Source organism: Urocitellus parryii, chromosome 11, assembly GCF_045843805.1.
Source record: "Urocitellus parryii isolate mUroPar1 chromosome 11, mUroPar1.hap1, whole genome shotgun sequence".
Classification (NCBI taxonomy): Eukaryota; Metazoa; Chordata; class Mammalia; order Rodentia; family Sciuridae; genus Urocitellus; species Urocitellus parryii.
Window position 1 is genome coordinate 25,632,346 of NC_135541.1, and position 142,528 is coordinate 25,774,873.

The following is a 142,528-nucleotide window of genomic DNA, read 5'->3' on the forward strand; positions in this document are numbered from 1 at the left end:
TTATAGCCAGAGTCTGGGTCTTGTCCATTGAAGCAAAGAGAATAGAAAGCACCAATGATGAGCATCTTTCTGACCCCCACCATCTTTACAATCAGAGTGGGACCAGTGGTGGTGGGAATGGCAGTGAACTGGGTACTGCAAGGAAAAGCAGGTGTTCATTTGCCATGGTACCATGGGCGGCTTCCTTGATTTGGGGACTGTCTCGGGGCAAGTGGAAATGGGAAGAGGCTCATATTAGATCATTTCAAGTCTAAGTGAGACACTTGAGATTCCTTTAACTATGAACCATGGCAACAGGACTTGAATTGGCATTCATGAAATAGGAAAGATTTCAGGTAACACTTTCTGCCCTCTGTTCATTCTTTCTCCTGAGAGATCCAGATCTTTCATACCTATTTAAATTTTTTTTTAAATTAGTTGTTGATGGGGGCTGGGGATGTGGCTCAAGCGGTAGCGCGCTTGCCTGGCATGCGTGTGATCTGGGTTCGATCCTCAGCACCACATACCAACAAAGATGTTGTGTCCGCCGAGAACTAAAACATAAATATTAAAAATTCTCTCTCTCTCTCTCTCTCTCTCTCTCTCTCTCTCTCTCCCCCCCCCACTCTCTCTTTAAAAAAAAAAAAATTAGTTGTTGATGGACCTTTATTTATTTGTATGTGGTGCTGAGAATCAAACCCAGTGCCTCATGCATGCTAGGCAAACGCACTACCACTGAGCTATAATCCCAGCCCCTATTTAAATTTCTTACCAAGATTTAGGTCCATTGTTCTGGCCTGCTCTGCCCTTTACTCTCTATGTAGGGAAAGTGTTTGACTATATCTCCTTGTCTATGGCATGTGTCACCTGGTGTCATTTTCTTTAAGTGTTATCTTACCTCATTCCAGAATAAAAATTGAGGTGATCTGCAATGAAAACATAGCACAATGAAATAATAAAATAGGGCAAACCAGAATTAGGAAAAAACAATTGAGTAGGAAATAAGTGTCATAAATAACAAGAACAAAAAAGTATGGTGGTTATGAAGACCTACATAGTTAGAATGATTTGATGCTGAGCCTCCTGTCACTAAAGCCAAAAGAGGGGAATCAAGTAAGAGATTCATTCACATATGAAAGGAAGAAAACCAACACTTTTTCAAAAGCAAAGATTTTTCTAGTTTTAAGGTTTTGGATACATTGTACCCTTCCATTGTCATCAGGGAAGGTAAAACAGGTGACACTTATCACCATGAGAAATCAGTATCCCTTAATAGTTTGGGTGGCCCCTGCATGTTTCTGGCTCCCAAGTTAATGCCCTCCTTCTTGTATCCAGTTATTTTACCTCTGGACTTGTCTCTAAAGGGGTCTTCTGGCCTTTCCATCTGTCCCATACCCAAACACATCTTAGTGAGACAATCAGCAAGTTTTCACTGGTGGCTGCATGCCCAACTTTGTGGAAAGAGGCAAGAGAGTGTGAGTGAGCAGGCAGAGGGCCCCTGGTCTTAAGACAGACAAGGCAGAAGCTCTGTTATTTAATTTCCTGGGGCCCTCTGTCCCACTTTGCTGTTCTTCCACGCATTGCTGAAAATTCTACCACGATTGGAATTTCAGGATCATCCATGGGTCCATGTTTTCCCATAGGCTCCCCCTGTTCATTTTGGAGATGTTTCGATCAATTGTGATTGGCAAGCAGCTTCTCTGCTGAGCACTTTCTCTTTAAATTACCCTGCCAGCAGGGCCCTTCCCGGTGTAAACAAACCCTTTGGTGCAGCCCAAGAGAGCCCCTATCTAATACCCAGCATGATCCCCTTACATCCGGAGCACTCTTTAAACATTTTTTCTAGCATTTGCAACATCCGTCCTCCTGATGATCTTCACAGTGACCCTGCAGGAGAGACAGGAAGATGGATCATGATCCCTGTGTTACAGATGGAGTCATGAGAGGCCTGTTGAAATGAAGTGACTTGTCCAAGGTCATTCCATGAATTAGGGGTGGAGTTGATGCCAAAACACTAAACTGATCCTCTGCATATACAGCTGTTCCCTTGTCAAAGGTGGGATATGTATGTGTAAGAAAGAACAAAATATTGCCAAGTGTCGACTGTCTCCTTTTACTGAGCTTCCCCAAACTCACTGGCCCAGCCCTGAGTGTATGTGGAATAAATACATGATTGGGTCTGGTCTGGGGACAGCTGGTAATTGGGAACTTTCTGAGAGGCTAAATACTGAAGGTTGGAGACCCTTGGGTATGAATGGAGAACCTGGCTGGCTCCTTTGCTGCTCAGGTCTGCCAGTGCCACGAGGGGGCAGCAGGCAGCCCTCACCTAAATCCTGGGAGGTGCCTAATCCCGCCCTTTTCCCACCTTGAGACAATTCTAGCAACCCGTGGGGGTGTGACTGTCCCTTTTTCAGCAGGTACAAGATCTTTGGCTTCCTTACTGATAACAACCTCACTCTTTGAGTGGGGAAGCTTCTGTAGGATAACAATGAGGGCTGGAAACTACCCTTTTCAGAGCATGGCATCATGATTAGATCTTAATGAGTGCTTCTAGACAGCCCAAGTTCATTGAGAGTCTTTCTATTCCCCCAGCTTTCTTCTCACCCTCCTCTCCTCTACCTCCCCCTGCACTTAGTGCTCCTGTCACACCCCTATTACTCACTGGTTCTTGAACTCACCTCCATGCTTTCAGATTCTGCTCATCCCAGTGCCTGGAATGTCCTTTTATTCCCCTTTTCACTTATTGATCTCCTATACATCCATCAAGACACAAATTCAAATGGCTCTCACTGAGAAACTTTAATTCCCAGGCAGATCAGCGAGGACTTCTTCGATGTTCTTGTATCAACTTATATAGACTATTACTAGAGCTCACATACACATTCAGCAAATATTTCTTTGGCACCTTCTGTGTATCCAGTATTGTTTTGGACATTCTGAATACAGCTGAAAGCAAGCCAGATGAGATCCTTGCTATTGTGGAGCTTATTTTGGATGTTGAGTTGGGGGTGGGGTTCGGAATTGGAAATGGGAGAAATAGTAAATGCTAGACCAAGTTAGACTCTGAAAATACTCTGTCTTCCTCACAGGTGGTCCTCCTCAAATTCAGAGTCATTTCTGTGTCTCAAGATCCCAGCACAGGGCTTGGGATCAAGAGGGTAACAGTAACTGATGAGTAAGTGAATGAACACAAAGCCTGCCTTGCAGACAAACCAGAGACAGGGACTTCTGCACACTGCACACAAACCCACCTCTACTCATCTGACTCATGATTTTCTCTTGTTAACAGTTTTTTATTGCACATTGACAATATGCTAGGCAGTGCTATTAGGCAGAGATTATACTTTTAAGAAATTTATGTGTTGGAAAATAAAGCTAAAGCTTGGTACCTAAATGGATTCTTATTTCATCTTCACATCCTTATTAAGTAGGTATTCTCCCTGTTTTATAACAAGAGCTTAGGCTCAAAATTGCCCAAGGGCACCAGCTAGTTTCATGGAGCCAACTGCTCCAAAAAACCACCTGTCCCAGGTGGCCCAGCTGCCTCAGTCCCATTGGTCTTGTCTGCTCTGTTCATGATTCTTTTCCTATAGAGAATGAAAGTCCCCTCTCCATCAATTCCTGGGAAAGGGCCTAGCATTTGTCCCACAGTTCCAGCCATCCATAGGCTTTTGTCAGGTAGCACTTGACCTCCCTAGAGGAGAAGATCCTAGGGTAGAGATTGAGTGCCCAGTCACAATTTGAGCATGGTGGCGCACACGTGGAATCCCAGCAACTTGGGAGGCTGAGGCAGAAAGATCACAAAATGAAGCCTTGCCTAAGCAACTCAGCTAGCCTGTCTCAAAATTTTTAGTAGAAAGGGCTGGGGGTATAGCTCAAGGGTAGCACACCGCTGGGTTTAATCCCCAGTACCACGGGGGTAAAAACAAAACATGCCGAGTCACAGGAGTAACTTGGGCATGGCTTTCTTGAGGAGGAGCCACGCTGGTGGTGTCACCCCTAGGCTGGGTACTTGCCACTACCACACAACCCAGGAAGAGGGGACAGGAGGACAGCAAAGCTGGCAGTCAAGGGCAGAGAACCTGAGCTGGGCCAGGCTGGGCTAGGCTTCTCTGTTTGGCTGGTGCTAAGGTAAGATCTGAAATAGAGCCTGACCCTCCAACAGCCCTGAGCCTCCTGCCTTTCCTTAGTGCCCTGGCCTCCCTGAGCCCTGTGACATCTCTGTGAACTCCCAACGCTCCCCCAAGTCCCTGTGCCTCCCTTGCCTCCCTCTTTTAGGGAAGAGGAACAGAAGCTGTCTGTGGAATATAAGCTTTCAAAGATCTCATACAAGTCCAAATGTCTTTATTTTGCCCTTTGATTTAAATGACTAGTTTGGCAAGATATGGAATTGTAGGTTCACAATTATTTGCCCTCAGCACTCTGAAGTTGCTCTTCCATTGTCTTTTGGCATCTTGTTGCTGATGAGAAATTTACCATCAGCTCAACTATTGGACTTTTGTAGATAAGTTATCTTTTGTCTCTGATGACTTTTAGAATTTTCTCTTTATTCTTGATATTCTATACTTTTGACTATAAGGTGTCTGGATGTAGTTTTTTTTTTTTTTAAGATACTTTACTAGGCAGTCTGTGGGTCTTCTAGATTTAGAAATTCATGTCTTATTTCTGGAAATAGCATGGTCACTCCAGTATCTCTTTCTAAAACCAATAATACCAATGCTGGAATTTTTTGTTCAATATTCTGTCTCATTTGATTGTTTATTGTTCTGTTCTTTGTTCTAGAAGATTCCTCCAGCTGTAGCTTCTAATTCATTAATTCTCACTTCAGCTGTATATACTCTTCTAACCCATTGATTTTTTAAAATGTCAATGACTTTGGTTTTCATTTCTAAAATTTCTAGAAATTATGTTTATTTCTGCTACATGTTCCTGTTTAGTCTTTCTGTTCTTGTTTTATAGATGCTATTCATTTATCTTCTTGAAAAACTATATTAAACTTCTTTTCAGATTATATCATTATCTCTAGGTCTTTAGGAATGAATTTTCCTGTGAGAGATAAGTCTCTCAAGGTATTGTGCTTCTAATATGATGCAATATTTATCCTTGAGATTATTTTCAGCACATTTTTCTTACTGTAACCTGGAATGTGTATGTCACCCCAAGGGACCCTCTCTCAGTTGTATGTGCCCAAGCCATGTGAGAGACAAAGCAGCTCTTATTTTAGTGTCTTGGCTTAAGGGTTTTGCATCAAATCCTGAGCCTTCAGCCCATATGGACAGGCTGAGGTGCCATACTCATATGAGTACTCTTTCTACCTAAAGCCAGAGCCAGGTGGTCAACAGGCAGAGATGTTTCAAGGCCAGCATTAAGCAGGGAGCATAGTATAGTTCCTTCCATTCGTGGGATCTTCAGCTATATTTCTTGTCCTTGCTGGAACACTGAACCTCTCCACCACCTTGGAGGTGCAGCTTCCACTCCTGCTCACCACCAGGAATACCCTTTCATTTCTACCCTTAAAGAAGTCTCATTCTCATTTCTACCCTTAAAGAAGTCTCATTCTCAGGCTAAGCAGTAGAGCACACTCCTAGCACATGTGAGGTGCCGGGTTCGATCCTCAGCACCACATAAAAATAAAATAAATAAAACAAATGTCCAACTACAACTAAAAAACATTTTTTTTTTTTTTAAGAATTCTCATTCTGGGGCTGGGGCTCAAGTGGTTTGGCCTGGTTCGATCCTCAGCACCACATACAAATAAAAATGTTGTGTCTGCCGAAAACTAAAAAAAAAAAAAAAAAAAAATATATATATATATATATATATATATATATATATATATATATATAAAAATTCTCTCTCTTTGTCTGTCTCTCTCTCTCTCTCTCTCTCTCTCTCTCTCTCTCACACTCTTAAAAAAAAAAAAAAGGCACATACGCTGTTGGACCTAGAGTCTTCTCCAGGTCTTCATTTTCCTCCTGAAGGTCCCAGTAAAGACGTTAAGTCAATTAAAAAAAAAAAAATCTCATTCTCACTTTTGAGCTTAGATATCTTTTTAAAATAATAGTAACCCATCATGTATCTTACACATTTAATATTTCAAAGAGGAGGGTGCTTGGGCAAGCTTTGGATTAGAGACAAGGGAACCTCCAGGAGCCTGAGACAGCTGAAGTCAAGTTTCACCTGGAAGTTTCTTTCTTGGAGCCTCCCCATCCTGCCACTGAGTCTCTCGCCTCTCTTCTGAGCCCTCATCCCCCTCCCTTAACAAGTATCATCCCTTGTCTGAATCCCTCTGGCTGCCACTTGGTCCCTCCCACTCACATCATCGCCTTCCTGAGCCCTCATCCAAGTTCCTCTCGCCAAGACAGCATACAGGTTCTTTTTGAGTGGACACTCTGCCACTCAGAACAGTCCGTCCTCTATATTTTTCAATTGCTCCACTGTCCCAGTGGCCCTCTGAGAACATGGAGCATACCAGCAGGACCATAGTACTGATGCCTTCAGCACAGTCTCTAGGAGTAGGATTAAGGGGCAAGAATGTGTCCAAAAAGGAGGAGTGTCCAAAAAGGCACAGATCTGACTTTCATTTCCACACATCCCTTTCCCTCTGACTCCTCCTGGTGGGACCCCTCCAACCCTTCAAGATCAATGGGGGTCAACTTTCGCTGAGCTCGGCACTGCGACACTGCGACCTCTTCACTTCCTGCGACTGAGCAGACTGGCCAGGCCAGCTTGGTTAGGCTGGAAGCAGGTCAGTGGCACACTCACATCTGGGGACCCTTCAGCCCTCTCATCCACTGGGCAGTCCAAATCTCTTGTCCTTTCTGGACTGTTTAGGGAAAAGGAAGGAGGCCTTCTGTCTTCCTCACACCCGCTCCTGCTCTCTGAGGAGGAGGATTCTCAGAGGCAACAATGTGATGCCATCACCCCAAGAGCACCCCCGTACCAATGCTCACTTGAAGAGCAGTAGACAGAATGGTTCACATTTGTACACCCACCGGCATGATCTGTGACTTTTTCATGCATTATTACATTCAGCCCTCCTGCCAGCCAGGATTGGAAGCCAAGCTGTGGCTTGTGGTTCAGGGCTCTTTCTGCCCCTGGCACTGCTAAACTGCTCTTCATGCCAGTGCCTCCTGCCCCACCCCTCCTGGGTTTGCTTCTGGGGAGCCTCAGTCATTGTAGCATACTCAGGCTCAGGCCCTGCCCAAGCTTCCTTTTTCCTATCTGGTCAAATCGGACCCTTCAGCCTGGCATTCAAGGCCTCCTGCATGCCCCTGGCCATGCTTGTTCTTCCTCTCTTATGACCTCAAACATCCTCCCCATCCAAGTACCCCACACCCACACACGCTGCAGTGCAGGGGTCAAGAGCTGGACTAGGCAAGTCTCTTCCCTGAGCTTCATTCAGTCTTCTTGACTGTAAAATGCTATGTGAACCGTGTGAACCCACAGCGTTGTTGGAATGCTGGAAAAGACTAAGCAGGTCCACCCCCCTGCAGGAGGCTTAGCATTTAGCATGGCTTCACTGATGGTAGCCACAGGCATTACTGGTTGTATTTCTTCTCCAAGCCCTCCCCCTACAAGGCTCTGCCATTGCTAGTGAAGACTTAGGACCTCTAGTGACCCTTAGAGATATAAGGGTGGTCCTGGGGTGTAGGATGGAGGAGGAGGAGGAGGCAGCTGGCTAGAACCTAGACCCCCTCGCCTCAACGAGTGCCTCTGTGGGAATGCCTTGACACACTTGGGAGCTCCCTTGTGATTCTGTCTGTAAGAAGCATTCCATTGCTGGTGAAGTCTGAGAACCCCTGCTTAAATCACCCCTACCCACTCCAGGGAAGGAATTTGAGCCCTTGAATGACCTGAGGTCACAGTGGAAGTCAATAAAAGGATTGAACAGTGCTCCAGGGACTGAGGTCCCATCTACTTCCAGATCTCAATCCTTTCAGACCTGGGAGTCTTACCCTCTGGCAGGACTGAGTCCTGGAGAACAAGGGTTGGCCATGTATGGTTCCTTCAGTCCCAACACTGACCCCAGCACTCAGGCTCGGTAGTTACATGCCAGTCACAGGGAAGCACAGGTCACAGACAGTTGTGGGGTCGCTGACTGGCTGTGTATCCTTAGGTGAGTCCCCGAACCTCTCTGAGCCTCAGCTTTTTCACAGGCAAAGGACTGCCCTAGGTCCCCCAAGGGACAGGGCGTGGCACACAGTTAGAAATGGGAGCACTCTCTCTCCCTGCCCTCCCTCTCAATCAATACTTGCTCTTGAAACATGATGAGGACGATGATGAATTAGATCAAGGATTCTGCCTCTTTCTTGTACAGATGGAAAAACTGAAGCCCACAGCAGGGGAGGGACTATGCAGGTGGGACAGTGAGCCTGTGCAGAGCAGAGAAGTTTGGATAGTGTTACCAGGGAGGGACATGGCCTTGAGGGTGGGAAGGGAGCTGCTGAGGGTGGGTCAAGGGAACAGGTGGGAGAGGGGAGGAAGGACTGTGGGAAACCACAGCATACTCTGCCTCCCTCCAGCAGAGGCCAACTGAGGGAGCCTGGGACAGCTGTTTGCTCAGAAAAGTGTCTTAGTCACTTGAGGCTGCCATGGGGAAAGTCCATCCTCCCAGTCATGTCCTGTGAATCCGGATGGGGGCAGGAAGGCCACTGGATGACACTCACAGTGGCCACCTGTCCTCTCTGAAGTGGACTTTTTCCTCTGCCTCCTCCGCTTTCTCATGCACACACACTAACTAAACTGTGCTAGTGTCTCCTAGAACCATCTCTCCCATCCCTTCCATCTCTTATGAAGGGTTCAAGTCTCTCCCTTTTGAGTAAGAGTGGACCCGTTCCTCTATTACAAGTGCACCTGCAGGAGAAGCAGGCCTCAGTGCCCTATGGAGGTGCCTCCTAAGATCTAACCTCCATCCCTCTAGCTGAGACTTCAGTCTCTTTCCTCTTCCTGCTGCCTTTGAGAGAGTAATCTGGAACTCAAAGTTGGGAAACATGATGAAAGACCCTCTCCCTGCAGGGAGGGCTCCATATGAGGGGAAAGGACGTATATTGTTCTCTTTGGGAAGAGAGCACAGGGTTCAGAGGTGATGCTGAGCTAGACAGGATCAGACTTCCCAGAACAGACCCAATTTTAGATATTCTGGATGCTGATAAGGGCAACCTGAATTCAAGTTCCATTTCTGTTACTAAAGAGTCTCAAAAGACCCCAGGCCTTTGGCAGCTGCTTTCCTTTGCACCATTCACAACCAGACCTGAGTCCCATCTCCTGGGCTCCTGATGGACACAGTTGAACACAGAGTCAGGGGAGGCAGTGCCACATATCTGTGGCATGTGTGTGTTGGGTGGGGGTGGGGAGTGCTGGCTTCAACTTAATAGGGGATGACTCAACCTAGCCTGGGCATTGCATCCACAGTAGGGTCTATGAAACCTTCCCTGGCTGTCAGCAGACAGGGCCATAACCTGCCCAGGAGCACCAGGTTCTGGCCCTGGACACACCCAGAGCTAAGAGCAGCAGGAGAGATTCCTGTCAGACCCCAGGAGGCAGAGGGAATAGGGTCATTAGGTGATTGGGGTTTGGACCGGTTGCTAAGACCAGCTTGGCGATCCCCAGGTCCTGGCAGCCCCCTCCTAATCCGCCCACAGCCCTGACTCTTGCCCTCCCCCACGGGCCGCTCCGCAGATCAATGCTGCCTTTGCTGACAGCTGAGAATCGAGCTCGCCTTCCCGCCCCCTCGCTCTCCCCTCCCGCAGCCCGGCTGTGTCCCCCGAGATCCTCCCGGAGGAACCGGGAAGAGTTTGCTGCGGAAGCGCTTCACCCCGGGGCAGGGCCTGAGGAGGGAGAGGCTGGTGTGGTCACAGCATTTGACAAGAAAAAAGGGAAGGATGATCAGGAAACCCAAATTACTACCCTGTGCAGGGCCCTGAAGGCTAAAAGGAGAGGCCCCCAACCCAGGCTGGAGATGGAGGTCAGGCACTAAGAAGAACCAGACGGGTGGAGAGCGGGTGCGCTCTCCCCTCCTTTGGGTGGGATCAGAATCCCATCTAAGCAAATCTTAAGGGGCCTTTGCAAGGGAAGTGTCCGTTCCCCTAAGGTTTGCTCAGAGCTTACCTCTCCACATCCCATCTGCCCTGAACTTGGTCTCCTGACCTGGCAGTGAGGCAATGGAGGATTTCCCACGATCTAGGAGGAGCAGGTAGGCGCATCAGGGGAGGCTCCTGTTCTGTACAGGGTGCTAATTGGGGGCTCCTCCCTACATGATGAGGATGGGAAGTTCAGAGGTGTGAGGAAACAGACACACTGCCCAATATATCTGGGTAGCCCTAGGGCACCAGGCCCTTCAGGTAGCAGCCAGAGCAGCTGCAACTGATTTCGGGACGCACTCAGCACTGGGCGCACTTTGAACACCCTGAACAATGCGCGAAGGACACAACCGGACAGGCATACCTCCCGCAGCGCAGCCCGAACTCTGCACACCATCTTCACACGGTAACCACGACCCATCACCTCGCGGACCTGCAGCCACCCGTTCTGCACACACAAGCAGACAATCCTCCACTCAGGCACGCTAAACTCCACAGGACACCATGCCCCATCCAGGAGCGCAGCCGCAACTCCACACTCCACGCCCCACTTTCCACAACCACCCAGCGGGCGTCCCAACCCTAGGTCGCCCTTCAGGGCCACATTGCCTTCCGTATCGGTGCACACCACTTGCACACACCCAGCTTCCCGGCCCCACGCGCTGCCCCCCGCACGCTGTCCGGCCCCGCCACGGAGTCGGCGATCCGCGCGCCCTGCCCGCGCCTTCCGCGCGCGGTCCCTCCCTCCGCCTGGCCGCGCTCGCTGGCTGGCTCGCTCCCTCCCGATTTGGGAAGGCGGCGGCGGGGCGGGCGGGGGCGGCGGGGGAGGGGCGGGGCGGGGGAGGCTGACATGTGAGCGCGCGCCGGCGGCAGGTGGAAAGCCGAGCGGCATGGAGCGCGTAATAAGAGAGTTGGAGTCGGAAAGAGCCGCCCCAGTCGCCGGGGAAGCGGGCGGTCAGTGCGGGCTCCGGCGGCCCCCAGGCTCCGAGCGCCCGCCCCCGGCCCCGGCGCGGCCCCGGTCCGACCCCTAGCCCCCGCCGCCCGCGCCTGCCCGGGCCGCCCGCCGGCCCCGGGTCCGAGCCATGCGCCGCTGAGCGCTCCGAGCGCGCCCCCGCCTCGGACCGCACCGGGCCCCGGCCCCCCCGCCCGGCGCCGCCCATGGCCGAGGCCCCCCCGCGCCGCCTCGGCCTGGGCCCCCAGCCCGGGGACGCCCCCCGCGCCGAGCTGGTGGCGCTCACGGCGGTACAAAGCGAGCAGGGCGAGGCCGGCGGGGGCGGCTCCCCGCGCCGCCTCGGCCTCCTGGGCAGCCCCCTGCCGCCGGGCGCGCCCCTCCCTGGGCAGGGCTCTGGCTCCGGCTCCGCCTGTGGCCAGCGCTCCTCCGCGGCGCACAAGCGCTACCGTCGCCTGCAGAACTGGGTCTACAACGTGCTGGAGCGGCCCCGCGGCTGGGCCTTCGTCTACCACGTCTTCATGTGAGTTTGCGACCCCGCGCCCCTTGGCGTGCCCCGGCGCTGTCCCTTTACTAGCCGGGCTCCCTGGGGACTCCCTGCCCGCCCTGGCTCCGCCTCCTACCCCTCTACCCCCAGGCCGACCCTTGCCTCTCCCTCTCAGGCCTGAGCCCGGTTTTTGAACCCCCAGTCTGACCCTAACCCCTGATCTCCCAGCTCTGACCCCTGCTTGCCCTGGCTTCAGCCTTCCTCCAGCTCTACTCCTTATTTCCGTCCTGATCACCACCTCCTGCTCCTGTCTCAGGTACTCCCCACATCCAGCTTCTTAATCCCCTCTGCTCAGCAAGTCTGGAGCCACTCATGTGGGGCTCTTTTTCCCTCTTCCCCACCTCTCACTCCCTGTGTCCCAGACACAAGGAGGACTTCTTGGCCCCCGCACTTGCTGCTACCTCTTTTCCAGCTCTGTAGCTGTTATGGGCTCCCACCTGGCTCCCCTTGGAGATGCTCCTCTCGGGGACCCCCCGCCCCAGCACAGCCCAGGGCTGGTCTCAGATTGTAGGTGTTTGGAGGTCTCCCCAGGCCAGACAGGCCTGTGTGCTGTGTCTGACTTATCTCTTTCCACTAGTCTTGCCCTCCATCCTCAACTTCTCAGGCCGTAGCAGTAGATGCCCTGCCCTGCCCAGCTTGCTGGGCCCAGCTCGCCTGCCTTGCTGGCCCGCTGCACCAGGCCTGGCTTTGGGCATCAGGGGAAAAAGAAAGAGGAGAGGGGTTGGTTTGGAAACACTGACACTGAGCCCCACCCCCCCCTCAGCAGACTCCTACAACTTTCAAAAACACTGACCCCTCTTGGATGTGAAGAGTGAATTTTGGCAGCTCAGAACTAGTCTTGGGGGACAGCCTGGCCCAGCAGGGAACATGAGAGGCCCAGTGGATATCAGTTAAAGGGCTGGGCCTGGCTCTGGGATGCTTGGAGGTGCCCAAGAGAGACCTAATGTGCCTGGAAAATGTGCAGCTATTAATCCCTTCTCACCACTGCCAGAGTCTTGGGGTCCTTTGGTCTTGGGGTCTCCTGGGTGATCCACTTGCCTGTCCCTCCACCTGACTGTTCAGCAGTTCTGCTTGTCTGGCTGTCCCTCTGCCAGACTGAGTTTCCACCTGTGTGAGAATTGGCCTGTGTGTTCATCTCTCCACCTAACTGGCCAGCAGTCTTCCTGCTGGTCTCCTTCCATCCTTCCATTGGCCTGTCCAGTTCTATCTGCTTCTGTTTCTCCACCTGTCTACCTGGCCACTCTTCTACCTGGCCTTTTCCACCTGTGTTTTGCTCTATCTTCTTGCCTGTCCCCCTAGTACCTGCTTGCCTACTTCTGCCCAGTCGGAATTGGACCCATAGAACTTAATGGCTGAGGTAGAAAACTCCCTCTGCCATTGTGCCTGGGGGTGGCAGCCTTGACTTTGTGCACACATACCCCTGCAGGGCTGGGCCAGGGACAGAGAAGTGAGATTGCTCAGAACATAAAGTCAGGCTTGGTCAACAGTTAAGAGTAGCCCCATCCCTTGGGAGGCCTGAGATAAATGTTTGTTGATACAGAAGATAGTTGGATTGATGAGGTTCATTGATGGTGGCCTTGGGTGTGAGAGGCAGGAGCTGCTCATTGAGAGTGACTGCATGAGGACTGGGGGTGCAATTCAACACTTACCTAGGGTGCAGGAGGCCCTGGGTTTGATCCTCAGCAAAGGGGAAAAAAATGGTGACATTGTGGCAGCCCCCTCAGGTGCCCAAGGAAGCTGAGACACTCAGATCACAAATTGTCCTCCATAGGCTCCTCTTGGGAGATAACTTTTCCAAGGCATAGTTGGGCCTAGGAAAGCTAGTCAACTCTGAGTAGGGTTCCTTAGCCCCCAAGGCCTGACCTCTCAGACCCCATGAGGGTCACTGGGGGTAAAGGACCTGCCATCTACCTCTCAGTCGGCCACTGTAGTCACCACCTTTGGAAGGGCCTCTCCTTTCTCTCCAGGAGCTAAATCCGCTGACACCTTTGCCCCACATCCTGCCCTTTCTGGATGCCAGGAATGCCCTGGCCAGGGGCATGCTTGTCCTGAGCACTTGTCCCCAGGAGCCCAGGCTGAGGCATTTCTTAGAGCTCTCAGGGAGGAAATGTGGTGTGAAAATGTCCGGATGTTTAGCGATCTCGGGAACTCTTCATTCATCTCAGAGGTCAAGGAGGGCCAGGAGTCCCACCTCTTAGGTGCTCTGTGACCTTGTGTTGGTCTCTGAGCTTTAGATCTGTAGGTTGTCAAAGGGGACAGAAACCCCAACCTTGTGGGCCTCCCTCTTGGATGAGGTAATGGGTGGGAAAGAGCTTGGTAAGCTGCAGGGGCCTGTCGGATTGTGAGGGATGGTTGTTATTATTGGGGCTGGGGGAGGGGACCCACACAGAAGTGTCTCCTGTTCATTAGGAGCTCCAGATGTGGGGTTTCTCAGCCACTCACTGCAGGGTCTTGTGTGTTTTTGCCAAGAAGTGCTTCCTGCCCTTGGGCTTTTAGCCCTCCCCTTCCCCAAGTGAGGAGAGTCCAGTGTGCAGTTAGTTAGTACCCCTTCCCCGGGAGATAGGCAGTGGCGAGAGGGATGCTCAGAAGAATCTGGAAGAGAAGGCTCCGGAAGGGTTGCTGGGACACCTGTCTCACACCTGGCAGCCTGGCCCCTTTGCACAAGCTGAACCTTTCCTGGCACCTGGGCCTGGGGGATTGCCCAGAGGACAAGCCTGATTCGGCCTCTCCTCTCAGCAGCCGCTGCTCTGGGAAGTGAGAAGTGCCAACTCCGGAGTTCTTGTTGAGATCCAGAATGAGGGGTGGCTGGGCCCTGGGGCTCTTCCTTTCTCTTCAGTCCTTGGTCCTGCCACCAAGCCCACTTCTCCACCCTGCGCCCCAGCCCCTGAGCTCCTCAGCCCTTCCTGGGCCTTGCTCTTGGTACAAAATACCCATCACTGTCCATCCTGCTTTCTGAGCCTTGGGGATGGAGAAGCTCACCCCTTTCAGAGCCCTCTCAAAGGCCACACCGCCCTCCCTTGAAATCTGAGGGCTGGAACTGGCTGCTATAGAGCAAGGCCCCACTGCCCACCATGCTTCCCAAGCCTCTGTGAGACACTGCCTGCTGCTCCCAGCCCCCAGCTGCCCAGCGAACTTTCTCTATGTGAAGGTTTACTGCTCTGTAAACATCCTCCCTCAGCCTTGTCCCTGGGGTCAGAAACTGTGGGAATGGGGAGGGGAGGAGGTGGCAGCAGTTCCTGGGGTTCTCAGGCTTTTAACTCTGGAGCCCCCAAACTTCCACCCTGATCGTCTGAGAAAGAACATCTCCTGGGCTGGAAATAATCCCAGCAAAGGGCACCCCTAGCCCCAGGCTTCCCTGCCAGGTCCATCTTCATATTTTGACAGCCCCATTTTGCTTCCAAGAAAACTAAGGCTCTAGAGACCAAAGTCACATGGTCCATTGGTGGCAGATGCGAGGGCCAGACCCCAGGATGCCTGACTCCCTGTCAGGACTGCTCCTTCTGCTCCCTGTGGCCATCCAGTGCACCCTTGGAGTTTGAACTAAAATTTCCAGCTGGGTGGCAGCACCCACTGTGTGCCAGGCACTGTGCTACGTTCTCTTAAATCACTCTCCCTGTATCCTTCACAGCCTCACCAGGTGGCTGCTGTTCTCCCCATGTGACAGACAAGAAAACAGATTCAGGAGAGGTTGCCCAGAGAGAGTGCCCCAGCCCAGAGCTGGTGGGACTCGGAGCTGCTGTCCTCTGCATCTCAGGCCCAGCTGGCCCTCTGCTGCAGGAACCCTGGGAGCAGCATTCCTGTGTTGTCCGTCTGTCCTCAGCACCCAGCACACAGATGGGACTGGGGGAGCGGGTGGGAGCAGCGATAGGATTTTGTGGAATTGAATAGAAACTGCCCAGTAGCACCCAATGCAGGGGCACTCTTTTTGTATACATAAATTCCTGCCATGTGCTCACCTGAATGTCTCCTGCATGCTTGCTGCAACCTCGACACGCATGTCCATGCATATTGCAAATGGACATGCAGCACACAACCAAGGGAAAGGAATCTAATGCACAGCCTGTACCTTTACGCTCACTTCCTAGGCACCCATGCTGGGCCTGTGGCCCCAGCCCAGACCCCTGGGCTGATTGGAGCTGGACCCCTGCCTGGAGGTTTGTCTTTATCTAGCTATGGCCGCAGCAGAGGGCACCTATGATCTGTGCTTATTTGTGCGTCTATGTCAGAGGGCAGCCACAGGATGGTGTAGGAGCAAGATAGCTGGCTTTCTAGAACTTTGCTGGCCTGCGCTACCCCTGGAGGGTCCCCAAGCACCTTCCCTTCAACCCTGTGGTGTACTATAGGGTACACCAAGGCTCTGAAAGGGACCCACACTCCTCCAAGGCCACATCTACTGAGGCAGTGGTAGGACCCTGCCAGGAACCCAGGCCGCTGCCTCCCACACCAGGACTTCAGACAGCAAAGTTCCTCATCCCAGCCCATAAGAGAAGACTCCAGGAACTTTACCTTGTGATCGGGAAGCTCTTGGAGGGTGACCCACATTTTTTTGTGCTGCCTTTTTTTTTTTTAAGCCCCAATCTCTTTTTTGGCCTTTCTAAGGAGGGGGAGAGTGGAGAGACCCTCCTATTCCTAGGTCACCTGCCTCTTCTGTGCACCCCTTTGCTCTGTCCTTCCTGATTCTCCTTTGGGGGTCCTACTAGAACCTTCGTTGTCCGCCTACCCACCCCAACTCCATAGTACATTCCTTTCTTCCATTGAGGAAACCCTGCTGGATGTCTGACTTCAATTCCCGTTGCTGCAGAAGGCAGTAACCTTGGAGTTTTGGAGCCAGGAGTGCTTCAGGAGTGGTTATTCTTGGGCTGATGGTAGCACTTTGAGTGGGTGATTAATTTAAGGTTCTCGGAGCCATCAAAGACTCTGAAAGTGCCTGGGAGCAGGGAGAGGAGGCTCTGCAGCCTAGGTCTGCCCCCAGAGGAGCTGTGCAGGGGGCTTCCAGACTCCCTCAGCAGCCTGAGGTGTCCCCTCCCCCCCCTCACTGTCCCTCCCTGTCACCCGTGCTCTGCCCATGCAGTTCTGGGGGCAGGTTAGATCCTCTGGTGGGCCCTGGGGCTCAACAGGGAATTCTGAGTGTCTGACCTGGGGCAGCCCCTAGTGTGAGAGTTGAGGGTCCAGGGTGGGGAGATGGGGCACCGTTCATTTTCCCGGAGCCTGTCCCACAGGGAGGTAAGAGCCTGGCACCAGTCTGACCGATCTGAGTTCAGTTCTGCTTCTGCCCTCAGCAGTCCTGTGTCCTCGCTCAGTTACTTCACCTGTTCTGAGCTTCAGTTTTCTCATCTGAAAACTGGAAATAATGCCTGCTTCTAGGCCTGTCAGGGCTGGAGGACAGGTAGCAATGTGCCGCTGTGCTGGGGACAGTCTTGAGCCATTGATGTCATTGCGATTATTATAATAATGTTTTTATTGTCATCTTTTTCTGCCTGTGGGGAGAGGTCTGACTGACCAGTGTCCTTGGCACCGCACAGTGAGCGTAGGAGAGTAGGAGCTGCATTTGCCGGTGTCACCGTGTGAGTGGCTCTCAGTGGACAGCCTGATGGTTGTCTTTGTGGCCTTCTGTGGAGCATCTACCAGGCCCATCTGAACCTTGTGTGAGTTGGTGAGAGAGAGAGAGAGAGAAGTGGTGGGGGGAGAGATGGGGTCTTGCTGTGTTGCCCAGGCTGACTCCTGGGCTCAAGTGATCCTCCTGTCTCAGCGTCCTCAGTGGTGGGGACTACAGGCGTGTGCCACCAAGCCTCCATCGGAGCCTTTTAATGGCGTTCTCTTATTTCATTCTCCCAGCCACTATGTCCGGTGGGCACCATCATCCTCACTTCCTGCCTGAGGAAAGTGAGTCTGGGTGAGGGGACGTCACCTGCTTGCCTACACCCCTAGATAATGGAGGCACCAGGACTCCAACCTGGGGCCCTAGGACACACATAGATTTGCTTCTTCTTTCACTTGACAAATGTAGTTGAAGAGCATCAACACTGTGCCAGGTGTGGGGACCAGGGCAGGATCGGAGGGAGCAGGAGCCCACTGTGAGGAGTCCGTGGAGCCGACCGGAGGACTGACCTCTGCTGCCTCCTCTTTTAGAGGCTTGAGGGCCACGTGTGTAGGCGTGAGTGTGTCTGTGTGTACCAGAGTGCCATTTTGCAGCTGAAGTTTGGGCATCATGGTCAAACCCTGGCAGCTAGCCTGGCCCCAGGGATCCCCAGAGAGCGAGCCCTGGGCCCCTGAGAGAGGCAGGCCATCTCCCGCTCTCTCCTGATCCAGTGCTGTCTGGGAATGAGGGCAGAGAATCCAAAAGAGATGTAGAGATCTGTCTCACATTCCCTGGGAAGGTGCCCTGCACTCTACCCTTATCCCTGAGCCTCACTGTCCTCTTCTATAAAATGGGCTTGACAGGAAAGTGGGTCACTCACTTAGGGCTGCAGAGCACAGAGCCATGCTGGATGAGTGACAGGAACTGCTGATTCAGGACCTGGGATTTTGTAGTGGGTGGGGGCTTATATTCCAGTGCCTTGCCTGGGGACCCATCAGAGGACAGGGTAGCACTTACAGGGGAACCAGGGAGGTTGCTTGCCCCCAGTGTGGGGGGCTCTGAGGGGCTGGAAAGAAGGTACTGATCAGACTCCTGGGGCACCCAAAGAGCTCCCCAGGATTCTAGGCTCTCTGGGCAGCTTTGTTCCCCGGATAGGATCTGTGTACCTGGAGGTTGGCACCTGGCTGTGGGGAGTGGGTAGGGAAGGGGAGTGAGGAACAGGAGGGGCAGCCCCAGGCAGCAGACTAATTGGAAATCCAGGGGCAGCGCCTGAGGGAGGGAGGCACTGGAGCCGGGAACTTGGCCCTTCTTTCCTTTTCCTTTCCTCCCAGAGAAACAGTGGACAGAGTGTGGTCTCTAGGCGCTGAAAGAAAATCTTGGGACAAAACTCTTCCTGACTTCTCAGATACCTAGGCCAGGCAGATGGGATGGAGAAAGCTTGCTGGAGCTAAATGGAGCATGGTTCCCACTGACACCAAAGGGATGGAGGTCAGGTATCAGAAAGGGCTGTCCAATAACCAAGAGATAGAATGAGATTCCCTGGGAGTATTCTTTCCAAAACTTGTAGACCCCTGCTAGTAGGGCCTGACAAGATTCACTCTATGTCCCCATCAAGCAGAGGAGTGTCACCCCTCCTCCACATTGTGGAGGGTGGAGGGGAGATGCCTGTTCCTTCTGAGCCCAACATGAAGGAGGGATCGGATCAGGAACCACTGGCTTTTGAATTGGGGGAGGCAGGTGGCAGGCTTGCATCTCTTCCCACCCTTCCTTCCTTGCTGCTCCTCCCTGGGAGCCTCAGGCTCGTCCAGGTCACTGTCTTTGGGTTTATTTTTTGCTGGGTTTGGCCCTCCCCTGGGAGGGGAAGGGTAGGGAGAGAAGGAGGGAGGAAGGAACAGCTTTGTCAGCACAATCCCTGGCGCCTCTGCTCCTGCCCATTTGGCCTGACTGCCACCCTCTACTGGAGGGATCAGTCCCTGGGCATAATGGGGGTGCAGGCCGGGGGGGGGGGGGGAGTCCTCCCCTGGGGGCAGAACCAGCAGGTCAGAAATAGGCTTTTCTTCCGTCCTCCAATCCCCGCTACCAGAGCAGAGGCCTCATGTCTGAGCAGATACAGGACTTCATTTCTCAGATGTGGAAACTGAGGCCGGGAGGAGCAAGCGGATGACTGAGGACACAGCTCAGGAGGTGGGAGTTATACTCTACAGTGTGTGTGAGGGGGGTGGGGCGCAGGAACTCTGCCTCTGTCCTCCACAAGGAGGGAACACCCCCCAGGTCATTCTCTCATCTGAATTTTAACCTTGGGGATGGTGGCAGTCTGGTGGGAGGAGAGTGTGTGACCCGAGACCCTGCAGAGGGAGGGCAGTGCCACCTGGGGATGCCGGAAGGTGTTTTTCCCTCAATATTGGGGATTGAACCCAGGACCTTACACATGCTAGGCAAGTTCTCTACCTCTGAACTATATCCAGCCCTTTTTTATTTTATTTTGAGACAGGATCTCACTAAATCGTTCAGATGGGGCTCTCGCAATCCTCCTGCCTCAGCCTCCCAAGTAGCTGGGATTATGCGCGCGTGCCACCCAGCCTTGGCTTCCCATGCTTTTTATCTTTTAAAAAAAATCCACATTAGCCTGTTTTACACGTAAGAGGATTAAGGTATAAAGAAGTTAAATGACTTACCAAGGTCAACATGGCTGATAACTGGCAGAGGCCGGGTTCAATCTGAGAAAGAGGCTCCTGGGAGCCGGGAATTACCTATACCCTGCTGCTTCCCCAACAGCGGGGTCTGGGCCCCTTCCTGTACTCTTTTTCTCTCCTTTCCTCCTTCCCTTTCTTCCTTTCCCTTCCTTCCTTTCTTTCTTGTGCCCGGTGGACCCAGGGCCTTGGGCATGCTAGTACCCTACCACTGAGCTCCACCCCAGCCCCTGGGGCCCTTCCTATAGGTGCAGACTTCCCCCATCTTCCCTGGCCTGCTTCCCTGGCTCTGTCAGCAGGGAGTTGAACCCCTGATGTCGCGGGGTTCAACTCCCTGAGGACAGCCTCCCTCTCCACAGTGTCATCCCTGAGGCTCCTGTGTTGCCACCTCTGAGCATCTCCCCTGAGCATCTGAAACCCAGCATCCCCCTCCAAACCTGCCCTCCTTCCTCGCTGCACCTGACGGTGACACCCCCACAGCAGCGTCCAAGGCAGGATCCCTTCAGCGAGCACTCTTTGCTCCTCCCAAGCCACTATTATAGTGACAGGCACTATTATCGTTCCCATTTTGCTGAGAGGAACCTGAGTCTCAGAGAAGGGAAATAAGGCCCAGCGAGTTATACATCTTGTCCGTGACCCAGTCAGAATTCCAGCCCGTGACAGTGACTCCCGAGCCCTCTGCGTTCGAACGTGTGGTGCTTTCCCTCTGCCTGCGGCTCCCTCCCTTCTCCCACCTGCCTCCTCATCAGGCTGACCTCTGTCCCTCCTGCATGTTCCCAGTTCTTGGGAGGCACTCCTTACCCCAGGCTCAACTGAGGGTTCTCAGCTCACTGTACCCCATGTGTTCTTGGTTTTTCCACACTGAGCCATGGGGGGGAAGGGGAGAGTCTGAGCCCCCTACATGGCACATGGTTGGAAAGGAATGCAGGAAGGACGGTGGCCTTGAGGCCAGTTGTAAGGAGAAGGGTGTTTGCCGACTGGAAAGAAGTGGAGAAAGGACACCTTGGTCCTCTGTGTGCTGAAAATTCTTGCCATTTTATCCCAAGAGTGTGTGCTCTAGGTGGAAGGAACAGTTAGAGCAAAGGTTTTGAGATGGGGCTTCAAAGTCCCTCTGCCCAGGATCGCAGTCTCTGGGGTATCCAGGGCCCTCAGGGCTTGACCTTGATCGTTGGGTTATGGAGATGGGCCTTATCCTGTGGGCAGTGGGGAGCTATAGGAAGGATGGGCCAGGGCAGGGACACTGAATAGGAACCAGCCCTTGACTGAGCTCTGTCTGAGCAAGCAAACTCCAGGTCATCTAGTTCTTCCAGTCCCCATTATGTGGCAGCACTATTGATGATCCCACTTTGCAGGTAGGAAACTAAGGCTCAGAGAAGGGAAATGATGGGCCAAGTTGTACAGCTTGTCTGTGGTAGAGCCAGGATTTGAACCCATATCTTGTGGGCTTATGACTCCCAAGCCCAGGCTCCAGAGGGTTCTCAGACACATCAGCACGCTGGGGTGGTTTTCAGTGGCCTAAGGCAAAACTGAGGATAATAAGAACAATGTGGTGACTTTTTCATAAATCTAAATTTATTCCATTTAAAGGACTGTCTTTGGATCTGAGATTATGTCTTTTCTTTTATGAAATGATGGGCTGGGAATTTTTTTTTTTTTTTTTTTTTTTTTTTGGTTAAATGTCCTTACTTGGCAAAATAAAAAGTTGACAACCTTAAGCAGTCCCCTGAGTGTTTTTGGAAATTTTACCAGTGCGTGAAATCCCTGAGTCTGGGCGCCTTCCCTCCTAGCTGGAGGGCCAGAATAGGGAGTATTCTGGGGTAGATGGAAGGATTAGGGGGACAGAGGAGCCTCAGGCCCTGCCTCCCAGGACCAGCCCTGGGCTCTTTTCCAAGATTGGACTTCGGGGGCAGGGCCAGCCAAAATCAGGAGCACTGGATCAGGAATCAGCAGGTTGGGTTTGGTGCCTGCACCTGCTTCCTGGAGACTGTGTAATTCTAGGCAGGTGAATCAACCTCTCTGAGGCACCAACTTCCTTCCACATAGAAGTACAGTTATGATCTCCACCTGCCCACCTCACAGGGCTGCCTCCTGTACCAAGTGCTTGGTAAATTACAAAGTGCTCTGAAGAATGGTGTGTGTGTGTGTGTGTGTGTGTGTGTGTGTGTGTCAGTTTTAATATATATAGTATATTATATATATATATTTTATATATTATATATCTATTATATATATATATTAAATATATATATTTAATATATATATAATATATATAGTATAGTATATTTCTTTTTCATATTTATTTTTTAGTTATAGGTGGACACAATATCTTTATTTTATTTTCATGTGGTGCTGAGCATCGAACCCAATACCTCTTGCAGGTGAGCACTTTATCTCTGAGCCACAACCCCAGCCTCATATAATATATATATTTAATACATATATATTTGGTACTGGGGATTGAACTCAGGGGCCTTTGGCTACTAAGCCACATCTCCAGCCCACTTTTGTATTTTTTTAGAGACAGGGTCTCACTGAATTGCTTAGTGCCTTGCTTTTGCTGAGGCTGGCTTTGAACTCGTGATCCTCCTGCCTCGGCCTCCCGAGACACGGAGATTATAGGCATGGGCCATCACACCTGACTTGTTTTAATATTTTATTTTCCCATCCTGGGCTGCCACTTCTCCTGAGCCCTCACTTGCCTGCACTGTTTGAACCTTGAGGAAGAGACCTTGAGGGGAGTATTAGGCCCTGTAAGAGCAGGTCACTCAGCCTGGCGCGATTCTTTTCCTCAGGAGCCCTGGATGGCAGCTCAGAGATACACTTTGGGCTGAGGCCTGGGGAACTCTGGGAAAATAATGCACTTCCCAGGAGCCAGGCTCAGAGTTCTCAGCACGGAGTCTGGCATTTAGTAATAAGAGTCATAGTCTAATCTATAGCAGGTATTGTGCTAAATATTTCTCACAATGTACTTCAAGAGCCCTATGAGGTAGGTATTGTCATTATCCCTGTAATCTACAAGAGGACACTGCAGTGTGCAGGTTAAGCACGTGCCTTGTCACAGACCGTAGGTGGCAGGAGGTGGTGAACGCTCTCTGGTCTCAGTCCAGACGACAGAGTGCCCTGAAAGCCTGAGTGCGCAGAGACCCTGTGCTGGGCCAGGGTGGGAGCATTTGCAGAGCTGCAGTGGGGGTGGGGCGCCCCTAGTGCATGTTATGGCCGGGGCTTGGAGTGGGGAAACAAGAGGCACAGTCCTGCTGGGTGTCTTCCAGCAGTCACCTCCCTCTCTGGGGCTCAGCCTCCTCCTCTGCTTTGCTCTTAATAATAATAAAGATATTAATAGCAAGTGTTTATTGAGCACTTACCAAGGGCCAGCTGCTGCTCCGGAACTTGCCATGCCTTCTCTCACTTGGTCTCTCAACAACCCTGTTGTTGGGCCCCTTTTTCCAGATGAGGGAGTTGAGGCACAAAGATGTTAGTTAAGTAACTTGCCTGGGTGTAGGTAGCACTTGTCGGGACTCAGACCTCAGAACTCCAGTTCTAGTGGCACTTATCCCATTGCCTGCAGCCTTCAAGTGCAAGTCCTGCTCCTACCCTGTTCTATACTGGGAACTTGTTCTACACTTGCTCTCATTTGGGAAACTTCACTGGTAGTCTCTCGAGGCAGACCTTATGCTTTATGCTGGGGACAGAGCAGTGAATCAGACCCTCCCCTGGGGAACAAGGAGGCCCAGAGGTGGGCAATTACCAGGCAGGGGGGTAAGTGCTACTGTACAGAGTCCTGCAGGAGCCCTGCACAGAGCAGCCCTAAAGCTGCACACAGCCCTAAAGTGGGCACAGCAGGGAAGCTTTCCCAGAGGAAGAGGCTTATATTGTGATAGGAGGGACGAGAGGGATGGGAGTCAGCCAGGAGAGGAGAAGCAGGGAGCAGTGTTCCGGACACAGTGACTAGCCCAGGCGGAGACCCAGAAGTGAGGCTGAACATGGCATTTGCAAAGGACAACAAGAAGTCAGCCGAGTGGAAGCCTAGAGGACGCGGGGGTGTCCAGGAAGAGGCTGGAATGCTAGCAGGCCTGGGTTGGTGGGGACAGTGCCAGGCTGAAGAGCAGCACCTTCCTGGAACTGGAGGTGGGTGGACTTGGGCAGATTTGTATTTTGTAAACTCCTGTCTTGGACCGTGAGGAAGATGGTGGAGGGAGGTCTTTTGGCAAGGAGCCCCCAGGGGAAGCCATTGCACTGGGCCTCCTTTTCCTCTTCCTTTCCCCCAGGGCCAGCCCTCTGAGTGCCTCCTCCACAGCTGTCCACTGACCCTGCCCAGGGCCTGCCAGCCTCAACCTGGCCAGAAGCCCTGGGACTTTGCCTGTAGGGAAAGCTCTGCAGCTTATGCAAACCCGAGTGGGGGGGTGGGGGTAGGGGGAGGCATGTGTGCTGAGCAGGGGTGCCTTGGAAGCAGGGAGGGTAGGTGAGGGCCCTGAGGCTATCTAGAAAGAGAGTCTGGAAATATGGGTTTGGGGTCTTTGGGGGTCTCTAGAAAACTGCCTCATGGGAGCACACAAGGATTTGGCCCAGATGATGGTGGGTACTCTGGAGAGGGGGCAGGGCCTGGGTAGCTGATCAGTTCCAGCTTCTCTCTCTCTTTTCTTCTCAAGGGTATGCAAATAACTGGTCTCAGTCAGCCCCCACAGTCTACTGATGGGGAAGCTGAGGCTGCAAACTGGACAGGAACTAAATAAACTCAGGTCAGTGGTGGAACCCAAATCAGAACCCTCGGTCTCAGTTGTCCCCAACAATGATAAACAATGCCCACCTTTCTGCAGAACCTCACCAAAGTTGACCTGGGCCCAAGTACCCTCTGGGTGGTCCTAGATAGGTTTCTTTCTTTCTTTTTTTTTTTTTTTTTAAGAGAGAGAATTTTTTTTAATCTTTATTTTTTAGTTTTTGGCAGACACAACATCTTTGTTGGTATGTGGTGCTGAGGATCGAACCCGGGCCGCACGCATGCCAGGCGAGCGCGCTACCGCTTGAGCCACATCCCCAGCCCCTGGATAGGTTTCTTAACTTCTCTGAGTCTTAGACTCTGGGTCCAAATTTTTCCCTTATATTGGGAAGGAGGTCCTCTCTCCCACTTGATAGTCCACAAAGCATTTTATGTTTATTGTTTGCAATACTGTGGATTGAATCCAGGGGCACTCTACCACTGAGCTACATCCCTAGCCCATTTTATTTTTAATTTGAGACAGGGTCTCACTAAGTTATAGAAACTAGCTTCAGACTTGCTATCCTCCTGCCTCAGCGTCCTGAGTTGCTGGAATTACAGGCATGGGCCACTATGCCTGGCTCCACAAAGGTGCTTTAAAGCATACCTGGCCTGTTGTGGAGTATAATTATTGTGTGTTCAGTGCATCCCACTGAATTCCTGTAACAGCCCTGGAGGAGCTATTACACCATTCTACACACAAGGCCCTGAAGGTAGAAGTGACTTTCCTGAGGTCATTCAGCTGAGAAGTGACTGAGATGTAGCAGAAGCCCCAGGTGTCCAGGTGTCTACCCAGACCCTTGATGGACACAGCTCCAATTTGAGTCTGTGCTCCCCATGTAAATCAGCTGGTATCACAAGCAAAACCCATGCGGCAGCTGGGCAGGGGCTGTGTGTGCGTGTGTGTGTGTGTGTGTGTGTGTGTGTGTAATGGGCCGGGCTGGCCTCCTGGCTGGAACTCAGCTCACCCTGTGCCCATGATCAGCCTGGCTGCAGCTGCTGCCCTGTGGAAGAGGAGACCTTCGCCCTTGCCCTCCTGCACCAAACGTTCTTTTGCTGGGCCTGGCTTGCCGGGGGGCGGGGTGGGGGGACTGCCTGTGGAATGACCACAGGGGCACCTGCCAGCCCTTCCCACTGTGGGATCTGACTATCTAATGCTCCTCACATGACAGGCATGGGATGCGCCCAGGGCTGGGGAGAGGGATTTGGAGTCTCCTAATCCTGAGCTGCAGCCTTCCCTCTGTCTTGGCCAGGGCCGTGGGAGAGGTTTGTCCCTGCACTGTGCCCAGTGGCCCTAGTTCAGATCCCTGGCATACACCCAGCTCTCTGCTTGGGGCCTTCTCTGCCCTTCTCATGCTCCCCACCCTCCCACCATTTGGGCAGAATTGGGAATCATGGGGGAAAATGCTGGGGCTGATGGAGGTGCCGTGTTATGCGGCATTTGGGGCCGGAGCATGGGGGCATTGTCAGGGAGGTTTAGGACCTATGTTAGGGCAGAAGATTAGTTGGGGTGCAGAGATGAAGTGTTTGGGGCTAATCCTGGGCTACCCCTTCCTGCAGAAATTTGGCTACAAGTCAGGGAGGCAAATGTGTGGGCCATGCCCCCCCCAACCCCTGTCGGGCAGTAAACACTGTCGTAGCCTGGGAGATGGGCCCAAACATCCCGGCCCCCCACGGGTTATTTATACCAGGACTCCCTCTCCTTCTCTGGCCTGATCTGGCTCCTCAATCCACCCTCTGAGCTGGGAGACCTGAGCAAGGAGGGAGGCCCCAGTAGCAGGCCTGCTTATACCCCACCAGGAACTGGGCACCAATCTCTACAGCCTGTCCCTTTGGAGGCTCTGGGTCTTGTTGATCAGAAGCATGTTCCCAGGCCTTGGGTAGCTCTGAGAGGCCAAGGCCTAGGAGAGAGGCCGGAGCCCTGGGACTGAGCCTTGGGTTTCTTCTAATGGTCTACATGACTTGGCCACTTCCAATTTCTCTCTGTGTTCAGTGGGAAGGAGGGTCTAGATTAGAGCAAAAATTTCAATTCAATTTATTTATTTATTGTTTGTTTGTTTGTACTGGGGATTGAATCCAGGGTTGCTTAACCACTGAGCCACATCCCCACCTTCTTTATTTTTCATTTTGAGATAGGGCCTCACTAAGTTGCTGAGGCTGACCTGGAACTTTCAATCCTCCTGCCTCAGCCTCCTGAGTTGCTGGGATTACAGGTGTGTGCCTCCATGCCTGGCTTCAATCTGTTTTAATCAGTAGATCTAGTCCTTGAAATAAAACCTGGTACACAAGCATAGCACATAGATAAAGCACACCACAGTAGGGCTGATCTGGGAGGGGGTCCAGAATTCTGCCCACTCAGCCTGTGTGGCCCTATGTATTAACCTGGAGTCTGCATGTGGCCCTCCTTGATCTAGAACACTGAGTCAGAGCTGCTGGTGTGTGAGCCTGAAGGTAGTTGATTTACAGTGAGTGTAGATGGAACCTGAATGAACAGGCTGGGGCATCCACAGGTGTGTACCCAAGGCCCCTCCTAAGGAGAGATGGGCCCATTGTGGGAGGAGATGGGGGCATGCCGTGGATCAGAAGGTAGCAGGGCCTGGCTGTCCTTTTCTTTTTTTTTTTTTTTTTAAAGAAAGAGTGAGAGAGAATGAGAGAGAGAGAGAGAATTTTAATATTTATTTTTTAGTATTTGGCGGACACAACATCTTTGTTTGTATGTGGTGCTGAGGATCGAACCCTGGCCTCAGGCATGCCAGGCGAGCGCACTACCGCTTGAGCCACATCCCCAGCCCCCTGGCTATCCTTTTCATGCCAGGTTTCAAGCAGCCTGGGACTCCAAGGAATCTAGGAATTTAAATTCAAACTTCCAGATTGTTTTGCAGGTGCATGTGTCAGGAAGGATAGAACATATTTTATTGAATACCTTGTTAACTTGATTTAAACTTTTAAGTATTTAGACTTATAGTATGTGGGTCTCCATTTGTACTCATTCCCTTCCCTGCCAGTGTTAGTGGCAAGTTTGCGTCAACTCTCCCCTCTACCTGCCCACCTCAGCAGCGTCCCTAAGACAGCCTTCCCAGAACCCTCAGGCTTCGGAAGACAGGGTCAAGGTCTAAGTCACTGAGGCTCAAGGTCCTGGCAACCTGGGTCTTCTGTTCACTCCTCAGATATTGTTCTGAGTATCCACTTGGGCTAGCCTGCGGAACGTGCAAGAGTCAGACTGGTCCTGCCCTAGAGGATGGATCTCAATGAGGGGGTGAGATGAGAGTGGACAGAGGTAGAAACAGTTTCAGCACACAGCTTGTCAGAGAGTGACAAGGGGGTCTCAAGAGTGCCCAGAGGGGCCCTGGAATACTAACCTGGGGCTGGAACAGCTTTTCTTCCCAAAGCAGAACAGGGATTCTTGGGATAGAAGGGCGCAGAAGTCACCAACATGGAAATGTTCAGGGGACAGGGAAGGAGTGTGGCTGATTCTTAGGGTGCTTACAGCCTCCAAGGCTGGGCTCAGGAGCTTGGGTTTAGATGGGAACAGAAGCGACTGTAGGATTGTCAGAGGAGGAGGGGCATCCAGACTGTGAGGCAACATGGGCTGGGGCTAGGCTGAGCGCTGGATTCCTGTAGGCAGTTAACTGGGCAGCTGGAGGGAGAATGGGGCTGAGTCTGTTCTGGCCAGGAGTGGGAAGTGGAGGCTTAGGAAAAAGAGGCGATCTACTCTACCCTCTGGGATCATACCTCCTATCTCCTCTGTCTTGACTCCTGCCATTCCACTGCCCTGAGTCTCCAGGTTGGAAAAAAGAGCACATCACCCTCACTCCCTTCCTCAAAGTAGATCCCTTCAAATAGTAGACCAGTCAGGACACCTCAGTTGTCCAGGAAGCTTTCCCTGTCTGACTGGATCCTCTTTCATTCATTTATTCATTTTATCACTCAGTAAATATTAAGTGAGGGCCTACATTGCACCAAGCCTTGTTCTAGGTGTTGGAGAGAGTGTGAACAAGATATAGTCCCTGGCCAGGCACGGTGGTGCTCGCATGTAATCCCAGCAGCTCGGGAGGCTGAGACAGGAGGATCAGCAACGGGCGAGGCGCTAAGCGATTCAGTGAAGCCCTGTCTCTAAATAAAATACAAAATAGGGCTGGGGATATGGCTCAGTAGTCAAGTGCCCCTGAGTTCAATCCCTGGTACCAAATATTAATAAATAAATAAAGTCCCTGCATTCATAGCTTGATTTATGGGGGCCAGAGGACCAGAACTGTGTCTATCCCTAGTGCCTACCCTCTAGCTATCTATGTCTGAGCTGGGTCCCTGGTGTCTTGGGTACAGGAATTCTCCCCATTACCATTCATTTGCTCCAGCAACCCTTGGTCAGCACTTGCTTCTCTAGACACTGAGCCATAGGGAGGGGCCCAATGCCCAGCACCTGGTTCTCTCTACTCACTCCAGATGGACTTTCAGCCCCTTACAAAGACCTTCCTGGCCTTGGTTTCTTTCTTTATTTTTGGTATTAGGGATTGAACCCAGGGGCACTTAATCACTGGGCTATATTCCCCAGCACTTTTTATTTTGTATTTGGAGACAGGGTCTTGCTAAGTTGCTTAGGGCTTTGCTACATTGCTGAAGCTGCCCTTGAAATTGGGATCCTTCTGCTTCAGCCTCCCAAGCTGCTGGGAGTACAGGCCTGCAGAGCCTTGCTGGCCTTTCTTTCTTTTTTAAGATTTTTTTTTAGTTGTCAATGGACCTTTATTTTATTTATTTATATGTGGTGCTGAGAATCAAACCCAGTGCCTCACACATGCTAGGCTAGGTTTCTTTATCTACTGAGTGGGGCTTTGAGGAGGCCCTAAGGAGGGGAGGGGAGCAAGAGATGGCTCAGCTCCAGTAATGCCCATGAATGGGCAACTTTGGTTCTGTGGTGGGAGTTGGAGGGGTAACAAGGATTCAGAATTTATTTCATTATCAAGACAAGATAATAATAGTTGCTACCTATAGTGGTCACTGTCAGCCAACCCCATGTATCTTCTCACATGCATCTTATTATTATTATTCCTCACATGCAGCTCTATTTGGTGGATGTATATGGGTGTATCTTTTCTCTCATTTTCTGAATGAGGAAACTGAGTCTTAGTAAAGTGAAATGACTTATATGAGGTCACACGTGAAACTACCTGACACTGGGAGCTCTTGAGCACCGTGCTATATAATGTGCTGTCTGGCACCTGCCCCTCCTGGGCACTCAGCCTGAGAGTGAAAACCCAGCCCTGGCACCCGTCCCCCTAACCCTCCCCCTTGGTCCCCTCAGTAGCTGGCACTGCCCCGAGCCTGGGCACTGGGTCCTGCGACCCGGGCCAGGACTCGACTCAGGGGCCTTGGTACCTCGGGGTCCCGGGGCGCTTGGTTTCTGCACCCAGCCCTGGCGGGTGGGCAAGCCGCGGACGGGTGGGGTGTCGCGTCCTCCCGCTCCGCCCCAGGCTTCAGGGACGCGACGGTTCCTTCACACTTTCCGCTTGGCCCGCTGCTCGCCTTTCAGGCCGCCGAGTTTTCAATTGTTAATTTGGAAACGGAAAAAGAAGCCGGCCGGGCGGGGAAGAAACCCGAGCCTAGCGCCGCCCCTCCCGCGCCCGGAGTCTGCTCTCGCCGAGGCCCCGCCCCTCCAGGTCCCCAGAGCCACGCCCAGCGCTGGCCCGCCCAGCCCGCCCCGCCCCTCGGGCGTGCCCCGCCCATACCGAGACCCGGGATCGCGGAGTCGCGGCGCCGCGGCAGAGGGGGAAGGGACCCCGCGTCAGAGACGCGCCGAAGGCTGGCCGGGGGAGGAGTCCCTCAGGAGCCCTCCCCCTCCCGAGGAGGCCGCCTGGTTGTTGGCCTCTTGTGTCCTGAGGTGAACCCAAGCCGCACGTGGGCGTCTTCCGGTTAGACCCCTGCCTCCGGACTGCAGGACCCGGTACCACGGGCACCATTAGGCAGACTAAGAAACTGAGTCCCAGAGAGGGACTGTTCACTTGTTCAAAGTCCCACAGCCAAAGCAGAGCTGAGTTCAAGTCCATTAGTGGCCGTGATACGTACAGGCAGTACCAGAGGTGCAATTTGTCCCCTTTGCCTGATTCCCACCGCTTCTGTGGTTAACGGATCATTGGAATTTCTGCTTCGGTCTGTCCTGACTCCTCCTTGATATCATTATTCACTTATGGGAGAGTTTTGGAAGAGAAGGAAGTTCATCTAGACTTTCCATGCAAATGGAATGTAAAAGACACTCTTCGGGCGACTTCAGAACATTGAAGTCCCAGAGGACTGGTAGCTTTAGGAGCTGTGCAGGCCTCACTTTCCATGAGGGAAGCTGGAGCGACCGGGCCCAGATGGACCAGAGAAAAACAAGGCCCTTAAGAGACCCTTAGTCAATCCCTTCCTAGTGAACTGAAACTCAGACAGTTTCTCACATCTTCAGCTGACTGTTGGCAGAGTTAGGAGAGTGAACCTGTGGACCTAGGTTCCCAGCTCTGCCTGTGACCTTGTGCTTCCCCCTCAGCTGCCCCCAATCCTGACACCTCTCTTAGAGTCACCAAGCAGGCTCCTGACTCTTAGAAGATTCTGGATCTGCTGCAGCTGCAGGCTGGGCAGCCTTCCCTTTACCAGGATGCTGAGGAAAATGAAGAGGGGTGTCTGCAGATGCCCGTCCAGTTTCCAGCTTAAGGAACCCCCTGGCCCAACTGTTCTTCTATCTTAGCTGTGGAACTAGCCCAGAGAAGCAAAGCACCTAGCCCAAGGTTGCTCACACAGCAAGGCTTTCCTTTCTTGCAGGGCTTATTGGGTTCAGTCTGGCTCTTTCTGGGTTTGGGGATCCCATGGGGAGTATGCTTTCAGGGCAGCTGTGAGTAGCTGCCCTAGGTGTGGCCTGTGAGTTTGCATGTTGCTTTGCTTATTAGTAGAGAAGTCATTGAGACTCCCCTCCTGCTTCATACCCACAAACCTCCCACTGGGTGGGGTCTTCGGCAGCTGAGTCTGCAGAACTCCCAAGATAGGCTCCTATTTGGCACCTGAGTTCCCCAGGGGGCCCTGCCCTCCCTGAAGCTCTTGTTCCACCCTGTCAGCTCTTGTTGGTACTCTCAGCTCTGGGAGTACTGAGAACCAAGCGACAGAGACTAAGCTCTTTCCCCTGTTTTGGAATCTTCCCTTCCCTCCTTCCTCCCCCCTCTGTACAGGTTCTGCTGATTCTAAGAAGACAAGATTCCTTAGAGGTGACCCTGACCCCCACTAAGCTCAAGTAGCTGGGAAACTGAGCAATCCTTGAACCCAGTGCCACCCTATACATACAGCAGAAAGGGCAGGGGCTGGTCCCTCTTGGCCCCAGGACAAGGGGAATTTTGGAGTAGGAGTGAGGGGTAAGTGACTGGGTCCTTGTCACGGAAAGAGAAGATATTAAAACATTACCTCAGGAACTGGGAAATCTGAGGGGCGAGGCCCAGCTCTGTCTCTAATCTCCCATAAAATCACAGGTAAGTCAGGTCCCTCTCTGGGACTCAGTTTGGTAACATATAAAGCAGAGGATTTGTGGATTTCTAAGGGAAATTTCAGTGCCAGTATGTAGCCAGTATCTGATCACATCTTGCCACCTCCACTTCCCCTTGAACAAGTCACCTCATCTCTTGCTAGGATTGTACCATTAGATTCCCAATTCCAGGTGGGGAAAACACCCCGCCCCACCCCAGTGTGTTCTCCCCCCTGCTGCCGGGGCAGTCTTCTGCAAATATAGGTGATCTCATGCTACTTCTTGCTCACACTTGCCTGTCTTTCTTAGTGTACAGGCCAGTCCTCAGCAGCCAGTGGGTTTCTGCTTCCACCTCCACTGCCTCTCTGCGCCCCCTCCTCCACCACTGCTTACAGACCTGGGAGACTGCTCCTTTCTGATCCTTCTGGAATATACCAGGCACCTTTATGGCTCAAGTCTTTTGCACTGGCTTTTCTGTCTGCTCAGAGACTCTTCTCCAGGTGCCACATGGCTCATTCCCTCTTCCATCTTTACTCAAATGCCACCTTCTCAAAGTTGCTTTCCCTGACCACACTCTGTAAAATAGTCTCCCCCACTTCCACACTTTCCGCCTTTCCCACTTAATTTTTCTCCACAGTCATCTGACAATTTGAACATTTACTGGTTTATTTGCCATCTCTCCTTCCCACCTCAGCCAAAAAAGAAGACAGGGCTTTGTAAGCTTTTATGCCTGGCCCAGGGTGAGCACTAAGTGTGTGGTTGCTAAATGAATGAAGGAATGAGTGAGTGCATGCTCCATGGCTCTGGGCTGTGTGGTTTCCTCATAATCCCTCCTGCTTTGGGAAGGGTTGAGGTGTAGAACCAGCTAGGGCCAGCAGTGCATTCTGGGAAGGAGTGATACTCATGAGAGGATGCACCCTGTCTCAGGAAATCTCTTCCCATCACCCACTTGGCTCAGGCATAGGGCATGCAGTGGGGGAAAGGACAGGATCTTTGGGTCTGTGGGAGGCAGCCACTCAAACAGCCTTTCATATGCTGAGGCGTACTCGGTAATGGAGGTGAATAAATATAGAGATGGGGGTTGGGGGGTTAAGAGAGTGTCAGGTAGGGCCTCCCCTTAACCCAGTCAGTTTAGTGGCAGAAGTAGCATACAAAGGTGGGGAGGTGAAATAAAAAAAGGTGGGGAGGAAAAAAAAGCTTCATTGGCTGTGATCAGGGACTAGAACGATGCTTGTGGACTATCAGCTTCCAGGTTGGGTACCTGGGAGTGAAGAATAAGGTGGCCGGGTGGGTAGGGCCTTCCTTGCAACCATGCTAAGATTAAATTACTGAGGATTAAAGCCAGGGTTGCTTTATCACTGAGCTACATCCCTATCCCTTCTGACTTATTATTTTGAGATAGGGTTTCACTACATTGCTGAGAGTCTAAATTGCTGAGGCTTGCAATCCTCCTGCCTCAGCCTCCCAAGTTGCTGGGATTACAGGGGTGTGCCACCATGCCCAGCTAGATTTCACACTTAAAAAAACAAAACAAAACAGCAAAGCTCTTTGTTCAAATGAAATCTTATGCCAAACCTAGTGTGTAAAACTGGGCTACTAGAATGCATATGGAGGTTCTGGGTGCAGCTAGGGGAAGATTTCCACCGGCCCTCTTGTTTAGGTTTCTGAAATTCTGGCTGCGTACACTCCAACCCTTAGTTCCTCTTCACTTTCATGGCCTTCTGATTGGGAGGGCTCACAGTTCCTTGTGTGAGAAGTCAGTGCTGCCTGGCTAGCCCCCCAAAGATGGATGGACTCTGCTTCTTCCTTGTTCCGTCCTTGGCTTATGTTGACTGTTGCTCAGTTCACTAACCTGGTACAGTAGGCAATCTGGCTGGCATGGCAGAAGGAAACAGGGAGAACAAGCCAGGGTTGTGGGGATGGGTCAAGTGGGAGAGGATGAGGCTGTTCTGCATTGTATCAGCCTGTTTTCTGTTACTATTACAGAACACTCAAGGTGGTATTTTATAATGATAGAAGTTTATTTAGCTCACAGTTCTGGAGGCCCAAGGGCATGGTGCCAGCATTGACTTAACTCTGGTGAAGGCCTCATAGTAGATAGTGTCACAGTTGCAGGAGTGACTGTGAGAGTGAGAGATCATGTGGTGGAACAACAAGCCAAAGTCTGGAGTCCAAGGAGAACTAGTTCATCCCTTCTGAGTGCATGCCTCCAATGATCTAATAACCTCCATGAGGCTCCACCCCTTCTACATCCACCATCTCTTAACATCAGCACACTAGGGACCAAGTTCCCAACACATGAGCAACCGGGGGACAAACCACATTCCAACTATAGCTCTCACCAAATGTCTTGTTCAGAAGACAGCACCTTCCACATGCTGGGGTACTGAGGTCACTCACACTAGCTCAAGAAAGACTGACATGTGGCCTTGGGGTGCGACTCAGTGGGAGAGCACTTGCCTAGCATGGGCAAGGCCCTGGGTTCAGCCCCCAGCACCACACACACACACACACACACACACACACACACACACACTCACACACTCACATTCAAGACTGGCAGATGGTAAGGAAAGAAGAATGTTGCAGAGACTTCATAGCAGGAACCACATCTGGGATTCATGGGATAGAGAGCGGGAGATGAAATGCTGGTGTTGTTGCCATTGGTCCCTGCGCCTCTGCCACCTTTCTGCTAGATTCTTATTTCTGTTCCTGAGAAAGCATCTGATTGGTTCAGCCCTACCTACAGATGGAAACTTCTTGGGTCATTCTCCAGCCCTGGATGAATCAGCGGCAGCCAGGGCAGGGGCTTGGGGCCATCCATGGACAGCACTGCGCAGTTGGTGCACTACAAAGGCACTTGGCATCGAGGGCTAAAGTGGTGCTGAAATACAGCCTGTGCCTGGGCATGTCAGCCCGCAGCCAGGGATGCCTGTTTCTAAGGAGGCCAGCTACAGGGGGTCAGGCTATAGGCAACACATTTGTCTAGTTGGTCCTCCAAGATGGGACTTTTTTTTTTTCATAGTTTGCACTATGTGCTGGCAGCTGCTCTCCCTCCAGGGACATCGTCAGAGAAAGTAGAACTGAGCTGAGGACCAACTCTCTCCCTCCCACCTCACTGCTGGAGAGTCATCAGGCAGAGGGAACCTTAGCCGTCATTGACTTGGCCCCCACTTACATGTTGTGGACAGGGAAACTGAGGCTCCATCAAGACCTCATCTCAGCCCCGAGCCCCAACTCAGGCCTCTGACCCGGAGAAGCAGCGGCACAGCAGCAGCCCTGGTGTGGAGCCGAGGATCACGTGCTCTTGCTCCCTTTGCCATATTTAGAATCGCTGGATCAGGGGAAACTTCTCCTCCCAGCCCTGGAGGATTCTTGGAAAGAGCCTCGCTCTGAGGCCAGCTGACTGCCCCTCCCCTTATCCCCCTTCACGAGAAAGGAAGGTCCCGCTCTCCCCAGAGAACTGGGGGGCCCCTAGGCCACCCTGTACCCTGTTGTCAGGAAGTGTCTGTCAAGTCTGGCTAAGTCCCTTCTTCAGTATCAGCTCTGGTTTGGGATTCAAGAAGTCCCTTGCTGCAGGCAGGTGGTGGGGCTCATGGCCTTTGCCCTCAGGAACCTTGGTTGAGTGGCGACAGACTGGCTCAAGAGTCCTCCAGCTGAGGGAAGACAGAAGCCTGCTATTGGGACCCTGGTCTGGGGAGCAAGGAGGGAGTCACACACTCCCCAAGCCACAGGCAGAAGCCAGGGAGCCAGCTGGTGGCTGGCAGGCCCCAGACACTGGCAAGGCTTGGTATAGGGTGAGGGAAAGGAGGAAGGAAGCTCTGGAGGAAGCAAGGGGCAGGGCCTGCATGTGCAGATACTTTGGCCTCAGGGCGGGCTTGTGTCTCCTGTTGCCAAACAGGCTGCTTCCTCGCTGGATTATCAAGCCTTAACAACAGAAAAACCAGACAAAACACAAAAATGCTTGTGTTGAGCTCCTGGGATGTTCCAGGTGTTGAGCTGATCCTCGCTGCTGGGGGATAATGGCCCTGTGTTCCCATGGGAACCCTCTCCAGGCCGGAGCAGCTCCTTCTCTTCAGATCTGCCACTCGCTGTTCCCTAGGTGGGCCTTGCCTCCTCTTCACAGGGTGCCCCCGGGAGCAAGCCCCTCTCCCACCCTCTCTGTCTCCTCACCCTGCCTGCTCGGAGGCAGCTGGAAGGGCCTTCCTGGGTAGCACCAGTCCTCTGCCCTCAGCTTCCCTGGGGACTTCTTCCCATTGCTGGCTCCTCTCTCCTGCAGCTCTGGCTCCTGTTTCCTGGCCCCTTCCACTCTGAGGCTCTCCTCTCAGGAGACTCCCTGCTCCCTTCCTCCTTGGCTACCCGGCCTCTCCTTTTTGCAGTCAGATGTCTTTGAAGAGTTCCGTCTCACTCATCGCCTCCACTTTCTTACCATCCTCTCCTCCTCTGGCCCTCTTCTCCTTCTGGCACTGTCCTGACCAAGGTAGTAGTAACCAACGTGTCATCAAATCCAACGGACATTTTTCAGACCTTATCTCACATCCTGGCAGCATTTGACACGTGTCCACTCCCTTCTTGAAACATTTGCTTCACGCGGCCTCTTTGATGCCTCACCCCGGCTCCCCTCCCATCGCTGGTGCGCCTTCCTGGTCTGGCCCCTTTTCCCTTTGGCTCCACAGGGCCTTGGCTAAATTCACCACATGCCCGTTGGACTGTCTCAGTTATTCTGTGACCTCCACCTTGATGTCCCCCACATCTGCACTGTCCCACAGCCCTCTCTGTCCCTGTAACTGGCTCTCAGTGGCACTCCTCCCTCCACCGGCCCCCATGGGCCCTCCTGCTTCCCACTCATCCATAGCACTTTTGTCTGTCCGGTTCCCTAGACCACAACAGAGGAGCCATTCTCCCTCACTCGCTCCATTTCTAATTAATAACCAGCTCCTTCTTCCTACAGCTTTCTCCAAGCCATCTCCTTCTCTCTATTCCCTGTCGCCACCACCCTGGTCAAGGTCACCATCATCTGTCAGCTGCCTTATTGTGAAGCCCTGTGCTTAGTTTTCCTGATCAGCCCCGCGCTCCACACTGCCCCCGTGTGGTGGTCCTGAAACACAAATCAGACTGTGTCATTCCCCCTTTTCAAATTCTTCAGTGGCTCCCTATTGCCTTTAGGATGATGTTCAGATGCCTGAGGGTGCACTAGAGGATCTGACCCTTTATGGCTTCCTCACTGTCCCCTTCATTTTAAGTCCCTATCACGAAGAACTACTAGTCATCCTGGGCACAGACTCCTACATCTCCGTTGCTTGCACAGGCTACTTCCTCTGTCTGGGGCAATCCTGCCCCTATCTAGTCACTTTGGCTGACTTGAAGTCTTCTTGGGGCCCTCCCAGTTCCCTTAGCTCACTGTCCTTGCCTTGTCTATCATGTCACCACGGTTATACTTGTTGATGTCTTGGGGCCTGGATTATTCACTTGTGGTTTTACAATGAACCTGACTGAGCGTAGATGACAATTAATGTTTCTGAGGGAATATAGTTCAGAGACTTAGGTGACAACCTCTTTCCTGCTGTGCGATTCCTGTCATTTCCCTCACCTATTAGATCCCTGCCTCTTCAGCCTCCCACCACCTGTCCTTCCAGGGATAATCCCAGAGAAGAATGGGACATTTTGAGGACAGCAATGGTTTGTCTTGTATGAAGATCACTCTGGCTGCTTTGAAGGGGGTGGGTTATGTGAAATGGGAGTAGAGGCAGGAGCCAGGTGATGGTGGCTCAGTCAGGACAGTGACACTTGGCTATGAATATGTTCCAAAGGTGGAACTAACAGAATTTATTACAGAGCAGGAATGTACAGGGAAAAGGACAGGAAGAATCAAAGATAACTCAGTCTGCCTGAGCCCCTGTGTGCTGTTACCAAGATGGAAGGTTTATGGATACATGGAGAAGTATTTTTTTTGTGGGGGGGGCATGTTCTGTTTTAGAAACCACCAGACATCCAGGAAGAGAAGTCAAGTAGGCAGGTGAACACGTGAGCTGGATTCCTAGGAGGGGCTACCATACCATATCCTCATGCCTGCTAAGGGCAAAGGCCACTGTAGTAAGGGAGGGGGACAGAATTCCTGGTTTTATTTTAAAGCAAATGGATTTTAAATAAATATTAGTTTGCTGTTATTACCCAAGAAACCCATGTTCTTAAAAAGTTTTTTAAAAATTAGGAAATAAGCAAAAAGCAAACTAAAGCCCCAATCACTTAATTTTGCCACCAAAAAATAAGCCCTGCTGACTTTTGGTACGTATATAAAAAGCATCTACATCGCCTGGCATGCGTGCGGCCCGGGTTCGATCCTCAGCACCACATACCAACAAAGATGTTGTGTCTGCCGAGAACTAAAAAAAAATAAATATTAAAAATTCTCTCTCTCTCTCTCTCTCTCTCTCTCTCTCTCTCTCTCTCTCTCTCTCCTCTCTCACTCTCTCTTTAAAAAAAAAAAAGCATCTACATTTTAAACATTGGGATCACATTGCTTTGAAGTTTTTTTTTTTTAAAGAGAGAGTGAGAGAGAGAATTTTTTAATGTTTATTTTTCTTAGTTTTCGGTGGACACAACATCTTTGTTTGTATGTGGTGCTGAGGATCGAACCCGGGCCGCATGCATGCCAGGCGAGCATGCTACCGCTTGAGCCACATCCCCAGTCCTGCTTTGAAGTTTTGTAATTGGCTTTTTTCACTTAACCTATTGTGGACATTTGAAGATGTGTAACTATTGACATGGCAAGAAAAATGTTGAGGAAAAGAATTTTGAAACAGCTTCAGTAGGAAGTCCCCAGGGCCCCGCTACTAAGGCTCCCGGGCAGCTGAGAAAGAGGCAGAAGGATTTCTGCTGAGGGCCAGAGTGAAGGCCCATAAAGGTTTGGCAGCCACCCTTTCCAGAGGAGGGCCCTTCCTGTCCCAAACCCTGTGTCAGCTGCAATCACCACCCAGCCACCAGCCCAGCCGTGGCTGTGGCTAATGACTGGATCTGAGGAGCCAGTGCTCCTTCCCCTCCCTGTGTCTTTGCTGATTTGGCTCTTGGCCGGAACTGGCCAAGGAGGCTTCCTTCTCTCTCATTCATCCAAAGCCCTTTATGGACATCTGCCACTTGCCTTCTCAACCCTAGCATCTGCTGGGATGCAGCCCCAGATCCTGCCCTCTAAGAAGATATAATGGGGCCCGGCAGAGCCGTGCCCTATACCTATTTTTCCTCCCTCAACAGATAGGGAGACTGGCTCTCAGATAGGATTTGACTTCACGCCCATGCCCTTGCCACATGAAACCTGAACACAAATAAAACCATGCAGAAAGTGACTTGGGTCACATAGAAGGAGACAAGCACAGGGAGGAGGGAGTTTTGAAGAGGGAACCAGGCATGTGGGATCCCAGGCTCCATAGAGCAGGTTGTGTTTGTGACAGGTAAAGGGTGCAGGGAGGCTCAGCTGGTGAGCTGTTTGCAGTGTCAGCAGTGGTGCAGAAGTGGGGACTCTGGGGCCATGTGGGAAAGGTTGGTGGATGAATCTACAAGGAATATATTTTCAGTGAAGTCCGTGCCCCCTGGAGCCTCTTCCAGGGCACAGGCATGTTTCGCCTATCCTTGTCCCAAAGAGGGCTGTCTGGAGTCTAGCCTGGGTCTTCTTTGCTGCTCCTGTAGCCCCGCCCTTTCATCCTGGTCTCCCTCCTGTGTGCACAGGCTCTTCAAGGCACATGCCCATGGCTTTCTCCCTTCCCTTCCACTGGGAAGTTGGGAACCCTGGCTCTAAGCTCTGTCCTGGCAATACTGGATGACCCAGGTGAATCCTTTCCATCTCTGGGCCTCAGTGTCTTCATGTGTGTAATTGAGGAAGTGTTGGATGAGTTTGGTTCTAAAGTTCCCTTCCTTTCTTCTTTCGCCCTTCTTCCTGGTACTAAGGATGGTACCCAGGGTTGGTGCTCTACTTCTGAACCACATCCCCAGCCCCTCTGTCCCCTGCACCTTTTTTTTTTTTTTTTTGGCACTGGAAATTGAACTCAGAGCCACTTAAGCACAGAACCACATTCCCAGCCCTTTTTTGTATTTTAGAGACAGGGTCTCACTGAGTTGCTTAGGGCCTTGCTAAATTGCTGAGGCTGGCTTTGAACTCGCAATTCTCCTGTCTCAGCCTCCCAAGCCAATGGGATTATAGGCGTGCACCACCGCACTTGGCTCCCAGACCTTTTTGTTTTTTTATTTTTGAGACAGGGTCTCACTAAATTGCCCAGACTAGCCTCAAACTTGTGATTCTCCTGTCTCAGCTTCCTGAGTTGCTGAGATGACAGGTGTGTGCCATCACGCCTAGCTGAATTTCCTGCCATTTCTAAACATCTGGTTCTGGGCCACTTGGTATCTTCCCACGGCACACAGAGGAGTTGCAGGTCTCTATAACCCACCTCTTCACTGCCTGATTCCCCTCTCTGTATCCTTCTCTGCATCCTTCCTAATCTCTTTCCTTCTGTAGCCATCTCATTTAATTCCAAAGGAGCTGATGAGAACAGGGCCAGTTGTCCCCATTCTGCCGATGAAGCCATGCTCTGACTTCTTTGGAGTGCCTGGGGAAGGTGGTTCCTCCCTCAGTGCTGACCTTCCCTGAGACCCTGGATGACCTCTGGGACATTTCTCTCAAGACAACCTTAAAACCAATCCAATCCACGGCTTGTGGATCAATGAGCATGGAGGAACACGGGAGCCTATGTGTTTCCACTGCCAATTTAGACAATACTGCCACTCAGCTGAGTGACCATCTCTTGGTGACACAGCTATACTGGGTGCAGTTGAGAGAATCATGAGGTGTCTGTGAGCTTGGTGGCTTGGAGCTTGGGGGCTGCTGCCTTTGGTGCCCAGCACAGAGCCCACCAATGCTTCCCTCCTCCCATGATTCTGCAGCCTTCTACCAGAGGCTCTTCTGCTGTCCTGTCCTCCCAGCTATCTAACCGTTCCCTTCATGCTGCAATTGCAGATTCTTGCTGGTCTTCAGCTGCCTGGTGCTGTCCGTGCTGTCCACTATTCAGGAGCACCAGGAATTTGCCAATGAGTGTCTCCTCATCTTGGTAAGTGCTGGGAGTCGCTGTCTGAGGGAGGCTGTGGGCTGAGAGCTGAGGTAGTGAGAGGCTTCTAGACTTTGAGTTGGAGAGCAGATTCCTGTGCTGAGTTCCCTTAGTTGGTAGTTACTACCCCTCTCTGGGTATCATCCTCCATTTAGCTGGTGTAGGAGGACCTCCTGCTTCTATGGAGGCCTTATGATGGGCCCAATAGTGACAGGATGAGTAGGCTCCACCCTTATCAGGACAAGTCGGTAACTCCACCTCTGCCTAAACAAAAGGCACCAAACTAACACCCCTTGCGGGGAGACAGCTAATGGATAGCCCCCTTATTTCAGCCAGGTAGAGCTAAGGATTCTGGGATGTTTGGGAGGGGAAGCAAGACTGAGGGATAGAAAAATCCCCGCAGCTTCTGGTGGCAGAAAGGGGAGGACAGGCTCCGCCTTTCAGTTTTCTTAGAGAAAGTAGAAGTGGTCACTTCCTTTCTGGAATCCCCTTAAGTCCTAGCCCATATAAGAACGGAGAGGGGTCCACTGGAGGGGCCGGGTGGAGGGCTCGGGTGGAGGGGTCTGGTAGAGGGTGCTGGCGCTCCTAATGCAGGACTCAGGCTGGGCCAGTCTCTGACCTGGAGAGTGGGCAGCAGAACTGAGGCCCTGATCCCGCAGGAGTTCGTGATGATCGTGGTCTTCGGCCTGGAGTACATCATCCGCGTCTGGTCGGCGGGCTGCTGCTGCCGCTATCGAGGATGGCAGGGCCGCCTCCGTTTCGCCAGAAAACCCTTCTGTGTCATCGGTATAAGGCTTTCCTTGATTCGCCTGACTCCCAACCTCAGGCCCCAGGGTTGACACCTTGACCCCGTCCCTAACCCTGGCCCTGGTTACTGACACTGACTAGGCAGACCATCCCAATCTGCCACCTCCTCACAGCCCCAGGAGACCCTGGGTCCTGTCGCAGCCCTACTGGTGACCTTGCCACCCCCTGCCCCGCAGACTTCATCGTTTTCGTGGCCTCTGTGGCCGTCATCGCCGCGGGCACACAGGGCAACATCTTTGCCACGTCTGCGTTGCGCAGCATGCGCTTCTTGCAGATCCTGCGCATGGTGCGCATGGACCGACGTGGTGGCACCTGGAAGCTGCTGGGCTCCGTGGTCTACGCACATAGCAAGGTGAGGCTGGGCAAGCCGGAGGGCGAGGCTGAGTTGGGGCAGAGGGACGGCCCTGAGGGGAGCCCCGGGCTGGGGAAAGGGAGACTATGGACAGGGTGGGCATGGAGATTGGAAGCCTGGCAGGGTGGGGCTGGGGACAGGACCTAAGCTAGAGGCAGGGCCTACAGGGTGGGGCAAGTAGGGGCTGGAGCTGGGCGTGAGCTGGGCGTCAGCCGGGCCTAGGAGTCAGGGCGTGAAGCCGGGTTTGAGGGTGTCACTTGAAAGCTTCTGAGTTTAAAGGGACAGTTCTCACTGCCACTTGGAGAGCTGGGGTGGGGCCTGAGGGTGGGGCTGGGAAGGGACTAGAATGTAGGTCCCCAAGCCTGAAAGTAGTGTTGGGGGGCAAAGCAAAGGGACAAGGTGGAGGTGGAGGTGGAGGTGGAGGTGGAGGTACGAGCCTGGAACCGGGCAGGTCAAGAGCAGGCCTGGGGTCCTGGTGGTTTCCAGGTGAGGCAGGGTTTCCTTGAAGTAAAGAGCTGAGAAAGGAAATGGAGAAGAGCCACTGACAGGGGTTGGTGAGATTGGGTACTTTTATCCCCTTTCAGAACATGGTCCATAGGCCATAGGGAACCCCCCTGCCCCTCTGGTAGGCACAGCTCCTCATGTCCCTTCACCTGCCTGGCAGGAGCTGATCACTGCCTGGTACATCGGGTTCCTGGTGCTCATCTTTGCCTCCTTCCTCGTCTATCTGGCGGAGAAGGATGCCAACTCTGACTTCTCCTCCTATGCCGACTCGCTCTGGTGGGGGACGGTGAGTAAGGGTCTGGGCAGGGCTGCTCTTCTCCTTGGGACTCTCCCCAGAAACTTCCTGAGACCTGTCCATTCTGCCCCTGAGGGTTGACCAGGCCCTTTGCCACCTTCTAGAACTAGAGCTGGGACCCCCTTTGACCAGCCCCTATGCCACTCTGTCCCCCAACCTACTCTGGTGGATTGCCCTATGTTCCCATTAGCCCCCTGCCCGTCCCCGAGCCTTTGTGTCCAGCACTGGAGAGGAATTAGGTACGCTCCTACTGCCCCCTTGAAAAGTCCTTGTCAACAACCCCTGTAGAAAATATCTGGGGATGGGGGGAGAGAACCCTTTCCTTGTGACCAGTCTTCCACCTGTCTGTGCCCCCAACAACTTCTTGTGGATGGCATCTGTGATCCGTCTCGTGGATAACCATTTGTATCTCCAGATTACACTGACAACCATCGGCTATGGAGACAAGACACCACATACATGGCTGGGCAGGGTCTTGGCTGCTGGCTTCGCCTTACTGGGCATCTCTTTCTTTGCCCTGCCTGCCGTGAGTTCTGTTCTGCTGTGTTGGTGGGGGAGGATGAGGGCAAGACTTTCTCAGTACAAATCACAGATTTGCCCAGGCAGCCTCGGGTACTGACTGGAGAGAAGCCAACGCCTAGTCAGATGGGCAGGGATAGGGATACCCTGGTTATCTCCCCTCCCCACATTCCCCCAACCCTCCTTTATCTCCTTAGGGCATTCTCGGCTCCGGCTTTGCCCTGAAGGTCCAGGAACAGCACCGGCAGAAGCATTTCGAGAAGCGGAGGATGCCAGCAGCCAACCTCATTCAGGTAAATGACACCCAGGAGGCCCTGTGGCACAGGCCCTATGACGCACCCACTTGGTGTGTTGGCCTCTGTGTGCCAATCCATGTGGCCCAGCCTCACAACTACAACTCCACTTTGAAGCTCAGAGAGGGATGTGGCTTTTCTAGGGTCACATGGCAAGGCATAGACAGAGCTGGGATGTTGACAGATTCATAAACTTTCCCCAGCACCAAATGCCCAGTTTGGTGCTCACTAGAGTTGCGCCATTGCCAACTCTGGCCCCAGCTCTGTGCCGCCTGGGTAGATGGGGTCTGGACAGGCTCCTGTGAAGACCCAGCTCTGCTGCCCTTGAGCTGTGCAGTCATCGGCGGCAGCACTCTGGGCTCATTCATTCAGGCATTCCACAAGAAGCCACACGAATGAAGAGGTTTTGGTTCAAGTCTAGGCTTTTGAGAGCTCCAATATTTAGTGGCCAGGCAGAAAAGGAGCCTGCCAAGGAGACAGAGGAGGAGCAGCCAGAGGAGTGGGTGGGAAGCCAGGAGCATGTGGTCTTCGTTGCCCTCAGTGATGGGTGATCTGAGTGGCTGTGGGATGAGGCCAGGGCTTTATTTTCTGTGACCGTGTGATTAGGCATTGGCTTCTCTCCAGTCAGAAGTGTGTGCAGGAGAACTCTGTGCAGGAAATGGTTTGGGGAATACTGACGCAGCCCACCTATGCATGCTCCCCCCACGCCACCCTCTGACCCCCAAACCCAAGTCTGACTCAGCCCCTCCTTATTTCTTTTACCCAGGTGAAACCCCCTCTCCCCATCCCCGCTATCTCCAGCCACCAGCCCAGGCTTTTCTTCATAGTGTCCCTCAGGGCACAATGGCCACTGTCCCTTGGGAGCTGGCCTTCTGAGGGGCATTGTAGGGGCAGGCGGCTGGCACTGTTCGTGCCGAGAGACAGCTGGTATTGTAGTGCCCATAATTAATGAGACAGCTCTGGCAGCTGCTCTCCAGCCCATGCCAGGGGCCTAGGCAAGCAGGAAGTAAAAATATTTCTGTCTTTGGAAGGCGCCTGGCCGGTGAGGTCAACAGTGGCAACCCCGTAAGGACAAGAGGCACCCAGAGAAAGGGGGTATACAGGGCCCAATTCTGCCTTGTCCTGCCTAGCAGCTTCCATGTCTCCTTGCCTTGGCTGATCATCCCACTCAGTCTCTCCTTGGCTCTTCTCCATATCTCAAAGCCTTCCTCTTGTCCGACCTTCTTTCCTCCTGCTATGAAGGAAGTCCTGCAAGTCCATGGAAGCTGAAGGGCTGGTGGGTGATGCTCTTTCCTCCAACCAACCCCTCAGCATTCCTCAGCAACCCCTTTCTCAGTTCCTAGAGACAGGCAGCTAGGAAAGATAGAGTGGAGTTGCTGTTAGCAGTCAGCATTCATTCTCCAAACATTTGTGGGACACCTATAAGTGCCAGATACTCTACTTGGCTCTGAGATCGGTGCCATTAATTGAACACGCAATAAATAGATATTTATCAGATGTGAAGAAGGGAGTTAACAGGAAGGTTTAACAGGGGTACCTGGCATTAAGCTTTGCATTGGATAGACAAACATGCTCACAGCATGCTGTTAGGTAAGTAGTAACTGATTTGCTCTACAGGGGAGAATACTGAGGTTCTGGAACTTCATTTAGTTTGTCAACACTTGAAAGGGGTAGAACTGAGATTGGAAACCCACATCTGCCTGATGATAAAACCCCTGGTCTTACCCCTTTGCTCCAGGGTCCTTGACTCATGTGGATCTTCTGGGCCATCTTGGGCAAGTCGTTTCTCTCTAGGCCTCAATTTCTAGGTTGGCCTTGCTGGTGGCTATAGAGTTGGGACTGGCCTCTGGCTTTGCCTACCCTTGGCTGGCTAAGGACTAGGTTCCTTCAGGGGCAGAGGGCTGGTGGGGGCTGAGAGACCTCACTGATGCCCCATTTCTTCCACATATCCCCAGGCTGCATGGCGCCTGTACTCCACCGACACTAGCAGGGCCTACCTGACGGCCACCTGGTACTACTATGACAGTATCCTCCCATCCTTCAGGTAGGTCCTTCTGGGGGTGGGAGTGGGTGGGGGGCTGGCAGTAATACCCAGGGAGCACTAAGGGCTGGGATTCATCCCTGGAAGGTGGGGACCATGGGAGCATTTTGGGCTGGCTCTGTAGGTTCTACCTTACTTAGAGCTTGGAAGATCCTCTCTCTGAGAAGCACACAGGACACAGGGCCTTGGTGCAGCTCTGCCCCACAGGTTGAGCCCAGCTCATGGAGCGCTGACAGTCAGAATACTCACCCATTGATGATGCCACTGAGGCCAGTGACACAGCCAGCTCATTTCCCTTCAGTCTCGAGTGGGGGACACTGGTGGCACTTACCAGCCTGGAGTATTGCAGCTGGTTGAAGAGAGTGTGGAATGGTCAGAAACACATGTGCCAGGGCCTGCCCTGAGCCCCCATATGTGACTGGACTCTGCTGGGCCTCAGCACCCAGAAGAGAGTCTTCCCACTGGCCCTGGCTGAGCCTAGGCTGCACAGGGGTGGCTCCATTCAAAGGATTATTAATAGCATCACCAAGGTGCATGTGGCCAGGTGCCTGGCCAGCCCTGGGGCAGGAATGAAGACCGTGGATCTGGCACGCTCCCACAGGCGGGCGGGCATGGAGTGCGAGGCTGGGCCAGGCTGCTGCGCTCAGCGCTTCTGCGCACCTTTTTTGCCTCATTAGTTCTCCAAGAGCAGCTGTTGCGTGATCCCACTTGCCCTTACCTGGCCTGTTCCAGCTCCCTCCCAGCCCTGTGGGCTTCCCGGGAGGGGCCCAGAAGGGGGCATCACACTTCCCACCCCCATCTCCCTTCCTGGCAGAGGCAAGCTCCCACCTCGGAGACAGAGATGGCAGCTAGGTTAGACGAAGCCTCCTTTTCAGGAGCAGCCCTATTGACTAGGGCGAGGTGGGGAGTTGGAGCAGGGGCTGGATAGGTAGAAAGTGGTGTGAGGGAGGCAGGGAAATGGAGTGGGGTGGTCTGGGTCCCTTGGTTCGAGGGACAGAGCCTGGTTTGGAGATTTGGGGTCTATCGGACCTTCTGCTGCTCCCTGGGCCTCAGCTTTCTCATCCCTTTGGTGGGAAGGCAGGGGACAGTGGAGGGGGGCATTTTACTTTTTTTGGCTTATGGTAGGAAGTGGCCTAGAGAGTCAGGGGGCAGCTCCAGGCCCAAATTCAGTCTCCAGGAACCCAGCAGCAGGCGTGAGCGCCACAAGAAAGGGTAGCTGGGCCAACTGCCCTGTGAAATCTCCATCCTTGGTCTGTCTTCCCTAAAATCCATAGTCAGATCGGGAGGGTATGAATTTCAGGGCTGCTGCTGGCCTTCCAGCAGGCACAGTGCCACTGTGCCTCGATGAGTAGAGAGTCAGCTGAATTTGAGCTCCTATTTGCCACCTTGTGCGGGTGCTCTTGAGTTGTGCCCAGTCCGCACATCCAAACCTGGTGTCCCTGAGGATTTCCCAGGAACTGAGTGTAGAAAGGGAGGAAGAGAGCCGTTGTCTTCCATCTTCCACCCCTGTCAGGCCTGGCCTGGCTTGGGTGTTTGTGAGCATCCCTATGGAGCAGGACCTGGCGGGTGAGCTCAGAGCCCACTAGGTGAGGGGGTTGGTGCCAGGGCCCTGCTTGTGGCTGATGGTGCCCTCTCCTGCAGAGAGCTGGCCCTCTTGTTTGAGCACGTGCAACGGGCCCGCAATGGGGGCCTACGGCCCTTGGAGGTGCGGCGGGCGCCAGTACCTGATGGAGCGCCCTCCCGCTACCCGCCCGTTGCCACCTGCCACCGGCCGGGCAGCGCCTCCTTCTGCCCTGGGGAAAGGTAGGGGCCCCCTGGGGTCACCACCTCCTCTTGCTTCTCCTCCTCTTCTTCCATTCTCTGTCTTATCCTCCCTCAGACCTGCCTCCAGCTACTCTGTCGGTGTCTGGGCCTGTTTGGGGGCCTCCTGGGCCTCTTCATGAGGCCTGGGCAGTTGTCGTCGGATGGCCAGACAGGTACAGACTGAGGGCCTCTCTGGAGAGGCCAGGCTGGACTCACCTTTTCGTTTCCTGGGACTCCGAGAGTCTGAGTGGGAGAGATGTCCGCACCATCTTACCCTGTCACCTCCCCCATTCATGCCATTGTCCTCTTTCTTTCTCTGTTCCACGTTCCCCTCACTCTTCCATCCCTGCACCCCCATCCCTCCCGGGAAGCTGGAGAGAGGAGGAGGCCACTGGCCACAGGTGCTTACGGCTCAGGTAATCGTGGGCACCACTCTGGGTTGTGAGGGCAGGGAACCCCCTCCCCAGCATGTTGCTCTAGGAGGGGCTTGACCCTGCAGTCGCAGATGCCAGCTGGAAAGAGAGCTCTGTGACTAAGACCGCTGTAGGACCTATGTAAACCCAGCCAGCAACTAATGCTCTTGTCTCATGCAACCCTTGTCCACAGCTTTGCTAATCCCAGCGGGTGCTCCTGGGATTCTCTTTTCTTCCTTACTGAGGTACTCTTTGCCACACACAACGGTATCTTTCCCCTTGACCTGTCCCTCCCGGAGCTTTTGCATTTTGAAAGAAGAACCAAGAAAGAACGATGCTTGGCCTTCCCTGACATGTGTTCATAAGTGGGGGAGCTCCAACATGTTTGGATAAGGGCAGCCCATTCACTCACAGCATGGGGACAAGCAGCTGCCTCTGTAGATTTAGCTTTGAGGTCGAGGGTTCAGTCCCCTTCATACCTTCCCCTGCCCTTTACCCATCTCCTTGTTTTGCCTCATCTTCACATATCATCACTGAACCAACCAGATAGGCATCTGGGCTTTGAGCCTTAGCTGTAATTCTGAGCCCCAGGCCCAGAACAAGGGACCAGGGAAGAGGTGCCGTGGAAGCTTGCCTCTGCCACCTGATCTGTGTGTCCTCTGTTCCTGGCAGAAAATCAGTGATGTTTAGGCTGACTAGGAGCTCTGGGTTCTCTGAGTTTCTCCTGGAGGATAGAGTGATGGAGTGTTTTGGGCGGGGGGGGGGGCGGTGGTAGCATCCCTTCCCTGTTCTTAGGGCACTTCTGGGCTAGGGGCTGAACAGGAAGTGGGGAGAGAGAGAGCACCCCTCCAGGTTTGGAACTGGAGGGAGGGGAAGGGAAGTATGTCTGGCCAGGCCAGGCTGGGAACTCCCTGGAAAAAATGTTCATGATATAGGACCACTTGGATTCTCCAGCACTGCCTGAAGGCCCTTCAGCCTTATCCCCATCCCTACCAAACTGCGATTCACAGGCAGAAACTCAAAAGTTTTGGCATTCCAACAATCATGCCAAGAGCATGGGCTCTCTGCAGCTTCTAGGGCACTCTGGTCTCACCTTGCCTGAATAGGAAGGCATGAGAATGGAGGGGAGCCTGGAGCCTGGCACCTATAGCACTCCCAACGGCTTCTATGGGACCCTGAACTCACTGAAGCCCAGGAACAGATCACTGCTGAGGGCTTGGCTATCACTAACTCCCAGCTTATGTCTGTCTGTCCTGGAGTGTCTGTGTGTCTAGAACTCATGGTGATGGTGGTAGAGTGTCACTTCTTCCCAGAGACCCTAGAGAGCCAAGCTGTGTCTTCTAGGTCAGTCCCCAGGCTCAGGCTAAATGGTCTTGTCCTTAACCTTGGCTGTCTAGGTCTAATGGGGTAGGTACTGCAGTTGGGATGCCTCCAGATATGTACCTATGCATACACACACCTGGTTGGCTACATCCCCAGTGATGCTTGGGGATGGATCCAAACTAAGCATGTTCCCAGGAAGTAGAGCTCCAAGAAGCAGGACTTCTTGGGGGATGGCCAGGGGATGGCATTTCCTTTTAGGATTTTGTGTTGAGTTGCTCAAAGTGTGGTCTCCGACTGCCTGCATCAGCATCTTGTGGGGTGTTTGTCCGAAATGCAAATGCCTGGCCCTCTCTCCACACCTGCTGAGTTGGATTGGAGAGGAGGCCCAGGATTCTGCGTGTTCACAATGCTCCCAGGGGGTCCTTATGCAGACTGAGAACTTCTGCATTCTGGGGATGGAGCTGGAGGATGACTTGGGTGGGGGTCCTTTTTTCCCACCAGCCACCAGAAACCAGCCCCATCCTGGCAACTCCCCACGCTCTGCCCACCTGTCCCTTTGTCACTAACCTCTGTTCGTGTCTTGTTCTCAACTTTCCAGCCAGATGTTTAGTAATAAACGGAGTTTCTTTCGGATCCACGCCAGCTGGAGACCGAGGTACCCCCTCGCCTGCTCCTCCTGCCCCCACTCTTTCTCATCCCCCCAGCTTTGGGGGTTGGAGAGGGGGACAGGACGGGCCATGAACAAGGTGCATGTGCCTGCCGCCTGCCATCTGCCTCGGGGTCCTGATGAGCCCCTTGCCTTCCTGGGGATGCCTCTGCCAGGTCTGGGGCGTGGGCCCAATGTGCTGGAAGGGACACTTGCAGGAGCCTTGGGGATGCGCGCTGGCTCTGCCGCTGACCCCTGTGTGATTTTGGTCAAATTGCTTCCCTTCTTTGGACCTCAGTTTTCCCTATGTGGAATGGGCAGATTGAACTAGAGGCTCTCTGAGGGTCTTTCCCACTCTGACTTTTGCTGGGCCTTGGGTTTAGCTTCTTGTCTCCCCACTGTCTGCCTGGAACGCGGCAGATGACTGAAGGGGATAGGCCTGGCACCTCCCTAACTCCAGATCCCCAATATAGCTGCATCACCACTGCATTCATGATACCTGCCATGCCAGGACTTGCTGTGTGCCCTGGGGACACAGTGATGAATAAAACATGGTCCCTGGAGAGTTGCAAAGAGTAACTGCAGTTTGGTGCAATAAGCGCAATAAGAGGAGGAAGCAGAGGGGCTGTGAAGCCTGAGTTGGGCGCTTACCCCAGAGGAAGCCCTGGAAGGGGTGGCTGTTAGCAGGGACATGGACCAGGCAAGTTGGCAAAAGAGCACAGCCATGGGAAACAAGTGCATAGCCCGGTTTGGTCAGTTCTGAGAGTGGGATGTCAGAGCTGAGGTTAAGGCAGGGCTGAGGTTAAGCCCCAGTGCAGCTTCATCTTGTTGGCATTGCCTGACACTTGAGTTCGTGGATCTCTGGTTTCCCTAAGGTCTGTGGTAGCAGATGAGGAGCAGAGCCCCTGGCTGTCATGTGCTTCTGTATAAAAGCAGCATTTCTGAGAGATGTGGATTCTCCATCACAGTCTGGTCTGCACTCATTGGCCGTGTGTCTGTGGGCAAGTCACGTAGCTGTCTGTGCCTCTGTTTCCTCAGATATGAAATGCAGATTGTTTTTTGTTTTGTTTTGTTTGTTCTGGGCATTGAACCCAGGAGCACTTTAGCCCTGAGCTCCAACTCCAGCCTGAGACGCAGATCATAAATGCAGTATAGCCGGGCCCAAACTGCTTGGCGCCTACAAAATTGACCTTATTCAATTTGGTACATTTGGCAGTTAAGATCTCACTTTAAAAAACAGTTTGGGAACCATGACTGTAGGAAATGGGGACACACTGAAGGGTGAAGCTGAAGAGACTCCAGGTTAGATCTGACCCACTGCAAGATTGGCTGTAGTGGGCAGGATGGACAGAGGGGCAAGAGTGGGACAGAGAGGCCAGCTATGAGACTGTTTGCCTAGTCCCTGAGGAGGGGACTGGAGCAGAGGGGCCATGTGTAGCCAGACAGTGGGGAGGCTGCCTTTGGCAGGCAGAGGATGAATCCTAAAGAAATTCCTGGTGCAAGTGGGTCTGAGTCCAGCAGGGCAGTCAGAGGGCAGCTGGTGGCAGCACTGGCACTTCCTGAGGACAGCCACAGTCAAGCTCACCCCATCCTTCTCCTAGGCACCAACAGACCCCTTAGACCTCAGTTGTTCACTTTGGCACCTTCAACATTTTGAATTGGACAGATCTTTTGCTTGGGGCTAACACATGCTTTGTGGGATGCTTAGCAGCATTTCCGGCTTCTACCCATTGGATGCCAGGAACACCAATGCTGTGACAACCCCAGGTATCTCCAGACATTGCCAAATGTGCCTTGGGGGGTGAAACTGCCCCAGTTGAGAACCACTGCCCTCGCCCTCACCCTGAGCACTTGTCCTGGAAAAAGAACACAATGTCTGAGGCAGAGAAAATGGCTCAGGACTTGCCCCATCCCAGGGGAGCTCTGTGACCTCGGGCAAGTTGTTTCACTTCTTTCCTTATCGGTAAAATAGGGATGGAGAACCAGAGCCACTGCGTGACGTGGCGGAGAGGACTGAAAGCACCGAGGCAGGCAGGTGGGACACTGCGTGCTCCGAGGAGACTGGGAGGGAAGGAGCTCTCTGGTGCCCACTGTGTGCCAGGTTTCTTTCCATTTTCTTTGAGCTTTCAGGCTCCAGAGAGGCTGACGTGAGCTGTTTTCTGGGCCCTACCCAAGGAGCAGGAATCCAGGGCTGCTCCTGGTAAAACTGTCTTCTTGCATTAAAGAGGAGCCCAGGGCCTCAGATGGCTGGAAAGTTACAGAACCCCCACAAACCCCGCTGGAAGCTCCCTCCACCGTCACAGAATCAGAGCTGGAAAGGGACCTTTCAAGGCCTCTAGTGCAAGCCTCAGACTCCTTCCTCCAAAAGTTCTGCGGAGTGCACACTCAGCTTTTTTGCACACTTCTTGAGATAGGGAGGTCACCCCTCCCTTCCCCAGAACGCCATTGGTGCCTGATGTGCTGGGTGCAGCAATCCAGAGTTCCAGGCCCTTGACTGGAGCTCAGGGCCTTCTCCAGCCTTCTCTCTTCCTCTCCAGCTTGGAGGAGTGGAGGACAGGGGCAGGGGTTGCACGGATGGGCAGGGTGGTGGGGTGCTTGCCAGCATGAGGAGAGCCCGCAGGAATGGCTCTGCAGGGGAAAGTTTGGGAAAGCCAACCTCAAACTTCGGTTGGAATCTTTGGGATGTGTCGAGGGGACCCTGGGGCCTGACCTTCCCTTCTGATATCCTAAGGGCTCCAATACCTGACCTTTAACCTCTTCCCTCTGGGCAGAGGCCCCTCCCCTAAGGATGGCCCTACATCCCGGCCACCTTCCCGAAGGTGCCCCTGGTTTCGAGATCTCTTACCTCAGCAACTGGGCTCTATACCTTTCACCCCATGCCCTGGGCATGGGGGACCCTGGTACCCACCCAACATCGAAACCAGAATCTGTCCTTTGCTTAACTGTTGATCTGAAAGTCCCTGAGAGTAGGTGACAGTCTCCTTCCTCAACCCTGCCCCACCTCAGGCCTCCTTTGAGACTGGCTGGTGGCCCTCTGAGCTGGTGCCCAAGGCAATGGGGGCCCCAAAGCTGTCTGCAGGGATCCTCCAGTGGCACATGGCAGCAGGCGAGGCAGCTATGATGCCACAGGGCATAGGGTGGAGGATGTTGGCATAGGTCTGACCCAAACAGCAATAATGTGGTCCTTGAACCTCTTGGACTGAGAGTTACTCTACCAAGTACTGGTTAATCGGGGCCTTTCAAGGTGATGGTAAACCCATGGCCTCCCCCCACCCCGCCTGTCTCCTTCCAAGGTTTGGGGGATGTGGTGAGGGGCTGGGTATAGTAAAGGGAGCCTAGAGCGTGTGTCCAGATCTGCATGTGTGTGTTCATGTGCACACAGACAGTGTAAGCTTAACTGGGAGCTGAGTAGCAGTGAAGGGGGAATCTTCTAGGGAGATCCAGGACCCCATGGTCAGGACATAGGTCCAGGTGAGCAGAGCTCAGGCAAGGGAGACCACAGAACAGGTTATTGAAATAGATCTTCACTGGGAGGGCGGGTACCAGGCACATCCTAGGCATATAGCACCCAGACTCATGAGGCTTAGGCCCTCAATGGACATCACACTGCACCGTCCACTGGCACATCACACAGAAGCCTGTGTGATGGAGACCTTATTTTTCAGAGCCCATCTGCATAGCTAGATCAGGTCCTAAAACCCTGACCTGACCCATGCCGGATCAGATAGCTCCAGCAGTGGGGAAAGGAGAAAATACAAACTGACACATGTCCACACACACCATGTGTATACACTCTGCTACCTCTGTACCCACACTGTCACATGTGCACACACATGCCTCCTTGACTCCACCCAGCCTTTCCCTGGTACAGTGAGGACTGGAGGCCTACCTCAGTGTGCATGGCCAGGTGAGCTTCCCCATCCCTCAGCAGCCTGTCTGTGCCCAACAGGGTCACTGCCTCCACCCTCCAACCACCCCCGTGGGCCAGGCCCAGATCCTTCGTCTCCTGTCTTGTCTGATTCCTTCTTGGGTTTCTCTCAGTCCTTTCACTCTGACATCTGTCTCCTGTGCACCCTTATCTGTCTGGGCAAAGAGGGGTGGGAGGTGGGACTGGGGATGGGATGTGCTCCAAATGACCTCCCTTTAGCTTCTTGTTGGAGTCAGGGCCCCCCTCACCACACCGTTGTTCCATCCTAGAAAGTCTGTTTGGTGGGGAATCCAGACCCAATAGTCACCCCCAAGTCCTAGATCAGCATTGTCCCCACTCACCTCCTGCCCCAGCACCAGCTAACTTGGCTCTCTCCCCAACCTGCCCTGCTCTGCTAGCAGCCGGATGGGCATCAAAGACCGCATCCGCATGGGCAGCTCCCAGCGGCGGACTGGTCCTTCCAAGCAGCACCTGGCACCTCCACCAATGCCCACCTCCCCAAGCAGCGAGCAGGTGGGTGAGGCCACCAGCCCCACCAAAGTGCAGAAGAGCTGGAGCTTCAATGACCGCACACGTTTCCGGGCCTCTCTGAGACTCAAACCCCGCACCTCTGCTGAGGGTGAGCTCCCAGAGGTTTGGGGTCCAGGACCTGCCGAAGGTTGCAGGGGTGGGGATGGACTCTGGTTTTCTAGTGTATAAGATGGGCATCATAACACTTGCTTTGCTGTAGCCTGGGCACCAGATTATTAGAGATCAAATGGGAATGTAGTCTGTGGCATTTGGTAGTGGTTGAGGGCGCAGGCTTTGGAGCTAGGCTGCTTGGATCTGAATTCTGGCTCTGTCACTTCTGCAAGTAACCTAATTTCTTTGGGCCCTACTCTACTTCCCTCACCTATAAAATGGGGACAATAATAGTATCTGCTTCAAGGGCTGTTGTGAAGATTGAGATAATCTATGGAAGGTGAACAAAAGAGGTTTTGGAATATAGTAAGTGCTCAGTTAAAGCTAGATGACCCTGGGTGCTATGGCACACAACTGTAATTCCAGTGGATCAGAAGGCTGAGGTAGGAGGATCATGAGTTCAAAGCCAGCTTCAGCAACTTAGCAAGGCCCTAAGCAACTCAGTGAGACCTTGTCTTTAAATAAAATGTATAAAAGGGCTGGGGATGTGGCTCAGTTGTTAAGCACCCTTGGGGTTGATCCCTAGTACCAAAAAAACAAAAATAAAAACAAAAACAAAAAACAGCTAGATGACAATGAATGTACCTTGGAAAGAGCAGAAACCCACATTTTATGAGCCCTGATGGGATTATCTCATTTACTTCTCCCATGACTCCATTTTCATTCCCACTTTATAGACGTGGAAATTGAGATTCTCAGCTCATGAGTGGCAGAGCTCCTGTCCTCCCACAGGCCTGTCCAGTTCCAAAGCCCAGGTTCTCTGCCCTCCAGTGCAGCTTGCACACATGAGACTGGTGTCTGTGTGTGGGGTCACTTTTCAACTGTTGGAGGGGGACTGTTTTGAGTTCTAGTTCTCCCTGTAACTCACACTGTGACTTAGCCAGTTCTGTGCCTCAGTGTCCTCTTCTGGAAAATGGAAGTGTTGGACTGGGTCCCCTGGAAGACTCTTCCCAGCTGCAGAACATGCTGCAGGGCGGGCCTCAGAAGGGGAAATGGGGTGTGAGTGGACAAGGATGGTGGATGAGGACAGGAGGCACTTTGTCCTTGGAAGGAGGGGGTAGCCATGCTACCTCTGCCTGTGCTGCATCAAGATGTTGCTGGCTGACAACTCAGTCTTTTCCTGGAAAGTTACAGAAGATAAAAACCAGTCTTTGGGAGGTGCTGGTCCATAGAAACCTGGGCAATGCTGGTGCCAGGGACCTCCTTTACTGCCTGCTCATGCCCCTTTCTCTTGGTGGGTGAGGAGAGTATCGCCTTTCTTGCAGGGCAGAGTGCCAGCCCCAGAGGAGCTGTTCCTCTTATCCTGGTTTTAAGGGCCTTGCTTCCACAGCTGGCCAGAGGAGCCCTCCCTGTGCCTCCATCCCCCTTAGCTGGAGGATAAGATGGTGCATGATTATGTGCAGAGTATCAGGTGCCTTCTCTCCAGGGCTCTCTGTCCTGCATGGTGGGGCCAGTGGGACTTCCTCCAGGGCTATGTTTATCACATTTGCCCCAGGTCAGACCAGATGTGCCCTAAAGCAGCTGTCAATCATCTGACATCTGGCAGATGTTTGCTTTGTCTGACTACAGGGACAGATGGGCATGTAGCACACTGGGTTTTTCCATGCTGGGTAGGGTTGTGAAGGGCAGAAGCAAGGGAGGCAGGAGCCTGGTCTGTCTTGTGCCCCAAGAAGGTTCTGGTCCCTTTCTGGTCCTGTCTTCTTATCAGTACCTCCATGGAGGTGGGGGTTGGAGTGGCGTTTTCTGCTGCTGACCCTTGAAACACATGGCTGCCCCTGTCTTTTCAGAGGGCCCCTCAGAGGAAGTAGCAGAGGAGAAGAGCTACCAGTGCGAGCTCACAGTGGACGACGTCATGCCAGCTGTGAAGACGGTCATCCGCTCCGTCAGGTGAGACTGAAGCCTGAGGTGAGCACCCTCTCCCATCTGCCACCCACTGCTGCTCCCCATCTGGGCCCGCTCTCATGGCCATGCCTGGCCTAGCTCCCAGTGTGCCAGACGCTGCCCGGATGGAGAACGGGCAAGGTGGGGAGGTGGCATATGGCTCCCTGCAGGGTTTGCTCTTACATATCATGCCCAGAGGGCCAGGCTCCAGTGGCGCAGCTGCCCATCATGGTCCCTGTCCTCACACATGCAGTACCCTCCCGATCTCTTCTGCTCTGCCTCTCTGCTCCTCTCCCTTCTCTGTCTCCCACTTTGTGCCAGCTTCTTCACTTCTCTTTCCCCAGCTGTATCCATGCCTGCCTGTTTCTCCTGAGGTTTGTCTATGCACCCTTTCCCTGCATCTCTCTCATTCTCAGCCTCCTTTAGTCCTGATGTCTCAGACTCTCTCCCTGGGTGTCTTGGCCTGCCTGTTTCCCCTAGGACTTCTTTAGATCAATGCTTTTCAAACCACAGGTCAAGGCGGTTTGAAATCAACTTAGGGAAACCAAGTTAGTGGGCCTTGGTCAACATTTAAAAACACATGAGAATGCATTTCTCTTATTAAGGGCAAATAATGTTTATGAAATTTATATTTCAGTTATCTGTGTGTGTATGCATGAGTGCCCATGTGTGCATGTGTACTAGTTTGTGCTGTAACATGGTAGGTCTTGGTCAAAAACTTTGAAAGCCCCTGCTCCACTGGCTATCTCCCTGCCTCAGGAGTTAAGTGGGGACCTGTAGCCATGGCCCAGTTGCAGATTTGGCCCCAACTTGTTGGCAGGGAATTCTGGCTCAGTCTTCATTTCTAGCTCAGTTCTAGCTCCAGAGACCTCTGAACTCCTTGCCTTCTGGACTCACTTCCTCTCTTCCCTGGCTCATGCACCTGCCCATAGCCTCTTCCCTTTGTGTTCTTTTTTGACATCAGTGAGCTGGATTCTCTCTCCAGAGTGAGGCCATTCCTCAATCCCTTTCCACACATCCTGTCTATCTCCTCAGGTGACCACCATCTGGAACACAGTGCTTGAGCTGTGAGTGCCAGGTCATCTCCTTGGCCACCTGTAGACCTCTTGCACCTGTAGACCTCTTGCTCCAAACCCCTTCCTCCTCCTGGGTCCCTATCAGGGGGCAATGGCACCACCATCAGCCATGGGAGTCATCCTGAACTCAGACTCAGAGTTCAGTCCCATCTCCTGAACCACTTAACAGTTGTCCATTACTCTACCCCACTGCTCCTCTCCCAACTCAGGCCTGTTCCCTGGGGCTGATCTTCCTGCTCTTGACTCTGGCCCTCCAGGTCACATCTTCATGTGGGTTAGCACAGCAGTCATACCAAAGCAGAGTGAATGACCCGCTCCTCCCAGGACCCATGCTCTGCCAGAGATTTGGGGCTCTTTCCCACCCTTCTCATGGCTCATCTCCTCCCTATCTCCTCACACTGTCCCGTAACCCCTGGACTGCCCCCTTTCCATCATGTCCTTGTTCCTGCCACTTAGAGCTGAGTGTCACTTACACACCTCTATGTCCTCTGCTTCCCACAGCTCCCTTCATCCCCTTCTGCTTCCTCGGGGCACCTCCAGCTGAGGTCCTCCCTTCTTGTGGCCCTGCTCTCTTTCTTCATTCTTTGAACATGGTTCTTGTCATCCCATAATTACCTATGTCCTTTCAGTCTCTCATTCCAGCCAGGGGCTTCCTAGGCCAGGGGTTGGCTCTGAGTCCTCTCCGGTACTCAGGGCCCCCAAAGCTGTGCCAAGTATTTGTGGGGTGAATGCAATATTCCTTCTCTGACATGGTCATCCTCAACATTCGATGTTCACAGATGCCCCCTGTGTTTTACCTAGCCAAGGGCATCGGACCCAGTCCCTGCCACCCCAGATTAATCCAAATATAGGACATGAAAAAAACAGCAAAGAAACCTGTGGGGTGCAGAGGTGGTTAAGGGAGGCTGGGGACCCAGTTGCTAGTGGTAGCGCAAGAAGGAATTGCCCTGGTGGTCAATAAGTGGGTAACAAAGACATGAAGGGGGGCTGGAAAAGAATCCTATACTGGAACAGGATGGTCTCTGAGACCCCCTCCCTTGACAGGATTCTAAAGTTCCTGGTGGCCAAAAGGAAATTCAAGGAGACACTGCGACCTTATGATGTGAAGGATGTCATTGAGCAGTACTCCGCAGGGCATCTGGACATGCTGGGCCGGATCAAGAGCCTGCAGGCTAGGTGAGCACCCTGCCAGCCAAGACCTGGGAGGTTGAGGCAGGATGATCACAAGTTCAAGGCAAGCCTTAGCAACTTAGTGAGACCCTAAGCAACTTAGTGAGACCCTGTCTCAAAACAAACAAACAGCTAGGGATGTGGCTCAGTGGTTAAGCACCCCTGGATTCAAACATTGTACCAAAAAAAAAAAAAAAAACAGAAGGAAGATCTGTTATGTTTTAAAAGGATCCCTCTAAGGGTGCGATGGTGACAATGGACTATAAGATAGCAAGGGTAGAAACAGATGGAAGTGCCTACTTCAGACATCCAGGTCAGAGATTATGGGACCAGGGTGCAGCTGGGGAGGTGGGACAAGTGGTCAGATTGTAGATCTGCTCTTTCTCTTACACCTTATCAGAAAATCCTACTGGGGGAGAATGACAGAGGGTTGAAGGGAAGGTGGACATGATCAATATGTGAGATATGCATGCATGGAAATATCACAGTGAAACCTAATTATTTGTACAATTAGTACATATTAGTGTTAAAAAAAGGAAAAGAAACCCTACTTATGGGGTATGATGGGGTGAAAGAAAGAAGAGAATCAAGGATGAAGCCAAGGTTTTTGGATTGAGCAAGAGGAAAAAGGAAACTGCCATTTATTGGCACAGAGAAGGCAACAAGTACAGCAAATTTCAATCAGGAGAACTGGGACTGGCTGAGTTTGTGATGCCTATCAGCCCTCAAATGGGAGTGTTGCACTGGCAGTGGATGTAGGGATGTGGAGTATGGAGGAAAAGTTCGGGATGGGGAAATAGATTTGGCCCTGGGTTTGACCCCTATAAATACACACACACACACACACACACACACACACACACACACAAATTTGGTGTTGACAAGGTATAGAGGAATTGAAACTATGGACTTGAAGATACGACCTAGCAAGTGGGAGTAAATTGAGAGAAGAGGCTTCAAAGGCAAGCTGTGCCGCGTGCAATGTTTAGAGGTTGTGGAGATAGAGGTGGACTCAGACAAAGAGACCAATACCAGCTGGGAGGTAGGGGTAGAACTGGGAGAGGGTGTTTCAGAATCCAATTGAAGAAATGTTTTCAGGAAAAAAAAAAAAGAAATGTTTGCAGGAAGAATGGGTGATTAACTGTATCCAGTGAAATGAGGACTGAGAGTTGATCATTGGATCTAGCAACATGGAGTTCATTTTGGAACGTAACAGTAGTTTTGGTGAAATGGTGAGGTAAAAGCCTCCCTGGAGTAGGTTTAAAAGTGAAAGGAAGATCATGGCACACCTGTAATCCCAGCTACTTGGGAGGTTGAGGCAGGAAGATCTCAAGTTTGAGACCAGCCTGGGTAACTTAGTGAGACTCAGCCTCAAACTAAAATATCTTTACAAAGGGCTGGGGATAGCTCAGTGCTAGAGAAGCCCTGGTTCCATCCCCAGCCCCAAAGGCATGGGGAAGACATAGAAGAATTTTACTGTGAGAGCAGAAAAGATGGGATCAGCTCTAGCCTTATAACTCATGTTCCCAGGTATCTACCTCTTTCCCTTTCCCAGTCCACTATTTCCCATCTCTCCTCTATCAAGTTTTACTGGCCATTTTTATGTATTGGTGCTTTTGCTCGGTCAGTTGGGGAACCCCAAAGCAAAAGCTAGTTTCCCTGCTTCAACTCAAGCCTCCATTTGGCAGTGCAAAGGCCTCCTTCCTCAGTGGCCATTCCCACAGGTGAAGACTGTGTCCTCCCATTCAAAAGGCAACCTAGAATTCTTGTGGAAGGGAGGAGCAGCAGGTATCCAGGACCTTTGATGGTTCCTCTTCCTCACAGGGTGGACCAGATTGTGGGTCGGGGACCCGGGGACCGGAAGGCCCCGGAGAAGGGCGACAAGGGACCCTCAGATGCGGAGGTGGTGGATGAAATCAGCATGATGGGACGCGTGGTCAAGGTGGAGAAGCAGGTGAGTGTAGGATGGACCGTCACAGGGGCCAAGAAGCTGATCGTCGTCTAGAAGCACTTGGGGGGGGGGGCGGGGGACCCAGGAACCAGAAGAGGGGAGAGTGCGTTTCTCTGAGCCACACCCCAGAACACCCGCCCAGACGGCCCCACCCGGGCCCGTGCGTCCAGTACTTGGCCAAGCTCCGCCCCACAGACAAGCCCCGCCCCTCAAAAAGCCCGCCCACTCCTGCTAAAGCATCCGGGTAAGCCTGTCAGCTCCTGCTGAGCCCTGCCTGTGGGGCGCCGTAGCCTCCCCCAAACCCACCTACTTCCCTTAACCACTCCCCTCTCAGTCTCCTCGGTCTTATGGACGGTTCCAGTTACGGCTAAATTTCTTCCGGGAACACACCCTAGCTTCCCAGCTTCCTCCGGCCCCCAAATTCCACCCTAGACGCGGCTTGCAGCTCGCGTCTCCCAGATAAGTCCCGCCCAGGCCCCACCCACCGCTTGAGCCACGCCCGCCACGCCTCCTGCCGCGCCCCTTCCGGCCAACTCCCGCCTTCCAGCGGTGCCCCGCCCCCGAGTCCCAGCCGAACCCCTCCTCCCAGCTGCGCCCCGCCCCCAGGTGCAGTCCATCGAGCACAAGCTGGACCTGCTGTTGGGCTTCTATTCGCGCTGCCTGCGCTCCGGCACCTCGGCCAGCCTGGGCACCGTGCAAGTACCGCTTTTCGATCCCGACATCACCTCGGACTACCACAGCCCCGTGGACCACGAGGACATTTCCGTCTCCGCACAGACGCTTAGCATCTCCCGCTCGGTCAGCACCAATATGGACTGAGGGGCTTCTCAGGGGCGTAGCAGCCCTCGGCCTAGCGCTCGGACCCGCCCCTTGAGGCCTCGGACTCTTCTCTTACTTGAACTCGCTCCCTTGCCGGGAGAGAGGCCACACGCAGTATTGAGCAGCCTGGGTGGGCGAGATGCCCGCTGCGGGTGCCAGAGCCCAGCTCCCACCCCAGGAGCGTGAGATGCCAGGCCATATGGAGGGCAGCAGCAGCGGCTGCCCCGTGGCCTTTGGGTCCCTCGGTTCCCTGCCCACTCTATCAAGGCCCAACATGGCCTGCCTGGCAGGGGATACTGCCCAGGAGTAGGAGCGGGGTACTAGGGCACTGGGCCCTGACCCAGCTTCCAGCTATGCAAGGTGAGGTCTCTGGCCTGCCCTTCAGACAGAGCAGGGAAGTCCTCCTGCCAAGTCCCCACCCCACTTGGGGATGGGCCCAAGGTGCCCCGCAGGTACCCACAAAGCACAGAACCCTGCCAAAAGGCAGGTGGGCATCATATATGCAAATTATAATGAATATGCAACTTTGGGGACCCCCATGGGGTCCCTCTGCCCCTCTCCTATGGGAGATGGGCTTCCAGCAGTAGCTGGTCTCAGGCTGCTTGGCCATGACCCCATCCCCATTCTTTGGCTTATCACCCCATTCCTACTCAGCATGGGGCCTGTTTCTCTCCTGCCCTCTCCCAAGAGCAGTGCTTGGGCCTTTCTTCCCATTTGCAGGTGTCACCTCCAGGGGCTTCCTTTTCCTGCTGGATGTCCTCTCCTCTCTTTGGTCCTCCAGACACCTTTGACAACACAAGTTTCTGTATTTTCCCCACACTTCCCAGACAATGCTCCATGGACAGTCACACAAGTTCCTTTAGCTTTTCCAGAGAAATCCTCACGTTCATACTGATGCACAAAACCACACATGCTTGGACACATGAGCACAGAGTCAGTCAGCCTTTCCTGAGTCTCTGCAGCTGAGCTAGTGGACTGTCCTTTCCAGTAAAAGGAAGCCCCTCACTCCCTCTGACCAGAAGAGGGAGCTTTAAAGTCTGTCCTGGCCCAGGGCTTTACCAGCTCCCCTTCCTCAAGAAGGTAGACTCCTTGCTGGACCAGGAACTCTAACTGCTGCCTCTGCCCCTGAGGGCCCTCCTTGGTGTCCCCACAGCACAACTCAGGCCTAGGCCTCTGGGACCCACACACCACTGGAGAGACCCCAGGCCCACTACTTCCTGGTCCCAGAGAGCATAATAATGCACTTGGACGATATACCACCTGTGTACCTGCCTCTTACCTGCACTGCTCCCTCCCTACTTCTCCATTTCAGTTGGCAGCCCCGCATCTTGCATAAGTGCCCATCCACTGCAGGCCCTCAGCCCCACTTTCAAATCCCCACTCCTGCGTTCCTCTTCTACAAAGCCAAGCAGGTGGCAGGAGGGTGAGGGGTAGTGGATCAATGGCAACCCTCTGTGGGGTACCAGGGAACAAGGGGGCTGAGGCCAAGCTGCCTGCATCTCATAACTGGGGACCTGCATGCACCAGCACCAGGGCTTGGGTTGGATCTTGCTCAGCCCCAGGGTGCCCAGCCTCTGCCCTACGATGCCCTCTGCATGTACCATCATGCCCTGGATGGAGCCTATCCTGGCTCGCCTCATTTGCACTGCACTGTCCCTAGAGAGCCACCCCTCCATCCTTTCAGAGACAGATCTTCAGAGAGGGCAGGAGAATAGGATTACCCTATGACCAAAGGAGGCATGGGAAGCAGCCCTCCCTCCTTCCACCATTGAGGTTCCCTCACCAACCTGGTTCTCAAATATGCAAGTACCTCACTTTGTTAACTTATTAACTTATTGGTTTCATTAAAGTTTTCAGTAGGAAGTTGTTGGTCTTGGTTTTGTTTGGTGGCTGTGGATGAGGAATTTGATTTGGGGGTAGGGACAAAGAGATTTGGATTAGTTTGGACTCTTTCTTGTATACAGAAAAAATCCAATCCCATATGGCTTGAGCAAAACATGAAATATTGACCCAGAGAACTAAAGAGGGGATAGATTTGGCTTCATGTCCAGTTGGATCCAGGTGCTTAGATGTGTGAGGAATCTGTCTCCTGTTTCAGCCTTCCTCTCAAGCAGACTGAGCTCTCATGATGATGAATGAAAAGTGGATACCAGTTTTCTAATAGTTTGTTCAGTTAGAATTGGACCAGGAAAACAGAAACAATGGTAGATTTTTCAACAAAATTTACTATGGGGAGTGGGTTACACTGTTGTAGGAAGACCAAAAGGACAAAGAGAACACTGAGAAAACATAGAGAAAGTAGCTGCAGGATGCAGGGACTCCTCCTAGAGCGGCGGGAATATAGGACAAGGTTGGGGTCATCAGAACCCACAAGCTTACGGAGGGGGTAGTTGCGGTGCACAGAGATCTAAAGAGGAGGGACTCTGGTTGATCTTTTAAAGGACACAGTGATTGCAGAAAAAAAGCTGAAGTCTGGGATTGACTTCTGGCTATCGCTGATAAAGATGGGAAGCAAAGGGAAAAAACCTCCACTTCTGCCTTCTCCTCTCACCCTTTAATGTCAAAACCTCAGCATCAGAGTATAGAACTCTGTTCTTAGGAAGTAGACCAGCTCTGACACTCAGTATCCATGCACATCAACCCATGCACATTGGAACATCTATCTAATGATGGTAGCTTTCACTTCATGAAACAAAACTCTCCTTCATACAAATGAGGACACTCTAACCTCCTTCAAATAGGAAAAGCATAAAACCCCACAGTCCAACAGATGGATTGATCTCATAGTCACAGTCACCGAATCCATATTTGGGTGATGTTAATTATTGCTCTAATTCAATCACAATCCCATCTGTAACTAAACACTAAACTCAAGTTAGCAATCATTTACAAAATCTTTCTATGAAATAATAAGGGAAAAGGAGGAGGAGGAAAGAAAACATTCATTTATTTATACAGCACACACGCACCAAAGAAAGAAGAAAATGTGCATAGCTGCAATAGACTTCTTTCTGGTAGCTTTTCATTAACTTTTACTGTTGTACATGGGAGCATGGCCATCCCTTGGAATCCACTGGGTTTGGTTTCAGGACCCACTGCGGATACCAAAATCCATGGATGCTTAAATCTTATATGAAATGAGGTAGTATTTTTATATAACCTATGCATATCTTCCTGTATATTTTAAATAATCTCTACCTTACTCATAAAACCTAATACAATGGGGATGCTATATAAAGGTATCCTGGATAATGATAGGGAAAAAAGTCTGTACGTGTTCAGTACAAATGCAGTGTGTGTGTGTGTGTGTGTGTGTGTGTGTGTGTGTGTGTGTTTTCCCCTCCATCTGCAGTTGGCTGTATCTGGAGATGAAAAATCTACATATTGGGAGGGCTGAGTACACTAAGAGGCCTATGGAATTCCCTGGATTCCTCTCTCCTTGGTAGTGGGGAGTAGTCATGCAGCCAGGACGTTAACTCTTTCTTTGTCTGTTGGTTCAGTGCCATGAGGAGTAGAAGATGGCCAGGGGGGAATTTTAACTTCCAGTCCAATGAAAACTGTTGCCTCCCTTCCCTTGAAAATTGAGACCTTCAAATTAAGAGTCCAGACTTGTAGGGACCAGAAGTAAAAGTTCTGTGAGTGTATATAGTAGCCTGAAAAACGGCCACCTAAGAGAGCAAGTTCTCATCTCTGGGACCAGTCAATGTCATCTTGTTTGTAGAAACGATTAAGCTAAGGATCCCGGCATGGGAAGATGATCCCAGACTATAGAATGAGTCCTGAATCCAATCACAAATGTCTTTTTGTTGTTGTTGGGTGGTATCAGAAATCAAACCCAAGGCCTCATGTTTGCCCTACCACTAAGTTACACCCCAGCCCACAATGTCTTCTTTCTTTCTTTTGTTTACTGGATATTAAATCCAGGGGTGTTTTACCACTGAGCTACTTGCCCAGCCCTTTTTATCTTTTATTTTATCTTTTATTTTGCTAAATTGCTGAGGCTGGCCTTGAATTTGTGATCCTTCTGCCTCAACCTTCCAATTAGCTAGGACTACAGGTAGGTACCACCCTACCCCAGCTCCACAATTTTTTTTTTTTTTAAGAGAGGCAGAACTGTGTGTGGTGGTGCATCCTTGCAATCCCAGTGGCTCAGGAGTCTGAGGCAGGAGGATCACAAGTTCAAGACCAGCCCAGGCAACTTAGCAAGACTCTTAGGGTTAAAAAAAATGTGTTAGAAAATAAATAAATAATAAATAAAAGAGAGGCAGAGGGAGACTGCCAACACAGAAGAGGAGGATGTGGGATAAAGACAGAAACAGAGGTGGAAATGAGGCAGCCATAGCAAAGGAAGGGTGGCAGCCCCAGAAGCTGGAAGAGTCAAGGAATCGATTCTCTCTGAGAGCTCTGGAGGGAGTACAGCTCTGCCCACATTTTGACTTAGGCCCAGTGAAATTGATGTGTAACTTCTGGCCTTCAGAACTTCAAGAGAATACATTATTGTTATTTTAAGCCATCAAGTTTAAAGTAATTTATTAAAGTAGCCATAGGAAATTAATACAGTGACCCACCAGTGTCTTTGTGAGAAAGGCCACTCTCACTAACTTCTTGGGATTCCTGGAAACATATTCTGGATAAGTCAATAAGGATAAACCATGTCCATTCTATAATGGGAAGTGGAATCCACCTGGCACCAGGTGCTTAAGGAGACCCCTGTTGGAAGGATGACATATTAGATACTTTGCATTTGTCTCTGTTGATAACACACGGGACATACAGTAGTGGCATTGGCCAGATCAATCTTGATGAGGTGAATCCATGTTGTTGACTGCATAGTCTGCATTCTAGCTACTGGGAGCACATGTATATGAGCTTCCTGAGAAAACACTGGAGGGACTAGAGAAAGACTGACATCCACAGAACATGCCATTTTGTCTTTCTGATTATCAAGAGCATCCTCTGTCATGGATGCCTTGTGTGAGATGTTACTTAGGATGCAAATATCTTCACATTTTGTGCCATTTCTATAAACTCATCTGAATATCTCTTCCCATTTTCCTTATTGCCAATCCTCCAATTTTGTGCTTTCTGAGTCTCTGACCATCCACTCAAATTATTAGCCACTACCCACAAATCAGTGTATATCCATACTGCTTGTCATTTCTCCATTCAGACAAAACAGACAATCAAACATACTAAAGGGTGAGTAAGATTTAGCCACGCCCCAGGACTAGCATGCTGGTGTTGGTGATGCTATGCTAGAAGGCATAGTATGTGTAAAGGTCCAGAGACACAGAGTGTGGTCTTTGAAAGGAGCAGGAAGAAATCCCTGTGACTAGGTTTAGAGCAAGGGAGAGAGTAATACAAGATGATCTTTGCAACTTTGGAGTCAAGAATTTGCAGGATTTTATAAATCATTCCAAAGAAATGGGACTTCATAGTAAAGGCAATAGGGAACCAATGAGAGCTCTGGATTAGGGGTCACTCTTGGATAGATTCACATATTAGAAAGTTTTTTTTTTATCTGATTTTAGGAGCCTAGGTGTGGGGAGAGGGTCAGGAGACTGCTACAGTAATCTGAGCAGGAGATGTTCAATCCAAACAGGTCCCAAGGCATTTCACTAATTGAATAAATATCTATTGAGCACCTGCTGTATTCTAGACCCTGGCTCAGCACAATGTGCAGAATGAAACGATGTAGGAGAATGAGTTACAGCCCTGAGGTCATCTAGCCCCTGGGGGAGACAGATGCACAATTAACCAATGTACAAGTTGCTGTTTTTCTTTTAAAATTGTCTGGCTCAGCAAGAGTTTGCAGGTGGCTATGGGAGTCCCCAGACTGTTATCAAATATGGTCTTGAGAGCTGATATGATTTTAGCTTGTTGTGTCATTTATTGCTATGTAAGAACTCACCTTAAAACTTAGTGGTTTGAACAATAACTGTTTTATTAACTCTTGATTCTGTGAATCAGCAGTTTGGGCTGGATTCAGATGCACAGTTCTGCTGGCCTCACCTGGGATCACGATGTGGTTGTAATCATCTGGCCTCTTGACTGATGCTGGAGGACTGCTATGGTTCAGGTGTGTCTCCCAAAGGTTCCTGTGCTGGAAGCATATTCCCCAGTGTGGTGGTGTTGAGGTGGCAGAACCTTTAAGAGGTGGAGCCTAGTGGAAGATAATTAGGTCATGTGTGCTCCACCTTCTGAAGGGATTAACAGATATCCTGTGGGTTTGGACTAGTTCCCTCCAGATCTAGTTTTAATGAATTGAGTTATTACAAGGGGGGCCTGCCACGTCTCCTGAACCCCTCTAACATGTGCACAGCTTGCGACTCTCTCCCACACTCTCACCATTGTGGTGTCATCCATAATGAGGCACTTGCCAGATCTGAGCAGACACTAGCACTGTGCTCTTGAACCTCCAGAACTGTGAGCCAAACAAATCTCTTTTGTTTATAAAGTTCCCAGCATCAAGTATTTTGTTTTAGCAGCATAGAATGGACTAAGGCAATAGTCTAAGGTGGTTTTACATTGCTGGTGTTTGGTGCACTCTAATTTGTCCATAGGTTGCATTTCTTATCTCTGTTCCATGTGGCTTCTCATCCCCCAGTCGATTATATTGAGAGTCTTCAGATGGCAAGAAGGCAAAAGCAGAAGCCCTTGAGGCCCAGGCTCAGAAACAGTACCGAGCAGCCTGGAAGGAGGCTCAGGTCACTTGCATGGTTACTCTGAAGATGTTGCAATTTTTATACTTTTGCAGCTCAGAGGGAAGCATGCTCAAGTTAAATAACTTATTTCATGTACTATTGACTGTTCCAATTGTCTTTGTTTTCCCTCTGAGAAGCAGAAGGGCACATCTTCCCTATCAGTCACCTCTGTGTACACCAGGATGTGAAAGTGCTACCCTGGTGTGTTAGTCTGCTGGGGATGCCATGACATATACCACAGACTGGGTAGTTTAAATAACTGAAATTTATTTCCCCATAGTTCTAGAGGCTAGAATTTCAAGATCAAGGTATCAGCAGGGTTGGTTTCACTGTGGCCTTTCTCCTTGGCTTGAAGATAGCTGTATTCTGGTGTCTCTCTTTGATTATCTCAGTGTGCATGTACAGGTCTTATGTCTATAATTTCCTATTATGAGAAACCAGTCACATTGGATTAGGGTCTACCCTGAAAAAAAAAATCCCATTTTAACTTAATTACCCTTTAAAGGCCTTACTCCAACATAGTCACATTTTGAGGTACTGGGGGTTAGGGCTTCAACACATGTGTTTTGAAGGGACACAGTTCAGCCTGTTTATGGGGCTGAGGATTGTTCTGGGACTTGCCCCATCCCAGTTGGGCAGAGGTGGACGTGTATAGATTTCATGGAACCCAGTGTTTTGGAGACATTGTTTTTTGAACCGCAGATCCTTTTCTATAACGTGACCTATTTGGAACTTCAATATATAAAATATAACAATGCAACCACAAAACAAGGACCTCCCAGAGGCATCCTCAATTCTCACCCTGTATACACGTTTGCCGGGTGAGCAAGTGTTCAGCATTTTGTTGCAAAATAAAATCTGTCTCTATTATTCTGACGCTTTATTTTTTTTTTTTTGTAATGGGGTGGAGCCCAGGGGTATTTTACCACTGACTCTATTCCCAGTCCATTTTACTTTATTTTATTTGAGATAAAGTCTTGCTAAATTGCTGAGGGTCCCATAAGTTGCTGAGGCTGGCCTGAAACTTGTGATCCTCCTGCCTAAGCCTCTGGAGTTGCTGGGATTACTTGCAGGTGTGAGCCGCTGTCCCAGGCTGCATGCTGCATTCTTTTAACTATTGCAGTAATTTGTATTTGTTTGAAAATCTTCCTTCCTTCCTCATCCATACCATGGCTGTCCTGGAATGGCATATACTTGCCTATCTGCCTTATAGTAGGTTTCCTGGAAGTGGATTCTGAGACAGAGAGTAGTATTCGGAAGGGTTGTGGAGAGTGTACTCAGATTCATTAATGTGGAGGGCAGGAGGCTGAGTGGGCAGAGGGATCTGCTATGGGATGTCACCCAAGGCACTGGCTAATCCTCAGGAGCTTTAGAGCTTGTGCCAAATCGAGGGAAGGATTCAGGCTTTTGTTGCCAGGCACCAGCCAATCACAGGCCATGACTTTGGGTGAAGCAGATCCTGATGGCCAAGGGCAATTTCCAATGAGTGCCACAACTTTGAGCCAGCAGTAGTGATTTCCAGCAGCTGGGGAATACGTACATAGGCCCTAAAAGGGGGGGGGATCTGAAAGGAGCACCACAACATCCACTGTACTACCACATTGACTTTGGGCTAGGTCATGGGATTTATTTTGGCCAACTGAATGTGGAGGGAAAGGAGGGGGTGCTTGTTCCAGTCTAAGGCCAGATCTCATGGTGCTTCCATCCCCCATCTGAAGTAGCTGGTGCTCCTTCACCCTGAGCCCAGGATGCATATATAGAGAACAGATCTGAATCACTCAAACTGGGAAGTCCAGCCTGGCCCAGTCAGCATCAAGTGAACTGTGGTTGACCTGGAGACTCAGAGGTGTGAAGTAATAGTCGGTTTTGTAGGTCACTGAGATTTGGGGTTGGTTTGTTTTACAGCATTATCACCAGATCTGACTAATACAGCTAGTAAGGTGGATTTGACTGGAAGCAATGAGGTGGAAGATTACCACTGCACATCACAAAGGATTTGCTGAAATCCTCTTAAATCCTCTTTGTTTCTGTCCCAAATGGCTTCTCTGGACACTAGATACTTTCTCTTTCTATCTCTTTTCCCTTCAATGGCCTATAAAATTTGTGGGCGACATGGAGGATTTTATGAAAGAGGTGGGAGGTTTTCTGAAAAACAGATACCCCCAGGAGGAGCATCCTGAGGTCCTGCAACGCCTACTCAGAACTGGGGTGGGTCTGCCCTTACTGCACCCTCCTTCCTCCTGCCAGGATCCTCCCCTGGCTCCTCTCCTAGATGCCATGATCTCCCCGCTGCTCCAGACATGACTTCAACTCTTGGAGGACAAGAAACATCTGCTTCCTGTTTGTGGTCATCACTGTCCCCAGCACAGGGCAGGGCACATGGGTAATTAATAAACAGTTTGCAAGGGAGGAATGCAGGGTTACCTGATCCATCGCCTACCTCTTGACAAGCCTCCTACTCCCTGTTATGTGCCTCTGCGGCCACAAGGCGTCAGTAAAGACTTTGGCTTGGTGTCACAGCTGGAGCCAGGAAACAGTCTGGACTTTTGGGGCCAGGAACTCTACCAGGAGGGCCCTTTGATTAGACCCAATATGTCTGGGAACAGGTGACAGGGCTGAGAAATGAGGAGGCTAGGACTTGCCTCAGAGAGTCCGGGACTGTGCTTTGCCTTCATTCATTTATTCTACGGTTGTTTGTTCACTTCTACTTTGCAGCAAGCCCTGTTTTGGGGCCAAGGTCAGAGAGGCTCTCTCAAACTCATAATGTCTCTGCTTACTTGGAGTAGACAGTATACCACTGACTAGACAGAAAATAAACTAAAAGAAAGAGACAGAAACAATAATAACAGCAAAAGCCAAGATAATTTCAGAGGGTGATAAGAGTTATGAAGTAAATAAAATGGAAATGAGGTAATGACCGTGCTGGGGGAGGGCTTCGCTTGGCTGGCAATCAGATAAGCTCAAGGGGAAGCAAAAGCCTTCATAAGAACTAGTTGCCAAGGTCCCCAACAAGTTGCTGGTCCAAAAGCCTCATTTTGCAGATGGGGAAACTGAGGCCCAGTAAGCCAGGGCGGAGCTCAGAGCTGAGCCCAAATCTCTGATTCCCAGGTTTGTCTCTGGATGGCCTTCCTCTCCTCCCGTCCTTAACCTGCCCTGTGTCATCTTAATGAAAGGGAGCAGAGGCCAGGGTGCTCTTAGAATGTGGGCAGTGGAGTGTGTGTGTGTGTGTGTGTGTGTGTGTGTGTGTGTGTGTAAAGCCTTCAGTGCAGAAAATTACACAAACCACACAGTGATGTTAAAGAAGTCCTACAAAATTCTGGGTTTTTTTCATGACAACTTCAAACCTTTTTTCTCCAAAAAATATCACACATCAAATTCTCTTCCAGATTTTGGTTTTGGTGCCTCTGCTTTGCCCGTTTGAGGGTGTGACCTGGGAAAGTCATTTCCCTTTTTCTGTGAGCCTCAGTTCTGCAAAATCTGAACCCAACTTTCCTGACCCCAAATCCACAGCTCCATAGTCCCTCTGCAGACCCCAGGTATTCTCCATGGCTGGGCTCTGGGCTGGACCCACCTCCTGCTCCTGAGGCCACCATGCATGCCTGTCCCAGCCCTGTGTCTATGACAATGTTAGATATAATCGTGTTTGTCTGGAGACTCACAGTAACACTCTGACGTAGGTTGGGGTTTGTTATCATTCCGTTTGCCAATCAGGAAGCAGGCTCCAGCGTCACAGGACTTGCTCAAGGTCACACAGACAGTAAGTAACAGAGCCAGGATTTGAGCCAAAAGTTCCAGTTTCCTCTACTCAAAGGTCCCATTCAAGATGGTGGAAAATTCCCAAACTTTGGTGTTTGGGGAACTAACCTTCAATTTCTCTGAAAACCCACGTAAGTGCCATATATGATCTACTTAGCCTCATCTAATGTAGTTCTTCTATCTGCAGAATAAAGGGAGGTATTCCACCCCACATGAGCAGGTGCCATTGAGCCAAACCCAGGGGTAGAATTTTTCAAATGCCCTTAAGTCCAGTGAAAACCCAGTGAAGGGGCTAGGGTATAGCATGGTGATAGAGGCTATACTTAGCATGTACAAGGCCCTGCTTTCTCTCCCCAGCACTACCACCCAGCTAACCAACCAACCAACGAACCAAACAAAATCATGGAAGAAGCCCCAGACCTGGATCACTTGACTCATGAAAACATTGAGGTCCCAAAAGTCTTCCTAAACAAGACGGCAATCTTGCTGATCCTATTTCCATTGTTCTCTTTTCTTGCTGAGCAATGGCTGCCGGACCCCCACCTCTCTGCTTTCCTGAAACTGCTCTGGCAACTTGGTTTTTGATTTCCTGGTTATCAAATTGAAGGACCCCTTTTTAGCCGTTATTCTACCTGATTTCTCAGCAGTATTGGGGGTTGCTAACCATGCCCTCCTTTGGGAAACAGTTTCCTGAGTTTCCATGACCCCTGGATGCTGCCTCTCCTACTGCCTCAGCTGTTCCTTCTCAGTCTCCACCCATCTCTTCTCTTTTGTGTCTGTGATCCCCCAAGGTTCTGTCCTTGGCCACCTTCTTTGATCACTCTGCATCATCATTCCCATGGCAACCATGCTAATAACTGCAAAACATGTTTATTTTCGATCTAGACCTCCCTCCTGAGCTCTGGATCTATTTGTCTGGCCCTTGTCTCATAGACGTCAACACTGGTTGACTCAACACATTCATTCCGTTCTTCCCTTCTTTCTGCAGTTTGTTCTTTCTTCTAGTTTCCTCTCCACTGAAGAGTCATCCTGTCCCCCAAACCACACCCCTGGAATCATTTTTGGTCCCCTCTTTCCTGTAGCCTCCACTGCAGCTAATGATGCAATATCAAGATTACAGGCTCCATTTCCATCTTCTTCCTCAGTACCTGAAGCTCCAAATTCTACTTAGACATGCGGCCACCTGGCATAAAGACTATTCCTGAGCCTTTTGTGGGGGGTGATGCAAGGGCACTTCTAGAAAGTGCCTTCTCCTTCTCTCTCTCTCTCTCTCTCTCTCTCTCTCTCTCTCTCTCTCTCTTTATTTTTTTAGGTGTAGATGGACACAACACAATACCTTTATTTCTATGTGGTGCTGAGGATGGAACCTGGGTCCTGCCCATGCTAGGCGAGTGCTCTACTGCTGAGCCACAATCCCAGCCCTCTCCTTTTTTTTCTCCTTTTTTTTCCCCATGGCTGCAATGATGATATAGTAGTTGAAGCAAACTTTTTGGATCACAAGGTCTAACCCACAAATGTCAAAGTAACAAGGTGGAAGGGCCTAGATACAGACAGTCCTGGACCATCTACCTGCTTCCTTATAGTCGAGTGACCTCCTTGTAACCTTCCCCACCCCACTCATGTCCTCTTCGGCCCCCTCATCACCAACAGGATCAAGTTTAAGATCCTCAGTCTGATAATCAAGGGCCATCCCTCTGGCCCTTTCCTATTCTAAGTATATTTCTTGTGCCTCTGAACATCGATCCTTGACGTTCAACACTCTGGACTCATTGCTTTTCCTAGTCAAGCCTCATTTATTCTTGTTTGTTGGCTTTCCCACACACTGTCTTGCACTTTTCTTCTTCCAGATGCCCATATCCAAATTCTACCCCATCCATTCTACTGTGTGAGCACCTAGTATGTGTCATGAGCTATGGCAGGGGCTTTCACAGCAGCCACTTACAGGCAGACAAGGAAACACTCAAAGAAGGGAAGTAAGTGGCCCAAGGTGGGCATTCAGAGGGATGACTGACTGAAGCCAGGTCTACTGAATTCCACCAGTTGTCATTAGACAGGACTCAGGCCTTTGATATCTTCCTCACCCCACCAAGTACCCTGGGGCCCGGGAGCTTGAGCTCTTAATCACAACTGAGCCACTTGCTATTACCACTTGCTGAGCTGGAGGCTGCTGATTGTCCACCAGATCCATCCTTCCTCTCTTCCATAATACCTGAGTTATTGATGAACACATGGTTACTAGTTAGAAACCATATTTTCCAGGCCCCCCTGTAGCTAAGTATGATCCTGGGATTAAATGTGATGTGATGTGTGTTGCTGGGCCTCAAAACATTGAGTGTGCCCACTTCTCTTCTATTTGAGAGATGGAATGAAAGTGTCTGGGCCCCAGCTTCTGCTCTGCAGACAAAGGTTAAAAAAGAAAAGAAAAGTTGACTTGGTTGAGCAAGCCGTGTGGCTCATGAGTTTGATAGGTCATGGTCAGCAGAACAGCAAGAAAAAAGCAAGTTGGAGCTGAGTCATAGGGAGAAACCAGAAAAAAAAAAATTCTGCTCTTTAAGACACTTTAAAAATTTCCTAGTCAGGTGAGGTGGCACCTCACCTGACTTTTAATCCCAGTGACTTAGAAGGTTGACGCAGGAGGATTGCAAATTCAAAGCCATCCTAGGCAACTTAGTAGGACCTTTCTTAAAATCAAATAAAGAGGGCTGGAGATATAGCTCAGTGGTAGCATGCCTCTGGGTCAATCTCTAGTACTGAAAAAAAAAATCTCTTGGGTCTTTTTGTTATAGCAGCTGCACTAACAAATATAACTCATTCTATGTGCAAAGTACTATCCTGAGTATGATTAAAATTTTGACTCAATAAATTACTCACTGTGTGGTAATGGGCAAGACACTTTACCTCTATGAGCTTCAGTTCCCTCAACCTTATAAAACCTGTAATAATAAGGCATTAAGTCAGATTATGGAGGGTCAGGTGAGATACTGAGTCAGTAATGGATGACCTAACAAGCAGACAGCACATGTGTTTAGATGCAAGTTTTAAAGACTTTGACATGAAAAAGGAAAGGAAAAGGAGGAGGAGAAAAAGATGAAAATTTGCCATTTCAAAATAGTCATGGATAAATGAAAAATTGGGGGGCTTCCTTCCACTGATTTTATAGTTTAGTATTATTTCAAATTATTTATTTCAAAGCACATATAGAAGATCAGGCCCACTTACCCAAAGTGCATGGACTATAAGTGAGGGAGAGGTGGTTCCCCAAAGAAAATTTGGGAAAATCTTTTTCCAGCAGAAAAAGGGGACCGAATCTTGGAAGGCACCGCCCACAGATACCTGCATCTGCCTCCAGTCTCTGTAGGTTGAAGGGCCATTTACATGAGACATGGTTTGAAGTCACACCTCTGCTCTCCAGACCCTCTCTTTGGACAGGCAAACAGTTTCTGCTTACTCAGCACTTGCTGCAAGTTGGAAACAGCTACCAATTATGGGGAATTTGTTGCATGCCAGGCACTATGCAGACTGCACATTAGCCAATAGCTCATTGAATCCCAGCAGTTGGGATTTGTATTTGAATGCATTTTAGATTAAAAATAAAAACAAAATCAGAGGCACAAAGTTGCAAAATGGCTTTACTAATGTCATATGTAGTTTGAAAGCAGAATTTAAACCCAGGTGTGTATGATGCCAAGACCTGGGCTTGTCTCTCAGCCCCAGCTGCTAATATGTCCATGTTATTCCCTGAGTGCCAAATCTGGGCATAAGCCCAATCCTGAAGATTCTAAGATGATCTCTAAGGAAAGCCAGGATCTCCATTACTGTCCTTAATCTAAAGAAGCTCTCGATGGAAAAACTAGGTTTGATGACATAAAAATTAATTTGCCTTCCAAAAGGTTAAATGACCAGCGATAGATGGGGAGACAATATTTAAAACATTCACAATAGATAAAAGTTTACTATTTATAATACATAAAAAGCCCTTAAAAAGTATTAAGAAAAAGATAACTCAGTAGAAATATGGGCAAGGCTTATGAACAGGTAATTCACAGAAAAATAAAAACAGACAATATCGATAATCAAATAAGTTGAAATTAAATGACTCTATTTAGAGAGATAAATATACAAAATGTCACTAATGTCTAGGGTAGTGGAGGGCGTGAACCACCAGGCGTTCTCACCCAGTGCAGGCAGGTAAGTGGGATTAGTCACTTTGGGAACCATTTGGCAGTAGCTATTACAATTTTACTTGTTCATATCTCCTGATCCAGTAAGTCCCCTTCTAGAAATTAATTCTACAGAGATAGTCCCACAAGTGTTCAACAGTAAATAGGCAAGGATGTCCTTGTAGCATTATTTGTAGCAGCGGAATTTAGGAAACAAGCTGAATTCCCATCCATAGGGGATGGTGAAGTAGATTATGTTCAAGGCAGTCACTGAAAGGAGGGAGGGCTGGGGTGCAGCTCAGTGGTAGAGAACTTGCCCTGCATGCACAAGGCCCCAGGTTTCATGCCAGCACAGCAGCAGCAGAAGAAAAGGGGGTAGGGAGCCATATTCACTGACATGGGAAGATTTCCAAAACACATTAAGGTGAAAAAAATCCAGCTAGAGAAAATATTATAATCCCACTCACATAAAAGCATATGTTATGTATATGTGTGCAACATATATGTGATACAATGAGTATATAACATATTTGTGAAGGAAAAACTTGGGGGTCTCTGACTTTTCACTTTATGCTTCCTAAATTGTTTGGAAATGATTTTGCCTCGAGCATCCATTATTTTTGACTTAAAACAATGTGCTTATTAAAAAGAAGAAACAATGAATGACTCATCTCCTTCTGTTGAGTCCAGAAGGGCTGGGGTGGCAGGGGGAGGGTCCTGTTGTGTGGAGGTGCCCATTTTATGGCAAAGTCTCAAGCTCACTAGAAGAAGCACAGGTATAAACTCCTCTAGAGCCCACCCTCTGACGAGCTGCCTGGTGCTTCCTGCTCTCCCTGCCACACCTCTGCTCTAAGAGGACATCTGGACTTGATATTTATGGATGTCCACCCTGCCCCAATAAGAACAATATTTTACCAAAGGCCTTGTGTGGTTTACTGTGTGTCTGTACATCCTTTTTGCTGGCTGGGTGTTGTTGATTAGGTTGCTTAACTTCTCTGAGCCCTGTGGCTGCCTAAAATAAGGACAATAACTATACCCACCTCCTGGAGTTGTTCTGAGAACCAAAAGGAAAAAATGCATACCTCTGCCCCCACAACCCTGGCCCATCTCTACCTCCCAGCACCTGGGAGGCAATGGGTATGGGGAATGTGGTCTCCATCCTACAGAGCTTGGAGAGTAAAATATCATACCCAAGGTTACAAGTTCATGATTGAGCTTGACTAGAATTCAGAGCTCCTGGCTCCAACTTGGAATCCAGCTCCAGGCTCTCCTTCAGCCTCAGCTCCAGCTTAGGGCCAGGGTAGCCACACTCACTCCAGCACATCCTAAAGCACATCCTAACACAGACTCTGAATCACACACGGGAGGAGGTGGGGATGATCATGTGTCAAGTTCTGTCCCCAGAACCTTACAGTTTGGTGGGGAAAGACCCCTCACCAGCTCTGATGGAGATAAAATTGGCCCTTCAAAGGTGGAAAAGACCCTGAGGGGCGCAGTTCAGGTGATGGCCATAGTATGGCAAAGGCACAGAGGCCAGGAGGTCAAGGAGCATGTGTATCAGGAGCCTGGGTGGGAGCGGACCTGGGGCTCCTGCTCTCCCTGTGGTCACGTTTCCCAGCAGCAGCTCTCATTTGATTTGCCCATCGGGCAGGCACTCAACATCCCCTTAGTTCATCCTCACAAGAAGCCTGTGGTGTCTCCATTTGACAGATGAGGAGACCGAGCCAGGGGTAGCATCCCTTATATCTTCCATCTGTCGAAGCACCCTCTGGGTCTTGCCCTGTATGTATGTCCAGTCCTTCCATTTTCGTGTCCTCCCTAAACTGACCCCATCTCACCCTTTTGTCACCATAAGCTCTCAGCCTTTCAGATCCCTGAGCTGCTCAGCTGTGCCTGCCTGGAACCCTCAACACGACTGTGTCACATGCTCCAGGCTGTCCAGATCTCAAGTCCCACGCATGTGCAGGTGTCTTCTACCCAGACTAGCTAGAGAGCAGAGGCCATCGCTGTCCATCCCCAGACCCATCTGACCAAGCAGCACAGAACCATTTGCAATGTGTTCTCAGAAATCTAGTCTCATTTGAAGCCTTGCACATATATTTTTGATGTTAGGGTTCTTCTCCTCCCTATTGTAGAGAGAAAGAAACTGCATAGATAAGGTGTGACTCTGCCCTAGTTTTCTGACCTTTGGATAGGGGTGGGTGGAGACCGAGAGAGGCTGGAGAAGAAAAGAGCACCTACCAGGGCCCTCCCTGTTCCCATTGTGCCTGCACACAGTAGGCACTCAACAAGTACCGACTTGGTCTTCTGGTGGGCACTAATCCTGACCCAGCACTTCTAACAGCAAAGTGAGTGAGGCAAGGGTGGATTAAGGAACTCAAAAGGATTACTCAGTAATCGGCTAACGCACTTAAGCTTCCTGGGAATAGACGACAATCACACTGTTCATTAATTTATTTAACAAATGATTGTTGAGCATGTAGCTGAGCTGGAAGGAGGGTGACAACGATGACATTGCTCAGTTACTAAGAATCTACTCTGTGTCCATCAACTCCGTGAGGTTGAAGGACCTTGTAAAAGATATTTTATTGTTTGTAATAGGGAAGGAGCTAGTTTGGGACTCAGGTGAGGCTAATGACAGGTGGAGCACAAGTTTGAGGAGGCATTTGTTCCCACTTGGACAACACTGCCTCACCCTCCTTCCCACCACAGTGCTTGTGGGGAACACTGTGGTGGGCTGCCCAGAGCCCCTTCCATGAAATAGTTGCCCAAGCTGCTGGGAGTGCTGTCCACAGACCACCTTCCCGTGGGAGCTCCTCAGAATGGGCTCAGCTGGGCAGAGCTGTTCCTCCTACGGCCAGGCCTTTCCCTGGGCAGCTGCATCTGATGACTGATGGGGGCAGAGTATAATGGCCTAGCTCAGGATGACTCTGAAGGGCCCTTCCCCGTGGGGTTGGCCAGGCTCTTGCTGGGCCTGCTTTGTAGCTTCTGCTTCCTCCCTCCCTCCCTCCCGCAGTGTGGAGCCTGATGGCACTCCCTAATAAATCTCTTGCAAGCTGAACCCCATTGCAGAATCTGCGTCCTGGGGAACTCAACTTGCAATAGTGTCACTGTTGGGGTAACCTCTTTATAGTTGGTTAAAGCACAGCATTCCTAAAGACTCTAAGACAAGGATATCCCCAAAAGCCAGGCTCAGGGATAATAGTACTAACTACAAACCCTACTGTTCTACACACTTCACCTGAATTCACTTATTTAATCTCCGTAGCACCTCTGCAGGGGGTGGTACTATTGGCATGCCCATTTTTTTAAAAAATTTCAGCTAAAATAGCAGAGTAGATGGTTTATAGTGCACATGTAACACTTGGTGAAACTGAGATAAGAACTAATTCAGAATGCTAAAGATCCTGGGCAAAGGACCACAGGGACTGTGAAGAGCAAGGTGGGTCTTAGAGGAGGTCTTTGGGATCAGATGGTGATGGAAATTCTAGATCAACTGAGATAAATTCTGAACAGTAGCTTAGTACCCATTTTACAGATGAGTTTGAGAGAAGTTCTACTTTTCCTGAAAGAAAAAAAAAAAAAAACCCAAAGGATTGTTGATAAGATCTAATCAACCAAAAGATAATTCAAAATTAAGAATATCAGTCTGGGGTCAGGTATGGTGGTAAAAACCTGTAACCCCAACTACCTGGGAAGCTGAAGCAGGAGGATCTCAAGTTCAAGGACAGACTGGGTGACACAAAGATACTCTCAAAGACAAAAACAAAGCCAGGTGCAGTGGCACCCACCTGTAATTCCAGCAATTCTGAAAGCTGAGGCAAGAGAATTGCAAGTTCAAGGTCAGTCTCAGCAATTTAGCAAGGCCCTAAGCAATTTAGCAAGACCCTGCTTCAAAACAATGAATAAAAAGGGTTGGGGATGTGGCTCAGTGGTAAAGTGCCCCTGGGTTCAGCCCCCAGCACCAAACCAAGCCAAACCAAACAATCTAGGGAAACTTTCATATGAATAGGAATTAAAAAAAAAAAAAAAAGATAGGAACAAGTCCTGCCTGAGCCACAACTCAGGTCATAGCTTTTAGGGAGTCTAACCCCTGACTCCAAAGACCCGACCCAGGTATGAGAGTAGAATCTACAGGGCAGAGGGGCATCAGGTTGCTTTAGGTGAGAGACCCCTTGGAACTCTGGAAGCTGGTGAGTCTGAGGGGTTGGGGGAGTCTGAGGGGTGGTAGCTCTGCAGGGGACTCCCTCCTCCACTTGAGCTTTGACTTGGAACATGGAAGGTATTGGGTTTCGGTTGAATCCTTTCCACATGGAGAGTGCTTGAAGATTGTCAACAGATATCAACCCATCCCTGCATTGGTTCCTCCTCACTAATGGTGAGGTTTACATCTTGTAAAGTAGCAGGGCCAGGACATATTAGCCTCATTTTATTGGTGGAAAAACTGAGGCTCAGGGAGAAGGGAATCAAGGCAGTGTTCAAACCGGGGTCTAACCTTCCTGTCCCATTGCAGCTGCTGGGTTTCTGTTTCTGACCTGGGTTTCTGGGCAAAGCTGGAGCAAACGCTGGCCTTTCAGCCCAGAGCTCAGGCCATTCTTCCCTAGAAGCCTCTCTTCTTTTTCTCCATCCTATCCCAGAAGGTCCTGTCACATCAGGGATTACCTTTATTCATTTATCAAACACCTCCTGTCATTCATTCCATGCCTGTCCTGACAGTTTCAAGGTTGGTACTAACACAGGAGAACCTTTGGCTACGGGAGAGTCACATTGACAAACTTGGCCTTACAGCAAAGCCCAACCACCGGGGACAGAAGGTCTCAACCCTGTGTTTCTTCTCCAGTTTCTGGAGTTCATTGTCCTAGAGAATGCCCCCCTGCCTGATCCTGGCTCTGTCTGCAGTGTCTCTGACCCAGCTTCCTCCCCACCTTTGTCTCTTCCAGTCTTTCTCCCACACCCTCAAGGATCTTTTTAGAGACAATCAACAGCAGAGGGTAGGCCAGGAACTCATATGGGTGATCAGGACTCTGAGGCTAAATCCTGCTAGGCCTGGGCAAGCTCCGGACCATGGAAGGAGAACTGTGCTGACCTCACAAAGTTGTGATAAAGCTGCTAGACTTTTCTTGTCCCTTTTAGACACTCTGAACCTTCCCTCCCCAGAGATTCCTTGGACTGGTATGTTTCCCTGCCTTTAAACAGGTTGTTTTCCTAAAAACATATTCAACAATCCAGACTCTTATCACATCAAATGTCACACCTCAACCAGCTGAAACTGCTCCCTCTTCTGGGTTTGCCCATTTGGCGATTCCCCCTGCATTCTGGCTTCATCATGTTATACTAAGATTAGTTATTCCCAGGTCTGTTGTCTACTCCCACCTGGACTGTGATTCCAAGAGGGCATACAGCCAGGAATAAAGCTGGTGCCAATTCATAGAATGATCCTCATCATCATTTACTGAGGGCTGTCTAGGAGCCTGGCACTCTGCTAAAGGCCTCACAAACACCTGAGGAGAAAGGAGCATCTCCCTCTGAGGAAATAGCCTGGGAAGTCTGAAAGGATGATGTCTTGGACACTGGAGAGTCATGATCCAAAGCCAGGGCTATCTGACTCCTCAGGTACAGCCAGCTCCTCCACAACTCCACCAAGCTCCCCCCACCCTAGGAGCTGGGAAGGCCAGTGGGTTATTTTGCCACCCTGTGGCAGTCTCTGCCTTCCAGGTTATGACATCACAATTGCACAACTTACAAGATATTTTGGAAAGAAACTGTCGGTTTCCTGTCCTGGGCACTGCTGGGGGATGTGGCTCCCCTCCCACCCAGAGTCTTCAACAGCCTCAGGACTCTGGAAGCTAAATATAGCTGGGAGTTGGAGTGATAAGGAAATGAAAACTCAAAGACTATAAAGTGACCCAATTTTATTTTGGTTTTGGAGGCCAGATGGGGCATTGCTCCACTCTGCAGGGTATAGAGCTGTACAATCTTCCCCTCCCGCAGGCCAGAGGCCCTGCGAGGGTAGGGGCTCAGGCGGCGGGGGTGCGGCTCAAGGGCTCAAGGAATGGTGGCTCCAGGGGACCCAGTTCCCGTAGTGGGCTGCACAAGAAGAGGGGAAATCAGGCAGAGGCCTGCCATGGCTCAGATTGGGGGGAGGGGCCGAGAAAAGAGACAGGACACAAAATCCAAGAAAGTGGAGTCCAAAAGCTGGTCCAGTCTCCTTCACTTTGGGGTTCAGGTAGGAGAAGTGAAGCCAACTGTCACCCCGAGGAAGGCAGGCCAGGAGTCCCAGCCCCTGGCGGCGCTCTGCGCACAAACCCGCCGCCTCCACCCTCACAGAGGGTGTGTCCGGGGCCGGGTCGCCGGGTGCGGAGTCCCTCAGGAGGTCAGGCCCGCTTCTCCTCAGCGGCGCGCTCAGCAGCTCACCGAGCCGGCGGGAGGCACCGACCCCAAGTCCGAGAAGCAGTCGAACTCGCTCTGGCCCAAGAAGAGCTCGGGCAGCTCGCGCACGCGGTGCAGCCCGAGCTCGAGCTCTAGCGACGTCAGCGCCTCCTCGTCGATGAGTTCGGCGGCGTCGATGCCGCCCAGGACGTGCGCTGGCGGCGGCGGGGCCACGGCGGCGGGCTGTGGCTGCGGGCCTGGGGGGCCTCCGGGGGCGCCCGGGGCTGCGATCGCGCGGCCTGGGTACAGTGTCGCCACAGGCTGCAGGTGCGCGCTGCCGGCGGTCGGCGGCTGCACGGCCGGAAAAGGCTGGAAGGAGGACGGCGGCCCGAAGGCCCCGTAGGACACGGCCCCGGGTGGGGGCGGGGGCGGTCCCAACGGAGCTCCCCGCGGCCGCAGCCCGCTGTCCATACCCGGGCCCGCGTACGGTTGCAGAGTCCGAATCCCGTGAGGGCCGTGGTTGGTAGCGGCCGGCGGCGGCCTCTGCACTAGGCGGTAGCCCTCGGCGAGCATCAGGTGGTCAGCCATGGCAGAGTCTGGCTGCCTGTGGGGGCAGCGGGCGGATGATCAGCGCGGGCGCCCCCCCAGGACCCGGCCAGTGCTCCTCCGAGGCAGGAGACCCAGGCGCCGTGCCGTACCTGCAGCTCAGTCAGGTAAAGGAAAACTGAATCCGACCGGTTCTCCTGCCTAGCCCAGAGCGCACGGAGAGTTCCACGCTCCGGCGCACCCCACGGCCCAGGCTCTGGGCAGCAACAGAAGCTAACACCTACTCGGTCCCGCTCCAAGACCTGCGCGTGGATCCAGGGGGCCCGAGACCACTTATACCCAGAGGCGGGGATTCCCCGCCCCAGGGCTATCATTGGCTGGATGAAACGCTTCTGGGCGTGCCACGCGCGCCTAGATCTAGGACTCAGCCCCATCCCCCGATGGAGCTCTGTCCTTTGAGTCCCAGGCCCCACCCCAGGCTCTGACTGCTGAGGGCGGGAGAGGTGTTTGGCACTTTCCAGAGGGGCTTGATCTGGCTTTTGGGGGCTCACTCCAGACTAGGTTGGAGCCGAGCTTGAATTTAGCAGACGGTGAAGTGGAAAGGTCAGAGGTTTAGGCGCTCTAGAGCTGCAGAATCTCAGTCCCACCAACCTCTTTAATTTTCCAGATGGAGTCCAAGGCTCAGAGGAAGAGGAGGTTTCCTGGGAATACAGATCAAAGGGAGAGGGACTCGAACCCATGCCGGTGACTGCATCATTTACACAGGGCATAGGCACCTCAACAGTGCAAGGTCTCCCGCGTTCCCACCCATCCATCCCCATAACCTCAGGGAGCCAGTTGCGTCTTTTCTGGCTCCCACTGCACCTTGTCTGTTGAAGCATGTACTGAGTTGTTATTAGAGTAATTTATGGGCATGTCTCCTGAAGGACTTGTTCATCTTCTTATCCTCAGCGCTTGGCCCAGAGCCCAGCCCAGAGCTGGCTTTGGGTAAAAGTCAAGTGAATGAATAAATGACGGAATGAATTGCAATTCATACACCTGAGCTTCAGTTTCTTCATCTGTAAGACGCTGACAACAGCAGCACAGCTCCTACTGCAGTATGGCAAGGGTTAAATGAGGGCAGGCTTGTAGAGTGCCCACCACTGTGACTGGTACACAGATATGCAGAAGCATTCCTTCAATGAATGAAAGGCTGGATTTAGCACAGTTCATAAGGACTTCCCTCTGGGGGATTTCACACCTTCCCTGGATAATAACACCCCGTTTTGCAGACAAAGAGACTGAGGCACACAAAGAGAAAATGGCTGTCCAGTGAGCATAAGCAATGAATTGGCATGTGAATGCTCTGTGTTCTCTGAGCTCTTAGAGCAACTGGAATCTTTCCCATGTCCAGGAGGCAGCCTCCCAGAACCTTGACCCCCACGTGTTTGCCACTCTTTTCCTCCCTCCTCTGACTCCCCTCCCCCAGTCGCTGCCTTGGGACTTCCTGGAACTTGTGTTTATCTAATTGGTGTAGAGTGGAGAAGCCTAGAGTGAGAGTTCAGAAGGCCAAGTTCTAATCATGGCCCTGCCACCTGCAGGCATGTGACCCTTGGTTGTTGTCTGGGGGTGGGAGGGTATCATTTGATTCCCCAGGGCCTCAGCTTTCAGTTCAGTGAAAGGGAGATGGCGATCCATGCCTGAGAGTTTGTGGGAAGATCACAAATGACCTCAGGTGTGATCAGCATTTTTACAAAGTGTAAAATCTGCATGCTGAATTCCCAAGTCTTTCTCTTCAATGAAGGGAAGACTACACACAAATGCCTAAATCCAGATTCACTTGGAGGTATATAAGTGTATGTGTGGGAGAGCTTTGAAAAAGACAGAATATCTGGCCTCACCCTAACCCCCAACTCATACTCTCTGAGGGTATTTTTGAATATAGAAATCTGTGTTTATAAAAATTATTCTACCATTCTGACACAGTTGATTCAAGGACACCAGCATTTTGAAGTTGTTGCACCACAAGACAGTTTTTGATTTTTAAAAAATGTGTGTGGATAGTGTTTTTAAGTTCATTAATTTGGCCAATAGTTATTTATCCAACACCTACTCTATGCCAGGTGGTGATCTACTTGTGATTTTTAAGCTCTTGGGGTCTTGCAACTCTCTTGAGAATTTAATGAAAGCTTCAGATATCATGGGGACAAACTATTGTGTATGTATCCAGTGGGCTAACTGATCTGGTGGAGGATGGTCTGTGGACTTCTCAGGAGTTTATAGAATCTGGGTTAAGAATCCCAGTCAAGCACTTGTGGACGTACAGTAAACAACAAACTAAGTAAAATAATAATCCACATGTTAGAAAGTGATTTTGCAATGTGGCAGAGGGGTTGAGTTAGGGAGAAGATTGGGGTGCAGTGCAGTAGCAGGTTGTAGATTTGCATAGGGTGACCAAGGTAAGCCTTATAGAGACTGTGAGGTCTGAGCAGTGATTGAAAGAGAAGGGGGCCTTAGCCATGTGGTGTCTAAAGTCAAACATGTTTGGTATGATGCAAAAACTTTGGATTTCAGAGCATTTCAGATTTTCAAATTTGGGATGCTCAACCAGAAAGTCTATACAAATATTCCCAAACCTAAAAACCTCTGGAATCTAGAGAATTTATGGTCCTAAGAATTTTGGGTAAGGGCTACTCAACCTGAACTATCACTCCCATTTTACAAGGAGGCAACTGGAACTCAGAATGAGAGGTGATCTGCCCAAGGTCACACGGCTAGCTAGTGATGGAAGAGAGAAGTGTGGCAGCCCCACTAGTTGCCTCCAGGGACAGCTCTCCTTCCCTTTGTTACCAGCATACCCCGTTAGCTCCTGGCCCACAGCTCTCATTGCTTCCTCTGCTTGGAATGCTTTCCCCTTCTCCCCCTTGTCTGCCTGGACAGTTTCCTCATCTCCTTCAAGTCTTCCATCAAATATTAACTTTTCTTTTATCCTGGTCACCCTACTTAATTGCAGTGGTTTCCAAATATGTCCACAAGTTCTTTGATACTCCTCCATTAATTCCCCTCTCCCTGAATGCGGAGTAGATATCATGACTCACTTGTAACAAATAGAAAATAGCAGAAGTGATGGGGACAGTTACAAGTCTAGTTCATAAAAAATAGTGTGGGTTCCTCCTTGCTCTCTCTCTCTCTTGAATCATTACCTCTGGGGGACTTTAGCTGACATGTTGTGACGACACTCAAGTAGTCATGGAGAGGCCCGTATGGCAAGGAATTGAGGCTTCTTGCCAACATTCGGTGAGTAACTACTGCCTTTTGCCCACAGCTATATCTGTGAGCCATCTTAGAAGTGAATCCTCCAGCTCCCATCACATTTCCAGATGACCACAGTCCCAGCCAACCTCCTATTTGCAACCTCATTGAGAGATCCCAGAATGACTTAGCTAAGCTGCCCTTGGATTCCTGACCCACAGAATCAAAGGGAATAAGAGTTTGTGTTTTAATCTGTGAAGTATTGGGGTAACTTGTTACACAGCAGTAGTTATCTATAACGAATACATTAACATAGCAATCTGTTCCTGTTCAATCCCTGGAATGAGACTTACCTTACTCTTCTTGAAGTTTTTTTTCCTAAGCATTTATGGTCTTCTAACACAATAATTAATTTGCTTATTTACTATGTTTAATTACTTGTCTTCCCACCAATAAAGCATCAACTCCATAAAAGCAGGGAACTTTGCCCATTTCTATCAGGCACCCCAAACAGTGCCTGAAAGTACTATATTTCATTAAATATGAGATGTTATCAATTTAAAAGAACTTGTGTGTCTTCCAATTAATCAAATATAGTTGTAGGTGCTCTAAGTATTAGAATATAGAGTGACAGATGTTGATTTTATTTAGGGCAGCAATGTGCCCAGCCAAGAATCAGACACATTCCTGGACAATGAGATGTGAGCAAAAGAGACTGGGTAGGGCTTCCTGGAAAGCTCTTTAAAAACAGATGGAATTATTCAGAATAGATAAAACCACAGAGAGATTGGGGGTAGGGGGAAACAGGGAACAACTGCTTAGAAGGACCAGGCTTCCTTTTGAGGGTGACAAAAAGGTTTTGGAACCAGAGCTGGTGGTAGTTCAATGCAGTCGTATGTATTAAATGCCACCAAATCACTCACTTTAAAACATTTAATTTTAATGTTATATAAATTTGGGAAAAAATTTAGTTTTTTACGAAAAAAAAAAGAGATAGATTCAGCCCACACTCACTTTGTTTTGCCATTCCTCCATTCTTGCCAGGGATAAAGATGTGATACCTAGAGGAGCAGCAGCCATTTTTTCAGCCTGACATCACCACCATCCCCACTATTATCACCACCACCATTACCACCACCATCATCATCACCATTATCATCACAATCATCATCATCATCATGGCTAACATTTTTAAAGCACTTACCATGTACCAGATACTCTTCTAAGCTCTTTGCAAATATCTCATTTAAATTTGCAGCAGCCCTATAAAGAAGTTACTGTTATTCCCATTTTTAAAAATATATTTTTAGGGCTGGGGTTGTGGCTCAGCGGTAGAGCGCTTGCCTGGCACATGGGAGACCCTGGGTTCGATCCTCAGCACCACATACAAAAATAAAAACAAGTGAAATAAAGGTGTTGTGTCCAACTACAACTAAAAAATAAATATTAAAAAAATATATATTTTTTAGATGTTGATGGACCTTTACTTTATTCATTTATTTATATGTAGTGCTGAGGGTCGAATCCAGTATATTATACATTCTTGGCAAGTGCTCTACCACTGAGCCCCAGCCCCAGCCCTGTTATTCCCATTTTTTTCCATGAGAAAACTGGTACAGAAAAGAAAAATATGTCCTATGCTAAGGATGGCAGAGTGGAATGTAGTTGAAGCCTGTGCCCTCCATGCACCATGGAATCACTGCAGCAGCCCAGGATGCCTACCTTGGTCTTCTAAACTATTTGAAAAAACACCCACTATTTAGTTAAGCTTCTGTGGTTTGGTTTCTGTTTTGAATCCTAAGATTCAAAGCCAGGTGTGTCTTGAGTTCTAAACGCTCTGTTCTTCTGGATCACTGCTTCCTGGTCTCCTGGATCCCTGTAGATGGTGGCCTTTTTTTTTTTTTTTTTGGTACCAGGGCAGGGGCACTTGGCCACTGAGCCACATCCCCCGCTCTATTTTGTATTTATTTAGAGGTAGGGTCTCACTGAATTGCTTAGCACCTCGCCATTGCTGAGTCTGGCTTTGAACTCGAAATCCTCCTGCCTCAGCCTCCAGAGCTGCTGGGATTGCAGACATGCACTATTTTGACTGGCTAGATGGTGGTCCTTTTGAAGGTAGAGAGGGGTTTCCCTGCACTCTGAAGTCCCACTCCCAGCCCAGGGCCTGGCCCGTACCAAATGGTGCATGCCGTGTGGTGTTGGGATAAGAAGTTTGGACCCAGGGAGGCTCAGTGCAGAGGGAGATGTTCCCTGGTATAAAACAAACATCAAAGATGGAGTGAGCCCATTGGCAGCAAAGGTGTCGTGAAGAGCAAGACTGCCCAAATGGTCATGATAAGGTAGGAAATGGGCTTTCTCAACAAAGAGCACAGCTTATGAGTGAGGGCAATGAGGCATGAGGGCACAGGGTGAAGTTCATAAGTGCCAGGTCCCTGGGGTAGGGGGTTAGAAGAATGGGCATTTGTGTCTAGAGGGGAGAGGGGCAGGCCTGAAGGGTGAAGGCCTAGCAAAATCCTCTCGTGATGCTGAGAAGCACCGGTGCAGATCTTTTTAGGCTTCTCACTGTAACCCGTGAAGGAGGTATGGCTGAGCAGCTTTACCCATTTTATAGAAAGGAATCGAGGTTCAGAGAGGTGACTCAATTTGGCTCAGGTTGCCTTACGAGCAAGTGGCAAGATGGAACTTGAACCTGGGTCTTCTAGCTTCACATCCTACATTTGCCTGCTTAAGCGAGTGATGTCCGCCTGACTCTGAGGGTCATGAGAGACCATGGAAGGATTCTGAGTAGCAGAGGAATGCTTCTTCTGTTGGAACTTTCTCTCTTGCCAGGAGAGGGGAGGGCGTGATTTCGAGGTGACAATAGACTCAGTCATTCATTCATTCAAATATACTTACTGAGCTGCTGTGTCAGGCACTCTAACATTATGGAGTGTACAATTTAGTGACTAGAGAAAGAATCAAGTGAGAAAACAAACAGAACAATTACAAATTGTCAAGGACTCAAAGGAAACAGGCAAGGTGACTTGAACTTACTTTATAAAGAGGGGTCCTGGAAGGCCCAACAGGAGATGTTAGATTGAACTCTGATAGACAGGAGCAATCAGCTCCACCAAGCACAGATGAAAGATGCTTTGGACAAAGCAGTGTGTGCAAAGGCTCAGGTAGGGAAAAGATGGCAGGCTTGAAGAGTTGAGCAAAGGCCCTGGGGCTAGAGGGTGGGAACCCAGGGTCAGCAGTTCAGACACGCAAGCAGTGGTTGAGCCATGGTGGTGCTGAGACAAGGGGTTGCTTTGGGTTTCAAGATGGGTAGGAAGCTGTGGAGCCAGGAAGTTCCCTCTTGGTGCCCCATCAGGACCCAAATCCTCTGACCTGTGGAAGAGGGAGATTAGGGAGAGAAGGGGAGGAGGGGGCTCATCTACCTACAGTGAAGTCACATGTAATAGAAGTAGGGGCTTTAAGTTCTGAAATCAACATATAAGGCAAAAATCAAGAGGCTTAAGAATTGTTTTGAATTTATTACATTTACATTTTTATTTGTTCAATTCTTACAGTCATATGTATGATTTTATGTTCTCTGAGCAATAATATGCAAATTATAAAAACATATGCATACACTATATAAATATTACCCTATGTGCATATTACAAATCAGACAGTCAAACCTCAGTATCCATGGAGAATTGGTTCTAGGACCCCTTCCCCCAATACCAAAATTCACTGTTGCTCAAATCTCTCCTCCTTCTCCTCCTCCTCCTCTTCTTCTGTTTTGGGGGGGATACTGGGGATTGAACTCAGGAGTTCTCTACCACTGAACTGTGTCCCCAACACCAGCCCTTTTTATTTTTTTAGTTTGAGGCCCAGGCTGTCCTTGAACTTGAGATCCTCTTGCCTCAGCTTCTCGACTCTCAAGAGCTGAGATTGCAAGTGTCACATAACTGTACCTGTCTAGCTAAGTCCCTTCTATACAATGGCACAGTATTTCTTACACTGTTATCTCTAGATTATTTTTAATACCTAATACAATGCTCATGCGATGTAAATATTGTCATAAGCTATATTGTTTAGGGAATATTCACAAGAAAAAATGTACCTGTTGTGTATACAGATGCAATTAAAAAATACTTTTGATCTGTGGTTCTTTGAACTCACAAATGTGTGACCTGTGAATACAGAGGGCCGATTAATTTAATATTACTTTTGAACACACAGGAGAGATAGAGAGAGAGAGAGAGAGATGAGTCAGCAGTGCCTGTGGAGCTGTCTGTGTGGATTCAACTCACAAGTATGCTGAGACTCCCTGTGACCGGGACTCCTGGTCCCTGTCTGGATCCCTTTCCCAGCTGCCATGATGTTGGCTGCCAGTAATGCCAACTCCCCTTCTCTCCAGAATGACCCTTGGCCAGATGGAAGTCTACCTCTCCACTACTCCAATCCCTGCCAGTTCTGGGGACAGAATGGTGAGGGGCCTTAAGGACTAGTCCTCTTGCCGTAATGTAAGGCTGACTCTGGGGCAGTGGGTGCTCCAGGGCTCCCTGGGGTGCCCTCATCAGGCTAGGTCCTTCTAGCCTGGCATCCACAGATGTCCTGTGAGTGGATGCCTAGGCCCAGCTTTGTAATCAGGCCCAAAGGATGGCTCAAGAGCCCTTGACTCCCTCTGATGATGACCTTGACCTTTGATGGCTAGATAACTGGAACTCAGACCTTGCCCATCTGTGGAAAGGGCAGTTTGCCCAGAACTGCGTTTTCTCACCAGCATCAACCATCCCTGAAGAATCAGACTGATCAATGTGTCCATGCTGAGCCCCAGACAGGTGGGATTAATCATTTCCTCCTCCAAGCTGCTGCATCCTGAGCCTGAGTCATTTCTATATCCCCAGTACCTACCTCCATGCCTAGCACAAAATCGGAATGGGGGCATCTACCGAATGAATATCATTGAATCTTGCACTGTTGGGCATTGTGTCCATTCAGTCCTCATGACAGTATGAGGGTAGAGTCACGCTTTCATTCTTTTATGTGGGAAGGGCCAGGATGGTGCCATGCAAGACTGAAGGCCCTGCAGACATTCAAGAGTCCTGGGTGAGTCCTGCCTCTGAGTCTTGAAACCTTAGGCAGCTTATTTCTCCTTTTCTCTCAATTTCCCCATCTGGAAAATGGGAGTGATCTATCTGACCAGACGGGGATTAAATGAGATAATACAACTAAAATTTTCATCTCAGGCTTAACACAAAGTAGGAGCTCAGTAAATTTTGTTTCCTCCATTTCCCACTGTACCTGGCATATAGCAGACATTCAGGCAGTGCTAGGTCACCTTCAGGCCATCCTGGACCACTCAACCTTGGTTAAGCTCCCAACTGCCTATAGCTGCATTAATGAGCCCAGGGGTACCAGCAGAAGAATTGCCCTGTGGAGTGCAGCCAAACTGCAGCATGCAGATTCATGAGCTAATCACTGATTTCTGCTTTATGCCCTAAAGTTTTGAGGTTGTTGTTACCCAGCAAATCTAACTGATACAAACAACAAAGTTACAGGAAGGGCTGGGATGGAGCTGATCTTTAGAAGCAACCAGACCAGGATTTTTTGCTCTGTCTTATCTTTACTCTTTTTCTGTACATTAGCTTCATTTCTTTTATAGATGCTGTCTTTATGCTGCAGGAAACCTGGTTGGGTTTTATACCTTGCAACTTAGCTAATGGAGAAAAACTGACTCCTTTCTCTTGTGTTCCAGGTTTAAAAATCCCTGGGAAAAGACTCATTGGCTCAACTTGGGTCAGACACCCCTTTGATCCAATCAGCTAGTGAGGGGAGGGGATAGGGAAAGGCAGATTAACATACACATACTAGAGCACAAGCATGTGTCAGGCGTTGCTGTAAGGTATAACCTGTTAACTTACTAGATTCTCACAGTTTAACAGTCCTATTAGAGCTGTGATTGGCTCTGTTTTGAGGAGAGAAACCTGAAAACTGAGGCACAGAGAGCAGAAGCAACTTGTGCAAGATCACACAGCTAAAAAGAGGTGCATCCAAGGGTGTTTGACATTAGAATCTGCACTCTTTTTTTAATATTTATTTTTTTAGTTGTAGTTGGACACAATACCTTTATTCCATTCATTTATTTTTATGTAGTGCTGAGGATTGAACCCAGGGCCCCACACACGCTAGGCGAGTGCTCTACTGCTGAGCCACAATCCCAGCCCAGAATCTGTACTCTTGATGACCACATTACTGTGCCTCTCTCTCATATTGAATTCCTCAGGGGTACCCAGTGGACCGAGGGGTGAGCAGGATGAGGCACTCCACCGAGGGACCTGGAAGGTTAACCCAGAGGTAGGAAGCCTCTTGGAGCCCTTGGTCACACTGCCTTCAGATCTCTAAAAGTCTGTCACTAGGCAATGAGAGGGGAAGGGCCTGGGTGACCTCTGATAATCTAGGATCTAGGAACAGTGAGTAGACACTGCCAGGATGTGGGTTTCCATTCAATGGAAGGGATTTCTTCAGAGTCAGGGAGGAGGTAAGTGCTCCAGGTCACACTCAAGCGGCTGGCTGACCGGGGCTAGGACTATGCTGTTAACCAGTGTGCCAAACCTTCATTTCCTTCTCAAAATGTAGAAAGGAGGGGCTTGGGTTGTGACTCAGTGGTGGAGCGCTTGCCTAGCATGAGTGAGGCACTCGGTGGGTTCGACCTCAGCACCACATAAAAATAAAAGTAAAGGTATTGTGTCCATCTACAACTAAAAAAAAAAAAAAAAAAAAAACTTTTTTTTTTTTTTTTAATGTGGAAAGGAATCCTGGTGCAGGGGTAGGGGTGCGGGGAGGAATGGGCCCCATCTCTCTGCCCAGGTCTACTAAAGACGAGCTGCTTCCCAGTGGAGGGGAACTGTGTGGGACCACCCCTAGTTATCCTGTGGGTGTGACTGCATCCTTGACTGGTGTGTAAATTCCTTGGGGGGAGAGTCACATACTCCCTGGAATGTCCAGCCCCCTGCTGCCCTGGCTGGGCCTGTTGAATGTGGGGCAGAGACTCCCTGTGGCTCCTTGAGTGGCCTCCAGCTTGCCTTAGACAACTAAGGGAGTCAGGGTTGTGCCAGGCTGGAGGGCACCTCCCGCCACCCGGGGTCTCCTCTGGGTGGGGCACTATGACTTTTCCTCTGCTGGAAGCCAGCCTGGGAAGGAATTCCCAGGCAGGTCTGCAGTCTGTCTTTCAGTGGAGGAAGAGTGGGTGGCACTGGAAGATGGTCTCAGCTTTCGTGTCCCCAGCACCAAGGGGGAAAAGAATCCTGGTGCCTTTCTTTGTGGGAAAGGAAGCAGCACTTTGTCATAAGATGTCAGGGTCCGGTGCTTCCCACCTGGGAAGAAAGTGAGCTCTCCACAGGTGATCTGTGCCCAGGGAAGAGGACTTGGCTTAGCTGGGTGACTCCCGGCTCTTTCATTAGTGCTGTGTAATGGAAATGGAATGTGAGTCACATATGAAATTGGAAATGTTCTAGCAGCCACATTTTAAAAGGCAAAAGAGAAATAGTGAAATTAATTTTAATGACTAATTTAACCCACTACATCCAAAACAATATCATTGCAACATGTAAGCAATATAAAAATTATTAATGAGATATTTTACATTTCTTGTACTAAGTCTGGAAATCGGGTGTGTGCTTAATTGTACCACAATTTTGACTACTCACATATCGAGTGCCCAATGGCCACACGTGGCTAGCAGCTATCATATGGTCCAGAGTCCACTTTAGACATGGATGCGGGATATGATGATCAAGAAGTCTTAGAGTTGCTGCTTCCTAGGATTGTCTTTGGAAGAAGTTCAAGGTCATCTGGGCAAGCCTCTCACACACAAGGAAATGGCTTTCCTCAAGGAGACCGTGCTCTCAGCAAAGCTGATGCCTGCACCTGCATGTCCCTGTCTCAGATAACTCTCCTATCTCAGCCTCCTCTGGCCAGTGGAGGCCACTGTCAAAGCATAAAACAGGGGCAAGAGTTGAGGCAGGGAGACGGTGGAAGGAGGGAGACTGGATCCTATTCCTGCAGACATCCTCTCTGTCACCTGGAGGCAATGTCACAACCTGGGCATTGACTGGGCAGGAATTCTTTGGGTGATCCCCAAAACCTGAACATAGCAGGCAAGCCCTCTCTCTCTCTCTTTCCATGGTCACTGCACCTACAATGAACTAGATAGACCTTTGGCTGCCATGGACTTCAAAGAGGCTCTGGGAAGGCAGGCTGGGCTCAGACTTCCTGGGTGAAGGAGCGGTGAACCCTGCCTGGGAAGCTGGGTAGGTTTCTCCCCTGTTGGTGATGGTGAGGGACAGGGAATGAAGGGCAAGGGTGTGCAGGCCAAGGTGACAGTGTAAGAAAGGGACATGTGTGAGGGAGAGCGTCTTCTATTTTCCCAAGGTCCGTGGCTGCTGCAGCTCTTTCTCCTCCCCAAGCCCTGGAATCCCAGGAGTCACTGGGGCTTCCCACAAGAGAGAGGAGATTCTATTTTAAAAATGCCTGCCAGGTGAGCTGGTGTCCATTAGCATCTTAGTAAAACCCTGTCTCAAAATAAGAGAAGGAGAAAAGGAGAGGGAAGGCCTAATTTTATGCTCAGTGGTAAAGCACCCCTGGGTTCAATCCCCAGTACACCCCCAAACGCACACACACACACACATTTTTGTCTGCCTCACCTGAGTTTCTAAGAAAACCTGCACCAGGTGTGTGTCCAGTGCAGATCTGTTTGATGAATGAAGGAGAATGAGGACAGCAGATGAAGGGGACATTCACTGTGGCCAGGTCAACAGAGGCACAGAGAGCAGGGATAGGTCAAAGGGTAGGTATGTCCTGAGCACCTGGCTTGTCTCTCATCTTTGGAATCTCAGTGGTGGGAGGTAAGTGGTATTGCCCCCAGTCTCCTGATGAGAAAACTGAGGTTTGGAGAGCTTTCATGACCTTCTGGGGTTAAAGCTCGTTTTGTCTGATTTCAAAGGCTGACCTTTCTAGGTGCCTCCTGGCATGTCCTCATCTGGCTACTGCCAAGAAACCAGTAGTGACCAAGTTCTTGGCAGGCACCCCTGCTTTTACCAGGTTTTCCTGGAAAGGCCTCCTGAAGCATAAAGCCACTGCCCCATGGGGCTTGGAGCTCACCCAGTCACATACCTCTCCACCCCCAGGTAAAGATGGGAGGCAGCTCCAAGGAGGAAGGTGGCTTGTTAAAGGTCACACAGCAGTGGGTGGCTAGAGGTGGCTTGACCACCCTGCCCTGGGCACTGACTCATGGCAGCTGCTGTGAGAAAGCTACCCCCCATCCTTCAGCCTTGGCTTTCCCTGCCAGTCAAGGGGGAGGATTGCTTCAGCACATCTGGCTGCCTAGAGCCGGGGGACTGGGAAAAGGCTGAGCGCAGTGCATGGCCAAGCTACCTCCCCTGTCCTGTTCCAGTGCCAGCAGTTGGCAAGGAGCATCCCCTCCTGTGGGCAGGAGACTTTCCAGCACCCAGAGTGACCAGGCCAGGTTCTGATGCAGCTCAAATCCCCAGCATCCAGCACAGGCAGGGTGGCCAGCTGACCCAATTTGCTCAGGACTGTCTCAGCTTTCACACTGAAGTTCTGCATCCTGGAACCCCTCCGCCCTAGACAAACCTGATGGTCCGTCACTGAGTGCATGGTTGACACTCAAGAAACGGTCTAAGTGAATGAATGCAAGAGTGACAACTAGAGAGTGTCAATGCTACTGCTGCTGCAAGGGAGGCAGATGGGGATACCAGTTCACTCAGAAGTGATACACCCATTTTACAGATGAAGAACTGAGGCCCAGAGAGTTGACACATGCTGGATGTTCTCTATCTCCTGCCTTTCCTCAGCACCAAATTGCCTAGAAATTCTTTCTTGAGTATTTTGAGCTGGTCACTGTGGCAAGAAGTCACTGGGTCAAGAGGAGTCACTCAGCAGGTCTTTATCCTAAGTTTGAGGCTGGAAGGGAAACTGAGGGGAAAAAGAAAGACATGCTCCTGGATCCTACTCCAGTGTAGAGCCTCAGGAACCCTGTCCTGCTTGGTGGATTCAAACCTCACGCCAGCCACTTCCAGTTGTGTAGCTTTGAGCAAGCGACTTAGTCTCTCTGCTTCAATTGTCTCATCTGTGAAAATGGGAATACTATCAGAATGCCAGCTTCTCAGGTTGTTGCAAGGATTCAATGAGACAATTCTCCGACAGCACCTAGCATAGTGCCTGGTGTAGCTGAAATACTACAGAGACATTGTCTTTTTTTTTTTTTTTTTTAAACTGGGGATTGAACCTGGGAGCTCACCAATCAAGCAAGTGCTCTGCCACTGAGCTACATCCCCAGCCCTTTTTATTATTTATTTTTAAAGTTTGGAGACAGTCTTGCTAAGTTTCCCAGGCTGGCCTCAAACTTGTTATCCTTAGCCCCTAGTGTAGCTGGCATTACAGATGTGGGTTACCGTGCTGGGGTCTGTTGTCACTTTTTTTTTTTTAATTTTAATATTTATTTTTCAGTTTTCGGTGGACACAACATCTTTGTTTGTATGTGGTGCTGAGGATCGAACCCAGGCCGCACGAATGCCAGGCGAGCACGCTACCATTTGAGCCACATCCCCAGCCCTGTTGTCACTTTTATTTGATGTCAGAGGTATTGATTGCACACTCCGTGTTGTGTGGTGGAGTGGTGAAAGCTGCTTTAGAGGACTGAAGTCAGACACTTCCATCATTGTGACTTTGTAAATCTCATCACTTCTGAACGAATCAGCCTCCACTTCTGCACAACAGGGTTGGGTGGAGGGGCACTCGGGGTTGTGGTGAGAAGTGAGCCCGTGTGCGGCTGGAGAGGTCCCGCGCAGACCCGGCACTCACTAAAGGAGCCATCCCTTTCCTTCCCTGGCCCGCCGATACCCCTAGATCTTGTGAGGTTCGTGTTATTATCATTTCCATTGACAGAAATGTTCAATGAATGAATGAACGAGCGAGCGAGCGAGCGGGTGTGGGAGAACAGGAACGCACGGATGAGGAGCGGAGCGGATGCGGGAGAGCATCCGGAGGGCAGCGCGCCCCAATCTCTGTGCTCTGCACCCCAGGCGCGTGGGAACCTCCTCTCCTGCTTGGCCACTCGGCTTCCCCTGGCAATTGGGGCTGCGGGCCGCTGCTGCTCCCCACCCAGGTGTGGGGACTGCGGAGTTAATGGGCGCAGGGCGCTTGGGGATGGCAGATGAAAGGGTCCTCGAGCGCCCAGCGCCGCCCAGTAATTAGCCGCCGGAGCGCGCGGCAGGGCGGGCTTATCGCCCATCGTGGCCTCCCGGGCGGGGTCCCGACGCGGCCACCGCCGCCGCCCCGGGCAGAGGGCACGTCGGTTCCCACGCTCCTGCCCTGGGCCCGGGGCGTTCTCGGGACGGCGTGGCCGCGCTCGCCACCGCCGCCGAGGCCAGGCTGTAATTAGGGTAATTGCGCTGCTCCCTCCCTGGGGCCCGGCAGGACCCCGGCTGCGCCGCGCTGGCCCGGGAGGGAAGGAGCAGGGGGTGGCCAGGCTCCAGGCGAGACCCCGGCGCAGCCTGCTCCTCCAGACAGGTGAGTCAGCACACCGGGGCGGGCCCCAGCCTAGGGGGGCTTCTGAAGTAGGCTTTGTGGGGAAATGAGGGAAGGGAGAGGTGCCTTGGTGGAGCTCTTGCTGGACCTTGGCGTATTCAAGAAGAATCTGTACTGTCCCCGGCGATGCCTGACCCAGAGAAGGCGCTCAGAACCCGAACTAGCAACCCAATCTGGCAGCAATTTAACAGGTGGGCATTAGGAAGTCCAGAGGGTTAAGTCACCTGCTCAGACAATCAATACATCTGTGCCTCGGGAAGAAAACCAAGACCATGCGCCCAGCCCATTGGAGTAGCTCAGTTCACTGCACCTTGAATCCCAGCACTTTGAAGCCCTTCTCTGATCCTTAGATTCTTGGCAGACCTAATCATAAACCCAGGAATTTACCACTGATACAGGCCACATAAAATCCTTCTCAGAAAAGGCAGGTTAAAAATAAATAATCCGATTTGAAAATCTAATCTCTAAGCCTAAACCCAACCCAGATCTTACCCTGGTCCATACTTAACCCCCAAATTAATCTTGACCTTGCCCACTATCCAAACTTCACCCCCCACTGACCCCTTCTCCCCAGGAAACCTCCTTTTCACCAGCTGTTTCAAGTTTCTGCAGCACACACCGCAGACTCAGGCAGACTCAGACCCTAGACCTTTTCCTAGGGTCACCTGGTGAACCCCTCTCCCTTTTCAAGGCCCTCTCCCACCCTGTGTTACCCTGTCCCTAGGCCAGACTCACTTCAGGTTCTGAGCCCTTAGAGGGTAGGGCTGGAGTTTGGGAGTAGAAATTGGAAGTAGGAACAATTCATTGATTGTGAATGAGTGAGTGAACGAATGAGAGAGTGAAGGAGTAAATGAATGAGAGATGTGAGGGGATGGATTATTGGATAAACCAATGAATACCTCCTTGGAGTCTAACTTTTTAACCCTCAACCTGGATCCTTTCCTAAGTAGAGAACAATTGGAAGACCAAGGGACCACTCTACTCCCAAGTGGCCTAAGATTGTTAGGGGTGTGTGTGTGTGTGTGTGTGTGTGCACGCACACATGCGCATGTACATGTGGGCATAAGCATCCAAGCCCAGAGCTTTGATCAGACAAGCCTGAAGTCCACTCCTGGCTGCAGTGTTTACCAGCTGAGTGACTTGGGAAAGTGCCTTCACCCCTTTGGGTCTCCATGTGCTAAAATGTGGTAACAATAAAAACCTCTAGCACACGAACTAGCTCTTGTCCCTTGTTCATTCACCCTCCCTCAACCCCTTGCTTGTGGCAGGCTCAGCATTTGGTGCTGCAAGAATGGGGGTGGAAGGGACACAATCTTTCCCCTCCAGAAACCCCAGGGAGGGCAGGCAGCAGCTCTGCAGTGAAGGGGGACAGCCCCTGGGCCGGGAGGGAGGCTCCACTGAGGATGTGAGAATCACTGGGGCTTTGCTGCTGGACAAGTCATGGCAGAGGCAGCCACATGTTCAAAGACACCAAGCTGTGAACAAAGGGTTTTCTATTATTGCTGGAGGATACTGTGGGAAGTTGGGGGGTGTAGCAGAAATTTGGGCTGGTGAGGGTGGCAGTGACAGGATCAGGAAAGGCCTGGGGGGTAGTGTCCAAAGTGCATACTTTATCCTGTAGGAAATAGGGAGCCATTGCAGGTATGAGCAGGGAGGGATGGTCAGATCTGTGTTTTAGAGAGATTACTCTGACCAGCAGCATGGAGAACAGCGTGGAGGTGGCCATGGTGGGAAGTTAATGGGGGAGCACAAGTGACAGAGTGACATGAATGATAGCTAGCCACTACAGAGTACCTAGTATGTGCCAGGCACTGTCTAGATACTTAAATGTTTTAATTTGTTTAATTCTCACCACACCCATGCAAAGTAGGTGCTCTCACTATCTCCTTTTAGAAACATCATCTATACACCAGTGTCTCCCACATTTCCACCTCCAGCCTGGATTGCCGCTCCCAGCCAATATCGCCACTAGACTGTGGGCTTTTCTGCTGAATTTCCAGTAGCGTCTTCTCCTCCCCACGTCTAGGAACCATCTCCGTAGCCCTCAGACTTCCCCGTCTTCCCCATCTTAATGGCAATTTCTTTCTTCCAGTTGCTCAGGCTAAAACTCTTGAAGCCTCTTGAAGCCGTCCTTGTCCTCCACCTGTGTCCTCCACCCATGTACCTTTTTTCTCATCCCCACATCCAGTCTCCCTGCAGATGTTGCAGATTCTAACTTGAGCCCTGCCATCTGCAGTGGCACCAAACCTCTGCTGCTTCGTGTCTGGATTACTGAGCTGTGGCTGACTGGGCTCCCCACTTCTGCCTCCTCAAATACAAAACCAGATCAGTTCTCTCCTCTGCTCAAATCTGCCCTCATCTCCCTGAATTCAAAGCCAAAGTCCTGGCAATTACAGATAGATCCTTACATGATCTAACTCCTCTCCCCGCCCCCCCCCCAAATTCTTCCTTACTCTGTTCCAGCCACATGAATTTTTTGCTAATCCTCCAATACTGGAAGTATTCATTAGCCTCAGAGTTCTTGAATTTGCTGTTGCCTCTGCCTGGAATATCATCTCCCCACATATCCATGTAATTTTCTCCTTCAAATTTCTACTTAAGTGTCTCCTTATCACTGAGACCCTCCTTCCTCCCCACCCAGGCACTCCCCATCCCCTCCTGTTTGTTGTTTATGACACAAAGCATCTGAAGCATTTTATAGATTCTTGGGGGGAGAGTACTGGGGATTGAACTCAGGGGCACTCAACCACTGAACCACACCCCTAGCCCTATTCTGTATTTTATTTAGAGACAGAGTCTCACTGAGTTGCTTAGTGCCTTTCTTTTGCTGAGGCTGGCTTTGAATTGGAGATCCTCCAGCCTCAGCCTCCTGAGCCACTGGGATTACAGGTGTTCACCACTGCACCTGGCTTATATTTTAATTTTAGTTTTTTGTCTTTTTTTCTCTCCCTTCTCTTCCTTCAAGCACAGGAGAGGATGGGATGTGTCTTTCTTTGCTTCTCAGCCATATCCCCAGTGCCTAGGATATTGTAAGTGCTCCCTAAATTCTTTTGAGTGTTCTATACTAAATCCTCATTTTACAGAGGAAGAAACAGAGGCACAAAGAAGTTAAGCAAATGTGCCCAAGAACTCACACTAGGACTGTGCTAAGTTAGGATGACTGGGCCCAGAGTCCAAGGCTGACAACTGTATCCAGCAGTGACCTTGATGCAGGGACCTCTCAGGGGTTAGATGAAAGTCAAATGAGAAGTGAAAACACATTCTTATATAGTGAAAAAAGATTTTGGAAAATTTGTTCCATGAATATTTAATTTCCAGCTACGCCATCCCCCCGCCCCAGGCCTGAGGCTCAGCATCCATTGCTTCTTGGGGAGGCAAATTCAGGAGCAGACCACCAGCCCTCCTCAGCTTCAGCTCTAAAGGAGAATTTTGAACAAGTAGATCAGACACAATGGTGTTAGAATCCAGAATTTTAAATAAGATACATTCATGCTTGTGTTTTCTGAACCTCCCTTGCCCATTTTTTTTTTTTTTTTTAAGTGTCAACACGAGGAGTCTGACCAGGTGGGAGCAAGGGCTTTTTGCCAGGAGCCCTGGGGGAGGCGAGAGGCAGAGCAGCCAGTCTCAGATGTGAATGTGCATCAGAATCCCCTGGAGGGTTGGTTCCCACAAGGATTCGAGGCTGGGCTCCACCCCTAGGGTTTTTGATTCCTTGGCTCTGGGGGTGAGACAGAATCTGTGTTTCTCACGAGTTCCCAGGTGATGCTGGCCACACTCAAGTAGCCCCAGTATAGGCAAAGTTTAGTCTCCTGGGCCAGCCTTGCAGAGCCCAGCCTTGAGGGATAGAGAGGGGAGAGTTTTGGAGGGCGTCCATGAGTACAGGAGGGAGACTGTGGGTATTCCCAAACAGAAGGTATGGAGGCTGTGGCCAGGGGCTAGGCTGGAAGGCAGCAGAGGTCAGTTGTGCTGTGTGCGTCAGCCACAGCTGCAGATGCAAACACCAAGAGAGTTGACAAGGCTTGGGAAACACTAGGACCAGAGACCCCCTCCTTGGCTATGAGGCTACCAAGCCCCCAACTGTACCTACTTCAGATTGCACCCCAGCAAGAGAACAGAATGGAATGAGAAATGAGATTGAACATTTCATCCCAAAGAGCCCAGGTGGACCTGGTATGGCATAATTCAATTTTTTTTTTTTTTTTTTTTTTTTTTGCCTAAACTTCATTGCTGAATCCCTCTGCTCCCATTAGGGCCTGTGGATGTGGCCCCACGGTTGCAAGGTGGGTGAGAATCCAGGCTGTGGAGTCATTTCCTCATTATGCCACCCTTGGCAGGAGACAGCCTCTCTGAACCTCAGTCTCTTCTAATGCAAATGGAAGATGCAAATACCATCCATCTCCTAAGACTGAGAGGTGGTATTTATTGTTATCAGGGTTTTGGTTTTGTTTTTTTAACCCTCTCTTCTTCCTGCATTCCCTTATTGGTACACACTGTGCACTGGCTTGGAACTCACAACCTCAAGGTCAAGAAGCCATTTTGAAATATGGCCCTGCGCTGCGTTGGGGCAAACCCAAGGGACTGGGGCTTGGAGCCAGCTTTCAGGAGACAAGAGGGAGTACTTATTTAAGTGGCTCTGTAGATGCTAACAATCCATCAAAAGAAGGTTTTCATAAGAAGAGTAACTCTTGGGAAGTTGAGAGTGAACATTATAGGGGTTGGGGTTGTGGCCTAGTGGTAGAGCGCTTGCCTGGCTTGTGTGAGGCCCTGGGTTCGATTCTCAGCACTGCATATAAATAAATAAAATAAAGATTTGCCAACGACTAAAAAAAATATTTTTAAAAAAGAGTGAACATTATAAAATTTCACCTTCTGTCAAGGTTTGGAAACATAATTCTAATGTGCGACCATTTGTCACATGAGAAGCAGGAGAGTACGGCATCGTTGACCTTTAAATCAGAGTGGGTTGGAATCCAGCCTCTAGGGACTGTGACCTTGGGCTGGTTTCTCAACCTCTCTGAACTTCAGTTTTCCTTATCTATAAAGTGAGACTAAAGATGACCGATTTGTTTTATGGCTTTGTGGTAAGAATTCCAGGAGATAGGTTCTGTGAAGAACCTGGTGTTTGTTGATTTGCTCACTAATTTCTAGTCCAAGCTGGGAGCAGGCAGATCAGGGCATTTTCTCTTGACCCAGTGTCTGAAACTGGGTTGTCCTTGTCTGCCTCTCCCTTGGTGTTATTTATTGATCACGATGAGCTGATGACTCACCTGTCATTTTTCACCAGCCGGAAAGACAGGGTCTGCTTAATGTCACCACTCTAGAAAAGAGTTTGGCATTATTTGTCAAACTAAAGAGCACCTGCCTTAAAATTCAGTCATTCACTTTGCAATTTAATAGTTTAGAGCAACCCTTTCCCTGGGAAGGATGCACAGAAATGTTCATAGCAACACTGTGGTGAAGCCAGATTTAAAGTGAGGTAGTCAGTGTAGTTGGGTAAATCGGGTCTAATATCGAGTAAGATCTAAAATGGAGGCCATGTTGGGAATGCATTCCAGGAAAAGTTGAACACCTCTTGGAATGTTCATGAAGTCCGGGAAAAGCCCCAGGCCCAAAGCCCATCCCAAAGAAGTGTGAAGGAACAGCTCCCAGCTAACTTGAAGATGCTGACTCAGAAGTCCTTCCTGCCCAGATTACTTCTTTGGCCCACCTGTGTCCCACTCCTCTGGCCTTCCCACCTATATTCCATCACTGAAAGAACTATAAAAATGGGAGACTACCATGCTTCCACAGATTCCATCTCTTGGGATCCCTTCTTCCTCCGGGAGAAGTCTTTTCTGCTGTCCTTTAATAAACTTCTAATTTTCTACTCTGACCTTGCCTCGGTGTGCTTCTCTGGTGTTATTCTTCAACATTGGAGAAGCAAGGACTCACAGGTCAACAGCGGTAACAGTGATAGCTCCAAACTGGAACATCCCAAATATCGATCAGTAGCAGAATGTGCAGAATCTTGTGGGGTACTCCACAGTGGAATATTACATAGCAGTGAAAACAAGTGTCTACGGCAACTGACACCCAGGACTTTCAAGACCATATGTTGAACCAATAAAGCAAGACACAGCAGAAGACATTCAGCAAAATTGCTGTGTTCAGTTCACAGAAATGCAAGACTAAGCGGTATTTTTTTAGGGATACAAATAAATATAAGAAAAAATATAGTGTTTTTTTTTTTTCAGTACTGGGAATTGAACTCAGTTGCTTTCTACCACTGAGCTGTATCCCTGCCCATTTTCATTTTCAATTTTGAGACAATTGCTGAGGATGAATTCAAATTTGGTGACCCTCCTGCCTCAGCCTCCCCAGTGGCTGAGATTATAGGCATGGGCCACTGCCAGCAAGAAAATAATTTTAAGAATAAGGGAATGACAGTCACACTATTCAGGAGAGTGGTTTCTTCTGGAAGGAGGGAGGGCCCCAGGGCACAGAAGGGCACATGGATGGCAAAGAGGAGGCGGGGTTGGGGGAGGGGTGCAGGAGTGTAGAGGAACCCGAGAGTTCAATTCTCAGCTGTCTTGTTTTATAACAGTGCAATGCAAAAATATTTTTCTGTACTACTGAATACAGATGTTCCTTGACGTGTGAGGGTGTACAGAATGTGCTTTTTTTCCCCTTGGCTGCGTGACTGACTGGGCCACAGCTCCCTGCCCCTGCCCAGCATCATGAGAGCATCGTTCCCCAAATTGCGAACCAGGGAAAAGATCCAAATTCAGAAGTCCAAGTACAGTTTCTACTGAATTCAGGGTATCACATTGTAAATTCAAAAATCGGTAAGTCAAATCACCCTAAGTCAGGGAATGGTCTGTACTCAATGTAACAAAGGGGCATTTCTGTTAAGCAGCTCCGTGGGTCCGCAGGGTGTGTGTGCCCAGAACGGGAGGGGCCGCAGGGGGTGGGGGTAGGACCCTGGGCTACAGAGGAAGAGTGCAGGATGGCTCTTGCCCTGGCTCTAATGGCACCATCCTCCAGGAGCTCTCAGATGTCCCCTCCCAAATCCCTGGATCCAGGGAAGGACAGGTGCCAGGTTAGGAAGAGCAGGAGAGGGATGTTCACTTGGATGAAGCCTGGAGCTGCCTCTGGAGTTTTCCATCAGGGTCTGTGAATTTCCCCGTATCACAGAGGAGTCCCTGAGCTGAGGCCCAGATCCTGGTGTGTGTGGGGGGGGTGTCTGGTGCCTAGTGACAGCTCTGGGAACGTCAGTGCCCACAAGGAGAGCGTTGGCTAGAGTGAGTCTGGGAGGCTGAGCTCCCGCAGTGTGCAGTGTGCAATGGAGTGCTGAGGCTCCCTTGGAGGCCACGGCCTCCACCTTCTCTCTTTGATCCCAGGCTCGTGTTGCAGGAGCTTTTCAGGCACCCAGTTAGTGGGCAGCTCTAGGCTAGGGGATGTCTTCTGAGGGGAACTTCCTCCAACGCACCGGGGCTTCGCCAGCGAGGTTTCTGATGGTGCCCAGCCGGGCACTGTTCCAGCGACGGCCCACCCTCTGAACTGCGGACTCTGAACTGTGAAACCTGGACCTCCATCCGGATTCTGAGAGGTGTGGGTTGGGAGTGGGGAACCAGGGAGCAGCCAAAAGGGCTCAGGACTTTAGGGAACCAGACTTTCCCAGCTGTGGGAATTGGGCGGGGCTCTTCCTTTCTTTGAGCCTCAAGTTTCTTTCTATAAAATGGGGAGCCATTTTTGCTCCTCTCAGGATGGCTTGGGGACAATGTCCCTGAAGTGCTTAGAATGGGCCAAGGCTCAGGGAAGTAGCCTCCTCTTCCCTTGCCCAGACTAGACGGGATGGAACCTGGCGGCCTCCTAATCAGGGCTGATGAGGAGGCTCAAAACTTGACACTGAGCCTCTCTATCCTCCCATCCCCCATCCTTCCTCCACCCCTCACCTTGCTCTTCTCTCTCTTTTCATTGGACTGTCCCCCAGCCAACCCCTCCCATCTTCTCTAGCTTGGGGGCTGTTGGGGATATGCATGTCCCCTTGGGGTCCCACTTCACCATCAGGAAACTGTGGGCATTGTTTGTTGAGTGTCCCTGGGCTTGGTGCAGCATGATGGACTTAGTGCCCGGGTTCCACACATGGCCCAAACTGGACAGCCCAGCAGCCTGCCAGCGCCCTCCCGACTGAGTTGGCCTGAACCGTGAGCTCCTTCTGCTCTGGTCCATTGGGTGCAGGTCTGCGCCCGTTGATTCTATTTCTTCCTCTGTAGGATGACTTGTCTGAGGCTTGGATGAACTTGGGGGCATCAAGGGCTCAGATCGGCTCATGCTGTAGGAAGGAAGGCTGTCACGCTGATTCTGCCTGTTCTGTTAAACTCTACGTGGTTCTGAGTCACTTCAGTCACTCCAGCTCTAGAATTAAATCAATCACAGTTCAAAATGAGGGGAGGCCAGGTCCCTTTGAGTAGGCATCTGTTTTAACATCTCAAGTACTGACTCCTTTTCCTTCCTAGCCATCCGCAGGTGGAATTATGACACAATTTACTAGTGTCCCTATGCTTGGAGGAAGGGGAAGAATCCAGACCTGTGGGTAGTTTAACCCTGAGTTTAACACGAGTCCCTGGAGACATACTGCCACCGTGGTCTGTCAATCAGTGTGACAAAGCCTGATCTTTCTGACACCATGCTTTCCTACTACATTGATGACATCCTACAGATGGGACGAAGACCTGATGATCAGGAAGTAGCAGACACCCGAAGTCTCTGGTAAGCTGCACTCCTGCTGGAGGTGAGAGGTCAACCCCCCAGAAACTCAGGGCCTGGTGACTAGTGATGCTCAGGGGTCCAGAGATCTGAGGCATGTTATGTTGACTCCTCTGAAATGAAAGGAAAGATGCTCTTCTGTGTTCCCCCCATCACCGAGCAAGCCTGGCACTTGTGGGCCTGTAGACTTTGGGGACATTAGGTTCCACATTTGGGTATGCTATTCCTAACCATCTACCAAATTATTCATGAGGCTTCTTCTTGGAGTGGAGCTCAGAGAGAGAGAAGATGCCAGTTGGTATAAGCTGCAGCGTAGGCAACTTGGCCATGTGGGCCTTGTGACCCAGCAGATGCAAGTGCTCCACATGGTGGGCATACGAGGAAGGTGTGTGGAACCCCAGATAGGAGAATTTTAGGGAAGGCCCTTGGGTGTTTCTTTTAAATGTAAATTAATATAGGCATTATGGAAGACAGTATGGAATAACCTAAAGAAAACTAAAAATAGAACTACCATATGATCCACCTATCCCACTCTGGAGATATATATATATATATATATATATATATATATATATATATATAAAATATATATTTCCATTTATATATATATGAAGGGAAATCAGCAGATCAAAGAGATACCTGTGTATTGTGGCACTATTTGCAATAACAAGGATATGGAATCAACCTAGATGCCTGTCAACAGAGAAATGGATTAAAAAATGCTGTATACATACCCAATGGAATATTATTCAGCCATAAAAGAATGAGATTCTGTCATTTGCAACAAAATGAATGACATTGTGTTCTGTGAAATAAGTTGGATGTAGGAAGAAAGTACTGCATGTTCTCTTTCCTATATGGAAGCTAAAAAAGTCCATCTAAATGTAGAACAGTGATAACAAGGCAGGTAAGGCCAAGGATCAGAGGGCATAGGGATATTAAATAAGGGGTACCAAAACCCAGTTAGATAGTTCACAGACACCTACTATATTTATCCATTTTAGGAATAACTGGAAGACAGGAGCATGAGGGGTTAAAAACACAATGTAATGATAAGGAGATGGAAACATTAGTTACCTGGTTTTATCAGCACCTGTCATTTGCATGTATTGGAAGAACACTGTTTCCTATAAATATGTACATGCAGTAATCAAAAACTTCAAGACAATGTTTAAGGAAATGGAAATGCCAACTAGACACATTTATCCACGTATCAAATTATCACACTATGCCCCATAAATATGTACCAGTAAAATAAAAATAAAAAGCAGTTTTATTGAGGAGTTATATTCCCCATATAAGAAACTGTATTTAAATAATTGAATTTTCTAAGTTTTGATACTTGCATACACCTGTAAAACCATCGCCACACTCAAGATACTGAACACATTTGTCAAACCCCAGGTCTCCTCCAGAGGACTGCAATCCTTTCCTCTGGACTTTTTTCCTTGTCTCCTGGCAACCACTGATCTTTCCGTGTAAATGGAACTTTTATATAAATGGAATTGTAAGTTCGTGCTCTTTGTGTCTGGCTTTTTTTCACTTGGCATAACCATATTGAGACTTCTTGATCTTATTGCACCTATGAACAGTTCATTTTTTTTTTTTGGGGGGGTGTTGGGGATTGAACCCAACGATGCTTAACCCCTGAGCCACATCCACAGCTCCCTTTGTTTTACTTTAATACAAGATCTTGCTAAGTTGCTTATGGCCTTACTACGTTGCTGAGGCTGGCTTTGAATTTTCAATCCTTCTGCCTCAGCCTCCCGAGCTGCTGGGATCACAGGTGCGAACTACCACACCTGGCTTTGTTATTGCTAGATAGTGTCCATTGTACGGGTATTCCACAATTTGCTTATCCATTCATCTGTCCACGGACAATTGTCTTTCCAGATTTGGGTTATTTACAAATAAGACTGCTGTGTACATTCATATACAAATCATTGTGTGGACATATGGTTTTGTTTCTCTTGAGTAAATTCCTAGGATTGGAATGATCAGGTCATATGGTAGGTATTCGTTTATGTTTTAAAGAAACCTCCAAACTGTTCTCCAAGGCGTTTCTACCATTTCACATCTCCACCAGTAGCGTTCGAGAGTTCTAGGTTCTCCGTGTCCTCGCCACCACTTGGCAGGGTCAGTCTTTTTAACTTTAATCACTCTAATAGACAGCATCATCTGATTGTGGCTTTAATTTGCACTAACATATTTGCTAATGAGCTGAGCACCTTTTCATGTGCTTACCTGCCATCCCCATATCTTCTTTGGTGAAATATTTTTTCAACTATTTTGCCCATTTTTAAATTAAGCTATTTGATTTCTAGTTATTGAGTTTTGAGGGTTCTTTGTATATTCTGCACACAAGTCCTTTATCCACGATACGATCTGCAAATGTTTTCACCCTGAGGATTGTCTTGTCATTCTTTCAATAGAATCAAAGAGCAGACATTTTTATTTTTATTATTTTTTGGTACTGGGATTGAACCCAGAGGCACTCTCCCCCTGAGCTACACCTCCAGCCCCTAGATTAAACTTTTTAAAACTGAGAATTGTGATTGTTTGTTTTCACACGTGGGTGAGGAACTGCTGTTCTTTTTCACCATTTTTTTTTCCAGCGTGCCCCTGCATCTTTGTGAAAAATCATTTGTACATGTATGTGTGTATTTCCCAAATCTGCTCCATTGTTATATTTATTTATTTTTACATCATTAATATCCTGTTTTGATTACTGTAACTTAGTCTAACTACTCCAAGACAAAGGCATTACTGATAAGGAAGAAAAGAGAAGTTTCTCTCTCTCTCTCTCTCTCTCTCTATATATATATATATATATATATAATTTTTTTTCTTCAAATAAGCACACTTTCCAAGAGAGAAATTTTATTTTCCTTGGAAAGCTGAGGGGTTACATGTCCCCTTACCAGGCCTCACCCCTTTCTTACCTCTAGATGTTGTCTTATCAGGGATGAGAGGGACAGGACAGACACCTTCCATCTTCTAGAGACAATACTTTTATAATGTGACCTGACATCACGTTAGCTTTTCTGGGTTTTGCTGTTGACTTAGTTAAAGCTTGCACTCAACTAAGACTCCTTTAGCTGTTTTATAAATGATCCTGCTAGCCAGGTCGAGTCAAACCCTCTGTACTGACCAGTGTGCACTTTATAATACATAATTTTTTATTGGTGATTATGTGTCTAGCTTCATGCTAGGTACTTTACATTATAAATTATTATTATGGCTACCACACACTGAGCACTTTTACTATGTGCCAGATATTGTGCTAAACACTTTGCATACTTCATTCAAGCCTTACAACAACCACTTAAAACAAGCTTTATTAGTCCCACTTGACTGTTGAAGACACGGAGCCTTTCAGGAGTAACGTCACTTCCCTAGCTCATCAGCCAGTAGGTGGCAGAGGCAGGAGTCAGATTTAGGTCTACACTGTCCTGCTTTCTAGCTTAAGAAATAAGGAAGCAAAGCTCAGAGAGGTGAAATAACTTGCCTGAGGTCACACAGTTAGTTAGCGTTGGATAAATAGTGATGCTGACCTGGGTCTTCCTAGACCTATTCCCATGATGCTCTTGGGAGATGCATAGGTCTGGAGCAAGTCACCCCAGGCCGATTGACTCCTGTGTTGACTCCTGTGTTGGGGACTTTTAAGTTTTAGAGCACCAGTCACATGTGTGGAGACGTCATTGCTATCATCACTGTCACCCTGGCTTGCCAAGTCTAATTTGGGAGACTCTGAAGGACGGGCTTCACTGTGTCAGCTATCGATCTGCTTACGAGAAACAGAAGCCCACTCCAGCTAGTTGAAGCACAAAGTGTAATTCAGTAAAAGGAGTTAGGGCCAAGTTGCCGATCTCAAGGGCAAGCAAGTCACACAAGGACCTCACCTGGGGACAGTCAAGTCCTCAATAAAGATGGCTCCCTGAGAATGCCCACCTGCCCCACTGTTTTCCTTGGAACAGCAATTTCCTCTCTCTCTCTCTCTCTCTCTCTCTCTCTCTTTCACTCTCTCGGTGCTGGGGATTGAACCCAGGGAGCCCAGTCACTTGGACCAAGAGGGGCTGAGCTGTGTAGAACAAACAGTGACCCGGGAGCACCCTGGGCTGGGTCAGAAAAGGAGCTTGTGGGCTGAACAGGTAGATACCCAGGAAGGGACTGCTTCAGTTGGTCTACCCTGGGGATGAGGAAGAGGCCAGTTTGGCTCATCTTTTCTGCCCCAGTCATTTCTCAGGGCTGACTGGATGAGTAATCCGAATACCTCCAGAAACTCTGGAAGATTCTGTCAGTCCTTCAAAGTGTGCACAGCTCATGCTTTGGGGGCTGTTCAAGGCTCCTAGGGGGTGCCCTGAAGGTTAGTTTACAGACCAGTGCTGATGGATGCCCGCTCTTGCCTTCCAAGTCACTGCTCAGCCTTGGGAATATGATAGATAAATTTGTGGCCTTTGACTAGCTTCCTCTCTACTGATTCCATCTAGTCTCTGTGTTTTCCTTGGCTGTGTGTCTTTTTGAATCACAGACTTCTAGAATGTTAGGGCCTGAAGGTCACTGTGTCCAAAGGCCTTCTGCCTCTCGGATTCAGAAACTGAGATAAGAGAAGAAATGAATGGATGAAAATATGCCCAAGGGAAGGGTCAGGTGGAATGGGGGCAAACACTGCTATTATAATAGCTCTACTTAAACAAACTGGGCTCTTGCTTAGGCAGAAGCTAAATTCATTTAAGAGTCAAATACAGCTGTGCAGGGTGGCATGTGTATGCTTGTAATCCCAGCAGCTTGGAGGGTTGAGGCAGGAGGATTGCAAGTTCAAAGCCTCAGCAATTTAGTTAGGCCTTAAGCAATTTAGCAAGACCCTATCTCAAAATAAAAAAAATTTTAAAAAGGGCTGGGGATGTGGCTCAGTGGTTAAGCAACCCTGAGTTCAATCTGGTACCAAAAAAAAAAAAAAAAAAGAATCAAATACCAAAAAACAAAACAGAAATGCCTCACACTTTGTAATGAATTAAGACCGAATGATGAAAGAACGTGAATTTGTGATTTGGAAAACTACGTTAATGAAGGAAGAGTAAAGTGGTGAGATCGTGGACAAAAGCAGAATCTACAGGTTTTGTTTCCTTATAGACTCAGAATTATTTCCCAATTCTTACATTTTAGATCAGAGAAGCATCAAGACTCCATGAAATACCCACCCCACCTCTACAAGGTGCTATGCTCTTTTCTAGGCGGGTATTACAGTTTGAATGTGAGGCAACCCCAAAAGCTCATATGTGAGACAATGCAAAAAGGTGTAGAGGTGAAACAATTGGGTTATGAGAGCCTTAACCCAGTCAGTGAATTAATCCGCTGATAGGAATTGCCTTGGTGGTAACTGTGGGGTGGTAGGTTATGGCTGGAGGAGGTGGGTCCCTGCAGGTGTGTTTAGGGCATATGTTTTGTACTTGATGAGCAGAGCTCTCTCTGCTTCCTGATTGTGGTATCGTGAGCCACTTTCCTCCGCCACACTCATCGGCCCTCATGTTCGAGCCCTGAGGAAGGGAGGCAGCTGCCTATGGACTGAGACCTCTGCAATCATGAGCCCCTAAATAAACTTCTCCTCCTCTAATTATTCTTGTCAGGTCTTTTTGGTCACGGGGGTGAAAAAGCTGACTAAAACAGTGGAACAAAAATTCTTTATCGTGCTGTTCTCTCTTTTCCAGGTCAGCAAATTCTAACCTCAGGGAAAACCGAAGCTATCTTTTAAGGTGAACGTGTTGGGGGTCTGGTTGCCCTTCCTCCTTGGGGTGGCTCTGACCTTGTCTCTGATCCTGCAGAGAAGAGGCACTTAAAGGACAAGCTGGGGTCTTCAACTTCCCTTGTGGGTTCTCAAATGCAGCCCTTGTTCTGGGCAGAACCCTGGGCCCAGGCCAGGACTGGGTAATAGAGGAGAAAACTCCCTGGGTGACAGCTGGACAGGACTAAGTGATCCTGGGCAAGTCCCGTCCCTCCTTTGCCAGGATTCAGATGCTTCCTCTGATAAACAAAAAGGTTGAACTCGTTAGGATATTCATTCCATAAATATCTTTTGAGTTCCTATAACATGGCTGGCATTTGCTTGGTGAGTGAGCAGATGAACCGAGGAATTAGACTCAGTGCCCGGAACACCCTGTTCCGATGAGGTGGGGAAGAAGGGACATGGTGACATGTCATTTCAGATGCGTTCGATATGTGCTAGATGATGTGGACAGTCCAGAATATGTCAGTCTAGGGAAGGCGTACGTGGATGGCTTGGCAAGGTCACAGGGCTGCATTCAGTAAGGCGTTGACCTTAAAGGTAAGGGTAGTCCTGGGTCCACTTCCAAATCCATCCTCCATCCCATAGCAATCCTATGAACATGGGCTTTCTCATGAAGAAGATGCAGGTTTTATTTTCTGAGCAGACACCAACTTGGATTGGGCCTCAGTTTCCTTCATAGGAGGATAATGCCCCAGGGTCCCAGGACATATGAAGGTTTCAGAAGCTAAGGATAATGTCAAGAGATTGGCTAAGGCCTGGCACACAGTGCGGGTCCACCACGGAGTGGCCCTCAGCCCTTGTGGGCACACACCTACTTCTCACCTCCATTGGCTGGCCCCAGGTGGGGCAGACTCTCCTGCTGTGGGTCTCTTGCTGAAAATGTTGTGATAGGCTTTCTTTCTCCCAGGCCAGAGCCTTGTTACTGTGCATCTCTGCTCTCCTGATCTGACCTTGAGCTTGGTATGTGCTGAGAGAGAAGAGACTGGTGGGGCTGGATTCACAGTGGGGACTCTCCTCTCTTCTGCAGGTTCCTTCCTCTCTTCCCAGTCATGGGCAGTGCTGGAGCTGCCCCTTGTTGCTCAATGGCTTGCCCAGAACAAGAGGATATCCTTCCCCCCTTCTTGGAGGCAGGACTGGGTGGCTTCCAAGAAGAAGGCAAGCCCAGCGTCAGGAGCACCCAGGGCAGGAGGGAAGGAGTCTGGTTGGTGTGAGAGGATAGGAAGGTCGGGAGCCTGGGCAGCCGTGGAAGGAACAGGTTTGCTCGAATTCTTGGCAGTCCTTGAGATTCCAAAGCACTTTCTGTTCTGTCACTGTCCTGTCAATGACACAGTCTGCCAAGGCCACAGTGCTCTTCCCAGCACCAAGGCCTTCCACCCACTTCTCTTTCTTCACAGCATCCAGAGAGGGGGACCACTTGACTCTGTTTTGCAGATGAAGAAACTGAGACTCAGTTTACATACCGAAATTCAAAAGGGCTGATAAAAAGGAGCTAATTTTGCACTGAGAATCTGCCGTGCACAGACGCCTTCCATACATGAGCATTGCCTCTTCTCAATAGCTCATCAAACTGTCCATTTTATAGATGAGTAGACCAGAATTTATGCCCCTGAAAGCACTGCCCAGGGCCTGGAGCTAGCCAGCATAGAGCCAAAGTTTGTTGGCCTCGCATCCCACTGTGCTAACCTCACTCCATGTTGAAAGCAAGAAAATGGAGACTCAGGTTCAAACCCAGCCCCAGCCCACACGCACCATCTTTTCTACCCAGAATGGCCTAACTCCAAAACTCCTGCCTTTTCCACTGGGCTACACTGTCTCCAGAAAAATTCTTTTCATGATGTGATTGGCTGATACCAAATGACTACAAATTGATCTCAAAGAGATAAAGACCCAAGACAGAAAGAGTCATGAACTATTACTGTTATTCTCATCAATACTATTATGGGTTGCTAGCGTAGCAGGGTCAGCATTTACACTGTGTGTGATTCAGAGTTGTGGAAATAAAACTTTTCTTCTGCCACTGTCAAGTTGATTGCAGCTCCCTGTCCCTTGGTTTATTTTTGGGTTAAAATTAGGTGATCTTGCATTTTCTTTTGCAATAAAGGAAAGACATTTGGGGACAATTGGTGAAATCTGAAGAAAGTCCATAAATTAATCATATTCTCTACTGTTAATTCTCCAGTTTTGATAACTGCACTAAGGTCATGAAAGAGAATATTCTCGTTTTTAGGGAATACACACCGTGTTGGTCAGTTTTTCATTACTGTGACAAATACCGGAGAAAGGAACAGCAGGTTGCCGGGTTCCAGAACTTTCTTCCAGTCTTGTGCTCTCTAGCGCCCCCTATTGGCAAGGCCTAGCACGGAAACAGCAGGAGAGCAGCAATGGGCTTGGCAGAATTTAAAGGGCTGCGTCTGGGGCTGAGCGCCAGTGGCTCAGGGACGGGGGTGGGCAGAGGAGTGGAGTTGGGGCCAGAGCACGTGAGAGTCTCCCTGAACAGGCCTCAGGCCTTCCAACCTCCACCACTCTCCATGTGGGCCAGGCGCCGAGAGGCAATGTCCCCTCCAGTGCAGGGGACCCTTTGCTCAGCTGTCCTCTGTCTGCTTCCACTGGGCTTTCCATTCTGGGGCACCCCCAGACTGGAACCCCGAGCTCAGCTGTCTGTTTCTCAACCCTGACGACAAAGGCTGCGTACTCTCTGACTTCAGTAAAACCTGGTTTCTCTGAGTCACCATGTTTTATGTCTTAATGTTTGAAGAGAAGAAATGGAGGGGCTGGAGATGTGGCTCAAGCAGTAGCACGCTTGCCTGGCATGCATGCGGCCCGGGTTCGATCCTCAGCACCACATACCAACAAAGATGTTGTGTCCACCGAGAACTAAAAAATAAATATTAAAAAAATTCTCTCTCTCTCTCTCTCTCTCTCACTCTCTTTCCTCTCTCACTCTCTCAAAAAAAAAGAATCCACTGTTATAAAAAAAAAAAAAAAAGAAGAAATGGAAATTCTGGAAAAAAACAAAAACAAACTTAAAAAACCCAACTTTGTTCTCCCCTCTATCATTGACTCTTGCAATCGAATGCTGGAGAGCAGCGACAGTCTTGGCAGAGAGCCCGTGGGAACTTAAGAGGGCTGTGTCTGGGGCTGAGGGCCAGTGGCTCAGGGACAGGAAAAGAGAAACAACAACCGAAAGTCAAGGGGGTGGGCAGGATGGGGACGGACCCACGGTTGAATATTAAATTATAGTTAGGTAAGAGAAATATGTTTTATGGTTTTATGGCAGTAGGGTGATCGTAGACAATGATAATGTCCCTTGTATTTCAAAATACCAGAAGGAAGGATTTTTAATGTCTTCACCACAAAGCAATCTTAAATGTTGAGGAGATAGATATGCTTACCCTGATTTGAATATTATGCAGTGTATATCAAAACATCCCATGCTATCCATTGATATGGATCATTTTTATGTGTCAAAAATTAAAATTTAGGGGCTGGAGATGTAGCTCAGTGGTAGAAACATTTTTGCCTGGTATACATGAGGCCCTGGATTTGCTCCCCAGCACCCCAAATTAAATTAATTAAATAAAGAAGGAAAGAAAGAAAGAAAAATCTCCCCCTCAGTTTAAGAACTCGAAATGTTGTCCTGCTGCACAAGAGGAGAACTGTGTGTTTGGCACTTGCTAAGTGCCGTGGCCATTTCATATATGCCCTCTGAGACACCTGAGAGGAAGATATGAAAGGACTTTGACATTACAACCTGAGCTTTCCTCTCAGTGCTAATGCCATGTTTCTGGGGCTAGTTCTGGTCTTCCTTTTAAATTTTTGTCAATTGAGGCTTAAGAGGGAGACCATCCAAACCAGTATTGAATATAAGTTCTGGAACAGTCTAGCATTAGGCAAGTGACTTAAGTTCACTTTATATAAAAATAGAGATGGGAGGATTTGAGATAATGGGTGGGATTTTTTTTTTTTTTTTGGCACAGTACGTAGAAAATAATAGCTACTACTAATAATTAGCATTATTGACCTGGGGCTAAGCACTTCTCATGTGTTGATTATTATCATCTGCAAAGTCTCACTCCATTCATGCTGGATAACACAGGCCTGATCTCTCAGTTCCCACCCAGCCCTCCTGGGAAACCCCAAGGCCTTGGTCTGGTTCACACTGCCTCCCAACTCTGGGTCACAGCTCTGAGTATGAGTACTGCCACACTATGAGAAGATTCATTGCAGTGAACCGGGCATTCACTGGGGAGACTAATGGCCTATTGCCTTTAATTAGTATTGTTGGACTCTTCCATCCAGCTATTTGGGTGTTGTATTAATTGCAGTTCTCAATCTTTGTAAGAAAACTTGGTTTACTTTAGAAATCTGAAGGCTTTGTGCTTTTATTATTTGAGTTGCTATTTTTAAACTATTGTTTTGAAATAATTTTAGATTTCAAGATGAGTTGTAAAGTTGGAACAGAGAGTTCCTCTGTCCATCTTCTCTAATGTTACATAGACATGGCAAATTGATCAATAGCAATAACATTGATACAATATTAACTAAAACTACAGACTTTATTCATATTTTACTAGTTTTTCCCTGTTCCAAGAGTCTATCTAGCGTACACATAATATTTAATTATCATGTCTTCTTACTTTTTCCACTCTATGATAATTTCTCAGTCTTATTTTTGCATAACCTTAGAGTCTCCTGAAGGATATTTTGTAGAACGTTCCTGAGATTTTGTTTAATTTTCCATGATCAAACTGGGATCAGATTTGAGGAAAGAAGTACCCAGAGGTGAAGTACCCCTTTCCTTGAGTACATCTGGGGAAATATGATACTAGCATAATTTGTTGGTGGTGATATTAAACTTAACTGCTTGGTTAAGGTCATGTCCACCAAGATCTCCTCTGTAGTTGTTGTTTTTCCTCTTTCCTTACTCTAGAAGTGAGACATTAATCCCAGTCCACATTCAAGGGAAAGATAATTAAGCTCTGCTTCCCAGAGGAATAGCATCAAAGAATTGGTGGACATCTGTTAAAACCACTGTGTAATTAATAATTTGAAGTAGATACTTTGAGGCTCTACAAATATTCTATTTCTCCTTAACATTTCACCCACTTTTTAGCATTCATCAGCGGACTTTCCTTGCAGCAATTTTTAACTTGCAATAGAGTAATGCTTTTTAACATTTTAAAACCTCCACAGTATCCATTGTTTGGAAAAAATACATAATTTCAATATGCTATTGTGAAATCAGTTTTTGCATTGCATTCACCACAATAAAATCTATGTGGTCTAGATGAATTTAAAATGTATTCAGGGCTCACTCAAAACTGGGACCCACCGCTGTGATCATACTCACTGAATGATTGAAATCCTGCCCTCACTGGCAAATAGTTCCAACTTGTGCTCTGCTCCAAGGCCCACTCCTCCCCAGACCTTTGCAAACCTCTTCCTACCTCTCCCCAGCTGAAACAAAACCGAGCACAAACCTTCTCGGACATTCCAGTTATGAGTCCCTATCAAAGCTTTATTCCAGTCTCGCAGTAAAGCAGATCAATTCCAAGATTAGAAAATCCCTGGAAAGGACATTTTATCAGAAGAGAGAATGCTAGAATAATTATTATCAGAGCAGCAAGAAAATATTGCACAATTATCCATAGGGTGAGAAGAGTATGGGCTTTGGGACGATTTTGCTTATTTCCCACTACTTAGAAACCAAAGCAGAAAAGCCTGGCATAGTACTGGAACTTTCCTCTCCTGCCTGGCTTGGGACTAAAGAGGCTTCTGTTCTGCTGGTTGGCCCTGTGCTGATGGTTGTTAAATATTTCAAATACATCCCAGCTTCACGTGTGTGCCCAAGATGCAATGGTCAGTCATGGGTTAGTGCAGGTCCAGCTGATCTGGCTCAGAGAAAGCAGGCTTCTGAGCTAGAAAGGTCTGGTTTTGAAAACCGATATTGAATACACGTTCTGGAACAGTCTAGCACGGAGCAAGTCATTGCAGCTCACTTTATATAAAATAGAGATGTTGTGAGGAACTGAGATAATGGTGTGATTTTTTTTTTTTTTTTGGTAGGGCTGGGGGTGGAACCTCTGCTTCACTCCTGCTAGGCCAGCACTCTACCCCTGAGCTGTACCTCCAGCCCAGATGTATATTTAAAAACAGAATGATCAGATGGTATGGATCAATGGAATATTAGTATTGTTATTACTAATAATGACACTAATAAACATTTATGGACTGATTATTATGCCAGGCACAGAGCTAAATACTTCACATGTATTAACTATTTTATCTTCTTATTACTTCTGTGAGTTGGATGCTTTTCTGCAATGAAATGGAAGCTCAGAGAATTCAAGGAAAGCATCTTAAGCTTGCACAGAAAGAACGTCAGGCTGGGGTTGAGATTTGGACCTGGGCAGCTTGACGCCAACACATTTGTACCCACTAACTCCTTGCCACCACTCCAGAGTTTCCAGAGTTCTGCAGCTCACGGGGCTGGAGCTCCTGCCACAGACCTGACGGAGATCTTTGGCTGCTTAATGAAACATTTCTGACCTCAGTGTGGTTGGAGAGTTATTTTTATAACTTTATAGCAAGAGGAAGACAGGTCAAAAGAAACAGATACCGCAGTCTCCTAGAAACAAAGAGTGTTTTTGAGATCCTTGGCAGACAGGGTGAGACTGCTCAGCAAGGGTTTATTGGACCACACATCCCCCCAACGCACTGTCTCAGGGTCCCCATTTGAGAGTTACTGCCCAGGCACCCCCTTTCTTAGATGCCTGAAAGTCAGAAGGTAACAAATTATGTGCAGAAAGAAAAACAGGGCCTGTCATTAAGAACAAATGAGAGTGGGGGTGCCCTCCTGAAGACATTTTATTTTTCTGCTTTAGCATAAAAGATGCCAAAATTTTCACCTTCTCTCTCCTCCAGAGGATGAGGGGGGATGGCAGGTGTGTCCTCTGTGACCTCCTCCACTGCCACCCCCAATGGTGAATTGTTCTTGAGTTCTTACGTTCTGGGTCTTGCTTAGGGACAAGATGGGATTTATTGTTTGAAAGAAGTAGCCTGAACCTTTGTGGTTCAAGATTGAGAATCATAGTGGCTCAGTCCTACCGAGGGTGACCTGGGGCACTAGGAGGCAACCAGACAGGTGATCAGGGCCTGGTGTGGTGCTGGGGGTGATCCCCACAGATTCTCGTGGGAGAGCCCACTAGAGCATGGAGAGCCACATTAGAGATGGTGACAAATGGCAGTGGAGGTGGCATTGGATGACTGCCTGAGAGGCTTTAAGATTCTTTTCCCCATCTTGGGCATGAAAATCAGGTGGGTCACCTTCTGTTGGATTTTAGATGCCCTCGCTGTTCTGGAATGGCCCATGGTCAGGTTGCTGGGGGAAGGGAGGCGTTGTCGGGTGATCCTGGACTTGGTGCTAATCCAGCTGGGACTGCTCAGGACACTTTAAATTCATTGTGGATCACACTCTTTAAAACAGCGGATCTTTGGTTATTTCCCAGTACAGAAGTATAACAATAGCCTCCTGCCACATCCCACCTCCAGGGGACAGTGACTGCAGGAACAAGGACTTGGCTCAACCCAACAGATCACCAAGCCTTTCTCCTCTCCATCACCCGTCCATGCTTAATTCACCAGGAACCCACAAAGCCCCTTTGTGTGTATCAAGCCGGAGTGGCTGGAAGGGCCCAGGCTGGAATGGTCCTTGAAGGGCACAGAGAAAGGTACTTCTATGGATGAGGCACGGGCCAGGAAAAACAGAACTGGGAGGAAAAATAACCTGCCATCAAAAAGCTCCAGTCTTGTGGAAAAGCACTATCACATCTGACGGTCACTCAAGCGACACATGGGGACTTCCATTATTCATTGTGTTTTGAGACAAAAGGTCCTTGTTTCTGCTTTGTGCTGAACCATTTTAAATTACCTGGGGATGGAAGCCAGTGTGGAGAGCCCCACGAACAGCCTCTGAGGGCGACTTGCGCCCAACCTAAAGAGGGCTGAGCCCTTTACCTGAGACCCCAAGAGCCAAACCAAGACCACGAAGCCTCAGTGAGTAAAGTCAATTTCGCTGAAGATTCCCTGGGTAGAGGGAAGTCAGCAAAACACAGTAAGAAAGGCTCATCAGAGGCCTCTGCTTTCTCCTCCTGCCCCTCGGCCTGGCTTCTCCAGCTCCTGTCCACATCCTCCCATTGCCCCTCCACCCACCCGGGGAGAGCAAGGTGGGGACCTGCTGGCTCCTCTGCCCTCACTCTTGCCACTCATTGCATCTCCCTGCAATCCCAAGGTCCTCTGGAGGAACCTTCCCACTGACTCTCTGTGGTTTTGCCTGTGGGAGATGTAAAGAAATGTTTTCCGGGCTGGGGATGTGGCTCAAGCGGTAGCTCGCTCGCCTGGCATGCGTGCGGCCCGGGTTTGATCCTCAGCACCACATACCAACAAAGATGTTGTGTCTGCCGAAAACTAAAAAATAAATATTAAGATTCTCTCTCTCTCTCTCTCTAAAAAAAAAAAAATTTTTTTTCTAACCCTTTTTCTTGGTCATTAGGAAACATGTCACTTTCCCCCCAATGCATCCAACATGGTCCAGAATCTGAAGGCAGAAGAAAATGGATAAAGAGACAAAACAGAGAACCGGTTGGTTCCTAGGGGGACCAGGCAGGGACAGATAGGACTCGGTCCAGTGTGCAGTGGGGTGTGTCCATTTTGGTCTGGTGACCTGAGCTAAGCCTTGGGCTGGGCCTCCTGCAGCTCTGAGTCCCAGGACTGGTGCCTGATCAGGTGTCGACAAATGATTGATGAGAGAGTGGCAGACCAGCTTGCTTGCTTTGTAGCCTCAGTTTCCCCCATTCGTAGACCTCCTGGGTCCTCCCCTCACCTCAGCCATCCTTGTCCATCATCAGGAAGTATGTGTGGAGTCCTCCCTGAACCTCGTACTCCTCTTCTAATCCTCACCGGATCCTATAATGTCTACTTTCTAAATATGTCTGGAACCTCCCCTTCCTCCCCCTCTTCGTCTCCACCATTCAAGTCCTGGTCAAGGAATGAGTTCCAGGTCCATTGCAGTAGTGTAGCAGGCACCTAATGAGGCACGGCCCTGTCCCCTGCATGATGATTGGTGAGGAGACGGGCCCCTGACCCAGTGGATTTTCAGACTCCTTCACAAAGAAGGACAGTCCCCTGCAGTAGTGGGCACTGAGTGGCTGGCAGCCGTGTCCCCACAACCTGGAGGGAGAGGAACTGACAGGTCACATGGCAGGAAGAGAAGCAAGAGAGTCGGGGAAAGGGCCTGTCCAGGAGGCGGTGTGAGCAGAGCACTTGGCCATGGGGAGTCGTGGGGGACTGGGCAAGGGCAGGTTCAGAGGCTTGGTGGGTGCAGAAGCCTGTTGGGAGGGAGCTGGAGGGAAGGGGACGGAGAGATCAGGGTCAGCCAGGGCGGCGCTGGCTTTGTGCACTTCCCAGACAGGAGAGGTGTTCAGGTCCAGAGAGGTCTTTGTGTTTGTTTTAAAGACGTTGTGTCACGTGAGAACAACCCAGTGAAGGAGGGAGACCAGATGACTCTGGAGTGAAGGGGGATTGCTGTAGGGCTGTCTCTGTGCAGGTGGGACAGGATGTCCCCACATTTAGGGACTGGACTCTGCAGGAGCTCAGACCCTTCATCCCCAGAAATGAAAAGGAAAGCAAAGAATATGGGTGCACTCACGGAGGGGGCAATGGGTTGGTGCAGGGGGCTCTCCTGATAGCTCAGAAGCAAGGTAGGTGGGCAGGAGGTCCGGAGGCCCGAGGAGGGGTTAGGAAGATAGGACATAATTGACTTGGAATGGGAGGGTGACAGGCACAGGAATGTATGGCGGCATCATGACCCATTGGCCTGGTTGGTCCAGCCTCACCTTCTCTTTCTTTCTTTCTTTTTTTTTTTTAGAGAGAGAGAGAGAGAGAGAGAATTTTAATATTTATTTTTTAGTTCTCGGCGGACACAACATCTTTGTTGGTATGTGGTGCTGAGGATCGAACCCGGGCCGCACGCATGCCAGGCGAGCGCGCTACCACTTGAGCCACATCCCCAGCCCAAAATTTCAACTTCTTTTTTTTTTTTTTTTTTTTTTTGAGAGAGAGGGAGAGAAAATTTTAATATTTATTTTTTAGTTCTCTGTGGACTCAACATCTTTGTTTGTATGTGGTGCTGAGGATCGAACCCGGGCTGCATGCATGCCAGGTGAGCGCGCTACCGCTTGAGCCACATCCCCAGCTCCCACCTTCTCTTTCTAGAAGGACCCCATCACCTGGGGAGGTGGAGGAGGACACCACCTGAGCAGGGTGAATCTCTTCCTCCTGCCTCTTGAACATCCTGGGTCACACCATACACCTGAGCCACCTCTCCAGGGGCTGATTTTGGCTCCAGATAAGAAAAAGTTAAAAAGAAGCTACCCAAGCTGGGTGTAGTGGCCCACGCCTGTAATCCTAGCGGTTTGGGAGGCTGAGGCAGGAGGATCTTGAGTTCAAAGCCAGCTTTAGCAACCTAGTGAGGCCCTAAGCAACTCAGGGAGATTCTGTCTCTAAATAAAATATGAAAAAGGGCTAGGGATGTGGCTCAGTGGTTAAGTTCCCCTGGTCCAATCCCCAGTCCCTCCCCCCCTAAAAAAGAAGTCATTCAAGAGATAGGCAAACCCCTCCCCCTGGACATGTGTAACCCACACCCCTGTCGGCTTGGAGTAGCAGCTGTTGGATGTTGGGGAGACAGGCACAGTTTGGACTGGGGAGAGCTACGGGTGTTGACCTTAGAGTCTGCAGATCTGTGTGTCACCCCAGGCTCAGCCACACTCTAGCTGACAGCACTGGCCAGCTCCGTCCATGTCTGTGAGTCGCAGCTTCCTGTCTGTAAAGTGGCTTCTGTGGGGACCCAGTGAACTCCCACTCCTCGCCACTCTGCCCTGGGAGGCCCAGTGGCTTGTCTTTGTAGCGCTGTGAAATTTCAGGCTCAAGCACACGGCCAGCAGAGGGAAGAAGGGACGCACCTCAGGGCTGGGTCTGTGGTCAAATTGCAGAAGGTGGGCTTCAGGGGTGCGGCTCGCTGAGCAGAGTGAACACGGGAGCCCCAGGGCCCTGGGCTCTCACCTGGGCCCTCACCCGGCCATGTCTGCAGGGACCTGCCTTGTCATGCCAGGTGGCAGCCTTCTGGGGGCAGGGCTCTCAGCTTCTTTGTAGAATCCCAGGTGGAGACATCTTTCCAGCACCCCCAACATGTGCAGACCCCCCTCATTTTGCAAAACCTCTTTGCACCCACCCCAAATTCCCATCTGTGACGAGGGTGTGATTATCCCCACTTTCCAGGTGAGGAAACCGAGCCCAGGAGAGTGGGACTCCTCTCCGGTCTTCTACTCCTGTTCTTTACATGAAGCCAACTGTGGCTGCACTGGGCAAACCAGGCCCTGGAGCCACTCACTGAGCAGGTGTGGGTGAGTCCCCTTCCCAAGTCCCAGGGGGCCCCCTGTGGGGGAAGACAGACCTGACATCTCCTGGCGCCCCCTGTCACCTTCCCAAAACACTGGGCGGGCACTCTTGGGGGACTACTCCTCCAATGGTGGGCAGGGCCAGCAGGGAAGTCCCTGGGGCAGAGAGGCCAGGAGGGGTGGCCCACTTCCTCCCCAAGCAGCCTGCAGCCTCGGGCTTGGGTGCTCTGAGCCACAGGTGTGGCTCCCTGGGGATCAAACAATGCTCCAGGAGGGCACAGCCAGAGACCTGGTGTTCCCACTGGCTGCCCAGGTCCCCCGGCCAACAGACCTGGCTGCTTCCCAGGGAGCAGGATAAACAAGCCTCTATTGATTCCCCAAGGTGGCTCAAAGAATGCCCCTTTGTTGAGCATGTCACCTCCTCCTCTCTGTGTCCTTGTCCACAGGAGAGGCCTTCAGGTAGGAAGCAGCCAGGCTGTCCTAGGGACCCTGGGGGGAAGCAAGGGGCAGGAACCCCCCCCCATCCAGGAAGGGCCTCCACATCCTGGCCTCACCTTCTCTCTCAAAGGTCATTTATCAGGCTTGGCACCCTTGGCCTTCAACTTGGTCACCCTGTTATTACTCCCGCAAGGTCTCGTCCCAGGTTACTCCGTGTTGAAGCCCTTACCATGTTTTGAGGTTCTTCTTGAATTGCACCCCACTAGAGGTGGACCGTGCAGGGGTGAGGGACACAGCTTACTCACGTAGACACGCCTGTGCTCAACTCAGAACATGATCCAGAAAGACATGTCAGTCTTGAGGGACAAATGAACTGATTTTTTTCTAATCACCCAGTCACCCAGGTTGGAAAAGCTGACCAACTCATACCTTCTTGGTCACAGTTTCTCGTTTTTTTTTTTCTTTCTTTTTTTTTTTTTTTTCTTTAAGATGAAGTCTCTAAGTTGCCCAGCTGGCCTCAAACCTGTGATCCTCCTGCCTCAGCCTCCCTAACAGCTGGGAGTACAGGTGTGCACCCCCATTTCCAGCTTGTCATGAGTTCTTTTGGTTCTTAGAAGCTGCTCAGACTCCTGAGCCAGCCTGGATTTTATAGCTCTTCCCAGTTTGGAATCAGATGACCCAACTACCTCTCCTGGGACCCTCCCGTTGGACCCTCCACTGTTTCATCCACCTGCTTGACCCTACTTACTGAGCACACTGTGCACTGCTGCTGCTCTGGGACCTGGAGATGCTCCGGTGAGTGAGGCGCAGTCTCCTCCCTCCAGGGTCTCACCCTGTCTTTGGGGCAGACAGAATAAACATGTGCACAGAGACTGAATGGCATAGAATCCAGGAGGGAGATGGGTGCTCTGAGGGAATCCCATAGAGAATGTGTGTGTGGGCACAGCGCCCTGGAGAGTGGGGCAGGCGCAGAGATGGGAAGGGGGGACTCAGAGCTCAGGGAGGAAGGGCCATGGGGAAGTTCATGGCGAAGTTTCCATGATGTGCTGGCGTGCTGGGGGCTGCGGTCTCATTCCCACCCCCAGGCTCCGCCCCACTGGACCTGCTGTCTGAATCCCTCCGAGGCCTCCCCAACTGTCCCTTTCATCCTCAGGTGTCAGGACTCAAGGTGCCAGGCACGCCACCAACCTGAACCCTCCCTGCTTACTCCAGGCCACGTCGCCTCTCCTCGATTCCTAAGATGGTATTTCGGGTGAAGGGGCTTAATCACGCTCAAGTTCAGATTCTCAGATACTGACTTGGAAGCTGCTGCATGGCCGTCCCTGCACCGTGCCACACGCAGGTGACTCATCCCATCCTCCCCACCTCCCCATGAGGTTTGGATTATGCCCAGTTTTTCTAGATGGGTAAACTGGGACTCGGCAAGGTCAAGCAAACTTCCTGTGACCTCCTATATAAGGAGTGTGGAGATAGGATTTGGGGGCACAGGTTCTGACCCAGAGTCCTAGGGTTGTCATTGTGAATACAACTGTTTCTCTCAGGTGTGTGACATGATGGCACGGTAAGAGTGGTAGGAACTTGGCTACTGTACTCTTTGCTGGCACCAGCCAATGTTAAACTTTTTATTTTTTGGCTAAACTCAGGATGTCAATGATAATAATGAAAAAAATATGAACAGGTATTTTCAAAGACATATAAAATAAAAAGAACCTACACACTCTCTCATTTAATCCCCTTAACAACCTTCTGATGAAGGCATGCGTATGAGTCCCTTTTTCCAAATACAGAAATTGAAGCACAGACAGGTAAAGCAACTTTCCTGAGGTCACTGAGCTGGTAAATGCTAGAAATCAAACCCCAGCTCCAGCCCAAAGCTGGTGGATCTCCAATTCCTTGATTTTAACCTCTGCACACAGTTCTGCCATCAGGTGTTGGGGAGGTCAACCATAAGCAATGGTTAGGTGAGGAAGGCTTACTGAGTGGGGCTCCTCAGAGAGGGACATCGAAACCAGGAAGCTCAAGGAACGAGAAGACACTGGTGTTGGCCTCAGGAGCCTGGGTCCAGATGCAAGCCCTGCCTCCCCCCAGCTGGGTCTTCTTGCTGCTATTGCTCACACTCTCTGTGCCTTCATTTCCCGAGTGAGTGCTGCCCCCCATCCTGCTCTGAGAAGGAAGTGTGAGGATGTTCAGGAGCATCTGAAGCCGGGAAGCGCCTCCTCGCTCAGTGTGTACTATCCATCCCTGGGACAGTAGGGGACTGGAGAACTGCGTGGGCTGGGAGAGTGCTGCAAGGGGCTTGCTCTGGGTAGCAAGAGGCAGGTGAATGTCTTGCTCAGTCCACCTCATATGACAAGAGGAACCTGCTAACTAGGTCACCTTGCTGTTGGAAAGAGCTATTCCGGGATCCGCCTGCCAGTGCAGAGGAGGAGCTGGGAGTGGCGCTGCGCTATTTCAGGGGTGGCACAGAAAGCTCATCCACAGCTCTCTCTTGGATCCTGGCCCTGCCTTTGTGCCTCGGGCCTTGGGAGGTCAGGAGGCCCTGTCAAGCACTGTGCTGGTGCCCTCTGCATGGTGGCCCTGGGGAGGGGGTGGTGACCTGGAACCCCCACAGCCCAGCCTCTCTGTCCCCTGGGACAGCTCTCCTGGGCTCTGTGCGTGAGGACAGCAAGAGGCTTCTTGCATTTCCCAGCCTGGCAGGGAGGCTCAGCTCTTGAGTGAGGTGGCCCTGCAACACCGGGCACTTGGCGTTACAGTTCTGACCCTGGGTTTCCTCACCTGGACCCTGCAGGGCAGGGCGGGAGTGGGTTGGGGATGGTGCCTAAGTCCCATAAGCAGGGTTAAGTGAGTTAATGACCTAAAGGCCCAAGCACAAGTTCCGGAAGTGCTTGCGAAATGATTATTGTTCCCAACTGAGCTTCAGGGGACTTCTGGACTGCAGTGGTGACTTCGGGGAAGAAAAGCAGGCTGCAGGGTTGCAGGATGGGAGTGGGGTGACGCAAAGATTTATGCTGGAGAGCTGGGCTTTCCAGGCTCTGGCTCTGCCTAGAGGAGCTCCGAAGAGAGAAGAGCGCTTTCAGAAGGTGCCTTGCTTTGAGGTCGGGTGAGAGCTGCTCAGCTCCACAGATGGGGCGGTCGGGCAGGGGTTTCTTTCTCTCCTTGCTTCAGGAGTCTGGTCTGCAGAACAGGGATGGAAACACCCACCTCCTATGCTGCCACAAGGAATAAGTGAGGCCATGACAGTTAAAGCCTTTATTTAGCACGGTGCTTGGCACTTAGTAAGTGCTCAAGAAATCACAGCTGTTAGTGTATCGCATTTAACCCTCCCAGCAACCCTAAAAGGAGAGTATTCTTATTCCCATTTATAGATGAGCAAATGGAGGCACAGAGAGGTTAAGTAATTTACCCAAGATCTCACAGTTAAGAAGCAGTCTTACCAAAATTAAATCCTGTCTGACTCTAGGATTTGCACTTTTAATTACCACTTTCCCTGCCTGGTGTGTTGTGTATGGGGTGGGGTGGGGGCAGGGGACGTAGAAGAGCAGAAACATGAAAGCGCCTCCGTGGCACAGGACCTAGTCAGTGGCTAGTGACGGGCTGCAGTTGCCGTCGTCATTATTAATCTCATCATAAACATTGCTTGGACTCAATTGGAAATTATAAAACTAAGAGGGGCAGGTGAGTGAAAGCACAGAGTGTGTTATTAGAAAAGGCAACAATGCCATGCTCAAGCGAATTGTCAAAAGAAAGAGGCTAAAACCTGGACTCCCAAGTGTGTATATGAAACAATAAGGGAGTAGTTACATAAATTACAGTTGATCTCTTTGGTGGAAAATTATATGCCTATTTAAAATGACGATGATATAACCTAACATGGAAAATGTTTTTTATGTAATTACTATTACCAGAAAAATGCTGGATATAAAAATTCTATTTCTGTTCTAATTATATCTCTATTAAAATATCATCTGTGTGTCAAGAAGAGCTGAGAGGGAATATGCAAAAGCAGCCGATGTGTTCAATGCTGGAATGGAAGGTTTCTCTTTTTGTAATTGATTTAATAATTCAACCATAATTTATTGAGCACTTACTAAGTGTCCATCACTAAGTTAGGCATGATTATTGATGTGAGTTATTTAGACTGCAGGAAGAATTAAACAGAAAAAGAGGTTTCACTGCCTCCAGAAGCAGTTCAACACTGAGGCGACATCTCCAGTGCATCAGGGACCATGACTCTCTGGTGGCTCTGCTAATTCTAGAGAGTTCCACATGTTCCAGAAGGGCACACCACCATGTCCACCTTCCACCCAGGGGAGGGCATGCCCCTACCCAGGAGAGATCTGACCTAAGTTGTCCACCCTGTGTCTATTTGTATGCATCGGTCAGAATTTCGTCACACGGTTAGCCCTGGCTGCAAGTTATATTGGGACGTATCTCATTTTGTCCCTGAGTCTCATAAAATGGGTTCCTGTGTATTCAGAAGAAGTGAGGCACACTGCTGCAGCCTGCCAAGTAGCCCTGGAAGCCCACAGAGAGAGACAAGTTCCAAGAGTAACTACAAGACAGTGTGGGACGTGCTGAGGTTGGGATTATTGGGGACAGGAGCGCTGCCCAGAGAGGCCTTAGCAGCTCTATCTCCTGGGAGACACCAACTACATGCCCCTCCCGCTCTGTACCATGTGGCACTGTGCCCCCTCTCTCCCCAGACCAGCTTGATCTGAGAGTGGATGTGGGAGGGGCCCTCCAGCCCTAGGCTGGAACCATCCAGTGGCCTCTGGGGATTCAGGGGAGCAAAGCAAGGCAGCCTCTGGAGCCACAGTCTGCTGCTCAGTCTCTGGAGACGTCCTGATCCGCCCTTCACACTTTATTTAGTTCTGGGGATTGAACCCAGCAGTGCTTTACCCCTGAGCTACATTCCCAGTCATGTTTGAGACAGGGTCTTGCTACAGCATCCAGGCTGGCCTCCAACTAGAGATCCCCCTGCCTCAGCCTCCTGAGTGGCTGGGATTACAGGTGTGCGCCTCTGCACCTGGCTATACTGACAGGTTATTCGACTCTTCCTCCTTCCATCTGTCACCACTCTGCCACTCCTGAGATCCCCATCACCCTGGTAGATCCTTGTGACCAAAGTAAGCTGAGCTAACTCGGGGTCAAGTCAGTCATTTTGCTGAGACTCAGAACCAAGTGACCCCCCCCCCCCACGTATGAAGAGAAGCTGGAGGGTTTCGAGGAGGGCGGGAGGGCTTCCAGGCAGCAGGGAGTGAGCCGGGCATAAATCAGGAAGCCTTTTATTTCTGTTAGTGGTTTATTGATTATGCAACGAAACGACCCCAGGAGGAGGAAATACTTAACAAAGGCCCCGGAGGGACCGGGGAGCTGGCGGCCCATGATGGCCCTTGAGGCTGGACAGCTGCCACCCAGGGCAGAGCTGGGCATTTGGCTGGTGGTCCCAGGCACACCAGTGTACCTCCCTGGTCCCATGTCTCCAATTTTAAGAGGAAATCAAGAGTGAATTAAAAACTGCAGTGATGGCTACAAAAACTCGAAAACACCCCTCTCTCCAGGCCTCAGTTGAACCCTTGGGACACACTTGTCGCCGGTCTCTCCCCTTCAGGCCCCTGCAGTCAGTCACCAGCGCCCCAGGCTCAGCCCGCGAGCACTGTGTTCATGCACCCCCCACCAGCTGACCCCTGACATCGGGGCCCCTGTTGGCTGCCTAGTGTCCTGCTGGCCTTTCTGTTGTCATTTTGTCCCCTCTAGTTTGTTCTCAGGAATACAACCAACAGGGTCTTTTAGAAATCAGAGCAAGTGGAAGAAGCCAGTCTGAAGAGGACACATCCTTTAGGATTCCAACGGTAGGATGTTTTGGAAAAGGCACAAACCACAGAGGCAGCAGAATGATGGGTGGTCACCAAGGGCTTGGGGGCGGGGTGACGAGGTGGAACACAGGGGCGCTGCCGGCCAGTGAAGCTCTCCTGAGCCGTAAGGCGGACCCTGTGAATGTGTTTTTTTTTTCCACTAAATTTTTCTATTAGCCTAAGCCCTCAGGCCACATAGAGACCCGCAGCACAGCACACCTCTGACCCCCTGGTCAAGGCCTGGGGGGACGGGGTCACTTCAGGCCCTTGTTTCTGGATCCCCCATTGCCAACCACAGTGAGCGCACAAAGACCACAGAGTACTTGGGGACAAATTCAAGTTAAAACTAGGAGGAATTAATAGGGATTGTGCTAAGGGACGAGATGTACAATGTCACTCCTCCTGTGACTGTGGGGGACATCCGATCAGGGCTCTTCCACAGATGGAAGAACTAAGGTTCAGGGAGGGGAAATGATGTGCCCTGTGTGACATGTGTGACATGGCAACTGAGAATCACGCCCAGGCCTGGCTGAAGTCATGCTGTGCCCCTCCCCCCACCCCTGCTCTGCAGGCCTGGGCACAGCCCTGAGCCCAGGAACCCACATGGGTGTCGGGAAAACAAGGTGAGCAGGGGCTGGCATGTGGGTGTAGATGGACCTGATGTCAAATCTCACTCAGGCTCCTGCTGGGGAAATCATCACAGCGTGTGTTTACCATCCCAGGGACCAGGGAGGCTGAAGCAGGAGGATCACAAGTTCCAGGCCAGCCTCAGCATCTTAGTGAGACCCTGTCTCCAAAATTAAAAAAGAAGGTGGGGGGAACAGGGATATAGCTCAGTGGTGAAGCACCCCGGGTTCAATCCCCAGGCCCCGCCCTGCCCTCCAAAAAACCAACTATGGACCATCAGTAAACCCTGGGTGACAGGTTGCATTGAAGAGCTGCTATGAGAGATGAGACTGGATGAGATGACCAGGCTGGCCCACCAGACAGGTGACTTGCCATTCCAGAATTCCTTAAGGAAGGACCAGAGCCAAGATTCTTCCACAGAGCACCAGTGTGGCTAGGAATTTCGAGGAAGGCATTTGGAGATAGGAGGGTTCATGGTCAACACCTCAACACGTAAGGTAACTGAGGCCCAGAGAGGGCATGTGACCTCAGGTCACCCAGCAAGGTGGTAGTAGAGCTGGCTGGACCCACGGCTGTGGAGGACAGAGTGGGAAAGAACCAGAGAAAGGGAGCACCAAGCCCAAGTCCCATCTGCCGACCTGGGGCCTCCAGTTCTGTCCTGGGGATGTGGGTGCAAGGAGGCCGTGCTGCGCAGGGGGACTTCTGTAGGCCCAGTGTCCTCCGGCTCCAACCACCTTCGGGTTTAGTTCCCAGGAGAGGGCACAGTGCTTCCCTGGTCCCTCTTCTCCACTCCCAGTGCCCCTGTCCCAGCCAGGCCCACCCTTTTGCTCCTTGGTTGGACTTAAGAACTGGCTCTGCTAGTTGCCCCAGGGGTTTGGGGGAGGCTGGTGGCCCAGCAGCCTCTCTGAGCCTCAGTTTCCAGGGACAATGAAGTGCAGGTATGTATGTGTGCTGCCCCCACCTCGCTGGCACAGGCAGGCAGGCAGCTGATGTCAGCCTTCCTCCTCCCTCCCTCCCTCCCTCCCTGCCAGCCTGCCTCAGATCCATCCCACCTCCTACCCTCAGCCCCGTGACGTCACGGCCCTGCTCAGCCTTTCTCTTCCAGAGCTCTCTAAGGAACGTCTCCCTGCTCTGCCTCAAGCCACTGTGCCTCCCGCTCTGCTCTTCTGCAGTCCCTTTATAATGAATGTGTTGTCAAGTTAATAAACCATTTCGGAAACGTTGCTCATAAATCTCTGTCTTGGGACCCGAGGCACTTGAACACACTAAGAGCTCTGAGAGCCCTTCAGGAAGGAGACCTGGCTAACCTTGTTCAGTCCACAATTTCCCAAATGAACTTGGCGCAGAACCCACTCTTCTTGCTGGACGCCCTTTGCCTTTTGCTGCCCACAAGCCCTGAGCGGCTGGTCCTTCCTCCCCAGCCCGCGTCACTTGTCCTTGGAGGTTTGGACCTGCCAGTCCCCGGCTCCAGCCCCCTCAGTCTGTGCCCACTCCCTCATCCTCCATCTCCCAGCCAGCACCAGCACAGTGGGCACCTTGCAGGCTGCTGGCTCTCACCCTCACCTCTGCTCCCCCTTCCCCTGCCCATCGAAGTCCTGTTGGTCCTGAGTGACATCAAAAAACACCTCCCTAAAACCTATATCCATTAGGCAGGAAAAGCATCTTTTTCACTCCTGACTTTAAGTTAGAGTGAAAGCTTGCTGAGGACAGGATCCATATTTTTGGTCCCTCCATAGTGCTTGGCACATAGTAGGTACTCAGCACAGGTATGCTTATTCAGACATTAACCAGTGCTTATAACACCCCTATCATGGGTCCTGGGCTGAGCACTGGAGGTATAACGGGAAACAAAACAGACGGGGAAGGCACTAAGGGAGGTGGGAAAAGTAAGGACTCTCGAACAGCTTCAAATCCTTGTTCCACCACTTAGTAGCTGTGCGTCCCCCGGCAAGTTACTTGATCTCTTGGTCTCTTCATTCATAAAACAGGGAGAGATATTTGTCTTGCAAGGTTCTTATGAAAAGTCAATCAGATGATATATGAAAAGTATTTAGAACACTACCCAGCCCAGAGCAAGGGTTATTGATGGGTCAGCTGTTATTATTCTAACAGGTGATTTTTGCCTTGTAGAGTTTATAGTCTAATGGGGAACAGAGACACCAAATAGCCAATTATGCAAACAACCAGGTTACTATGTTTTATGTAAGTATTAGGAAGGAAAAGTACAGTGCACGTGGGGATGTAAAGCAAATGGCCCATTCTGGCCCAGAGGTCAAGGAAGGCCCCAGAGAGGGTGCACCCCTTCAGCTTAGACTGAGGATGAGCAACACTGGCCAGGCCCAGCAGGGACTGAGGGCATTCCATGCAGAGGGAACAGCATGTGCGAAGACACTGCCTTCAAAGGAAGCCAGTGTAGACACTGCCTTCAAAGGAAGCCAGTGTGGTGATGGCAAAGGGGAGGGGGAGGAGGTGGAAGGTGAGTGAGTTTGCAGAAGGGAGGGACAGGCCAGGCAGGGCCTGGCAGGTACAGCAAGGACTTGAGCTTCGTCCAGGAGCATCCAGACGTGCCCCCATCTCAGGTGCATCCTAACAGACCACTCCAGAGACTGGTAGAGGATACCAGCAGGGGATTGGTCCAGGTGACAGATGATGGCTGAGACTGGAAGCTGCTTTGCCCCAGGAGGGAAATGGTTAGGAGCTCAAAGAAGGGACAGGAAGGAGGGCTAATGGGATGGGGATGCATCTGCACACACAAGATCTGAGCCATTGAAGATGCACGTCTTCCCCAGCAGGGGACGCGCCGCGTTCAGCTTGGGACATGTTGAGTTTGATAGTGCAGATGGGGTTAATAGTTTCAAAGGGGTAAAAATAGCATATTAAGTCAAATCATGCCATATTAAGAGTATTAAGGTAGGTGAGATAATTATAGTTTGAACAGAGACTTTGGGTTGGGAGGAAGATCACTTGTGAGCTGTACCAGAAAAGCTGGGTTGGTCCCCCCACCTTTTTTTTTTTTAAATGAAAAAGAGGTTACAAATGGAGATCATATTTAGTACCAAGGAGATGTGGGTGGGAATTCTGCTGGGGGGGGGAGGACATGGTCGCTGGCTTTCCTTGGTTTTGGCAGCCGGTGAATAATTTTGACAGTACAGATACTCTGCTCTTAGGAGAGTCACATTCAATAAATATTTGTTTGTCAATGTTCTAGGGCTCGGAGACATAACAGGAATCTAAAAATTCCTTAGTTTCTACTGAAAGATATAGACAAGAAACAAGTCACTATATAATTTGACATGAGATTAACTGGGGAAAAGACAATCAAGTCAAGATTGGGAAGTGATGGGTGTGGGAGAGCTCTCTGCCTTGAGAGACATTGAGTTTTAGCTGAACACTTGAGAAATTACAAATTTCTGATTGGAAATATAGTCACTATCATATTTTTGGCATCTTTACATTTCTAAGTTAAATGGAAGACATAAAGTGATTTAAAACTTCATAGAATGTGAATCAAAACCTATAAAAATGAACAATGACACCACATGCGGTGCACATGCCTGTAATCCCAGAGGCTCGGGAGGCTGAGGCAAGAGGATCTCAAGTTCAAAGCCAGCCTCAGCAATAGCAACACATTAAACAACTCAGTGAGACCCTGTCTCTAAATAATACAAAATAGGGCTGGGGATGTGGCTCAAGCCGTAGCGCACTCGCCTGGCATGCGTGCAGCCCGGGTTCGATCCTCAGCACCACATACCAACAAAGATGTTGTGTCCGCCGAGAACTAGAAAATAAATATTAAAAATAAATAAATAAATAATACAAAATAGGATTCAGGATGGGGCTCAGTGGTTAAGCACCCTGGGTTCAATCCCTGATACCAAAAGAAGGAAAAGTACAAATAACCAAAAAGATATGAAAAGTTTCTTAGCATCTTTAGCCATTAAGGAGATATAAATTAAAACCACATTGAGAGGCCTGGGGCTGGGGCTCAGTGGTAGAGCGCTTGCCTAGCATGTGTGAGGCACTGGATTCGATCCTCAGCACCACATAAAAATGAAATAAATAAAATATTGTCAATTTACAACTAAATATATAGTCCTGGTAAGGATGGGTGGGGGAACCCTTACATACCCTTGGTGGGAATGTAAGTTGGTACAGCCACTATGAAAAACCGTATGCAAGGTCCTCAAAAAATCTAAAAATAGAGCTACCAAATGATCCAGCTATACCACTCCTGGGTATGTAGCCAAAGGAATCACTTGGCATACAACAGAGAGACCTGCCTGCCCGTGTTTATTGTGGCACTATTCACAATAGCCAAGATAAGGCATCAGCCTCGGTGCCTGTCAGCAGATGAACAGACGGACATGGTGTGTATACATATGGAGCATTAATAATACTCTGCCACTGAGAAGAACCAACTCATAACATTTGCAGGAAAATGGATGGAGATCACACCCCAGACTCAGAAAGTCAAGGGTGGAATGTTTTCTCTCATACTCGAAAACAAGGAAGAAAAACAAGACCACATGAAAGTTGTATGGGATGACCAGGGAAGGGTAAAGGGACCAGGGCATAAGAGGGCACTAGGGAGGGTGGAGTCCACCAAAGCACATCATGTGGTGGTGTGGAGGTTTCACAATGAAACCCATTATTGGGTACAATTACTATGTATTAATCATTCCAATAATAAAATGAACAATGAAACCAGTAGAAATCCACAGAAAATTAATACAAGAGAACGGTAATAAAATATTTCCAATAATTCCAGAAGCAGTAGATGGTTAATAGGGATCAAGTTGAAAAGCAGGTATGAGGAAGCTCCTGGAATCTTTGATCATTTTAATAAAAAGAAGTAGATCCCATGGATACACTGGGGACAAATCTTAAATGTTCTGCTGATTGGACACAAATTACTGGACTAACAAAGCATAAACATTACAATGGACCACTTCAAAAGGATGCCTATGGCAAACTGGGGAATGAGTATCCGAGAACAGGGGATTTAGGGTTAGTCATTGCACAAGAAAATTTAAAATGTCCTCAAGGAAACTTTGGGGTGGTTTTCGCAAGTTGGACAACAAACCTAATCATTTACACAACCTTGCCAATACCGTGTTGTGAAGCTAGGAGAAACTTTGCTGAATCACCAAGAAAAAAAAAAAAAAATGTCTTTTTTTTTCCAATAAACTGTGCTGGAGGGAAAACTGAATCATCTCCCTTCTTTCTAGAAACACAAAATTACAAAATGGAGCCAAAACTGTAGGAAATTGCAGGAGCATGCCAGACAAGCAGTTAATAGGAATGTAATGTGTTTTTCTGGATTCTATGACTTTCGAGCTATTTGTCAGCTGCTGCAATTTTATATTTCATTGTAATTTTTCTTTCATTGAAAGTATGCCCTTGTGGGCTGGAGTTGTAGCTCAGTGGTAGAGCGCTTGCCTAGCACATGTGAGGCCCTGGGTTCGATCCTCAGCATCACATAAAAAAATAAATAAACAGAATAAAGGTATTATGTCCATCTACAACTAAAAAATATTAAAAAAAAAAAAAAAAGCCAGGGCTGGGGATATGGCTCAAGGGGTAGCACGCTCACCTGGCATTCCGTGTGGCCCGGGTTCGATCCTCAGCACCACATACAAACAAAGATGTTGTGTCCGCCGAAAACTAAAAAATAAATATTAAAAAATTCTCTCTCTCTCTTAAAAAAAAAAAAGCCAAGTATGCCCTTGTGTTTATACCTGTGTTTGTTAGCTATTATACAATACTGCTATGTGACATGACACAAAATTACCCCCACCCCCAATTCAGGACTTTTCAACCACATTCAGTTATTACTATAGATCTGTAGATGTTAGGCTGCAGGGCTGGGAGGCAGGTATCTAGCTGGAGACAGCTGGATGGCTCTGCCCCAGGTGTCCCTATTTTCCTGCTTGGACCAAGGCGCTCAACGGGTGATGTCCTTCTCATGACAAGGGACAGGGATCAAGAGCCAGACTCATGCTGTCACTTTCACCCAATTTCTTTGGCCAAGGCAAGTCCAACAGCCAAGTCCAGGGTCAAGAAGGTGGGAATACACTCTGCCTTGTTAGTGGCCTGAACTGCCAAGTCACACGACAAAGATGGAGACTCGAGAGGGGGAAGAAGTGGGTCCAATAATAGAACCCCACGGAGTGTTCATGGTGTACTTGTAATTTCATAATCTGTTTTTTTTTTTTTTAAGGCTCCTGCCCCTTCCTCTCCCAAATGTGTAAACCCCAGGCTTCCACAAAACCTGGGTCTGTCCTAGGTGGCTATGTTATCTTAATGATATCCAAGGCAGCTGCTGGCTGACTGCTCTAACAATGAACTTTCTGCAAATAAGAGCTTCATTGATATTTTGAAACACTTGATACCACAAAGTTCTATTGAATTCAAAGTCCACTTACATCATCCCAAGCATTGCAATTGTGGTATGTGCTTTAGTAGTTGCAAAAATATGGGGATGTTAATTTGCAGAGGTCTTTATTTTAAATTTCTGATCAGGAATTTTGTGTAACCATTTCAGACATAAAAGCTGATCTAAAAACTGATGTTCACTGTTCACAGATGCAAACTCAAATTACTCTTTGTGTGTGTGTGTGTGTGTGTGTATGTGTGTGTGTGTGTGTGGTGCTGGGGATTGAACCCAGAGCCTCCCACATACTAGGCAAGAGCTTTACCACTGAGCTACAACCCCCAATCTGCGAACTTAAAACTCCAAGCAAAAATACTGACCAGATTTTATTTGGAAGTATATGTAAATTCAATATCTGATAGTTTGGCTAAATGTTTTTCAGGGGAATCCTGGGCACACAAAATTAGATTATCGTAATCTTTGGTTTATGAAACACTCTTTCCATCGACTCATGTATATTATACTTGCAGTTTAGTTACTTATAAAAATGTTACATGTAACCTAAAACCAAAGCTATTACCTTGACTATAACCTACAAGTATCCTAAGTTCTCCCATTCCATGCCCTGCTTCCCCTCAATACTGTATTTTGACTTTCATGGATCCTGGATACTTTTACTTTGGGGGACCTCTTCCTGCAACACATGCAGACACCCCCCACACATGCACATAAATGGACATATATATACACACATGTATTATGCTTTATGATTGCACTGGTACTGAATAAGATATATTTTATATATTAAAACATTTTCTTTGATTTAAAAGTTCATTCTTTAAAAAAAGGGCTGGGGATGTGGCTCAAGCGGTAGCACGCTCGCCTGGCATGCGTGCGGCCCGGGTTCGATCCTCAGCACCACATACCAACAAAGATGTTGTGTCCCCCGAGAACTAAAAAATAAATATTAAAAATTCTCTCTCTCTCTCTCTCTCTCTCTCTCTCTCTCTCTCTCTCTCTCTCACTCTCTCTTTAAAAAATATATATATATAAAGAAAAGTTCATTTTGGCTTATGGTTCTTGTCCAGTGTCGAGGGGCCATACTTGATGAGGGCCCTCTTGCTGGCAGAGGTGGCATAGGATATCACATGGCAAGAGACAGGAAGCATATGTCCTGGTCTTTTTTCCTCTTCTTTCTTTCCACATAATTTTTTATTGGTGCATTATAGTTCACACAATGGTGGGCTCTGTTGTTACTTATTTGTATATGCACAAAACATAACAATATAATTTGGCCAATATCACCCCCCCCCGCCCGCAACACTCCCCTCTCCCTTTCTTCCTTCCTCTCCCTGGTCCTTTTCCTCTATTCGACTGATCTCCCTTCGATTTTCATGAGATCCCCACCTCCCACACTTTTTCCCCCCTTTTTTCCCTTTAGCTTCCACATATGAGAAAAAAAAAATATGACCCTTGGCCTTCTGAGTTTGATTTATTTCATTTAACAGAATGGTCTCTAGTTCCATCTGTTTTCCTGAAAATGACATAATTTCATTTTTTTTTATGGCTGAATAAAATTCCTTTGTGTATATACAACCCATTTTCTTTACCCATGCATCCCTTGATGGACACCTAGACTGATTCCATAGTTTGGCTGTTGTGAATCGTGCTGCTATAAACATGGGCATGCAAGTATCACGGTAGTAAGATGACTTTAATTCTTTAGGATAAATACCAGGGAGTGGTATAACTGGGTCACATGGTGGTTCGATGCCTAGTCTTTTGAGGAACCTCCATACTGATTTCCACAGTACTCTAGTTTACCATCCCACCCACAGTGTAAAGTGTTCCTTTTCCTCCACACCCTCTCCAGCACTTATTTGTATTCTGGATAGCCATCTCATTCTTTTTTTCTTTTAAAATTTTTTTTTAGTTGTTGATAGACCTTTATTTTATTTATGTATTTATATGTGGTACTGAGAATCGACCCCAGTGCCTCACAAATGCCAGGCAAGTGTGCTACAGCGGAGCCCCAGCCCCAGTCCCTCTTTTTCTTTTAAAGAAACTAAAATATTTTTATGGGCCCCTCAAAGGATGGGGGGTCATCGGCATGGTGCTTCCTGTGCCTCATGAATGAATCGGCCTTCGTCACCCACCCACGAGGACCAGTCTCCCTGGAGCCTGTGTTCATCAATCCTTGTTTTCCTTTATATCACAACTGATTGTAACTACCTGCATCCCTTAAAAACATACTTCTAATGTTAGTCATTTCTAACTTTACAAAGGGATATGACGTTGCATAGAACCTTTCGAGCTCTACTTCTCTTGATTACTATTGGCAAGATAAATTTGTGTTGGAGCCCGTCTCTAGTTCATTCATTCGGATTGCAGTCTAAAGGAGCACATCACAGCCCACTCATTACTCTCCTTTAGAGATGGATACTTTTCATCCTTTCCTACAGGGACAAACAACCCCACTATTTCCATGGCTGATAGCAACAAATGTTTATTTCTGGTTCTCACTCTGTGCAGCCAAGAGCCAGCTGCAGCTCCTCCTGGAAAGGGTCTTTGCCAACTGAGCCAGGCAAGGGTGCAGAGGGAATGAATAATTATGAAGAAATAATGCCCTGCCGCCCAGATGGTTTCCAGTCTGACTAGTGAACAGTGCTCCGAGTGAGGCTGCTGGCTCAGAAGACCTGTGAAGTTCATCCTCAGAAGATAATGCCAGAAATTTTCTTTCTTTCTTTCCTTTTTTTTTTTTTTTTTTGTTTTTGTTTTGGTACCTGGGATTGAACTCAGGGGCACTTGGCCACTGAGCTACATCTCCAGCCCTATTTTGTGTTTTATTTAGAGACAGGGTCTCACTGAGTTGCTTGGTATCTTGCTTTTGCTGAGGCTGGCTTTGATCCTCCAGTCTCAGCCTCCTGACCGGATCACAGGCGTGGGCCACCATACCTGGCCAGAAATTTTCATAATGGTTTCCTCCACTCACACACCCCTCCCCCAGATCCGAGAGGTCTACACCCTTTTCAGCATTTAGTTTTATTAGACTTTTAACTAAGACAGATTGAATGGATGTTAAATGCTGCTTCACTGAGGTCTTGATTTGCATTTTCCAGATCACAAATGATCCAGAAACATCACTTCACACTCTTTTCTTTTATTTATTTTTTTTCTAATTAGTTATATATGACAGCAGAATGCACTTTGTTTCATTGTACACAATGGAACACAACTTTTCATTTCTCTGGTTTTACACTATGTAAAGTTGCACCATTTGTGCAATCATAAATAAAAAAGTCACTTCATGGGGCTGGGGTTATGGCTCAGAGGTAGAGCACTCACCTAGCCCAAGCAGCGCTGGGTTTGATCCTCAGCACCACATGAAAATAAAATAAAGGTATGTGTCCAACTCCAACTGAAAATATTAAAAAAAAAATCACTTCACACTTTTGGCTGGATGTGTGTCTTTCTCCCTGAAACACCTGCTCACACCTTTTTTGTTTGTGTTTCTCACACCTTTTATCCATTGTCATTTTATTTCATTTTTCTTTCTCACTGAATTGTACACTCTCTATACTCGATATAGTTATTGAGATTTTCCTCCCACTTCCCAACTCATCATTTCACTTTCTTTGAGGTGCCTTTCACTGACTGTAAGTTCTTAACTTAAACATAGTCGAGTTTGTTGATCTTATATTTTGTAGTAAATGCCTTTCAGACCTTTTAAAAAAATCCTTCTCTGCCCCAATCCCTAAAAGATATTTACCTGTTTTTTCCTTATTTATTTTTGTGCAGTGCTGAGACTCAAACCCAGTGCCTCACACATGCTAGGCAAGTGCTCTGCCACTGAGCCACAGCTCTAGCCACTACCTGTATTTTCTACCGTGAGTTTTAGAGTTTTGTTTCTGAGATTTAAGCGTCTTAACCATCTACAGCAGACCTTCACATGTGTTGAGAATCATTTTTTCCTGCTCTGTGAGCCAGTCCAGCCTTCGATGTTTCACTGAGAACGTGCCTCCGTGGCTCTCTACCAGAGTCTCATAAGGGGACATGATTTTGGTCTCTCCATGCCTTCCCACGGGTCAGCCTGTCCTGTCTTAATAAGCACAACTTCATAGCAGGACCCCATTTCTGCTCTTTGTGGGAAGTGCCCAGAATGCACCAGGCCCCCTGAGCTGGGTGGCTGGGGAGCTGGACCACCGCTGGCATCCACAAGCACCCGCCAAGCAGGAGCAGAGGCTGAACCCTGCTCCGGGCTCCGCTGCTCCCAGGGGAGTGGCTGCCTCGCATCCTGAACATAAACCAGGAGTAAGGATGCTGCCTCCCAGGAGGATTCCCAGGACTGAGTAAAACTGAACATGTGAAAAGCACCCGGCGCCACAACTGCGTGTTTGTTGAGCCTGGATTTGTGTGACAGAACCCAGAGAAGTTAGGTGACATGCTCTGGTTCACACAAACTGATCGACCCCACGCTGCCTTTTCACTGTTGGAATTCAGAGTATTTCTAGACCCTAGTGTTCTTAGTTTCTATTTTCTCTTCCTCGCTTTACTCAGGAAAAAAAAAAAAAATCTATCTCCAAAGGCTCAGAGCACACTATAGTTCCTAGTGAGCCTTCTGCTTTGGTTTTTCCTAATCTGGTGGGAACAGAAGGAACTGGATAAGGTCTCCTTAACAATGTTGGAGAGAATGTCGGGTTTAATTAAAATGCAAACTCTTCTGGCTCTGTTACCTATTGCGGTATCTGAAAGTTTGGTCATGGCTTCCAGGAGAGTCTCTGGGGGTGACAGTGAAGTGGAACTTGGGAATCATTGAAATCACAGTGGCCTTGAGGGTGAATTGCTAAAATTGACATGTGAAGTGGGGCCAGTGTTGGTGGAGTCACCTGTCTGTCCTAATTCCAGAAGACTCCTGGCACAAGTAGGTGCTCAGTGAGTATTTACTGAACGAATAAGTGATGTAGAGTCACCTTGAGGAGACAGTTTGACATTATTATATTTCTTCTTGTGGTGCTAGGATGGACTCCAGGATCTTGTGCAAGTTAAGCACACACTTTACTGCTGAGCTACATCCTCAGACCCAGTTTGATCTTGTTCTAAAGGCATTAACATTGTCAGAGAAAAGGTGTGCAGCTCACCAGACAGGATGGTCTTACAATGAGAAAGGTATGTGAAAGAGGATGAGAACATAAAAACCATGATAATTAAAGTGTACAAATGGACTGGCCCAGAAACTGATAATGGAGAGATAAAT

General features: G+C 49.7%; 2 protein-coding genes across 4 annotated transcripts; one reads left to right on the forward strand and one right to left on the reverse strand.

Annotated features, from left to right (window-relative positions):
* Window positions 1-11,219: 11,219 nt before the first annotated feature.
* Window positions 11,220-63,487, forward strand: Kcnq4 (potassium voltage-gated channel subfamily Q member 4). 3 transcript variants are annotated; one of them, XM_026412919.2, is made up of 14 exons: window positions 11,220-11,533; window positions 41,060-41,150; window positions 41,807-41,933; window positions 42,131-42,306; window positions 42,971-43,096; window positions 43,521-43,631; window positions 43,822-43,917; window positions 45,873-45,961; window positions 47,600-47,761; window positions 54,470-54,690; window positions 56,540-56,639; window positions 58,754-58,885; window positions 60,704-60,833; window positions 61,437-63,487. In XM_026412919.2, exons 1-14 carry the CDS (start codon window positions 11,220-11,222, stop codon window positions 61,647-61,649), a joined length of 2,088 nt encoding a protein of 695 aa, XP_026268704.2. In that variant the 3' UTR covers window positions 61,650-63,487. The 3 variants fall into 3 exon arrangements, with proteins under 3 accessions (XP_026268704.2, XP_077647624.1, XP_026268703.2); XM_077791498.1 differs by lacking the exon at window positions 47,600-47,761 and adding an exon at window positions 48,133-48,177 and having other exon boundaries at window positions 61,437-63,486; XM_026412918.2 differs by lacking the exon at window positions 47,600-47,761 and having other exon boundaries at window positions 61,437-63,486.
* A 19,184-nt stretch (window positions 63,488-82,671) lies between these two features.
* On the reverse strand, window positions 82,672-83,226 carry Cited4 (Cbp/p300 interacting transactivator with Glu/Asp rich carboxy-terminal domain 4). The gene has a single exon (XM_026412889.1). The coding sequence runs from the start codon at window positions 83,224-83,226 to the stop codon at window positions 82,672-82,674; it is 555 nt and encodes a 184-aa protein (XP_026268674.1).
* Between the last annotated feature and the right edge of the window lie 59,302 nt (window positions 83,227-142,528).

Coding starts and splice junctions, on each gene's coding strand:
- Kcnq4 (XM_026412919.2), top strand. CDS start 11,220: ATGGCCGAGGCCCCCCCGCGCCGCCTCGGCCTGGGCCCCCAGCCCGGG. Junction 41,934..42,130: donor AAAACCCTTCTGTGTCATCG/GTATAAGGCTTT, acceptor CCTGCCCCGCAG/ACTTCATCGTTTTCGTGGCC. Junction 54,691..56,539: donor ACCCCGCACCTCTGCTGAGG/GTGAGCTCCCAG, acceptor CTGTCTTTTCAG/AGGGCCCCTCAGAGGAAGTA.
- Cited4 (XM_026412889.1), bottom strand. CDS start 83,226: ATGGCTGACCACCTGATGCTCGCCGAGGGCTACCGCCTAGTGCAGAGG.